Source organism: Chaetodon trifascialis, chromosome 12 (genome assembly GCF_039877785.1).
Source record: "Chaetodon trifascialis isolate fChaTrf1 chromosome 12, fChaTrf1.hap1, whole genome shotgun sequence".
NCBI lineage: Eukaryota > Metazoa > Chordata > Actinopteri > Chaetodontiformes > Chaetodontidae > Chaetodon > Chaetodon trifascialis.
Window position 1 is genome coordinate 1,553,602 of NC_092067.1, and position 144,179 is coordinate 1,697,780.

Genomic DNA, 144,179 nt, shown 5'->3' on the forward strand with positions numbered 1-144,179 from the left:
ATGCAAGAGCAAATTCCTGAACTGAGATTCACTTTCCACTTAAAAGTCTCTCATTGAATTTGTACAACAAAGCAATTTCATTACAGCAAATCCCTCTGAGCTCACTCTCTGCTTACACTGTCAGCTCGGTTTCCTCATTGCTCGTCCCGCACGGTAAGTGGCCAGTACTGTTCCTGGGTCCTAAACTCACCCATTGCAGGGTGTATGGGAGTGTTCCTCTGTTCAAGATTTGACAGCTGAGAGACAAGGCCATACCTCCAAAACCCACTTTATTAAAACTCCATTACAGCTATTACTCATAACGATGATTGAATGAGAAGCAAAACACTCACTGATTGTTGCTCTCTGAGCTTACAGTCACCAAAAACCACTTTGTCTGAAGGTAGCTGTCATCCATGAATCCCAGCACAAGAAAACAGGTTTGAAGACATGTACTTTACTTGGGTAGTTCCATTTATGTCACTTCATACTTTTACTCCACTACATCAGAAAAGGGAAATTTTTTTACTTTCTATCCCATTGCATTTATCTGATAGCTATACTTACTGGTTATTTTACAGATTAAGATTTTACATTAGAAAAACACAAAATAAATATAAAATACAACACATTGTTAAAGATCAAGCCACTGGTTCTTAACTTTTTTTTGGTTTGTGGCCTGGGGCTCCTCTTTATCAGTTATCAGCAAAGAGACATTTCCTGTCTAAATGTCTCATATCATTTAAATAAATATTTTATTCCACAGATTTGTGTATTAAAACATTCAATATCTTCTTTCCTCGCCCATTAATCATCATGACATCTCAGTTTTATCTAGTGTTCATTGGAGTAGACTAGTTAACTGTAGTTATACTTAAAACTAAAATAAATGATGTGAGTACAAAGTAAGGATTTAATGAAATGTGATGACACACACGTCTATGAGCTTTTAACGGCTTTACCGGTGTTGACTTTTCATCTAAAAGGAATCTATCTTTTACCATGGAGGATAAGCGGAGAGGAGAAAAGTAAGGGAAGAGGAAAGACAGAGGTGAAAGGAAAGAGAAGAAGAAGAAGAAGAAGAGGAAGAAGAAGAAGAAGAAGAAGAAGAAGAAGAAGAAGAAGAAGAAGAAGAAGAAGAAGGGGAGAGGTGAGGAAAGCAGAGGAGGGGAGTTGTAGAGAAGGAGGGATAGAGGAAGAGGAGGAGGTGAAAATCTGAATAAGAAAGCAGCTCCTCCCGCTTCCTCGGGCTGCCCGCAGACCGGACAGCAGCAGCAGCAGCAGCAGCAGCAGCAGCAGAAAAGCACCAATTAGCAGGAAAATCACGTTCGTATTTGGATTTAACTCACTGTGTATGACCGAGAATTCACCAGAGCATCGACAGCGCAGCCGTGACTTTAGTGTCCCTTCTCTGAACCGACCGACATGCTTTCCCCGGGACTCTCCTTGTCTTTACTGGCTGTGTCTTGCGCGCTGTGGCCGGCTGCGGTTCGGGCGGCGTCCTGTGAGTCGGTGCGGATCCCTCTGTGCCGGTCCATGCCGTGGAACATGACCAAGATGCCCAACCACCTCCACCACAGCACGCAGGACAATGCGGTGCTGGCCATCGAGCAGTTTGAAGGACTGCTGGGTGAGTAACTGCCAGTCTGTTCACTAATTATCCCGCTAATTAATTAATGTTGCCTAATTAACGGACAAATTGACTAACTTTACACTTTGACAACCTTGTACCACTATTAATTTCAGCTTAAACTAATTTTGATGTTTATGTTGGTTTAGCAACATAAATTTATGATTGTTTGTTTGTTTGTTTGTTTGTTTGTTTGTTTGTTTGTTTGTTTGTATTTACGTTTTACATTTTTTTGGAGCAAGTTAAGTTTTCAATATCTTTTCTGATACTTTAACAAGGTCGCCTAATTCAAAGTGTTATGCAGTAGACATAAAAAGGCACTAAGAACCACAAGGTAATATAAAAAGACCATATAGAAAGACACATTATAATAGGATTTAAAAGATTAAAATTAAATAAACATTTTAGAAACTTTTTTTTTTTAACAATAACACACAAATCTTACCTTTATTATGTTTGGTTGACAAGGGTTTTTCAAACCACAGCCTTATACTAAAGATATACTGTTCATTTATTTTGAAGGTATATTTTATGCATAAAAAAGTGACTCCAAAGTGACTCCAATAACCAATTAAAGGTCTAATTATTTTAGAGGTGAAGGGACTGGTTAATTAATTATTTAAAGTGGCTCCAGGTGGCTGAAGGTGTAATCATTTAATGGACAAATTCAATTGTTTTAATTGGCTCTCACTGCGAAGTTCGTTGATTTTCGGCAATTTATGGCAAGTTCATGGGGAACTTTGCCGGCTCCGAATATCGTCGGAAACGAACCATCTGTCGGCGGGGGCGTGGTTAATCGCGCCTTCGCCAAGGTGCGAATAGCTCTAATTAGCACATGAATGCTACCAACGTTGATCTACTCAGACTGGCCTGCTGACTTCACAAACAACCATTGGATGATTCCACAGGCATTTTAAAAGGAAACCATCATGTGATGTGGATAGCAACTCCAATCACATGAGTGAGCAATCATGTGATTGGATGACAACTCTGCTGCTATTGGTCATCTGTGTGCTACAAATAATAATAATAATGACAATAATAATAATAATGACAATAATAAATACATATTAAATTAAATACTATAATAAATTAATCTATTAAAAAGTTCTTATATTTATGTATAGATAAAATATAAATGATATATATATATTATTTGATTGATGATTCATTGATTTATTTGGCAATCCGCCTTCTACACTACCACATAGTAGAACACAAAGAACACAGTTGACAGAAACATTTTGAAAAAAGTCTTTAATGAAATCGTGACACACACATTAACAAGGATCAACCAAGTAAAATCAGTGACTACTGGGGAAAAAAAGCAAGGAAATGTGCAGAGGGGTTCACTGATAAAAGTCTCTGGGTTGGGCCATGCCGCTGGTCCATGGTGCATGAAAAAGAGTCTAAGGCCTTTGGAAATGCTTCTTTGCTGCCTCTGGGTCATACTGAGTTGGTGCCTGTAGCTTTGAAGGGGACTCGATGCGAAGCCTCTTGTGGTGTGTCGCCACATACTTTGGGTCGCTCTCCAGCCGCTCTTGCAGTGTCTGGCAGAGTTTGGAGAGCTAGGACACTCCTTCTTGCTTCCAGCAGCTGTAAATACAGGTATTAATATAATATTAGTACTGCTAAGAAACAATAACACATGATAACATATGTGAGCATGTTTGTCAAAAACAATGCAGCTAATAAATAAAATTCAGCCCATTTTTACATTGTTGTGAAAATAAAGCGGCATTCATGGGACTCTTACCTGCTTCCTTCTCTGTCTGCTGCGAGCTGAAATCTTCACAGTTGCTGCCTGAACTGAAAGAGCTGCCTGGGCATACCTGAAGCTCCTCCACACCATCTCATAATATGTCTTACAGGCCGCTGGAAGAAAATATATATTGGTTTGAAATAATTAAGACAGGCTTCAGTAAAAACAACAACAAGAAACAACAGAAAGAGTTTAAAAGACTGCTGCCCACACCATCCATGTCTGGACTCCCAGTTAAAGTCGCCATCAAATATGACGTCACCGTTTCGTTGTGGGGCGAGTTTAGTCTGTAAAACACAAAAAGTACAGGTCATGCAACGTTTACGTTTACTTATATTCTGCAGAATATTTCCTGTGTATTTTATTAACTTACCCCTGCTCAGGTTCATATCGCCCGTCGTTTCCGTCACGATTGTGCAGACGTCGCACCTTTTCCTTTAAAATACATAATACATTGTAACGTTAAATGTAACGTGAATGATTACCAAACGTTCGGAACGTTGTGCAATAAGAATAATAAAGGTTTGGCGCCCTAAAAACTGCACAATGTGGTACTAAATGCTAACGTTATTTACGTAACTTACGCACCCGTCTCTTCGTCTCCGCAGCTGCAGTTCGGTCGGGGCTGCTCCTCCAGAGCGAGCAGTCTGGCTTTTATCACGGTCATTCTCCTCGCCAACTGCGCGATCAGCTGCGTTAGCAGCCGAGACAATCCACTGAAGACGCTCAGCAGTTTCTTCTCTAAATTGTTTGGACTTTCTGGATATGGTCGCTCCGCAGCCAGGCCGTCCACTCGTCGCAGAGGAGTGCCTTCTGGGATGAACTGAAGACGGCGTCCGGCCAGTGTCTAGCAGGTCGCGAAATGTAACTGTTCTAATCCAAGCTCGATTCGCGTTCACAGACGCGCCGAGGTCGTTTTCTGCCGACGTCATTGCGTCAGAGGAGGCGTCCAATCATATGCGAGGTCGCGCTCTCGGAATTTCACGCGAGACCATTTTTGTTGCGTAAATGAAAAACATGCTGTGATTTTGTTAGGTACTTTGATTTTCTATTTTTGTACCTGAATATTTTATAAAACATGTAAACTTCTTTAAAGTGAGATCATCGAAAATAAAAATAAAAAAAGAAAAGTTACTTTGGTGTATTCCCTTTTTATTCCTACTTAAAGAATCATCAGTGGACTTACCCTGTTGGAATTTTGCAAGCTAATCACACAAGCATTGTTCATCTGGTGTTGTGGTGGCAAAATGCGAAAAATTGTGACCAGTGTCCAAGAACTGTAGATGCTTTAATTTTCACAATTTTGATTTAGCACACACACACACACACACACACACACACACACAAAATCCCAATTTGCATTTGTATAGCTTTGCAGCATTTACATTTGCATTTTAACACCTCATGGTCACAGGGGCTGAGAGAGAACTTCCACGGCAATTTACAGTGACGGAAATTGACGGAAATGTGACTTTTCATGCAGTACAAGATCTTGTACTGCTGTCACTGCCAGCTGAAGCATCACTATCATCCCAAATAGCAACAGTAGCATCAGCAACATCAGAGAGCTGTCTGTTTTTCATAGTTTTTATATTTCTATAAACTATCAAGCAATTTTAAGCAATTTTAAGATGTTACCAATTTTTATACTGATTATATACATTTGTTGCTACAGTACTTTTAATAGCTGTTTTGTTGTTGTTGTTGTTGTTGTTGTTGTTGTTGTGTGTTTTGTTGTTTTTTAGAGTTAAATAGAGAGAAAAGGTGAAAGAAATGAAAGTGGAGAAAGGAAAGTAAGAAAGAAGAGGCAAGACAGAAAAAGTGTGACAGGAGACAAGGGACAGAAAGCAGCAGACATAGCTTTAAGTAAGGTTCAATTACAAAAGAGAAAACATGAGAAAATGAAACATGTTGAAACACTGTACACCAAAGGCTCGGTTCACCCAAATTGCAAAAAAATAGATTTTCTCATTTCCCTGAAGTGGTGTCTCTCATGCTTAGTTTTATTTGTACAGATTTTGAGATATCTCTCACTTTTTACCCAAGTACAATGGACCTAAATCTGTAACATTATTGGTGTGCCTGTTACTTTTTATAATTAACAGAGCGTACTGTCAACACTGTTCAGTGGGACTACTTTCTTCCAAAGAAGTGGTACCTGTGAAAATGGTCCACAGTGATCCTCTAAATGTATGACGATACTGTCACATTACACTTCCATCCTGCAAATTTGTCTGTGATCATTTTGTTCAATCCCAGCGTAACTGATAAATTTAAGTATGCATTTCTTGTTTCAACATGATCTCTTGGACAGCTCCAGCAAAATTGCATACCAGAGTTTGCATTTGTTTAATTTGTGGATATGATGATCAGCCAATCGAAACATTGATGCACTATATTAGCAAATGAAAAAGTCACTATTCCTGAGAAGACAGTTCCAGTTTAACAGTTCCATTACATGGTAAGAAGGGGTGTCATTGTCAATGTGAGGGTGGTGGGGGTTGAAAGGGAGGCTGCTGGGGGCAGAGTTCAGAAGGGTAACAGCTCTGGGGAAGAAGCTGTTCCTGTGCTTGCTGGTGCAGGAAAAGAGGCTCCTGAACTTCCTACCAGATGGGAGGGGGGCAAAGAGTCCATGGTTGGGGTGGGAATTGTCTCTGCTGTTGCTAGGTGCCCTTCTGGAGGTCCTCAATGGTAGTTAGCTGGGCACTGATGATGTACTGGGCGACTTTCACCACCGTTGCAGGGCCTTCCTCTCGGAGGCTGTGCAGCTGCCATACCATACTGAGATGCAGTTGGTCAGGATGCTAGTGATGGTTCAGCGGTAGAAGTTAACTAGGATTTGATGAACTAAGTGAACTTAGTTCTCAGGAACTCAGGAAGTAGAGGTGCTGTTGAGCCTTCTTTATCAAGGCGGAGGTCCAGGAGAGGTCCTTTGAGAAGTGGATGCCCAGCAACTTGAAGAGGAAGCTGGGGACACATTCAGCCTCAGCCCCATCAATGTGAATGGGGATGTGACTGCAGTCTTCTTGTTCTTCTTGGTGTTGAGGGTCAGGTTGTTGTCGGCGCACCACAAAGCTAGTTGCTGAACCTCATCCCTGTAGGCTGACTCATCGTTGTTGTTAATCAGGCCTATCACCGTGGTGTCGTCTGCGAACTTGATGACGGAGTTGGAGCCATGCTCAGGCATGCAGTCATGGGTGAAGAGGGAGTATAGGAGAGGGTAGGCCTGGGCGATATATCGATTTTTTCGATTAATTCAAATTTTTTGCTGTGGACGATTTAAAAAATAATAAATTCGAGTTTGTTCTCCTCTTGCTACGACGCACCTTTTGCCCCCAGGAGCTTCCGTAGCCAGGAGCTCCCTCCCCCCTCTCCTTTTGTTTCTTTTGTTTTGCAGAAATGCACACACACACAGCAGCAACATGGCTATCACTAATGAGAGCGAGTAATGAGTTGGCGCTGGTCATGCTGTCTACGTCTTACAACACATGTATGTTTAGCGCCGTGGAGACCTGGCTTTGTATGGTGGATGTTCCCTATTGTTAGGGTTGTCCCAATCCGATCGGACATTATGTCCCAATCAGGTATCGGATAAATAATATATGTACCTATGTATATTTATTGTTATTTTTAATCACATTTACAATATATGGGCTAGTGATTACAAATAAATGAGAATAAAATAGTATTTATTAACTACCAACGTTTACAGGCCGGGTCTGTGTCTGTGACAGATGCCACTGAACAGCGCATGCGCGGAACACAGCAGCTCGCAGCAGTTTGTTTTGAAGCTCGGGATCTCGAGAGGTGGGAAGGACAAAGCTGCTTTTAACACCACAAACTTGATACGACACCTCAATACACTGCACTGCAGGTTACAATGCACTGCACTGAGAATACGAGTTAGGAGTGCAGTTCCAAAAAGCACAATACTGTCCGTAGGCTGCTTGATAACAGTCACTTTTATTTGGTCATTTGTTTGCATTTGATATTTTGATGCCTATTTTAAGTTGAGCAGCTATTTGCTTTAATACTAGACTATTGAGTCTTTATACCATGGTCTGGGTGAATACTCGAGTCTGATTGGCTGCGGGGTAAAAAGTGTTGTGGACACCTATAAAAAAGTTCTGGTCAAATAGCCTGATTGTACTAAATTATTGCGCTGGCTCAAACGTTAGTTGGTAACCGTGGCAACTCAGAAACTCAGAACATACGTTATACGTTGTTTCACAGTTTATTTATCACAATGGCAAGACAGTAGAGGACACACACAAGCGGTAAGAGGTGCTCTTGCCCTCTGAAATGATACTTTGTATCACGTAACATAAGGTTAAGCAGTCATCTCACTTCCCTCCACTGATTAGGCCTAATTTAACAGCTGCGGCCGACCGAGCTGCAGGTTCTGAGGCCAGAGCCGGTTACCTTGGCAACGTGTCACAACGAGAGATATTAAATAGTCCACTCAGCTGCTTCTTGTGAAAAACTTACGATTTTGACGGTAAAAAACAACATAAACGTATTAATAATTGATTTATTATTTATTTCTCTCATAAGTGACCATGGTATAAGCGGGATAATGCCCTTCGAGGTGTCCATTATCAAAAATGAAAGTAAAGTCCATTCATTTGCGTCGGATGGTTCACGTCTCCGCGTCGTCCATTCATTTCTGATAATGGACACCTCGTCGGGCATTATCCCTTACTTAATGTTGCACTATTCCTAATGTGAAGAAAATTTTATTTTATTTCTGTGTTCTGGCTTGAGACTGTAATTCAAGCTACCTCATAGAAGTTTACAATACACTGCACTGCATGCATGCATGCTCCTCCTATCGTTTTTATCAGCTGCCCAATCAGCATCACTATATCCCTCAAGCTGTAGGCTTGTTGAGTCAATAACTTCACCCTCACTGTCGAAGTTTAACTTTTGTTCACATGGAGCAGATTTTGGTTTGCAATCCAAATTTTGCTAACATCTTCTCTATGTGTCTCTTTTGAGTCATTTTGACCTCTCGCTCACTCTGTTCAAATTCGATACCCAGGAAGTGTTTAAATGGACCCATATCTTTCATCTTAAACCTTCTCTTCAACATTTCCGCTATGATTAAGTCATCTATCCACACTAACAGAATCACTTTCTCATTTTCAGATTCCCTGCTCTAGACACAATGATCAGCATCATTTTGTACAAAACCATCCCCTGTAAGGTGATCATGCAGTAACATGTTCCGGTTACCTGGACTGTTTTAAGCCATACAGTGACTTATTGAGTTTGCACACCAAGTGTTCTCGTGTTTTTGACCTGATCTCGAAACCTTCAGGTTGCTCCATATATACCTCACAGTCCATCGGAGCATGGAGGTATGCAGTCTTCACATCCATTTGATGTAGGGTAAGATCCTCTTGTACAGCCACCTGCATTAATGCTCGAACAGAAGTCATATTAGCTGTCAGTGAAAAACTCTCTTTATAGTCAATCCCTTCCACTTGACCATATCCCCTTGTGACATATCTGGCTTTACAAGTCTCAGATCCATCTGGGCTTTCACTGCATATACCCAGCGACCTCCCACTGCTTGTTTGCCTCTTGGCAGTGGGATCAGAGTAAAAGTCTCATTCTCTGTCAAAGAGTTGATTTGAGTCAGAAAAAGCTTTATTGCCTAGTACGATTTTACACATACCAGGAATTTGTTTTGGTGAAGTTGGTGCATGACAAATTTTCTAGAATAAGCTATTAAAAAGTAAAAAATCAAAATCTATAAAATCTAAATATAGAGTCCATAGCCTCTTTAACTGTTTTAGGTACACCATAAAGCCACTCTGTAGAAATAATCAATATTTTCACTTTTGTCACTGTTACATTCAGCTTTAAACTGGTACTTTTTAAAATATTCTGGAGCCTTTCTCTGTCTTGTAGGATATCTTTCTTCCTGTTCTTTCTGAGTACTATCTGTCTGGGTCAGACCTGCCTCAGCAGTCTCTTCAACACTGGACTCTTTACTCTCCTTAGGCTGTCCCTGACCCTGGTTGATTACCTTCGGTGGTGTATCTCTGTAACTCTCAATGTTGTCCCCCATGTCACAACCTGTCTGAGTCTGGCCAGCTGTTTTTGGTGATGAACTTCACCAGCCTATGTTTCAGGACTTTTCCTGTCTCAGGATAATACACATTATATGCTGGACTATATTTATCATAGCCTACAAAGATCCTCTTTTCACACCTGGAATCCAGTTTCTTTTTATCCTGCCTGTATACGTAGCATTCAGAGCCAAATATCTTCATGTTAGATAGGTTAGGTGTTTTTCCTGTGAAAACACGTAAGGTGTCTGCTCTAGCCGCTTACTGTAGCACCTGTTGCGGGTTTGAGCTGCTGTTTGTACAGCATATGTCCATAATTGCTTTGGGAGGTTACTCTCCAATAGCATGCATTGTGACATTTCAAATAAGGTTCTCCAACCTCTCTCGGCAGTTCCGCTCTGTTGGGGTGAGTAGGGTGCACTCGTCTTGTGCCTTATCCCATTACTCCTAAGCAAAGATTGGAACTCCTGCCCAGAGAACTTTGTGCCATTGTCAGACTGCATGCATTTTATCTTTCCATATGGGGCATCGTCTGCTATGAATTTTTCTGTAGCTTTTGTCGTGTCACACTTTGCTCTGATAAAATATGGAAAAATCATCCCACTGTAATCATCAGTAAATGCTATTGCACACTTTTATCCATTTTTATCTGTTGGTTCTATAGGACCACATAGGTCTGTGTGTACTAGTTCTAGTACAGTTGTAGCTTTAGCATCTGCTTGTCTGTTTCTGCTCTGTGTAAACTTGCCCCGTGTGCATATTTCACAGCTTTTGATTGGACCTGTCATGTTTCCCTTTTATAGACATCCCTTCAACCACCTTTTCTAATTTTGCAACATCCTCAAAATTACAATGGCCAAGTATTTTATGCCATGTTTGAATATCTTGACAACCATACACTTCATCGACATTTTCGTCTTCTACTGTGCTGAGGTAATACATCCTACCATACACATCCATTTTGAACTTGGTGCCATCCTTGTGGACCAGCCAGTCATCACCGTCCTTCATGCGGATCTCGGCTCCATTAGTTGTCGCTGCTTTCACTGAAAAGATGTTTTGTGGAAACGATGGGATGTAGAGCGCTTGCTTGAGCCTCATTTTCATGTGTCGTCTCTCACTGTCCAGCAAGTAGACCTTGGCGTCTCCCCTCATCTTTGCCATCCCGCTCACCTTGGTCCCGTCGGCAAGCTCCATCATGTGGTCCTCAGGTTTGAAGCTCTTGTCAACTGTTTTGAATTTTGTGGTGTCGTTGATCATATGTGCTGTGGCGCCAGTGTCGACCATGAAACCCTTCTTGTTTCCTCTGCAATAGTGTAGGACAGTCACTCAACTTGAAAAAGAAAGATGTATGCTCTGACTCCGTCTCTCCATCAGCTTTCTTCACATGGTCAGGGCCTTGTCCTCTGCACCCTCTTCGCTGTGGTGTGTCCCATTTTCATTCCTCTCTTCCCGCCTGGGATTTGTCAGGACATGTCCTGGCCATGTGTCCCTTTTTACCGCGGGTATAACACTCAACATCAGCCAGGTCAATTTTCTTCCTCTCCCTCTTCCACGTGTCCTTGTTGTCCCGCTAGTTTTCATCACATTGTCTCCTTCTACATTCACGTCACTCCTCCCATATTTTTCAGTACTCTCATAACTTTGTAGTTTTTTTAAACTCGCCGAAAGTTATATTATCATTTGTCTGGGTGATGTGCATGACGAACGGCTTGTATGAATCAGGTAGCCCCTTAACCACCATGGCTATCTGAAGTCCATCACTAATATGCTCGTCTGCTATTCTCAATGACGTGAACATAGTCTCTGCTCGAATAATATAGTCTGTGACTGTTTCATTGCTCCCCTTATGGAGCGAGGTAAGTTCACAATACAAACTCACCACGCGTGATTTGTCATTTCCTGCATAGTGCTCACAAAGAATCTCCAGTGCTTTTCTTCTGTCACGTTTTGCGTCCCTCCTTATCAATGACAAACTCTTGTTGTCTAGACACTACACTAACTCTGCATATGCCTCTCCGTTCTTTGCCTCATCTTCCGCGATAGCTTCTTTGTCATCCTCATCTATCTGCAGGTCGTCCAGGATAACTTCTCTGAGGCCACGCAACTTCATGTGCACGAGAAACCTCGTTTTCCAGAGTTTGTAACTTTTCTCATCACCGTCGAATAAAAGTCTGAACCTCCTTTGGCCTGTATGACTGGGCCCATAACCTGTAGCGTTAGACATTTCTGCAGCAGTCTACTGTTTTCACAGTCACCAAAGTGGTTCTTTAGCATCATCTAGTGGCTAATATCCACGGGAGTCAAAGGACAAAGAACCATCATCTCTTTGGTCTGGGAACTCACTGACTGTTTATTCTGCGCATGCTCACAACAACATCCTAGTCTCACAGGCACTCCTCTTGTGATGTCACTGCGTGATCTATTTAACATGGCTTTGCTAGTCATATTATCAACTATGCTTAATATATCCCATGATTTAAAGGTGGTTTTCACTCAAAATAATGGGGATTTTTTTAGGCTGAGATTAAAATAAAAAATTTCTACTGTGTTCAAGATGAATTTACTGTGACACATTAACACATATCTTGATTCTGACACTTCTGTAGTAATCTCACAGGTCTTAGCTTTTCTTTTGAGACCAAGATTATTCATACAGCCCTTCTAAGTTACGGGTTTCACCAAGGTTTTCAGAACAGGACCCAAAGATGCAGACCAGAGAGAAGGCAGGTAAAAATAACACAAATTTTTTATCAACAAAAAGCGCACTCAAAAGGAGTGGATCAAACAACAAATGAAAAGCGCACTCTAACAGAGTGGAAATAACTAAGAAAGCTCCGAGTGACGGGTCTGAGGCAAGGCACATGTGGAAGTGGCAGACAGGCAACTGGAACAAAAGAAACACATCATTAAAGGTGGAGAACAAACTCATTAGCACGCTCACGATAACTAGAGAAGAAAGTACTTACGATAAAGGATTACAAGCAGGCCTGGAAGGATCTCGGGAGGAAGGAGACTGGAACAAACTGGCAACAGGTAGGAGAGAGATCTCTCCTTATATACTGTGCCTGATGAGCCTGATGAGCAGCCAGTGTGCACAGATAGGCGGAGCTGGCCAGGTGTAGGAAACACCCAGCTGTACAGGCAGGGGAAGACAGACAGACAAAAACACACTGGGAAAAGGGAAAAGGAAACACAAGGGAGAGACAGACTGCCAGGTCCTAACATTGTAGTTGAGAAGAGACTATTTTTTTGGGTAGGTCTTTTCAGATAGGAGGCCAACAAAATAGGCCTCGTAAGAGGTTAATAACACCAAATACATGATGTTAAGGAAAGTAGTTCCAAAACATGGACACAAAGGGAACCATTTACTGTGTACTGCTGCACTGTAAAAATGAATTTGTTGGCTCAACAAAAAAAATAAAATAAAAAATAGTTACCCGGCTGCCTTAAAATTTGAAGTTAATAGAGCTAAGGATGTCTACTTTTTTGTTGCTACAACTTAGAATAAAATTTACTGATTTGAAAGTGACACACAGTTGGATCAACTTGATATTTTAAGTTTAGTCAATAATATTTTTTGTACTAATAACAAAGAAATTTAAGTTGTGTGAACTAAATGCCTAGCTGAGGTGACATTACATTACAAGTCCAACCAACAAACATGTATTTTTATTCTATTTCTACAACAAGGAAATCTAAGTTGTTCCAACTAAGCCCATTAGTTGAATCAACATAAAGTTTTAAGGCAGCCAGGTTACTTTTCCAGTAGAAGTCTCACTAACAATCTTAAGTTTGATTAACACCTTCAAACCGCATTATTTGTCAGGTCAACTAAATCGCTTATTTTCTAAAATGACGTGGAATACATTAAAAAAAATCACAATTTTTTTTGTACAAATAACATTTATTTGACAAAACCATAAATTCAAATACTATATAAATGTAATAGCATAACAGTTTTCATAGGTGCTTTTAACAGTTGCACTCCAAAACATTTTTCAGAAGTCTCTGAATGTTTGGCCCCGGGGAGAGTTGGCGTGCTGCCAACGGAGACCAGGAAACAAAACATCATGGAGAAGGACACAATGGCAGTGAACAGGAGACCCCAAGAGAGGCTGCAGAAGTAACAGGAACTCTCAGCAGATGTGCAGACCAAGATGTGAACTGAGACAGGTCACTTTTAACAGTTGCACTCCAAAAGTGGTGAACATTTGAAGTGGTCCCACATTTCTTTATCCATAGGTAAACAACTAAAGATGGACCACTTGAAGAGATCGGATCAAACCATTTGTTGCAGAATCTTGTTTTTGAGTGCAAGAACATTGGCTGAATACGTTGCACTCCCGATATCCATGACAACTTTCTGGATCACCTCAAAGCTGTATTTCAGTCCCTTCGGATAGTCAGTGTTGAGACTATACAGGAGGCCAATTAGGACAGCAAAGGCGTTTGGAACACTTTTTAGCTGACGGATGACAAGTTTGTCCTCCAGTATTACTGCAGCATCCAGAATGTCTGCGAGCATGTCGCCATCACCAGCTTCTCCAGTCATGAAGAGTAGGCCTACATCGACGCCTCTTGCCACTTCCATCTCCGAATCAGCAGTCTGAAGACAGAAGATGAAAACACAACAATCAAGTATCAAACTTAAAAGATTGTAGTCCGCTAATTATTAATTAATTAATTAATTTCTGCAGGCTCTTTCTCTGCTACTGCCTGCACTGCTTCTAGGCTGTAAGGTGAACCCTGTTGTCGTTTCATCCTGTTCCAACATCCAGGAACTACATGATCTTTACTTCATAAAAAGGATCAATTCATGCTTAGTTCAGCAGGAGTTCATAGCTCATAACCCTGCATGAGTCCTGTGAATGGTTCATTAATTCGGCGCTAGTTCCTTCTGAGCATAATAAGATTTTGGTTTGCGGGTTCATCACATAAACCACTTGTGAAATAATCTTTTCTAACAGCCAGAGCAGATGTTATTTTTAGAGTCTTTGTTGATATGCTATCCTAACAAGGATTTCTTCTGGAAAGCCATTCATATCAATTAAAGCATAGGTTCTCAAAGTGCACTGTGCCAAGCCATTCCGTGACAGAGAATTTGCGTGAGACTGCATTTTTGACTGCATGAAAGTAGCCGACATTGTATGCCCAGAGCAAGTAATTCTAATGCCCAGAGCAAGTAATTCTAATAATTCTTATGAAGTAAAGATCATGTAGTCCCCAGATGACTCTTTCTGGTTTACCTTAGGGCCTATTCTGTTTACACACAATTTTCTCACAAGGGCAATTAGCTGTACTATTCAGCAGTGTTCACTCTGTACAGTACGCAAGAAATTCATGAATGTATACTAGATTATCAAGAATTTCTGAGTATGTGGTGGGAGGTTTTACACATATTCAGCTGCCCCATAATACATTGTCTCTCCAGGCTACATGAAATGCTGCAATATGGGACACAAAAAGCTGTTCAGTTATACGTTTAACCTTTTGACACTTAAAAAAATAATTCTTTAATTATTTACGTTTAACATTTAAGAGAAAAATGAAGTATATGTGCATATCTTAGTGTACCGTTAAAAGTCACATGTATATGTATGACACACCTCACAGACTTTAAAGAAGTTTGAGAGATCCTCTTTTAGGTAGTGAGGTAGTCCCAACAATGCTGCAGCTCTCTGCTTCTGGTTGGAAGTCTACAACACAGAATGAAAGACAAACCATGCTCCAACTGTAGCAATTCAGACCTGAAGATGGAATGTATGCTTGCTTGTATCTAGGGCTGGGCGATAAAAACGATAGCGATATGTCTCGCGATAGACACGTTAGCAATATCAATAAAAAGTGCGCTCGATAAACATTTGATAATTTTTTTTTTTTTTTCGTCGGAAAAAACGTGAAGTTGCAAAGCGAGGTTGGTTGCATGAACAAAGGCACTCACTCTCAGGTAACCGTGCAACGTAGGGAGTAATCATAGATATACATAGAGAGGCTAGATAGCTTACAGACGCTGTGAGCCAATAAGGGTTGATGTCGCTATGCGGCGGCCATCTTACCTAGGGGCTGCTGGCTCACTGATAACATTAATGCCTATGGAGCATGTACTATTTAATTAACCATAACTTGCTCAATTTTCAACTGATTTTTAAACGGTTTGATTTGTTATAAATGCCAGAGATGTAGTTATGTTATTGCATATTTACGGATAATTATAACCATGGACTTTCATATTAAATTTAAAAAGTAAATAGTAGACCATTACCTGCCATAGCTGCACACATATACAGTGAAATTAAATCGTCAGTGTTTATGTTAAACATTTAATAGTTTGATATTTTATATTTCTAATTAATACATATATTAAATATAAAGGGGTAAGTTGACCCACATGATATTTCAAACTTAACCTGAATAATGTATGTACATTATATGAATTGTGATTCATATTGGCAATTTACCCCAAGGCTTTTGGTTCATCTTGCCCCATGACCATCGTTTTGATAAAACCTAATTAATTTAATGATTCAGAATGATCTTTTGCTAAATGATTCACATAGTTCTATACATTGAATATCACTAACATGCATAATGTATAAGTTTAGACCTGGGTCCATTTGCTTTAGCATGAAAAATAATTATACCACAGAAGTCAAAGAATTCCACAGCCAGTTGGAAATGATGTTTGTGTTCTTATTTTAGGGTCTCGCGACAACTGTGTATAGTTTTAAAGATCAAGGGGATGGTTTGTTACCTGTTCTACCCTACATATATTTTATTATAAATTTTTAAATAAACACATTCAGTAACATGACATCAAGGTTTCTTTTATTAACAGGTGCGCACAATTACAAAACAATTCAAGATTCACTCCAAACCAACATGCACCCAAAGTTCCCATTGCCTCCTCTTCTCTGCGTTTTGGGGAAACCTTAAAAACATGAGAAGATACCAAGATATATGAACTATTGACAACATTTTACACCCTTCTTACCTTTAACATTAATGGTAAAGACAAAAATACTGAGCTAAATTATGATATTGTTGGGGTAATTCATGTAGCCTATGCTTGAATGCCATTATGAAAACCTAAATAACAGTAACATGTTAAAAGAAATGTGAAAAAGAAATATTCAATGATTATTATGTAAACAAATGGTAGAAACATTTCTAAAACGTCAGGGTCAAAATAACTTGTATTATACAAGTACAAATCCACTAAGTTAGCAACAATTATCCTAAATATGTCCCTCAAGTCATTTCTTACGAGTGAAAAGTGATTCCACGGGCTCTTGTTTTGAAGGAACATTCGTTTGAGCATCCATATGCTGCACAAAAGTGTGGCATCTTGTACTGTAGGGGGGTACCCAGATAACAAAAGACATTAATTCAATGTTGGATTTTGGTCAGATTGGTTATTTTTGGTTGAGGTTGAAAAAGCTATGTTGATTCAATGTTTAATCACAGATACCATTTCAACATTTGAAAAAACGTTGTTGAATCAATGTAGAATAGATGATGACTTTTCAATGTTGAAATGCCCTACAGTGAATTGACATGATTTCAATGTGTGGTGCTGATACTGCTTCGCCCCCTCCCTCCCTCCCTCCCTCTGCAAGACCAGTGAGATCTCAAGGGACTTCATTTTTCAAAGGCGCTTTTGTGGCTTGTAGTTGCCATAATTCAACCATCCGTGTCTAAAGTTCTTCTCTGTGTGCGAGCAATACAAACTGGTAAGTCATTGAGAATATAATTTATTTTGCTGTTCAGATACCATCACCTGGCAGTCATTGTTTGACTTAATGTTAACTTTATTTAAATCATTGCCCTGCAGTGAAAAACTTGTATGTACCTTCCCAGATAGCAAAATACAGTGATTCAACGTTGAATTTTGGTGAAATTGGTTATTTTTGGTTGAAGTTGAAAAATCTATGTTTATTCAATATTTAATTAGAGCTACCATTTCAACATTTGAAAAAATGTTGTTGAATCAGCATTGTATAGATGCTGGGTTTTCAATGTTGAAATGTCAACATTAAATAGACATGGTTTCAATGTATGGCATGCTGTGGCTGTGCACCTGTGCACCAAACCAGTTCAAACCAGTCAACAGTTGGCAGCGGTTGGCAGCTTTTAGTGGCTTTTATTACCTTCGAGTGAAAAAAGAAGACAAACTGGTAAGTCCTAATGAGAACACAATGTATTTTCACCAGCATGTCAACTTTGTGATTATTACCGTGAGGTTGTAGCTTATTAGCATCGTTAGCATTAGCTAGCGCTAGCATTCTGGATAACGCTAGCTAACGCTAGTGTGTCCATGTGCAGAGGCTACGCTGAGGGTTCAGGGTTTCCCCCAGTGTATTATAAGCCTGGCGGGCCACCAGGCTTTACTTGCCCCCTGCCAGGCTAACGCTACATTCCCACCAAACGCGATGAAAATTATTTAATCCCGCTCCAAATGAAATCGCGTCGCGCCAGGCGCTCCAGTTTTGACGCTGGTACAAAAAGGCTACGTTCCCACCAAACGCCTAAAATCGCTCCTCAAATGAAATCGCGTCTCGCCAGACGCTCCAGTTTTGATGCTGGTAAAAAAAAAAAAACCCTTGCGGCATCATTGCGTCGCGCGACAAGCCCGCCCAACAACAACATTTCTTCCGCCATTTCATTCTCTCGTCGACCACATCCATACGTCAGCACGTCGATGACGATCTCAACGCTGATAGGCTGTCGCGGCGCGTCTTCACGCGAATCCGCCGCAAAAGTTCAACTATTTCAACTCGAGCGATGAAGCGATAACGCGATGGGGCGACGCGATGAGAGCGATTTTCGCGGCCAACGCGTCCATCGCGCCGCGCATCGCGTCCATCGCGTCGCCCGGCAAAATGACGCTTCAAATCGCGTATGCTTCATGCAATTTGCCTTGCATGAAGCATATTTAAAACCTACAGATGAAGGCTGAAAAGTGCTGTAATGGTCCTTTAATTAATAACATTGTTGCAATGTAGAATCAATGTAATTTCAATGCATTTATAAATGAATCAATATTGATTCTATGTTCAGATTAATTGACAATTCTACATTGTTTCAATGTTGAAAATGATGTAGTTGAATAAATATTGAATCAATGTTTAGACTGATTGAAAATTCAACATTATTTCAATGTTGATCATAACGAGCACTTTCAATGTTACTTTCAATGTCTGACATCAATGTTGATTCAATTTTAAGCCATGACCATATCTCAATGTTGATTCAATGGATTTTTGCTTTCTGGGATATTTCTGCAAACACAAAGCCAGCCAGTTACTGTATCACAATAAATCTAAATCGAGGATATATTTCACTAATGAAACAGCTTGGAAATCATGTTAAAACAAAGGAGTAATTATGCCTTTCCCACCTGTATAGAATTAAGTCCAGGTTACTTTGTAATAGTCCAAGTGGCTCACATGTCTCATTCACAACCTCTTGTTTCTTTGCTAGCTAATACCCAACTGCATCCACACAAATTGTCATTTAGACAAAATATGTTGTTGTCATACAATTATTATTGGTCTCACGGAAACCTATATAATAATTGAAACTCCCAGACTGCAGCCTTGCAAATGGCTGTAACAAACACACAACTATGCAGCGATTTTCGAAAAGAAAAACTGCAATTTCAACAGGTCTGCGCGGCCTGAATCATAGCCACGTTAATAAGGTTTTTAATAAACCAAACCGTTTGTAAATCCGTCAAGAATTCAGCAAGTTAAGGGTATTTTTGTTTGTGCAGGTCGCTCACCTTCCATCGACTATGAGAGAGCGCTCCGGAAAAGTCCCCCTAGGTAAGATGGCCGACCGGTGACGTCGCCGGCGAAAGTCCCATCAGCCATCTAGCCTTTCTATGTATATCTATGGGAGTAATCACTGATCAGTGAGAGAGACACGCTTACACGGCAATCATGTATCATTATCAAGTTCGGTTGCGCCGTGTCGTTGTCTCATGTGTGATGCTTCGCGAGGAGTGAGATGAGAAATAGAAAGTGAGCGCTGCAGCGAGCGAAGAAATTGTCGATAAAAAGTCAGCTCGCCGGTATGGAGTTTTTTGGATTTTAGAAGTCGGACCGTAGTCAGACCAATGTGGTCTGTAACTGTGGACTGTCGTCCCCACCAAGACCGGTAACACCACAAACTTATCTAAGCACTTTAGCCGCGCTCACTATTTGGAGCGAAGCCGTATTCGCCAACGTCCACCAACCGCAGCACCACTGCACAAGCAGCTGACCACCGTGCAGAGGTATCTGCTTCAGTGCCTGATGACAAATCATCTAAAAGGCACGAAGACGTAACGGAGGCAGCGGCATATCATATAGCTAAAGACATGCTTCACTGAGCACTGTGGAGAAGCCAGGTTATAAACATCTCTTACACTTACTTTTTTTTTTTCTTAAGCACACTCGCAATAAAAATATAATTGAATAGGTCATGTATGTTTAGAGTAAGAAGAGTGACTGAAGTTGTTCATATGTCTAGGCTGGTTTTATAGTTCAGTCAAGTCTACCTCAGTTTCTGCTATGTTTCCAAAACACTGCACATATCTGAAAACATTTTATTCAGAAGGTGAATCAGCTTGTGAACTTCCTGCACTAAACCTGTAGAAAAAAGTTCTCAGGTTTCTCTCGGTTTACATTTTTACACTTTTTTTTTTGTTTTTTTACATTTATTATTTGAGTGTTTTCCATGGTTTTGTTGACATTTCCTTTCCTTTCTGCCTTGACAGCTGAGGGGATTATAATCAGAGGAAGGTTCAATTTAAAATAAAAATGTTTAAATTGAATGTATCTTTCTCCTGGTCCTTATTTTAAATAGTCATAAAAAATATCAATAATTATCGATATCGACCAACATAAAACACTGATATCGCAATAGAGTTTTCAGCCATATCACCCAGCCCTACTTGTATCAGTTGATGAGAAGTAACAATAAATAGCAAAATACACAAGAGAAAAACAACTGAAAGCAAAACCAAACCAAAAAGTCTCTCTGCCACTCCTCTAGCCACACTGCAAATGCAGCTGGTGGACTAGAATGTGATGTCAGCATCACATATTGAGAATGTACATGAAACTGAGCCCATAAACACTTGTTAGTTCGTGCCGTGATAATCAGCAGATTACTTTGTCCCTTTTTTTTTTACAATGATGTCACAATTTCAATCTTAGTTTAGTAGTGAGAAAAAAATTAAGATCAGACCATCCTTACTTGAACATCAACGGACTGAAGCAGACTGTGGAGCATGGCATTACTACTGACTCGCACTCTGTACGAGTCCAGTAATGTTGAGGAATATTTGTCAAGTCCATTTAAGAAAGACTGGTGGAGATCAAGAGCAACCAGGCGCGTAAACTCTGCAGCAATCTGAAAAGAGACAAAAAATTCCTCATTAGTCCCATCTCTGAAATACAATGATATTGTAAGGTTTCTAGGTGAATACACAACAGGATTTACCCAAATAACACATCAAAGAGACCCTATACTGAAACCCCACAGTGTTGTAACATTCACAAGAGCAGGCATGGGCAGACTATTGAAATATTAGGCTTTAATAAGTCTACATGAATGTCAAATTGAATGGTATGAGCAATGAATAAATATCTGGGGTGATTTAACCTGTTCGCATCTGTGTTATCTGAGGAGAAGCAGAGGTGGGGCTGGTTTAATGCACAGCATAAACTACTCTCATAAAGGCCATGTACTGTACATGACCAAATAGACGCTCACGTGCAAATACACGCATTAATGTAATTTTTTTCTAACAGATATGTGATGATATGTGATAACTGGAGAAAATATTATAACCAGTGGTTGCTGAAAGTAGTTGATTTGTTGAGCATGATATTGTTGTTAGGATGTGATCTTGTGATAGCAGCTGACTGGCTGAGAGTGATATCGTAGTAACAGCTGATGTGCCGAGCATGACACTGTAGCAGAAGTGGAGAAATCATGAAAATCATTAATCATAAAAATCAAAGAAAAGAGAGGTCACTGAAACACTGAAACCAAAACACACAAAAGAGAATGTGTACATGTGTATGTCTGTGTGTTCGTGTCTCTGCGTGTGTGTCCATGTGTGGATGGTGGTGGTGGGGTTGCTTACCATGAGCTTAGTTCAGTGGTGTTACAGTGTGTAACACAGTTGTGTACAGTGTATTAGTTTTGTTCCAGCGGTCCTATGGTGACCTCCATGCTCCATGCTGCCAATACTGATCTGGTGCTGGTCATTGCAAAAATAAATACTAGCCTGTTGCAAATACCTGCCTGGTTTTTATAAATGCCTGGGCTCGAAGTTGATTTAGTATATTAAATGCCCGGGCTACTAAATGGTCATATACGGTATATTTTAACATCAAAACAATATATGGTGAAAATATATATATATATTTTTTTTGAACATTGCAGAAAATATCACATTACTGAAATTACCTGTCTTTCTGAAAGCACTGCTGGCCATCCCTGCAACTTCAGATACTGGAGGTTCATCATCAACAATCTCGTTCCTCCGCAAGGCAAAGGTGCTCTCCATCAATGCGTTGATCATTTTCCAGTCTTTCTTCACTTTCTGCATCTCCTCTCTCAGAGTTTTTCACTCATCTTTGAGGCTGTTCAGAGTCTGTCCTTCAGGAACATCTGGCAGGAAGTTGATCTCTGACCGTTTAGCTCTCTTATTTTTCTGGGTTTTGTTGCCTGAATCTGATGACCTCTTTTGATTGACTGTAAGCTCTGGGCAACCAGTTTAACGGTACTTCTGGCGAAGGTTACCCATTTCAAAACTGAAGGCAAACTTCCAGCTATCCATATGAAGAACCTGGGTCCCTCAAACAGGCATGCTTTTCAACCAGGGCTTTGGCAACATCTTCAATTTGTTTTGCTGTTGGATACCTACTGAATTCATACATAGTATTCCCTACTCTATCGAGTATGTTGCTCTTCATAGCAGGGGTCACTGTCAGCAGGGAACCATCCTTTGCATAGGCCTCATTCCCTTTCCTGATTTTCAGTTCAACATCATAAGCAAAGGATGGTATCATGAATGGGTGAGGCCCGTGCTTAGTATGACCGGTTGATCAAGACTCTACAGATGACCCGCTGGCTGGCTGCTCTGAAGCACAAGTGTCCAATGAGGATACAGAGGGAGGTGAGCTGGGTTGTTCCTTTAGAATTATCTTCAAGGTTGGCTTCTCTGATGGTGGCTCAGATATGTCAGTCAAGTTGCAGAATATCATTGTTGAATTCTGGGTCACTAAACTGGACAATTATATCACCCACTAGGTTGAGCTTGCCTTTTGGTAGAGTCTTTAAATCATCCACAGTCTCTGGAAGACAATCAATCTGCAGTCTTCTGATGTCATCCACGGCAAGGATGACACACAGCAACATGTTGTCCACTTTAAAGAAGAAAATTATAAAGTCAGTGGTTGGGATCAATTCAGTTTCAAAATTCAAAATGCATAAATAATGTATTGATAAATCATTGATATGTTGCAGGGTTCCCACAGACATTTACTAACACAACATTTGAGAGCTTTTCAGTAACACTTCCATATTCCATTTCTATGACTTCATTGAAGAAGTTTAAAATTGTTATGCTTTTTAGACAACATAGGACTCAATAATAAGGCTGTTACTGTTACTAAATAGGTCAGCTCTTAAATGTGCATATCCAGAATTACTATGGTATCAACTTTTATGTGCTGTAAAGGTAGAATACACATTGAACTTGAATACACACAATTTAAAAGGACGCTTAAGAGTTTCCATGTTTTTCAAATGATGAGTAAAATATTGTTTAAGACTGCAAGGCTCAGAAAAATCATATAAGTCATACCACAATTGATAAGTCAGTCCATCAGATTTACGAGAGTGAGAACCATGCCTCAACAAATGTTTCTTTAAAGCAAGTTGCATCTTAAAAGAACACACACATTCACTATAAATACATGGCAAGGGGCAAGATCTGCTGTAATGTGAGTGTTTAAACTTGTAATGTTTCATAATGCTGCACTGGTTTGGTGTGGAAAATGGACAATACTTGCATATCCAAGTCATCCAGCGTCCAGGTCAGTCCTCCAGACCTGTAAAAGAATATTTTCAGAAATATGTTAAACTGAGTACCAGTAATAAAGTGAAATAAATGTTCATAACAAAATACAGAAAAACAAAATAAACTAGACAATTTTCATGCAGAAATTTGGAGAATGCAACTGGATCTCCGTCAACACCTTAAAGTTTGTGCAAAGTGAAATGCAAGATTTGAAGGAAAACATAATAAATATGAATATGGTTCTTGAAAACACATGAAAAGATTGATAACTATAGAGCACTGAACTGTGGAGTTTGAGGGTCAAAGAGTTTTTGAGGACAAGAATTTTTCTATGGGCGGGACTAAAATTGGGATATAGCAACATACATAAATTCCAGCCATAGACCATATAAAAGAGCTAGCTATGACCCCGCCTCTAACGGTTCAACTCCAACTCTGTTAAGAGCGACTGTGCACAGAAACTCTGCAGCAGTACACACAGCAGTGAGCACTGGAGTGTCAGGCCCATTGCTAACGAGCAGCTCCCCTAGCAGTCATCATGGGAGTCTCTGCTCATCTGGCTAGCGGGGCCTTGCTAGAGGAGCTACTTGGCTAGCTGGGCTAGCCCAACCAAGCTGTTCAAGCAGCTCCCCCAGCAGCGCCCCACTAACTGGCCAAGTGGCTCTACTAGCCTGAACACTGCTCTAGACCCCTAAATTGACACAAATTGGACCACAGACCCACTGGACAAAATTTCAAAGCAAACACCAGAAATATACAAATATTTGTTCAGAGACTGAAGAACGTTAGGCTTCTCTAGTCAATATATGTTCAAATTAGGGCCAATGGAGTGAATCTTGGGAAATATTGTAAAGAAATTTCTGGAAAAAACTGAAAAACTCTTGATTCTAGACGAAACTGGTAAAATTTCAATAAAGGAAAAAAGTAAAATAAATAAATAATTAAATAAATAAAATAAAAATGGTAAAATTTCTTCCCCCAAAAGAAGAAAACCTTTAAAATTTCTAGAAAAATTAAATTTTAAGAAAAAACTGTGGGCTCAGAGCGGTTAGTATTAGGTTATGCTTTGCCTCACTCATGGTCCAATTAGGGCTGGGCGGTATACCAGTTCACACTGAATACTGGTGTATATTTTTGTTATGATATGAATATTTAAACTCGGCGAGCTAGCAGCCAAACAGTAGCAGAAAAAAAGGTCGCTAAATCATAATGTATGTCTTACCCTTGCTGTTTTGTGGTCAAAAGTAATATTCCAGCTAGAAAAAATCATCATCATCGATCATCAAAATAGACCAACTCGTTGCTGAGCTATTGACTTGTCTAACTGTGCAATTAGTTTCACCGCTTTGTCTCATTTACTCATGAATGAGTGGCGCGCGAACATGTTATAACATATTATACTGCTCAACAGAGTCCTCTGCAGAAGAGGTGTTATTTTACTGTTTTATTTGCATTTCGTCGCATTTTGTTCTTATTAGAGATGAGAACATAAGCAAGCAGAAAAAAGGCTGAAAAAGTGTTTTCAACAGAGGAGTTTCTCCATATGCTTGGACGAGATAACAGTACTCTGCCCAAATGAGCGCCTGGGCATAACTGTGTTAAAACGTCTGTTTTCCAGATGAGAGGGAAAAAAATACCATCATATACTGTGAAACCGTTATAATTTTGAAAAATGCTGTGATATACACTTTTGGTCATACCGCCCAGCACTAGGTCAAGCATTTAACTCCATAACTTCAAAATATTGAAATAATAATAATGCGGTAATACACATTGTTCGAACACACAATATGAAAAACATGTCTCAGCCACTTTAGGCGTCATGATATCAAAATGTCCTGGCTGAATTTAGCTTAGCTTTAGCTAGCTAGCTAACTAACATATAACTTACGAACAGCTAAGAGGAGTAATATATTGTAGATTTGAAGGCTCTGTAATACATAGCTTAAGAAACCTGGTTTGGCAAACATTTTACCATTAAATAGAAATGCAGACTGCACCTTAATTTTACAAAAATAGTTACTTTACCTTCTTCCTTCTGTCGACTCTGATGCTCCGTCTGGAATGAAAATGGCCTGCACAAGGGGCAATGTGTGACGTGTGGACGTGCAGGTTGTCCAAGGCAGTTTTGCAGGGGTTATACTCATTCAGTTGAGTCACCTCAGAAATCTGAGTTACATGGACTGCTCTGATTTAACTGAGGAGTTGACTATATTAAAACTTTATCTTTCTAGTTGGCCCAATGATTTAAATACTTTTAGTTGGACAGACTAAGGAAAATGAGTTGATGTAACAAAAACCCTATATTCTTTTTAATAGTGTGTAACTGAGTACATTTACTCAACTACTGGACCAAAGTACACACAGGTACTTGTACTTAATGAGTATTCCATTTTATGCAGTTTTTACATTCGCTGATAATTAGCCTAATCCGCAACCATTCATAACCAATTCAAACACACATTATTAGAGTGTAAACTATTAATCAAACCAATAACTAACTGCAGTTATTGAGTATCAGACAACCCTATCATACTTCAGCATCTACCTTGTTTTTTTCTGTGATGGTGACAAAACATTGAAAAGATACAGATACAGTATTTGAATTAAACTGAACCTCCCTGTCCTCTTCAGGGAAAATATTATGCCATATTATCCTTGCACATCCACAGAAACATTTCAGAAAAACAAGATAAAAGGCACCATATGTCAGCAGTCTTCATGGTAAACTGTGCTGTTTTCTTACAAACTTTACAGATTTTGGATTTTGTCCCCTCAACTCCCAGCCAGCCTCGACTGATTAGCTGCACAATTTTAGTGGGAGACAACCTTGGGAATGAGAGGAAAAGCATTTCAAAAATTACAATTTCTCACTAAAATATTGGCTGCTTGGTGTATCAGTTACACACCAAATGATGCATACCTATCAACATAACTGTAAACTGAATATTACTGAATGAATACAGATATGTAGCAAGTCAGATCTATGAGCAACATATCTGAAACTTGTATATGCACGATTAGTTAGTTAAAACTATGCGGGCAAAATGTGTAAACGTTAAAACGTATATCAATACTTACACTGCACTGCTTAGCTGCTTGTGCTTATCATATAACATTAATTGTTTGTTAGCGGGTTAGCTATTAACAGCCACACCCCAGGGCATCGATGGCCCTGGCCATTTGGCCATGCTCTAATTTCTGTCCTATGACATAGTAGCAAACTGTTATCTGCTCTAGTTAAAATTTCATGTTGCTGATTGATAGTAATGTGTGTATTAGGGCTGAAACTAACCATTAGTTTCATAATAAATTAATCTGCAGCTTTTTTTCTTGTTCAGTTATCCACTAACTTGGTGCTCATCGCAATTTCCTAGAGCCAGTGGTGATATCATCAAATGTCTCACTGTCAACAATGTCAGCATTCTCTGGATCTGCTCACGTCGCATACACGGTTACGTCACAGGCTTGCATATACATGCAGATTTCCCCCAAAAAACGCTTGTCTAAATACGGAATAAAAAGTGAGAACGCAATGCCACTTTTGCGTTTTCTGTTCAGATCGTTTCCGTGTAAATAGCCTCAGTGTATTGCAAAGCTAACATATCACTGTGTCAATATCATAGCTTCACATTTCTTCATGCCTTTTTCATCCCTTATCAAACCCAGGCCTCCTCATTCTCCTCTCTTCAGTCCTTTCAAAATTCCTTACAACCAAAAGACAAAAAAGAGATCAAATTATTAATGTAGCTTTCTTCACAATCTGCCTGTTTAATACAGACTAATTTAAGTTTCTTATTTTCATCACTTGTATCTCGGCTGTACATTTTTAAAGATTAAAACGCCAACCCTCTGTAACTACCATAAGCTGATGCACACACAGTTTTACAATGCAAGGAATGTGTGTTTTCTTCTAAGTCACTGATTTCAAGGTTCCTTTCAGACCTGGAACTGCTGATGCTTTGTGAGCACAACTGTTGGAAATCAACTCTATGAATCCTGAACAGAATGTTAAACTGGAAATGTGTTTTGGGATTTGGGGAAGCTATGGTATGTTATTAAACAAGATGGAAGTTATCTCATGAATAGGTGAAAATGATGTCTGTCCAGATAAGCATGTCAGAAATAATTTCCATTCTGACCAGCATGCCTGAAAACACATATCACATGGCCATTCACTTGCTCACACTGGGAACGCACATGCCAGTGTTTGGTGCTTCCTGTGCATGTAAGTCACTAAGTAGGCTTTATTTATATAGCAACTTTTGAAGTACAGGATTATAAAGTGCTTCACACACATGAAAAATATGAATGAATAAACAAATTAGATAAAAATGCATTACAATATGAAACACAGAACAATGAGAGACAAACAGACAGAAATGATGAAAACAAAGCCAAGGGTGGAGAATTATAAAAAAGGCTTTTGGCCAGATCGTGGCTATGTGTGAGGTCAGAGACATGCTGCACAGGGTTGAAAGATTTAGAAATGTTTAAGAGAGAACGGTAACTAAGGGAAGCACATATTTGAGTTGGGAGCTTGATAAATGATTCCTCAACAAAATGGGTCAACACACACAATTTTAAAAGCTCCGATTTCAAAACTGATAAAACAACCCAAACTAAAAGGAATACAAATCAGGTGATTGTGGAAAAACAGCTGCAATACCCATCCATGGCCAGTAAACATAGGTGCATTCAGAAAACTATAACTGGGTAGGCAGAGCTCCATTAGAGGTGAGCACTGCCTAGGTTAATGCCAGAACTTAGTAAGGAATACACAGTCATGGCATGTATGACAAGATTAGATCATTGGGGACAAAAGATTTATTAGACACAGACTGAGAGTTTAAAGAACAACAACAACAACTGGAATAAGGGGCTTCACTGTATTGGAATTTCTACAGCAGACTGTAATCTGATTTTTTTGACCTAGCAGTTTAAAAGGCAGCCTATAGGGCAGTGGGTTTTAGACCCAGGCATAATCCTAATAAGAACACTGTATGAGGCCACAGAGATACAGTCAGATACACTCATTGCAGTTTAAGAAGTAAAGCCATTAACAATGCAAAGCCAGTTTAGTGTTGTTTGTTAAAAGGTGTGAACCTTCAAATCGTCATATCATCTCATAAAGTCTCTGTTTCTAACTGTCAAGACTTCAAAACAATGAGTTTTCAAACTAATACAGGGTCAGCAGAGTTTCCAGAAGTCTGCGTTTTAGAGGTTCTAAAATAAAACTGGAGTAGCATGGGCATTAGACATAAACATAGCAAAAGTTATGCATTTAAAAATGAAAATGTATGAGTTTGAATGTAGTGTAACAGACTACAGCCATGCTAGCAGCTAAATGAGGTTGTATTCATGCTCACAATGACAATGCTGATCTGGAGATGTTTAATTCAATTCAATTCAATTTTATTTGTATAGCGCCAAATCACAACAGAATTTGTCTCAGGACACTTTCCATATAGAACTGGTACAGACCAAGCTCTTTTATTTACAGAGCACCAACAACTCCCCAATGAACAAGCACTTGGCGACAGTGGCAAGGAAAAACTTCCTTTTAACAGGCAGAAACCTCAGGCAGAACCAGGCTCTGGGTGGGCGGCCATCTGCCTCGACCGGTTGGGTGAGAGAGGGAGAGCAAGAGAGGGAGAGTGAGACAGACAGACAGACAGACAGACAGACAGACAGACAGACAGACAGACAGACAGAAATGCAGTCAGAGAGAGAGAGAGAGAGAGAGAGAGAGAGAGAGAGAGAGGGAGAGAGACAGAGAGACAGACATGCAGTCACAGTAACAGTAACAGTGACAGTGGATGTAATAACAGTAGTAGCAGTTGCAGTGGATGTCAGGCAGGGCCAAGGCAGGAGACACAGCTGCAATCCACAATCCAGATTCAGCCACTGTGTAACCTGCAAGACGACCAAGCACAGACTCTGGGGAAGGAGCTAAGTTAGTAACACGCTGTGGTAGGACATGAAAGCGTGCAAATGGAGAGGGACAGAAGGACAGAGGAGCTCAGTGTATCTTTGGAGGTCCCCCGACAGTCTAATCCTATAGCAGCATTACTAGGGGCTGGTCCAGGACAAGCCTAACTATAAGCTTTATCAAAGAAGAAAGTTTTAAGCCTACTCTTAAATGTAGAGACAGTGTCTGCCTCCCGGACAAAGACTGGAAGATGGTTCCACAGGAGAGGAGCTTGATAGCTAAATGCCCTGATTCCTGTTCTGCTTTTTGAGACTTTAGGAACCATAAGTAGACCTGCATTTTGGGAACGCAGTGTTCGAGTGGGGCAATAAGGTACGATGAGCTCTTTAAGATAAGAAGGTGCCTGGCCAACAGGGAGCCAGTGCTAGTGGCTAGTATTGGAGAAATATGATCTTTCTTCCTGGTTTTTGTCAGAACACGTGCTGCAGCATTCTGGAGCAACTGGAGAATATTCAGCAACGAATTTGGGTAGCCCGATAGTAAGGAATTACGAATGCATGGACCAGTTTTTCTGCATCATTTTGAGACAAAATATGCCTGATTTTTGCGATATTATGTAGGTGAAAAAAGGCAGTCCTTGAAATTTGTTTTACATGGGAGTGAAAGGACATGTCTTGGTCAAAGATGACTCCCAGATTCTTTACAGTGGTGCTGGAGGCCAGCGCAATGCCATCCATAACTGCTATGTCATCAGAAAGTGATTTCTAAGATGTTTAGGGCCTACTACTATAAGTTTTGTCCGAGTTTAGCATCAGAAAATTGCAGGTCACCCAGGTCTTTATGTCATGAAGACATGCTTGTAGTCTAGTTAACTGACTGGTTTCTTCCGGTTTCATTGATAAATATAGCTGGGTATCATCTGCATAGCAATGAAAATTTATTGAGTGCTTCCTGATAATCTTACCTAAAGGAAGCATATATAAGGTGAATAGAATTGGTCCAAGCACAGAACCCTGCAGAACTCCATAGCTGACTTCAGTGAGCACAGAGGAGTCGTCATTAACGCGTACAAACAGAGCGATCTGACAAGTAGGATTTAAACCAGCTTAGCGCAGTTCCCTTAATGCCAATGAAGTGTTCCAGTGTCTGCAATAGGATGCCATGGTCAGTGGTGTCAAATGCAGCACTAAGATCCAATAAGACTAGTACAGAGACAAATCCTTTATCAGATGCAATTAGAAGGTCATTTGTAACTTTAACCAGTGCTGTCTCTGTGCTATGATGCACTCTAAATCCTGACTGGAAATCCTCAAATAAACTATTATTGTTTAGAAAGTCGCACAGCTGATTGGCAACTGCTTTCTCAAGAGTTTTTGAGAGAAAGGGAAGGTTGGATATCGGTCTATAAACCCCTGGATCAAGAGTAGGCTTTTTAAGTAGCTTTTTAAGTTTTATCACAGCTACTTACTGACTGTGGTACATAGCCTGTTGATAAAGACAGATTGATCATGTCTAATACTGAAGAGTCAATTAGAGGTAATACTTTTTTAAACAGCTTAGTTGGGACGGGATCTAAAATACAGGTTGTTGATTTTGATGATGAAATTATTGAAATTAGTTGGTGAAGGTCAACAGGAGTAAAACAGTGACAGACTGAGTAACAGTTTCTACGGTTTCTGTGTCTGAAGACAAAACAGTACCTGTTGACGACAGGAGCCGATGAATTCTGTCTCTAATAGTTAGAATTTTATCATTAAAGAAGCTCATGAAGTCATTACTGTTCAGAGCTAAAGGAATACATGGTTCAACAGAATTATGGCTCTCTGTCAGCCTGGCTACAGTGCTGAAGAGAAACCTGGGATTGTTCTTATTTTCCTTGATTAGTGCAGAGTAATAGGCTGCCCTGGCACTGCGGAGGGCTTTCCTGTATATTGTAAGACTGTCTTGCCAGGCGAACCGAAATTCTTCCAAATTTGTAGAACACCATTTCCTTTCTATTTTCCGTGAAGTTTGCTTTAATTTGTGGGTTTGAGGGGTGTACCATGGAGCTAACCTCCTCTGTTTAATTTTCTTCTTTTTTAGGGGAGCAACAGAGTCAAGTGTCATACGCAGTGAACCTGTAGCACGATCAACCAGGTAGTCAATCTGTGAGGGACTAACGTTAGCATAGGAATCCTTTGTTGTATTGAAACATAGCATTGAATTAATTACTGATGGGATCATATCCTTAAATTTAGCTACAGCACTATCAGACAGGAGTCTGGTAGAAGAATTTTTGCCTACTGGCTGGTAGTCTGGTAATATGAATTCAAAAGTTATTAAATGATGGTCCGATAGAAGAGGATTCTGTGAGGAGACTATTAAGTCTTCAATTTCAATGCCATATGTCAGAACAAGGTCGAGGGTGTGGTTAAAACAGTGAGTCAGTTCATGTCCATTCTGATGGAAGCCAACTGAATCTAATACTGAGATAAACGCAGTGCTAAGGCTGTCATTATCAACGTCGACATGTACATTAAAGTCATCTACATTAATTACTTTATCTGCTTTAAGGACTAAACCTGATAAAAACTCCAAGAACTCAGCTATAAATTCGGAGTAAGGACCAGGAGAGCGGTATACTATAACAAATAAAACTGGCTCTACTGTTTTCCATTTTTCATGAGAAAGAGTGAGAACAAGGCTTTCAAATGAGTTATAGTCGAGTTTAGGTTTAGGGTTGATCAGAAGGCTTGAGTCAAAAATGGCTGCAACTCCACCTCCTCTGCCGCTGCCTCGAGGAATGTGAGTATTAATATGGCTCGGAGGAGTAGCTTCATTTAGGCTCACATACTCTTCAGGACACAGCCAGGTTTCAGTCAGACAAAATAAATCAATATTATGGTCTGATATTAACTCATTTACTAGAACAGCTTTAGAGGACAGAGATCTGATGTTAAGGAGTCCACATTTAATTCTCCTTTCTTGTTGTACTATTGCAGTGGTTGTTTTAATTTTAATTAGATTTTTATGTTTAACTCCTCTTCTCTGTACTTTTGGTTTACTTAGTTTATGTGGTCGGGGGCAGACACAGTCTCTATGGAGTGTTGGGTGGGTAACTGCTCTAATGGAGGCGCAGAGAAGTGTGTAGGACTGCCTCTGCCTCAACTCTGAGTTGTCAGGGGTTAGGTTCATAAATAAAATCGGTCAGATTTCTAGAGATGAGAGCTGCTCCCTCCAAAGTGGGATGGATGCCGTCTCTCCTAATCAGACCAGGTCTTTCCCAGAAAGTCTGCCAATTATCAATGAAGCCCACACCGTTTGCTGGACACCACCTCGACAGCCAGCGATTGAATGATGACATGCGGCTAAACATGTCATCACTGGTCAGATTTGGCAGGGGTCCAGAGAAAACTACGGCGTCCGACATTGTTTTAGCATATGTACACACCAATTCCACATTAATTTTAGTGACCTCCGATTGGCGTAACCGGGTGTCATTACCGCCGACGTGAATAACAATCTTATGGTATTTACGCTTATCCTTAGTCAGCAGTTTCAAATTTGATTCGACGTCGCCCGCTCTGGTCCCCGGCAGGCATTTGACTATGGTCGCTGGTGTCGCTAAGTTCACGTTTCTCAAAATGGAGCTGCCAATAATTAGAGTTGGTTTCTCAGCGGGTGTCGCCGAGTGGGGAGAACCTGTTAGAAACATGAAGTGGTTGGTAGTGACCCGTGGGCTTCAGCTTGGGACTATGCTTCCTTCGAACAGTCACCCAGCCTCCATGGTTTCTTGGCTGCTCGGGAGCTGTCGAGGGATGGCTAGCCGGAGCTGAACTTTGTCGGTCCGCACCAGCTACGGGGGCCTGACTAACTACAGCTAATGGTTTGGTTTCCATGGTGCGGACCCGAGCTTCCAATTCACTAAGCCTCGCCTCCTCACCAAATAAACTACATTTATTACATGTACCTGTATCACTAAAGGAGGCAGAGGAGTATCTAAACATGTGACACACCAAGCAGGAGCGGTATAGTGTTAACATCTTGGTTAAAGTAAGACAAAGCTGGTGGGAGTGTCGCTCATTTAGTAGGTATTTGGTCACAAACATAACACTGGGAAAATTGAACTTCTCACCAGATAATAGCACTAGATGAAATGCCATGGGATTTAAGGTCATTAAAGTTTATATTTATCTTTCACTCATAAATGTCAATGTGCTAGTGGCTCTAAAGGGAAAGTCAGGGGATTCCCAATCAATTTGATCCCTCCTCAGGGGAACATGACTGCATATTTAAGTCTGGACCAAAGTGGTGGACTGACCTCCAGACAGACTAATATTGCCATCCATAGAGCCATGCTGCAAGCATAGTAAAACTAGAGTGCATGTTTGAGGGTAAAAAAAAGAGTTTAAGAGGTCAGTGGGGAAATATGCAATTTAAAAACTAAATATTCAAAAGAGGACAATGTTCAGTAAAAACAAATGTACACTAAGCTGAAGTGGGTTGAGATCATCTTGAATTGTCATGGGGTAGTGCAAGTACCAATCTTGAGAATTCATTGTAAATAATTCCATGTGTTTTGTGCACAAAAGTGAACTGCAGAAAAAAAAAAAAAAAAAAAAAAAAAACGGAACTTGAAGCACAAGACCGTTAGTAGCAGAAGTTTGGTTGGGTGGTCCACCTCTGTAACAGAGAGGGCCAACCAGCTTTCTTATACAGAATACAATGGTGTCATAGGGATCTGAATGATAAACTGAGTCTAGTGGTTTGAGAATGGAAACAGCAACATGTCTGTAGATTATCACCATTATTATCACCACAATCAAGGACTGATAAATAGATTGTCTCAACTACACTTTTTCTACAATTCAAATGGAAGATTGCTCTGTTTTTGAACAGTAATCTGAGTTTTTGCCTGAGTTGGGTGATCAGATTAGTATTGAGACTTTGTTTGCTTGAATTAAGTATTAGTTTAAAAACAAAAACAGAACTTGAAGAAACAGCAAGTTGTACAGCCACCAAAACAATACATAATGTAATCTGCATAAAGATGGACATTACAGTCATTGTTAATATAAACTGCCAACAAGAGGAGGCTCAGAAATGATAATGGGAAACACCTTTTGTTGCTGGTAAACCATCTGATTGGATAATTTGTATTTGTATTTTTTATAATTTTATATTTTAAGCACTAGTAATTCAATTCAATTCAATATTCCTTTATTTGTCCTGTGAGGGGAAATTCCAATGTCACAGGAGCACCAATAAAGTGGATAGAATAGTAAAAGACAACAAGTGCATGCAAGTTAAACACAACAAGAATATACAAAAGGCTGGTTTAGAAAGAAAAAAGTCATCCTAAAAAAATTGTAAATAGTATTTACAGGCTGTTATGTACCGGTAGTATTGCACAGGTTATTGCACAGATTGTTTCACAGGTTATTGCACAGATTGTTTCACAGGTTATTGCACAGATTATTATAGATATTATTGTACCGATTACTTGGAGCAGTTTCAGTTGTACAGTCTGAGGGCTGCAGGAAGGAATTACCTGTGATACCACTCCTTCACACACTTTGGATGTACCATACTATCACTGATGGAGCTCCTCAGTGCAGTCATTGTCTGTCATGGAGGACAGCTTGGCTTTCATCCTCCTCACCCCCACCTCCTCCACCTGTTCCAGAGGGCATCCCAGGACAGAGCTGGCTGTCCTGATGGGTTTGTCCAGCCTCTTCCTGTCAGCTGTTGTGATGTTGCTCCCCTGGACTACACCGTAGAACAAGGCAGAGGCCACAACAGAGTCATAGAAGGTCTTCAGGAGTGCCCCACGCACCCCAAAAAACCTCAGCCTCCTGAGCAAATAAAGTCTGCTCTGTCCTTTTTTGTAAAGTGCAGTGGTGTTATGAGTCTAGTCCAGTTTGTTGTTCAGATGAACACCCAGGTACTTATAATTTGTTACCATCTCAATGTCCCTTCCCTAGATGTTCACTGGTGATGGGGGAGAGTGCGGGCGCTGACGGAAGTCCACAACCACCTCCCTGGTTTTGTCCGCATTAATCAGGAGGTGGTTCTGCTGACAGTCCACAAAATCCTGAATGAGTCCACTGTATGACCTGTCATCCCCATCTGTGATGAGGCCGACAATGGCAGAGTCATCAGAGAACTTCTGCAGGTGGCAGCTGGGTGACAGGTGGGAAAAGTCCGCTGTATAGAGGGTGAAGAGGAACAGTGCCAGCACCGTTCCCTGGGGGGCCCCCACACTGCAGAGGACAGTCCCTGACACACAGTCCTGTGTCCTCACACACTGTTGGAGAGGTAGTCCACTATCCAGCATGTGAGGTGTTGGCCCACTCCTGAAAGCTCCAGCTTGTTTCTCAGGATGGCTGGCCTGATGGTGTTGAAAGCACTGCTGAGGTCCAGGAAAAGGACCCGAACAGAGCTCCCAGGCAACTCCAGGTGAGACAGGGCTCGATGGAGGAGGAAGATGAGGGCATCGTCAACTCCGATGCCAGGCTGGTACACGAACTGCAGCGGGTCCATGGACAAGCTCACCAGGGGGCGTAGGTGGGCGAGGACCAGCTCAGATTGAACAGATGTCCAATGATCCCGCTCAGCTGATCAGAGCAGGATCTGAGGAGCCTGGGACTGAGGCCGTCCCTGCCCACTTTGAATCCCCAGCTGCCTGAGAGTTTGGCTTCTGGTGGCCTGAAATGGTTTTCAGGCCTCTCCCGACTCCCCTGGTGTTGTTCTCCTGCAGCTGTTCCTCCATTCTCCTCCTGTATCTGTCCTTCCCCTCCCTGATTTTCCTTCTGAGCTCCCTCTGAACAGTTTTCAGCCCCTCTTTGTTTCCTGACTTGAAGGCCCTCTTCTTCTCCTTCTTCTCCTAGTGATGTGCCTGGAGTTACACCATCTATCGTTCACAATCACTGCCAGCACTCCTCCTTTCCTCTTACCACTTCTCTCTGTCCGGTCTGCCCGTATGAGTGAAAATCCAGTTGTGGGTCCAGTATACACATCCTTAAATAATTGACAACTTGCAGCAAAATGCTCATTAAAGGCAAGACAGGTGTCATTCTGGTCAGAAAATACAATCAATACATTCGACATGTGCAGGTGAAGAACTAGTGGTTTTATTTTTCATAGAATTTACTGCCTCCCAGAATTTTGCCAGAATTCAGTATTGATTTGGTTTTAATAATTTGATGAGGCTGTGCATTTATTTCTTTATTTCTTTCTAGCTTGTGCTAGTCACAGCAATGTGACATTTTAAAATGTTGAGTGACTTTAGTCCAGTTACATGTCAATATTTAAACATGAAATATATAAAAATGTTAAACCAAATACAATACATTATGTATTAACTGTTTTTATTGGTTCATTATGAGGTTTTTCTGAAAGTTACACATAGACCCTTTGGACAGCATTCTCTTTTTGCTGGTGGGATTGAAACTGAACTGGTGTTCAGCTCTGTTCCTTATGTATTCTCCTCCAACAGAATCTTTCCTTTCCTACATACCAGCTATTTCAGAATATCACTACCTGTGTGTGTTTTTGATAAGTTGAGCTAACAACGCTGCTCTGCATATCTGCACTTCCTGGACATGCATGTCCTGTACATACACTATCTCTATCTCAAAATTATATATATTTAACATTTTTTTTTACAGTATACAGTATAGTATACATTTCAGTACACATTTTCTGTTTATCTGGATGAAGTTGCAAAAACAACACAATCTCACAATCTATTTCAATAACGTAAAGCATTCTCAGTTTCCCAGTCACATCCCATGGGATTTCACTCAATGGAGGTGAAAGCAATGACTTTTAAATCCCCACATAATGCACTTTGTTGCAGAGATATACAGTTAAGTATAAAAACCTCATCACCCTCATCCATTCGAAGTTAGCGGGTCATCAGTGAAGTCTCCACCTCATAGATGGTGCTTGTTACAGCAGCTCCGTCCGTTTTCCTGTATTAGTGTTTTTTTGGGTCTGTTGTGTTTTTTCCATCACTAGTCTTGGTCAATCGTGTGTACATATGGATCTATAACTGGTGAGACTAGGAATTTGTTTTTTCTACTTTGTGAATTACTTTCCTCAACTTCAGGAGATCCACTGAACTTCAGGTCCATTGTTTGTTGACAATCGTTGGTTTCTTTGTAGATAAAAGAGCTTGGTCTGTACCAGCTCTATATGGAAAGTGTCCTGAGACAACTTCTGTTGTGATTTGGCGCTATACAAATAAATAAAATTGAATTGAATTGAAATTGAAATTGTTTACACACGGGAACAGCTGATCACACTGAGCAACACAAGCATACTCCCAGTGGAAAGACCAGAGATCCCCAAGGAAATAAGGAGAAGGAGAAGGGGATGTAGAGCTGGGGCGAAGTGTCGGGACAAGAAAAGACGGTACAAATCATTCATACCTACTGTTATTATGGGAAACTTGGGATCTCTCCCAAAAAAGAGGGAAGAGCTAATACTAACCTGCAGGTTTGACTGAAAGTTGGTTAACAGACATCACGCCGGACTTCCATGTTACGTTGGACAATTTTCAACTGCTGAGAGCAAAAGGAAAGCGAAGGAGAGCGGCAAGAAGAAAGGTGGGGGCATAGTGATGTTTGTAAAGAACAGATGGTGTTACCCAGGGCACATCAGGGCAAAAGAGCAGCTCTGCACCAGAGACATTCAGCTGTTAGCCGTTAGCATTCGGCCATAATACCTCCCAAGGGAGTTCTTGCATGGTATCACGATAACTGTGTCCATCTTCCCATCTGTCAATGCCGCAAGGGCATGTGAGGTTCTGCACACAGCAGTCTCACAGCTCCAGACATCGCACCCCCAGACCCTACCTCTCATCTCTGGAGACTTCAATCACGCTTCCCTGTCTGTCATTCTCCCCACCAGGGCTGTATGCTTACTTTTTTAGGTGGTAGCACTGGATCTAGCAAGTTAAAAATTTTAGTAGCACAAACAAAAATTTACTAGCACACACAGTTGGACAGTTAGTTAACATGTTGATTGGCTAAATTAATTTGATACTGATAAGAAATTCTAACTAATGTTGAACAACAATTTAACTGATTCTTTAACCTTCATTTTTCCTCCACCTGAACACAACAGGATGAATTTAAACATTTTTATACATGAAAAAATCAACAGTGTTATATTTTCAATGTACATCAGTGAACTGTCTGTGCTGGTCTGAATTAGATATGGCTCTTATACTTGAGATACAAATTCTGGCCAGTCCTTATACATTGGCTGTCTGGAACGCTTTCCTGAGGAAAGCCAGTGGTGATCCGCATGAGGTCTTCGGAGGTGGAGACATGAAGACCTCTCTGCACAGAATGTTTAATCCTATTCTGGGCGGAGAAGCAGAGGAGATCGGAAGCAGCAGTATGATTGCAACCAAGTGCAGGATGTTCTGCAAAACAGCAACTGTATGTAGTCAACTCAACTGTATTCAGTTTGAATATAGTAAACTAATTCATGAGATTAGTGACATACCTCAAAGTCATGTTTGCATGGCTCTTTTGTCAGGAGAGTCTGCCACAGAGCTATGTAGCTCTTGTCACTGAAGGTACTGGCAACAAGGACCCTCAGACTCTGCCACTCCTCCTGCACTTTGTAAGTGTTACACCCTCCTCTATAAAAATAAATGTATGAGATAGTGAGGGGTATGGATATAAGAAGAGGTAGATAGGTAACTCCTTAATGTGCAAGATTAAATCAATCTACTGACTTCAGGAGGACATCAACCTCTTAAATGCCATAATCCAGAAGCTGGGTTTCACTTTCAGGCCAGACATCGTGGTTGAACACTCTGAAGCATTTCACTGCATTGGAGGCTGGATCATCAGATCCACTTAGCAAACAGCTAAAGCGAGACTTCAGTTTGCCGACAGCCATATCAACAGCTGCTATAACATGTCTGCTGTTCACAAGGTTGCCGCCATCTGCTTTCAGTTCCATTCCCTGAAAAAATATAGTAAAAATGTATAATTTTTTAATATTATGTGCAATTCCTCATTCAGTAATTATCAGAATATTACAAAAGATTCATTACTGAAGTAAGGAATTTTAAATACCTGTCAGAATACCATCCCTGCCATTCCTTCCTCACAAACCTGAAATTTGACCCTGTCGCTTTCTGGGTGCATGCAGTGAACCTCTCTAACATTCCATCTCTTTTTGGCCTCACATTCATGCCCTCTAACTCAAGCAGTGTTCTCTGGAGCTCAGATGTAGCTTTTGGAAGCATTAGGCCATTTGTTTAAAGAGTGCAGCTCAGTCTTCTTAGCTCATTGAACATATCAGCCAAAAAATGGCTGAATGCACAAAAGTGTGCACTTTCCATTTCACCCTTGATCTAAAGAGCAAGCAATTAAGAGGAATCAGGAATCAATTTGCCTGTGAACACATTATTTACAACATTAAATAATGTAATGTAAAAAATAATAATTAAATAATAAACATAAAGAATAAAATAGTTACTTTTTTTGCCCTCCCTTGTACATCAGCAGAGGCAGTAAGGTGGTCCATATGCTGCAATGTTGCTGCATACTGGCCACTATCCTCAGCAAGATCCCCTGTCTTGGATGGTTTGAGGAGAACATGCAGAGCTCGATGCACATGTGGAACCCATCGTGTTCCCTTCACAGTAGATGGGTTGCAAACATTCACACCAAGTTCCTTTCCCAAGGCCAGCAAACTCTCTCCGGGACTTTGGACTGTAGTGGTAGGTCTTCCAAACAAGGTTGAGTAACTCATGCACCTTGGCTACCATAGGCTCCTTTTTCTGGAAGGTGAGGACTGCAAGCTAAAATCTAAATATCAATTGAAAAGAGAAAGTGTGAGGAAAAATTCTGTGAGGAACCAGGAACAGTGTAAGACTAACACAGAAAATTACACCTACCTGTGAGCCATGCAGTGAAAAGGAATCACATGATCCCCAATTTCTCCTTTTACGAAACGAAACAATTCAAAGTCAGTCAAAGGCTGGTGACGAATAATATATAAATGTAATGTGACATTACTAACCTTTTGCATGAGCATGAGGGTGCATGAGGGTGCTGTCCGACAAGTTTGTTGACTGGTTTCCCGTCTTCATCTATACCCGGCTGACTTGAGGCAAGGTGCGCATCTCTACAGGCGATGTGTCACTTTGTAGTACCGTGTTTAGAAACGTTGTCACGTTTAAATATGGTACCCCCTGTAATGTATGGCTATTCCCTGTCATCCATTTGCCTGCCGCCATACAATAGTTACAAAACATTGCCTTTTTGGTCTGGTCATATACAAGTCAGGTGAAATCTTTTAACCACTGAGGGTTGAATCGATTTATTTTTGTATCTGAGGAGACAGGCCGGTCCGATGAAGAAGCGAAGAGTGACGAAGATTTAGTGTGAGACTCCGTAACTGCTGTAGTAGTACTATTTTCCTTCAAATGGCGTCTTTTATCCTTGTCGTGACCTACCGAGGTATAAACTACAGAAAAATACCTCTTCATTTTGCTTGAGTCTTCTTGTTCCCTGTTCCTCCCCCCACCCACCTCAGCCCAGACCTTACGCCGTGACTTCTCCACACCCCCTCTCAGCACCCCTGGCACCCACAACACCCTCTTCATACCACTTAACCCCTCTGCTCCATTTTACAGACTGCATTCACCATACATTCACGTTCTTCAACTTTTCCAGTGCTTTCAACATGCTCTAACCATCACTGCTCAGGGGGAAGCTGGAAGGAGCTCGTGTATACTGCCACCTGGCTGCATGCACCATCGACTACTTCACCAACAGATCACAGTGTGTGAGACTTAGCGACACTGTGTCCGATGCGGTAGTTTGCAGCACGGGGGCTCCACAGGGGACAGTGCTCTCCCCTTTCCCCTTCACCCTCTACACATCGGACTTCAGACACAACACAGACAACTGCCACAGCCAAAAGGTCTCTGATGATACATCCATTGTTGGACATGCATCACAAGGGACATTGTGATCATGGGGTGTTGCAAATACCTAGATGTTCACATCAACAACAAAGTGGACTAGACTAATAACACAGATGCCCTGTACAGGAGGGGCCAAAGTCGTCTGCACCTACTAAGAAGACTGAGGTCCTTTGGAGTATGTAGGACACTGCTAAAAACATTTTATGACTCTGTGCTGGCATTTGCAGTTTTCTATGCAGTGGTCTGCTGGGGCTGTGGAAGCTCTGAGAGGGACAGGAAAAGACTGAACAAACTGGTCAGGAGAGCTGCCTCTGTCCTGGACCACCCTCTGGACACCATCAAGGAGGTGGGTGAGAGAAGGATGTTAGCCAAGCTGACATTGATCATAGATAACCCATCCCACCCCCTGCATGAGACGTGGGGGACTTAAGCAGCTCCTTCAGCAACAGACTGCTGCATTTAATGTGTAAGAAAGAAAACTACTGCAGGTCCTTCATCCCACCAGCTGTCAGACTGTTTAACTCCAGCATCACGTAATGTAACACTGTGTTGATGCTGTCTTTCTCAATTCGACATAAACATAAACCTGTATTTGATTTACACTACTGTTATCAATGCTAATAGTTGAATAGTATTTCTCAAGGGCAACACAATACATGTCATATACATGTCATATCAGGAGTTTGTTTTCTCATAAAACTACTAGCAGTAGTACAGTACTGTACTACTTATGGAAGTAGGATTCTTTGGCGAGCATCATGGTGGAGCAGCAGGTAGTGCACGTGCCTCACAGCAAGAAGGTCGCAGGTTCGCTTCCCGGGTCGGGCCCTTCTGTGTGAAGTTTGCATGTTCTTCCAGTTCATGCGTGGGTTCTCTCTGGGCACTCCGGCTTCCTCCCACAGACCAAAAACATGCTCATTAGGCTGATTGGTGACTCTAAATTGCCCCTAGGTGTGAGTGTGAGTGTGAATGGTTGTGTGTATGTGCCCTGCGATCGGCTGGCGACCGGTCCAGGGTGTACCCCGCCTCCCGCCCGTTGACAGCCGAGATAGGCTCCAGCCCCTACGCGACCCCGAAAGGGATAAGCGGCATAGAAAATGGATGGATGGATGGATTCTTTGGCATTTACTATTTATGTATAATCTGTACAAATATCCATATACATGTATATAGTTGTTTTTATATATATATGTATATATATATTCTGTATCTTGTATACTTCTATATTTTAATTTTGACCTCTTGATGCCAATGTGCTTGCTTTTTGTAACTTGCTGGCTGTAATGACTAAATTTCCCCAGTGTGGGATCAGTAATACTACTTTACCTCTTATCAATATATGAGAAGAACTTAAATCTCACTGGATCACTCTCCTTTCTGCACCACGATCTGGTGCTGCTGAACTGGGATTACAAATTCAGGAAAGGAACTTTGAGAGAACACAAATTTCAATCCAAATGTAAGGATTACTAGTTTTATTATTTTCACTTTATTTATAAATCTTTGAGAGCTATTTGTTGATTTAAAGTTCAGTTTTTAAAAGTGCTTGAAGCTCTTTGCACTTTTCTACACAAGTTCTCTTGTAGCATTAAAAAGCTTCAGACATTTAAACAATTTTGTCTTTAAATTTGTGTTATTCTCAGCAGTGGCAGAAGTATTCAGTTATTTACTCACTGAGAGCAGCACTCTGTTACAAGTAAAAGTCCAGCATCCGGAATCTTACTAAAGTAAAAGCACAAGTATTAGTTGACAATTAGTTGACAAATCACAAAAGACTAATTGTCTGACTTTGCCACAAATTAATTTTTAAAACTCAGATATGATTTTGTGTCTTTGGCTGTAGTTTGGAGATTGTTTTCAGACATTTTTGCCTGCTGTATCAGTTGCTTGTAATCATAATGGATGGTGTTGTTGGTTCACCACTTTTGTCCAAACTGAAATAACTCAACTTTTTGGTGGTGTAATAGACATCCCCTCATATGGTGATCTTGTATGTCCCTCACATAACCCCAGATGTGTGTAACACTGGAAAATTGTTCGACTTTAATTTTGTAGTCCTTCCTTCCTTATGTGGTCTTTCTGACCACTGTTTCTCATTATCACTCTGGCCTCATCCAGCTCAGATTCTTATATATGTTTCTGAAGTGTCATGAGCAAGATTGCTTCAAACATCTTTATTTCAGATTCCCACCACAGTGGATTGCATTGAAATTTTATACAGATATATGTTCCCCAGAAGATGAATTGTTCTGACTGTTCTGACTGTATAGATGGTTCATGGTTCAAAGACAGTGCTTCTTAATTCTTTGGTGATCCTGTGACATTTCCTCTCACACCACCATGAAGGTGAAATTTGTGATTTTGAGTGCAACTATTGCATAAATTAGCGTGAAATGTGGTGCAGACATTGATGCCCCCACAGAATCAATTGAAATAATGGTGATGCCTCCACTTTTCATCTCATGCCATCAACAGGTCAAAATTTTAAATTGTTGAATACTTTGGTTTATGATCAAATATCTGCAAAATGAATGACATTCCCATCACCCTCAGCTTTACTTTATGTTTAGTGCTAATAAGAAAATTTCAAGATGCAAACATGGTAAATATATTATACCTGCTAAACCTCACCATTTTAGCATCGTCAATGTGAGCATTTTAGCATGCTAATCTTAGAAATTAACTCCAAGCAACACTGCATCTAAATTCAGCCTCACAGAGCTGCTAGGATGGCTTTAAACTCTTAGCCTTGGTCCTTATGTCACTATCTGTTGGTGAGGTTAAATTTGAATTCTTCCATTCCAATTTTAGCTTTTTCCATGATCATATTTCGAATTATATTATTTTGACATATCTTGATTCATTGTTTTATTTATCTAAATTTGTGACACCTATCTTGGTTTCTGTCCATTGGCTAAACAAAATCTATTCCTAAATTCCCATTGGTTTTCTTTAAATGCATGGTTGCATCCCATTTCAGACACAAGTTTTCAGCCACATACACTTGGCTGAGTAATTTTATCTCCTTAGATAGCTGTTACACACAATTACACACATTTATTGTGCAATGACTATTGTGCATCCTTTTTTTCAGCATGTTAAATTTTGTAGTCATAGGCATCAGTGGTCTGTGCTGTTCAGATTTCGCCCTGTAGTAAACGCTTTTTCATTCCTGTCTGTTTAAGGCCCACCTCCCATAAAGCCCAGTCTGCTCTGATTGGTCAGCTTGCACAGGCCTGAGCAGGCACCGCCCACCAACACTGATGGTATTTTTTCAGTTACACTGTATTTGAGTTTAGTTGGACTTTTACCGTAAATATCACATCAACAACCACTTCCAAACCAAAACCTTAACAACTGCACATGCTCAAGCAGGAGTCTGATCTGAAATTGTGGATAAACCAAGGGCCCATTGTACAGAACTGGGATTAAGACATCCAGGATAAGTGATTGAACTGAGTTCAACCAATCCAAAACAACAATCCAAACAGCGTCCAGGCTTAATCGGTTGCACAAAGACCAAGCCAGGATGAGCAGACACGGATTCAACAAGCCAGGTGAAACCTATCTTGGATAAGTATGTGCATGCGGCTTCCTCAAATAGACCCCGCCATCGATCACAGATTCACCGATTCACCATGGCAACTAGAGCGACGTACTTTCCCCCGTCGGAGGCAGAAGTCCTCATGGAGGCTTACGAGGAGGTGAAGGACCAAATTAAAAAGAAAGGCAACACCACCACAGTTATAAAACAATGAGAGAAAGTGTGGCAAAGTATTGCAGACTGCCTGAATGCGTAAGTAGCGCACAAATACCCACTCACTGCTCCACTGAAACATCACAATTACAATCCAAATAGTTGATTAACATCTCCGAAAACGTAGTTGTACTCTGATTATGAATCAGTTGAAATTGTGTAAATGTAACTCCATCAGACTGTATATTTAGGAAACTATCTGTGGACTTTGATTCTTTGAAACAAAATTTCGCATCATCCTCTGGACACACACAAGCGGTAAGAGCATTTGCCCACTGAAATGATACTTGGTATCACGTAATATAACGTTAAGCAATCATCTCACTGATAAGGCCTAATATAACAGCTGCGGCCGACCGAGCTGCAGGCTCTGTGGCCAGAGCCGGTTACCTTGGCGACGCGTCACGAGATATATTAAATAGTCCACTCAGCCGCTTCTTGTGGAAAAACTTACGATTTTAACAGTAAAAAACAACATTAACATATTAATAATTGATTTAATATTTATTTCTTTCGTAAGTGACCATGGTATAAGCAGAGCTTCGCGTTGGACAGTTCACGCCTCCGCGTCGTCCATTCATTTCTGATAATGGACACCTCGCTGGGCATTATCCCTTACATAATTTCTCTTTGGGATAAATAAAGTTGATCTTATCTTATCAAGTTAGACTGATTTGGCCTCTTATGTTTGTGCTGTACACAAGCTTGCAGGCTAATGCATCCATTCATTTGTCTGTTCATTTGTTGTGTACGGATTTGTCCTGCATTTATTTCATTGTGCAGACATGTACAGGTAGGGTGTATTATATACAGACCGTTGGATGTGTTTTTATTCTTGTGTTGTATAATATGCTTTGATTCTGTGCTTTCTATATTGTAGAGTCACTGTGTGACTTCAGTTTGGAAAGAACTGATGCTTTGATTTATCCTTATTCAATAAAGGAACATCATGTTACTCTTTGATGTGTATTTATATTTATATTGGATGTGTATTTTATATATAGTCTATGGGAAACTGTCTATCTGATGATTGCAACATCATCTAAAATCATCATTTATCTGCAATGATTGAAATTAATGGAATTAATTCAAATTGAAATTAATGATGCTTATGTTTTGTGTTAAAGTTTAAATAATGACCATGGATCTAGTTGAATGTGATAACAATATGTAGTGGTCAGTGGAATAACTATTGGTTTCCGTTTGTGATGACTGCTGACTGAGATAAGGGATGAGATTAAATAGATCCTGGAATTTAGCCTGGTCTGGAGCAGGCTAGCTCTACAGAATAAATCTCCATGGTAACTTATCCCATAACATATCCCACTTTCCACTATCCTGCTTTTGTGCAACTGGATCACGGATAAGGTGAGCCAGGATAACCAACATATCCCGGCTTAATCCCTTATCCTAGTTTTGTGCAACGGGCCCCAGATAACAGGATTTCCTGATGTTTTCCTCAGGTTCCTCGGGTTTATCTGTCATTGTTGTGTTTGCTTGTATTTATGGATGAACTCTTTAAACCGTAAACATACACTCTTACATTGTGTCTTAGTCTTCCATAGCCAGACCTAATTCTGTTTGTCTTTACACTTATATTTGTCAGAAGTGACCCACAGAGTGTCACCAGCATCACACCATAATGAGGCCGAAATTTTCTTGGAATAGTCTTTATCCTGTACCCTGTCAGTGTAACTGAAGGTGGAATTTGCTTGCTTATGTACTTGAAAAACTGCCTATACCCAACCTATGGTCAGAGATATTTTTTTCCACTCATACTCTGAAATCTGGAATTTTATCCCATATTACATTGGAGCAATAACCTCTATTACACATTTCAAACAGATATATAAACACTACCTGATGGAAAGGCACACCAGCAAGCACTGATTCAGCTCACATATGCCATCTTACTCAATCCTCCTCTCCTCTGTAGTGTCTGTGTGGCTGTTTGTTTTTTTGATGTTTGCTTTTTTATTTAATATTGTAATATAATTCTGTGTTTTAGGTGCTGCAGAACAGGAAGCTGCTCTAAACCCATTTTAGTTCAGTCAGTTTAAATGTAGCACATTTTAACATGTGTTATGTTACACTAAGGACTGTACTGTGTCCATGTTTAACAGAGTAACTTGGACCATTTCAATAGATAAGTTTTCACTTTCAGACAATTGTTACCATTTTTATGCTTCAAAGTGTTTGTCACCAATGTAGATTATCTGATATGTTTCAAAATACTGTAGAGAATATTGTAGAATTTATATTATGAGCTGACAACACCATAATAAATTTTGACTGTGATACAGAGAAATGCTTTGTCTTGCTTGTGCATATATAATTTACTAAGCAGCAAAACCATAACTTTTATGTAAACGGTCCAGATCATGTCCTCCATTGACATAAAGGGTTTCTTGATAAGTGAAGTTGAGTCAGCTGGTAACCCAGTGGGCACCGTGACATCAATTTGATGTTGAAAATTGGTCAAAATTTTGACTACCATGATAATAGCATACAGAAGCTTAGACCTCCTTATGGTTGTAAAAAGGGCCAACCAAAAGGATCAATCTCACATCCAATTACTGCATCATACATTGTTAATCAATATATTTGACATCAAAACAACGTTGCTGCACAAAACTTGACATCAAATGTATGTTGATTTGATGTCAGGAAACAAGGCATTTAATTGATGTCACATAGATGTCCCAATAAAACTGCTCAAGTTTAAGCATTTTGCAGTGGGTGTGATTTTTTTGTTCTGCTTTTGGGATGACAACACTCAAAAGACTTGGCAACTAGCATGAAGCTATTAAACTCTAATATACTCTAATATCTAAATATTCATGCAGAAAATACATCAACCAACATCAGCCAATCTGCTTCAACCTATTTGTTTGCGATTTGCCCCTCCTTGTCATCATAAACCAAAGTCCCGCCTCACAGTGCGCTCTGAGACACTCATAGGCACACAGATGTTTAGGGGCATGCCCAGATTCGCACCGGCACAGCAGGGAGTCAGGTCGTCTGCGGTATCTTCTCCACCTTCTCCACCAGCTACAGGGTGTTGGTCAGCATAGCTGAAAGCTTTTTGTTGGTAAGTACGCACCTTATGATTATATTGGTGTCATTATTAGTGCACACTGACCTTAAATTGTAAAGGGTGTATCGTCAATGTTTCAAAATACGTGACATTAAGCGATGCTAATAGCAGTTAGCCAACTAATAGTAGCTAACGCTAATGGCTAAAGGCATATTCGCACTCAATTGCAGCAAATGCCACTATTTCAAATAATGTGCAATTAATCCGTATTTAACTTGACTCAAAGTCCGTGAAAAGGCCCGGTAATTAGCCACCAGTTTGGAGGGAGTTATACCGATGCTAATAGTTAGCAGTTAGCCGACTAGCTAACGTTTAAGCCCGCCGGACCCCGAGAAGAAGTGTTCCCGTGGGAACCATAGATATGTACAAAGGCTAGATGTCTCGTCCGCGCTGTTTGTGCAGTTTTGACTGACTTGCCTATTGCCTATATAATATGCAAGAAGTTTTGATACATTTTTAATCCTCAATCAAACAAGACGGGGTTAACCCCCATATTCGTGTGGAGGCTGTGCGCTGTGCGCAAATGACAAATCAATGATTTGTCATTTGTCAGTTTTTTAGTTTATTCGAACTTTGATATGTGCTGAGGAAGGTCCTGTGTTCACTGATTTCAAACACACAGTTGACACGCATGCACGCACGCACACACACACACACACACACACACACACACACACACACTTGAAATATTTATTTATGCCCACATGAAAAAAAAGTACAAGGATTCCTGTACAAAGGACATGAATACTGCCAGTACAGTTGACAATAGGGAATCAGTCAGTTACAAAGCACCTAGTGGCTGGACACTGTATCAAAACAGATCAGACATCATTCAGAGATACAAAAATCATCGTCTCCTCCAGACTGAGCGGCTCTCAATAACAGCCAATACTGAGCAGTACCTAGCTATTTGTTTAGCTCTTCCTTTAGAGAGGCTGGCCATCTGAAGGCCCCTCACCACCAGCTTGTGCACATGCCCCAGACTACCAAATATAAAACTAGGAGTTTGCATTTGTAGCTGAGCTGAAAGATGGTCTCCTTCAGTCACTGATATTTTAGCACTTTGGTTAGAAAGGCCTATTCTAGGCTGTAATCAAAGGTACAGCCAACCTCCAGAATGAACATCTCTCTGTGATTTTCATTGACAACAACATCAGGTGTGTTAGTTGTGTATATATATATATATTAGCTGCACCCTCCCTCTCCCCTTCACACACACAAATGCGAGTCACAAGATGATCTCACATCTCATGAAGTCCTTTCCTAGGAAAAATTGAATTGGGAAAAAATTGACCTTATAATCAGCACTTGCAAATTGTACTTTTTTTCAGATTCCATTCAGCAGTCACAGCCTGGAGCCAGTGAGGCTGCCATTGTGTCCCGGATGGCGGCCTATTTGCGTTCAGCGCCAGACAGGAAAGGTGGTGGTGGCCGCAAGACTGCTGCAGCTGACAGTGATGTTTAACTATGATGGGCAATCTGTTCTGTAAAGTATTGCATTTTTGCTCACTCATGCTGTTTGTGTTAGACCTGTAGTTTACACCTGTCAGTTACCTGTTAGCACAGCTGCATAGCTGTTGAGATCAATCCAACCTGGGATGATTCGTTTCAGAATAAAAATGTTTTGTTACACTTCTATGTTTGATCATTGAGAGAGAATGCCATGGGGGAAACTATTGGACCAATAGCAATTACAGAACACAACCACTCAGTGTAGATGATGCCAAACAGATTACAATTACAGTACTGTAGACAATACACTTTATAGAATTGCTATTTTAAAGGTCATGTGAATGAAACACTGCAGAAATGCAAAGATCTCATACACTGTCTTGTATTTCAAACAGAATTGGCTTCATTTAGGTTGTTTCCGTCTCACAGAATCTTCCTCAGCTTTTAATCCCGATGAAGATCCCGTGAGACCGAACAGTCATCTACGTAAATGAAGCCAGTCTGTTTGCAATACAAGACGGTGCAGGATCTTTCCATCTGTGCATTTTTTATTTTGCAAAAGTTTGACATAGAAACAATGTCAAAATGACATCAATATCATTATTTGAGTGAAATTTCAAAGAAGCTTGATATTGAAGTAATGTCAAAATAACATAAATAAAATCATTTTTTGACATATATCAAATTGATGTCAAAGGATTGATGTCATGTTTATTTACGTTTTTGACCAAATTATGATGACAAATTGATATCAGTGTTTGATGTCATATTGATGTTGAATTGACATCAGATGCCCACTAGGAATGAACTTTTCAGGTCACAATGAACATCCTGACATGTCTTCCTGTGGATATCAAGACTTCATGATGCAGGAACACCTCATCCAAAACAGCACAACAGACAATCTGTGAAACATGGCTGATTCAGTGTTACTTACATTATATTGTCCTGTTTTTTCAGGGTCAACAATGTAGACCTACAACTGAAGATAATTTTGATCATACTAAGAAAGAAGGAAATGTGCCCATTCTAACTGTGTAATTCTTGAATGTTGCTTGAAATAGCATATTGTATTTCTTTTCCAGGCTATCAAACAAAGGGTGAAAACTTTCAATATTATTATTCTTTAAATCACGTTTTATCAGGATCACTTCCACATGCCTGATCAAAGTGTTGTGAGTTTGTATGGTTTTATTTCAAGATTCATCTAATTTCATGTGAACTATTTTGAGCACTGTAAATTCTTTTCCTATTTTTTACATTGTCATATTCTGTGTGTGACTATTCTCAGTGATTTCACTGACCATGCTCTTTATGTAGGACCACAGGATTACAATGGGGAAGGCCTGAGTGACTTCTCCGCATTACTAAAGACTGTCCTAGACAAGGACTGCCACTGAGCCTGGAATAACATTACAGAAAAGTTTCAAATACTGAATCACACTGCATTAGTTTCAGTGAATAGACTGGCGACTGAAAAACACACATATTTGTAGGGATATTTCAGCAACTCACAACATATTCTGTATATGAACACTGTCAATTTTGTGATAGTGTCTGTCAGTCATACGTATCATCCAGCCCTCCTCCTCCTCCTCCTCAAGGTCTGTATTGCAATACAAGAGGAGAGACCTAGGGCTGTCAACAGTATTCCTATACTGCGTGTATTTTACACTGAAAGTGCAACGGAGCTGTAATCACCAATACTTTTATTGGACTAACACTGTGTATCTGTGAATAAGCATAGTTGTATTGGCCTCAGCATAACTCTACACACACTGTCAAGCATGCCACAACAGCTTTCATGTATGGGCAATTTAGCGGCTTGGTGCTAACCAAATTTACGCAATGTTGCCAAGCAAAGGAATTCTTTGCAGTTTGAACATTTATTTTTCCCGTTTACCATGGGGCATGTCTACAAAGAGTGCCTAGGATTTAGTGGTATCCAAATGAATATCTTACACGCCCCTCACTTTCCAGTTGTATAGGAAAACATATACTGGCCACAAAATGGCAGTCTTTGGAGCCAGTGTTTGGTTTGTCCGTTCTGAGCAACTGTAGAAACACAGTTGTGCAACATGGTGGACTCTTTAGGAGAGGGCCTGCTCCCACTGAAATTATAAAGAGCTCATTCAAAGGTAATGAAAGCACAATTCTTATTTTCAGGTGATTCTACACTAATGAAAACATACTTCTGAATATTATATTCCATTTCTGGCATATTCCATATAACGAGGGTCATATTATTCCATCAATGCTTTGTGCCATTTATTTGGTTCTTTTTAGTAACTATTTTATTATATTGTCTATGGTTGTTTAACTTGATCAATTTCTATCACTTTCATCTGCATACCCGTTATCCATTATGTGGATCTTGAGCAATACATAGATACTGCACCCCCCTGATTAGTCACCAAAGATAGATCCTGCTCTATTTTTGGCTCATTTGCTATAGGCTTGCTGCAGCTAATCCTGCAATTACTTTTCTACATCAATTCCACCACTCACCTCTTCTCTGGACTGCTCTGGATGCTAAATAAAAAGATTTGTTAAACTTGATGGTGGGATCTCCAAGTTCTACCAGATCCAAGAGGATGAGCAACTCCTAGACTCGCTGGCCAAAGAATTCCCTATGACAACACCACACTTCCCTGGCTTGGTCCCACTGTAACCACAGAGCTGGAGCCACCAGTGGGATCTGTTCAACACTCACCCCTTCAGACCCCTGGATTGTGATGCAAGGGAACAAGAAACAAGGTAGGAACTCCTCCTGTACTCCACCTCCAGGGTCTGTCCCGCTGAGTAACAAGTTGGGGAATCTAGGGCGACATCTGTCCTCCGCTGGCCTGGATCTCACGCCCAGTCCAGCACTACTGCCGACAAAGTCAAGTGGTTCTGGGAGTAAAGACCGTTGACCAGCAGCCTTGGGTCCCTGTGGACTCTACTGACACTCTGCCTCCTGGGTGACCAGCTCCATGTTCACAAGACAATGCCAAGGCACAATCCTGCTCATAGGTGAGCATTATCAGGAATGTCGGAACATTCTTTGCAATTACTTGCAGTGTCCTGGGTGCCTCTGTCAACAATATAAGGATAAAACAATTGAGATCTATGAAAATGTTGGCCATTTCAGTACTAACCTACCCCGATGGCAAAAATCGAGATTGGTTGGGGGAAGAACTACTTTCGACAAACATTTCATTTTCTGTCACCCACCCCAGTGCTCTGCTAACAGACAGCCAACACACTTCATGGCTCCACTAGCTCTGACCAGTCCCACCACTATTGATGTCCCTGGGTTCCTAGCGCCAGCCTTACTGGTTTCCCATGTATCCATTCTGTTGTTCATGAGAGGCAAGGACTCTCCCTTGCAAACTCTAACACTACCAGGGGTGGGAAGTATCCCATCACAAGTAAGACACATGAGTTAAAATTCTAGTCTATTACATTAAAAATCAGAAGCTTGATTTTAACTTTCCGAATTTTTAAAATGATTTGTCAATCTTGGACATTAATAACATTTTCTCTACTCAGTGGCGTAGCTAGGCTGTATTCCACATGGGTTTTGAGGTCAAAGGGGCCCGACATTGTACACGCAAATAGAGGACAGAAAAAAGCCAAAAAAGTAAGGAATAAGTAAGCCAGGAATACACCATGACAGTGATTAGAATTGAAATAGCTGCCTTGTTTTATTGCTATCCATTCCCACCCTTTCCCCAGACCCTATACAAACAGGCAAAATAATAAATAAATAAATAAATGACATACATGACCACCATAACATAAATAACAACACATAAATAACATTTTCCCAACACAATCCTGATACAAATAAATACACAAAATAAAATTACAATAAAATAACTTAAGGTGCCATTACACTCCCGTGACGGGCATATCAGCACTTTTCCAATACAATACACAAAATAAAACTTGGCTCCACTAAACAACTCAAGGTGCCATTGCACCACCAGGCATAGAAATCTAAGAATAACTTCAGTAAACGTTGGTTAACATAAAAGTGCAGCTGCATGACAGCAAAAAGGGCTATTGAAAAAATACAAAATAAATGAGTTGAGAACTTTGCATTTCTGCCACGATTTAACTTAGCCTAGAACTTTGTTTTTCTTTTCTTCATCGTAGCAAATGTCTCAACAACATCGTTAAAGTTAGCCCTCTCAGTAAGGTCTCTCTCAATGAAAAGTAATGCCAGGTTTGAGAGACGAGACTCACTCATCGTTGAGCGCAGGTATGATTTAATTAGTTTAAGGCGACTGAAAGTGCCTGAAAGCTCTGCCTGCGCACTGCTTATTGGAACAGTCAGATAGATCCTATATAATTTTTCAAGGTTCGGATAGGCCCGGTGCAGGTCATTTGCAATGAACTTAACTTGAACTGCAACTTATTGTTTCATTCTTCAGCTCCGTTTTATATATTCACACACGTTTGTCTCTGCTCCAAACCATGGATGTATTATGGTCTAAATGTGCACCACCGTCAGAGCGTCTTGTTCCCATGACAACTGACCGGAGAAAGACACATGGCGCGTCCTGCTTATGGGCTTCACCTGTGGCTGTGGCCACACCATGCAGCTGGAGCGGATCCAGGTTCGGTCGAGTTCAGATTACTGGTAGTGTCGGTTCTTGTGACAACCCTAGTCTCAAGTCTGACGTCATAATAGCGCAGTGTTACAGCAGACAGTGCTTGTTTACCTGCTGTGGCCGTGCTGCTGCTTGGACCCGTGTCGTCACTGGCCTGGCTGCTCCCGCCATGACAGAAGAGATCTGTCAGCTTTGTGCATTTTGCCGCATCCTTAATTAACTTCTTCTTCTTTTTTGCCCTCCGCTTATCTGCACCACACATCTCTTTTTCTGGTGGCTTCTTTCTTTTAAGCATCTTTGCCTCTACCTTGCTTTTTGTTTTTCTTTCTTTCTTTTTTTCCAGAAAAATAACGGTCGCCGTCTGAGTGGCTGAGCCAATCACAATCAACAGATGCATGGATCAGTTCAAATTGGGAGGGGGCGCTCGTATCCCCCCTTATATGCAACACAATGCAGTGACCCAGTCTGACGTTACACTCTGAGCTACCTGCAGCTGCGTGGGTCAACAGGCAGCGACATTACATTTAAAAAAAAAAAAAAAAAAAAAAATTGACCACAAGAGGGCCCATGGGTTTACAAAACCCACCAACCCTACGTCATCTACGCCACTGTCTCTACTATTGACCCTGCTGTGGCCCTGGTAAACATTTCACAATCTTTTGATGATATTGCTCACAGACGTGACCCTTATAAAAAGTACAGAATTATCATCAGATGCATTCCTTGGTTCTCCCCGTAGCTTTCTAATGCCATCTGTAAAAGAGATAATGCCAGGTCCAAGGCTACATCTAGTTGAGCCACTGAGCACTGTTTAACCTTCAAGCAACAAAGAACCATCTACATCAGCATGATGAGGAAGGCTAAATCAAACTATTATCAGACAACTGTCTCTGCCTGTGATCTCTTCTTGGAACATTATATAATTTTTTTAAGAGCTTATTATGGCCACCCTTCCCACCTCAAATGAAACACGTATCTCATCATGTTACTGATAGATCATTTGTTGTTGAAGCTTTTTATCACCTTTTCCTTTTCTCTGGTCTTTTATTTAATAAATCAAAAATCCTAGAATCAATCGTCAATTCATAACCGTGTGCCAATAGAGCCCTCTAAACCTTACACACAGGTCCTTTAACAACAAAGGCAAGTTGGCGTTGTAGTTACCCAGACTACAACTCTATATTTAAATTACTTCAAATTAGGCTTAATTTTCAGTTACTCCTGACTGTGCCTCAATATTAAGTATTCCAACATCACTCCAGCATATGGGCCTACAATAGATGCTAGCCAGAGTAATCACACAACATAGTAATGCCAAGTACAAGCTGTGGGTGGGGATACTGAGAGGGGGTTGGGGTAAGCCTGCACTTTACTTACTGTAAGAAGGGGTGCCAAATTTGACTGGTTTCTTCAATCACGTGTTGCAGCCCACAAAGACATTCTGACTGGGTTGGCTTTTTTCACAGTTTGTACATTGGGAGGCACTCCAGATACCCAAATGTATATGCACAATGACAATGTAAAATTTAAAGATGTGGACAACCTCATTAACTGCCATGATATTTCATTATGCATTCACATCTGTCTTCAATAAATACATTAAGGTGCTGGCTGACTTGGAGCTCAGTCAAGGAGTGGATGGAGAAAGTGGAAAGTCAGTGAGTTTCAACCAGAAAAATCTCCTAATGAAAGACCTGCAAGCCAAAAACCAAGAATCAGTTTGAGGTCACAAGTTCAAAGTATTTCTGTGACTTCAGTATGAAACTGTGCAGCCAAACCTCAGTACTGCTCTGCAATAAAAACATTGATCCACCCTGTACCCAGTGTTGATCTCTTTCTTTTACCATCCTGTGTGAAATGTGCAGCAGGATGGTAGTCAGTACAAATCCTTTAAAAAAGTGCCCTCCAGGGGAAAAAGAACGCAAGTTCAAATGAAATAGCCCTCATCAAATAGAGGAATTACAAGTTTTCCTCCCTTCAACCCAAAAAAGGCTGAGACTTCTTAAAGTATTGTCAGTATAGTCTGAGAGATGTAAGAGATTTCCACAAAACTAGGCATGGGTTTACAGAGGAGTTACTTGAAAGCAAGTTGAAACAGTACGTATCATGTCCACATAAGCAGATCACTGTTTGAACTGTTTTTAAACAAGACATCGGGACATTTCCAGCCGTGTTTGTGGTAGGGGTGGGTGCAATACTGCTTTCGTCACTGTCACCGGTGTGATGTTCTGTCACTACATGGATTCTGCAATATCATCATTACCGTGATGAATGTTTTTGCATGTTAAAAATAATGTGCTTTACTGTGGCTACAGTAATATGCAGGTAGAAGGCTACGCACATACTCATAGAACTACACCTACTTACTCCTATTTTCATCGCTATAACGGCGACTCCAATAACACAAAGATGTGGTAACATTAAAAGCAATGCATGCCAATTCCTCTGTTATTGACAAACAGACAGTGTTATTATGCAGGCAAATTTCACAATGTGCAAAGCCAATAGCTAAGTTGCAAAACCTCATTCAAAAGGAGAATTTGCCAAGGAGTGTCTAGTTGCTGTTGTGGAGCTGTTAGCACTGGATTAGAATTGTTTCAAAGTGTCACTTTATCTGCAGTAATTCAGGAAAGCTGCTTGTCGTGCATCCAAACTTAACAGAAAAGCATTAACTTTAACCAAGGGCATTAACCTTGCAGCTCATCCAGGTTAGCACTCAACATTGGCCTTTATCATCACTGTCACATCACACAGCGTCTGCTTCCCTTTTGTTGACAGTCAGCATAATGAGTTGATATTAAGTCAATGGCCACATGCATTTTGCATTTAGGGACCATCCCAAAGGTGTTAGTCTACTATTTTATGTTATTTTCTTCAGCACTGAAAAAAGGTAATTGCTTTTTTGGATTTATGAATTGCCTCACAGGAAAGAAAGAATGAACCTAACAAACTGGGTCCATAGGTTGTTATGAATTCACTCAATTATAGGTTTGAGGGGGGAAAAACCTAACTAAAATGAATATATGAAATAAAATGGATAAAAAATTTACAGAAAACCAACAAGCAAAAGGTTAATACATGTTATTTTAATTTACCTTTTCATAGACCTGTATAGGGGCCATTTTCTGATGAATTTTTATTGATTGGTACCAGAGTTGCCCAGCAGTTTTTGCATAAGAATATTATACATCAAAATATTAATGTGTATTAATGTTAAGTGCATATTTTGGAATTAAATAATTGGCGACATATTGCACATCTTATTTTAAACATGCTAAAAAAAACCCAAATATGTCTAATCTTATTTTAAACGTGCTAAAAAAAAAACAAATATGTCTGCCACATATTCACACTTAGAGCTCTATTATCGATTCCACCGCCGGCACGGCGCAGGTGCAGTGCAAAGTCAGGTCCACTTCGCCGATGGGGCGTGGCGGCGCAGACTGTGGCATTTTCATGCACTGTGCTGCCAGCCATCTCCTCCCCCTTCTCATCTCAGTCCCACCCAGCAGCGCAACTCGGAAGAAGGGAGGGGAGAAGGCGTGGAGTGGGTTTGACACAGCCGAGTCAAATCTTCACCAATCACACCAGCTTCTCGCCTCACCTTTAAAAACGCCGCTGGCAAGGTGCATGGCAAGTTTCGAGGATGACCGAGCCCATGCAGGAAAGTGTCCGACACCCAAACTTCTCCCAGGAGGAGACTAACGTCACTCATGTCTAAATATAAGGTCCTTAGATGGTAAATCCTCAGCCTCCTCCTCATCCTCCTCAAAGCAATGATGTACTCCATGTTTGTAGATAACATTAAGCATTACTATGATTACATTTGTATTTGGAATGAAATGACGTGGGTAATAGCGGACAATGATCATCACTTACGTTTTTTCCATGTGTCTGTCTCTCTGTGTCTTTCGAGTGCTCTGAGATAGATGCAGTATATATGCTCTGTAGGATGCCACGGCTGTTTCTGGTTGGCACAGCGACGTTAAATGATTAGTTTGCATCCCTGTGTCACCTGTGTACATTCGGTCAGGGTGAGTGACCATTACGCGTGCCGAATGCGCTTGCGATGTGGTCAGATGAGATACTGATCAAAATAAATAAATTTAGGTCTGACTGTATGTGCTGACTCAGACAGTTGCATTGGATCGTGGCTGTTGCTAATTATTGATCGCAGTGTGCGTTCGATGACCGACCGAGCACTGCTGAAAACGGCATTAAAACCACGCTGCCCTCTTGTTGACGGTGTGATATATGGCGCCATCAACCACGTTTTCAGTGGATAGCCGTTATCACCTAGCAGCCACCCATCCAGAGGGGTGTCCCCCTGAAAGACTGTAGGGATGCTAGAATTCGCCAGGATGAATGAGTCATGAGCCGACCCAGGGAAAGTGGCATACACGTTTGTCACCAGGCAATTTAAGTCACAGATCACCAGACATCCCTGTTTCACCTGTGTACATTCGGTCGCACTTGCGATGTGAGATACTGATCAAAATATATATATTTAGGTCTGACCGTATGTGCTGATTCAGATAGTTGCATTGAATTGTGGCTGTTGCTAATTATTGATCGCAGTGAAATGCCAGACACCGTGGAAACCTGCCTGTGAGGTGTTGGTGACGTGAGCGCACGACTCCGCCGGTTTATGAAAATCCACTTGCCCGGCAGTGCACCGCTGGCGCACATTGTTGACCAGGTCTGGGGTGGCGAGTTTTCAGCGCACTGGAGCCTATCTCGGCTGTCAACGGGCGAGAGGCGGGGTACACCCTGGACCGGTCACCAGATGTATGTTCTTATATGGCCATATATTAGATTTTTGTGTGGGTTGGTGTCAGATAATGGTGAATGACAGTACAGTATAGCCTTTTTCAATTAGCAGGTGTTGTAATAGAAAAAAACAGAAACAAAAACTACCGTTTAGTAGAGTCTGTTTTTAGCATTTCCAAGATCTTATCTTCCTTTTTATGAGTGCAGCCTCATTATCCTAGCTTGGTAGCACCATCTTTTCAAACTGAATACAAACGTTGAATGGTGTAAAGGTTGAGTGTTGTAAAGAGACTTAAACAGTTCATAACCAACATTATGTAGGTGTGTGTCAACAGCCCGAGGTTATACAATGCGAGAGTTCTCTGGAAGTGCTGTTCTCAATTCTGTATTCCCATTCCAAAGTATTGTTTAAATGATATCCACAGTGTTTTGTAAGACAGAAACACAGAAATCTCCCAGTCAATGCTCAGTCATGTAGTTTGACGTTATGGTCACCAGTTGCAATTATCTCAACTTTGTTCCTGGGTCTGCAATATGGCCAAAATCTTCTAGAATGGAATATGGAATTTTATATCACCATCATAGTATATATCACAGTATAGTAATAGCTACATCAACTCAATTATGAAATGCTTTTAAATAACCAGAGCGTACCATACCTCATCACATCTGATTATTTTCTTCTTTCATTTGGAACTTGTACAAACAAAAACAACTTGACATGACTCACATGAGACAACACTTGAGTTACAAGGACTCAAAACAGTAATACAAACTTGTGAGTGAGAATGTGAAATCAAGTGAGGCAGCTGCGTTGCTATGGCACACTGCCTGCTCGAAATATATAGAGACACTAAAGCCATTTTTTCATATTAATTCTGAACATGTAGCACGTTTGGTTCTTATCAGACAGGTTGTCTCCTACTGGAAAGACTCTGTTTGGTCTAGGCCAGGGGTGATGCCTGGGTAGAGTGTGTAGGAGGAGGAGGACTCATCCTAATGATGACTGCTTTTGTGGTGATATCAATACTACATGTATTTGGACATATCAGCAATGTCAACAAAAGAGTGGAAAATAATATACCATCAAGCAGAAAAAGAGCAAGCAGTTACTCTTCGTGCAGTGTCATCAACACACCCACTGGCTTGCTGTGTAGCAGGGTAGAAGTGCATCTACTGTGAATGACAGTGTGCAAATACAGCTTAAGGGATAGCTCCTGTAGTGGAAATGGTATTGCCAAATCTCTAATGATGGACACATCTGTCATGGCATGGTAGTTACTGTCATGCTGCCCAACCCTATTTCCACTGCCCAACAGTATTTCTTTTTTTTGTCATTTTGGTATAGGTGACACCTCTAAATACAGCAATACTCGTGAGCCTCTGCCACCATTGCCATAGAGGAGAAGCCAGTCAGATGCAAAAACAAGATTGGTAGCAAATTTTAAATGTTTCTTTGTTGAATTCCTGAACAAAACACAGTACAATAGTTGCTGAATTCATCCAAAACTGGCCCAGAATGCCAAACCAAATTGATTTAAGTTGCTGACTCCATTGTCCATTCTCTCTCCCTGTAATCTTAAGTTAATAAGTCCTCCTCCTTTGCAATTCTATAACATGCTGCAGCTAGTAGGTTGGTAGTTGACAGGGTGTCTCTGTACAAAGCCAACTGTGAAATGTCAGTCAACCGCTGCCATGGGAAACACCCACCCAGAGACCTAAAGCGAAGACAGTGTTTTCCCAGATATGTCCTAAAGTATCAGTATCATCACAGTGTATATTGTCTTACACAAAATATTCAATTCAACTTTCAAAATAATTTACAGCCAACTACAACATCAGCTAGCTCAACTCAAACTGTACCAGTCAATTCGAAAAACAGTCCTGGTAACGCACCTCTCTGTGTTTCCCTGTCTGTTCAGGTACTGGCTGTAGTCCGGATTTGCTATTCTTCCTGTGTGCCATGTATGCTCCCATTTGCACAATTGACTTCCAGCATGAGCCCATAAAACCCTGTAAGGCAGTGTGCGAGCGAGCAAAGTATGGCTGTGAGCCGGTGATGAAGCGTTACAACCACAGCTGGCCGGACAGCTTGGCCTGCAGTGAGCTGCCACTGTACGACCGTGGAGTCTGCATCTCACCTGAGGCCATCGTCAAGGCAGAGGGACCAGGTATCATGTTTATCATTTATATTATTGTTTTCATTTATGTATTAAATGATACCTGTTTTCTGCTGCTGTTGCTGTTGATGTTGGAGTTTCTGATTTAAATTCTACAAGCATTGAACAGTCATGATGACATCTGGCAATGGGTTGAATAAAAAAATAGGGAAAGCCAAAGGCAACAATGACTTTTTCCCACATCTATGGGCATGTGGTCCAGTTTCAAAATGGATGGCAGTGAGATGGTACGTTAAAAACTGGCTGTTTGATAAGCCCTACCCCCATTAGTCACTGTTTCTAAATCTAAATGTGGGTTTTCTGTTCTCAAAGTACATATATGCAGTTTACAAGTTATACAGAGTTATGTAACAGAGGAAAGAGTACAGTCTCTGGCTTTTTTTTTTTTTTTTTCAAACTACTCCTTTAAATGGTCTCAAATATTCATAAAGAGCGTCATGCTAAAAGATTGAAGCTAAAGCTAACAGGTCCCACATTTTTTACCTGACTAAAAATAAAATAAAATCATGAATAAATGAAAATTGTGACAATTAACATTTATGTCACCCTACTTAGCACAATGACTCATCCACATTAGTACAACAAAACAAACAAGCTAACAAAATAGTAATAACACTACTGTTGCTGTTTTTACCTGAGAGTAATAAGAATAAGATTCACAAAACACCCAAAGTAAAAATATGACAATCTTACTGAAAAGTAAAATATAGAAAGAAAATATAACTTAGATAAAATTCAGTCTCCTTGAAAAGTTCATGGAAAGGCAACAGGTAAAAGGCGGAACAGCACACAGAACCTCTCAGGTACAGATATTATTAGTCAAATATCAGCAACCTCCAAAGCGTTATAAACTCAATTACTCCTCATAATACTTCTGAATAGGGCTATTTAACTTTCTTCTCTGAAAAGCAGTTTCAGGAAGAAAATCAGGAATCAGTTTTCCCTGCTTAGCTGAGCCGTCTGCATTTTCTATCATGTTTCTACTCTCAGCAGTTTGTCTCTGCTACCCCTCAAACAGATAGCATGAGTCATTTCCCCTCTGACTTCATTCCCGCTGACTTTCTCAAAGAGCTCCTTGATACATGCGTCCCACTCATTTTACACTCAATAAAACCCTCACTGTCCCCTGCCTCTTTAAACAGGCCCTAGACCAGCAAGTCCTGAAGAAAAAACTAACCTCAATCCCCTTGACCTCCTGAAACATACATCCACATATCTCTGAGCTACCCTAGCTCAGCTCTATTCAGTGGGGTTTTAATATTTTCCCTACGATTTGTTTGCTTGCTGAGGTTCAGTCAGGGTAGATTACTCAAGTCATTCAAGTGATTTTCAGTGGCACTCATTCTGAAAGTTGCTGTTCAGAAACCTGTCTGTGGCTGGGACAGAAATCTCAAGCTGCCACAGTTGCCTGTTTGCTTACATTCAAAGGTGCTTGCACAGCGGAGAACTGAGTGCACTGTGAAAAGCACAGCTCTGGTGTCCCAAAATCAAATTCAATGAAAGTAATCTTTGCAGAGGAGAACAGGTGATGAGTAAACAAGACAGGTCTTGTTTACTAGAATAGCTTACGGCTTTGTACTCGGGTATATTGATACTTTGAGCTAAATGTTAATGTTAGCATTCTAACATACTCAGAATGATAATATTTAGCAAACTGATGTTTAGCAGGTATAATGTTTGTCATGGTCATCATTTTTGTTTAACATGTTAGCTTGCTAATTATCACTAAATGCAAAGTACAGCTGAGGCCTATTGGAATATCATTAGTTGTGCAGTTGTTTGGTCATAAATGCTTCAAATGGATAACAACCAATCCAGAATAACTAACAATGGCAGTCAAGCCATTGTAAAAGAAGGACAAAGAAAACAGATACCAGAGAAGAGATGTGGGATAGAAAATTATTTTAGGGCCCATCCATATTGACCTCCAATAACATCCACCACTCAATGTTTAAATATGACAATCTGTGGGAAATGTCAATAAACCGAAATGGGCAAAAGTAAAACCCAGAAAAGAATAAATAAGCAAGCAGGGACACTGAACTGATTACTGTTCTATAGAAATACAAGTTTTTATTCCTTCATTACCACTATACCCTAACATAAGAAAGGTCTCAGTGTTTTTTTTTTAATTGTCCTGCTTGCCAGATTTTGATTTTAGTGAATCTATTACCTCTCTTCTCAAAACAAGCTATCCATTAATCTATTTTTGGACATTTATTTGAGTCCAGATCGTGGTGGCAGTACTATTGAAGATCTCAACACATTCTTGGGACAGATGGGATAAAAAATTCCTCCAGTGTGTTGTAAATTTGCCCCATGGCGTCCTTCCAGTTCAGTGTACCCAAATAACCTATAAAGTAGGGTGTCCTGACCTGATACTTGAACCATGTCAACCAGCTACACAAACAAGTTCAATTTTATTACAACCTCCTTCTGGATGTCTGAGGTCCCAACCCTGTCAAAAGGATGAGCCCAGCTACCCTGTGTAGGCAACTAATTTAGGTTGATTGTGTCAATAACCTCAGTTTTTCAGTCATTTCCCAAAACTCATAACAATAGGAAAGGATTGAAACATTATGTATATCAAATTCACCAAGAGAGTGCGATGCAGCATTCATTTTACATTTTTAGCTTCACTACTCGTAAGGTTTAAATAGTAGCTAAATATTCAGTAGTTGTTTGTTCTGTCCAACACTCATATTGAGGCTACAATGAACACTGCAGCCTCTAGGGGACACTATAGCAGGACTTAAGGGTGTCCATCAGCAGGTGATTCAATATTCTTCTCACGGTTTCTGATGATGCTAACTGAATAATAGATTTTTTTTAAAACTGCTCCTGTGTCCTGAGGGGGAAACCACTGTGTGAAACTGTCTGAACATTTTCCCCTTTTCCTATAACATAAGATGAAGAAACAAGGGAATGTGTTCTTTCTGTTTTGACACTGACCGATGCCTCTCTGTGTCTGTGTAGACCCATACTACCAGGACCCAGCCAGGTGTAACCCAGGTGAGGCTGAAATTTGACCTTTTGTCTGCACAAGCTGTAGCTGCTTTCCTAGAATCTAGCTTGCTGTATTAGCTGGTTGATTAGAAACAAGTTAGATCAGATTGGACGGATCATTACAAACGGCATCTGCACAGAATTTCCGCAAATGAGAGAGAAACAACTCAGCCAGTCAGCGACATTTCCCTGGAAACTATGTATTTCTCAGTAACACGCTGTTGTGTATCTGAACACAGCCTGTCTAGAAAACAAGTTGAACCAATTTGATAAAGAGGTGATCTATCCTGGATTTCATCCTCTGACAGAATCCAGTCCAGACTTTCCAATGGACTCCAACAACCTCCACTGCAGAGGACCAAATCGAGGTAACCTTTCTGTTTACCTGTCTCTGCCTCTATTCCAGTTCACACTCCTCCTCCTTGGACGGGCTTGTCATTTAGAGGACGAAAGGTTAAAGGAATAGTTCAACCCGTGTTCCGTCTCATGTCCAGAGTTGGATGAGAAGATTGATATCTGTGCTTAAGCCAGAAGTCTGAGATTGGCTTAGCATAAAGACTAGAAACAGGGCAAAACAGCTACCCTTGTTATGTCCAGAGGTAACAAAATCCACCTACCATGACCTCTTAAGTTCACTAATTAACACACTATATCTCTTGTCTCTGTACAAAAACTAAAGTGTAAAAATGACTTTGTGGTTTTACATGGGGTTTTGTGTTGGACTATTTCTTGACTGGGAACACTGACCTCCAGTGACAGGTAGCAAATGTGAGCAAGATGTCAGACACAGCCTGGTAGTGCCTTATAAATTTACAAATTTTCCGATTTCCCAAAACACTTTGAAAATTAGAAAAACATGTCCTGAAAATCTTTTTTTGTCCTGAAAAAATATTTCAACATTCTCCAAATGTTCTTATGCTGTGAGCTACTGGACTTATCTATCAGAGCTCCCCAAAATGGATAACATTGCCATCTGAAGGGGTTGCTATGTTCAAATCCTAGTTTATGGATGAGAGTTTATTGAATAGGCTGCTCTCGGATATGAAACACGTCATGTGCAGGTTGGATGACAACTTAAGTGGCCAAAACTCTGAATAATGTAAATTGCAGTATCTTCCAAATGTACATATTACTGACTGCTGGCCTGTAACTGTACTAGTTTTTGTTAGGTTTTAAAGATTATCTTTGCTCCCCCCCCCCCCCCCCCCCCCCCACAACTTGTTTTAAATGATTAAATAATGTTACATTGGCTTTGGTTCAATATGCACGTGCATGTTAGTGTATGTGAGTCTCTTTTTGTAAAATTGTTGGCCCTCCCCATGTTCATCAAGAGACAAAAAAGAGTGACCTCCGAAACAACATCGTAAAAGCGAAATGGCAGAGTGCAGTTCAAAGTTCTGCTAGCGGTGTCCCAAACAATCAAATGCGGCGAGTATGCTAAAAATTATATTACATGGATTTTGTTCATCAAAAAAAGAACTCTATACAGTAAAACTCAATATTCCAACCAACAAAGTAATAACCAAGATGTACATCCCCTTGATCACCTGGATTACTTAAATTGTCATTTGACATTATTAACAAAAGGGTGACTTTATTCAGTTGTTTATGTCGCATGTCTTCTATCTTAGTGTTAGAATAACTTGCGAAGAACACAAGGAGAAGGGGAAGGTGTTTGTTTTGGTCTGAAATGCTGATACTATAATATGACATTTACTGGCTGAATATATAGAAACTTTGAGGTTTGTGATTCAGCCCTGGCTAGGAGCAATGTTTTCAAATGTTGAGAGAGTTGGATAGTAATGAATGGGAAGTCAGTGTAAAAACAATGAATGGGAGCCCAACTGTATGTAAGTCAAACACTGGTTAAATACTGACAAACAGCAGCTTACTTTTTCAGTTTGCCAGCATTGTCTCTTCAAACTCAATGCTGCATTGCTTAAGGTAAAATGGACTGTAACATAATATACATTTTTAACTTTTCTAGTGGTACTTCACACTGCATGTGGTTAGCCCCTTTAAATACTCCAACTAATATTACTAGTAAAGGGCATACAGTATGAGCTGTAAAAGATGATAGATGTATGTTTATTAACACATCAGTGCAGGAAATGGGACTAATCTATAAGAGAACTTCACCCCCTTGAAAAGGGATTATACACACTAATCAGTGCCTCATTCTATCTACTCCAGAACTGACGACTTTTTACCGGGGGAGGGTGAAAGTTACAGGATCACAGAATGTAAGACATATGGGGAAGAGATAAGAAAAGAGGTATAAAGCTATGTAGAAGAGAATAATACCAGGGTTGCAGACCTTGTAATATTGTGGGATGCCATACAAGTAGTTATCCGAGGGAAGCTAAATGCCCTAACAACATCACAAAAAAAGGCCCAGCTAGCTGCATACAAATGCAAAGTAGAAAAGTTCAGAGAGCTGGAGAAACAGCATAAAAACAGAAATGATTAGTCGGTATTACAACAAATTAAGGAAACAAGGGGAGAGTAGATCAGATCCTAGGGGAAGAGATTGAAAAAAGGACAAGATTTGCAAAGCAGACTTATTAATTAGGTCCAAAACCAACTCGACTTCTGGCCAGACGCCTGCGTAAACAGCAGACCTCTAATACAGCCCACAAATTAATGGACCCCCAAACCAACAAATTATTACATGAATCAGATCAGATAAAAAGAATATTTGAAGAGTATTGTAAGAAACTATATTATAAAAGCTGGAAGCCACAATCAGAGACAAAAGGCCAGTAAATCACCAGGAGATTATGGGTATCCATCAGAATTGTATGAGGTCTTTAAGAAGGAGCTAGCACCTCTGCTTGTCCTGTTTTAACTGGACCCTTAAAGAGAGCAGTGCTCCCCCATCATGGAAGTAGGTAATTATTACCATTTTACCTAAGGAAGGCAGGCAAGGACAAAGAATACTGTTTAATGTCAATCACTGCAAAAGATTTGAAACTTTGGTACAACAGCTGATCAATGAGGATCAAACTGGATTCATTAGAGGGGCCCTAACACAGGACAGCATGGTTCTGGTTAGTTTGGATGCTGAAAAAGCGTTCAGTAGTGTTAGTTGGCTAAGTATAAGAAATATGCCTTCAATGAAAGTGCAGTTCAGTGTATCAAAACCATTTATCATGATCCTATTACTAGAATTAAGGTAAATGGAAGCCTGTCTAATAGTATTGAGTTGGAGAGAGGTTCAAGGCAGGGCTGTTGTCTCTCCCCTATTCTCTTTATGAGGCAGAGTGAAGACCTGCACAGGCATAACAACAATGTGTACGGTTTCAGAAAATGGTAAATTTAAGAGTTTCTAAGATTTAAAGGCAAAGTATGTAAGTAAGAATTTTAGATGCATGCAGCTAACAGGCTATTTTACAAATGAGATAAGGTCAGGACCAGATGATTGGGTGATTGTGGATGCATACAAACAGAAGAGGCCTCAGGTCATCTCTGCTTTCTACCAAGCTTTGGGAGGGGCAATAGGAAAACAATGCTCCCCATGAAAGAACATTGGGAAGTAGAGTGTAAGATTCAAATAACAGAGGAAGAATTAATGTGTGAGACATAATGTACATCCACAAACTCATGAGTATAGAGGGAATTCTCCTTGAAGAATTTAACTCACGTTTTCATAACATCCAAAAAAAAAATAAAAAATTAGGCAACTTGTTGCCCAACAACAATATTAGAAAATGGAATGTTAATGCTGCAGTTAAAATGTTTTGGGATATAATATCCCAATTGCCTGCCCTGTAAAGTATCTTGGGGACACTGAACCTGATTAAAGTGTTACTTGCAGCAAGTAAGAAAGCCATTGCCAGAAAGTGGCTTAATGCAGACAAAACAGAAACAATGGCTGGAAATTGCTCAAAACATATTAGTTATGGAACAGTTGACATACCCTTTGAGAGTCAAAGAGAACATATTTGAAAAGAACTGGAAAAAATGGAATATTTATATCGGACATGACACCTACTAAATGAATGCCTGATGGAAAATATATCAGTATGAATAAAATCTTTATTTTTATCTCTTTATATATTATGTTGTTTTTTGTGTTTGCATGTGTTGTTACCGCTGTACTGTTCTGTTTATATTATAGTGTAAACTCAATAAAAATGTAGATGGAAAAAAGGAAAGTCTTTCTGCTACGACATGAATTTCATAAAAATCTGACATCCAGTTGTAGTCCCATTGCCAAATGAACTTTCAGATTTACTACAGGGGGTGGCTTAACTCTCAAAGTGAATCCCGCTCACATCCATTCTTGTATGGTGTCAAGTTGTTATGGCTGTGATTTTTTTTATTTGTTTTTATGTTAAGCACTTTATGTTGCATTTTATGCATGAATTGTGCTATTTAAATATTATTCTTATCATTATTATTATATTGTTTTTATTATTTTTGTGTCTGATTTAGGGGCTTTTTATTTTTCTGTTTTTTTATGTGGGTAAGAGAGGATAGCATTAAAAGTACTGACATTAAAACATCTCAAGGTTATGCCCATACACTCTGGGAGTGGGAACCCTGCTCTATTTGACATGAATGCAACATGTTAAATTCAGAATGGAAATATGAACTTTTAAGGAGGTGGACCCTGAACAGTTTTTGTATGTCTGTTTTTCTTTTTAAAATTACAATCATACAAGTACCCATTTTGTGTGTGTGTGTGTGTGTGTGTGTGTGTGTGTGTGTGTGTGTGTGTGTGTGTGTGTGTGTGTGTGTGTGTGTGTGTGTGTTTCTGTGTTTCTGTGTTTCTGTGACTGTAGATCGCTGTAGATGTAAGACAGTAAAAATGGGTTTGAAAACCTACCTGAAGAACAACTACAACTATGGTGAGTCACTTGAGAATTATTCCAGTTTTCACAACTATGAGAAAGAGGATCCTTGGATTTTACTATTACACTCTTAATGACTGTGTCATTGTTGAGTAAAATAGTAACTACTGATATATTAATGAGAAAATATCAATTATTGTTTATCATGTTGATGATATGATAATATTGTTCATCTGAGCATTGAATCCTTCCCCATCAAGTGTTTCACTCCTGTTTATCAAACCAACAATCTACTGCCCCTTCAGCAGTCTTCAGCTCAGAAGATTTCAGCAATGTCCATGTTTTTTTCATTATATTAAGTGTTATAATAAGACAATAAGACACCTGTTCTAACTCCTGTCACTTAGGAGGTAGAGCGGCGGTCCAACCAATCAGTATGTTGGTGGTTGATGGTTTGAGGATCATACCTGACAGTCAGTCATCACTTCTCAGTGCTACATGTGAGATAACATCACGCAAAGCTATTCAACAAGTCTGAATGCTCATTACTTCAATTTTTAAAGCCTTAACTGTGCTGCTCAGTGAGGTTGTTAAACATCTTTTTAGTATTGCTAGGTTCTTGGCAAAGCAAGGCAAATTTATTTGTATAGCACTTCATTATAGCAATTCATACACCAGGCAATTCAAAGTGCTTTACAGAAGCATAAAAATACATTAAAATCATACATTTCAAAGAAAGAAAGAAGAGAATAGAAAAACAAAAATTAAAACGTTAAAAGGAAAATTAAAAACAGAAGCCAGTAAAATACAATAATTTAGCGTTTAGAATGATTAAAATCATTGAGCAGATATATTTACTTTAAGAAAAAAACTTAAGCAAATAATAATGTTTTCAACCCTGATTTAAATGAGCTGACAGTTGGTGCAGACCTCAGGTGTGCAGGGAGAATGTTCCACAGGTGAGGAGCATAATAACTGAAAGCTGCTTCACTTTGTTTGGTTCTGATTCTGGGAACAAACAACAGACCTGTCCCTGATGAACTGAGAGGTCTGGATACTTCTGCTTAATAAATCGAGAATACAGGGATCATATATATTCAGCTCAAAAGGACACCGTTTAACCAGGACTTAAATCAAAATCTCATTTCTTAAGCAGAATTATGGATAATGAATGATATCATGAATAGTGCGACAGAAGATATGAGGTGATATGGCATAACACAAGTTGGCAGTAGTGAGAAGTAGTTCCATCCATCCATTATCTATACCGCCTATCCCTTTCGGGGTTGCGGGGGGCTGGAGCCTATCCCAGCTACAATGGGCGAGAGGCGGGGTACACCCTGAACCGGTCGCCAGCTGATTGCAGGGCCACATGCAAGGACAAACAAACATTCACACTCACACTCACACCTACGGACAATTTAGAGTCATCAGTTAACCTAATGAGCACGTTTTTGGTCTGTGGGAGGAACCCGGAAAGAACATGCAAACTTCACACAGAAAGGCCCCGCCTGACCCGGGGATTGACCCGGCAACCTTCTTACTGTGAGGCACACACACTACCTGCTGCGCCACCGTGTAGCCCTGAGAAGTAGTTGAAAGGGAATAATGGGGACGGGAACGTAGAGTTAAGGGATTAAACGAGTAGTTAAGAGAATTTGGATAAATTAGCAGTATCTTAACCTCATGGACCAACTCTTATTCAAACCCGCTTAGCATGCCTACTTGGTTGATGACGTCCCGGTAAATTCTCCGAACTAACTCGAAGATGCCCAGGTTCTCGTCCGTGGCTCGATCTGCTGGGTGGTCTGGTGGAAGGCCCAGACACACCAAGGTGAAGAGCTGATGTTGGACGGTGATGTCTCTTGAACTGGGTTCTACGGTGTCGGTTACAGATAAGGGACGGCTCCGGATGGTTGTTAACCCAAACCAAGGATCAACAGCTGGCTGCAGGGTTTTGGTTCGGTTGAGTCCGTGAAGGATTATTTTAGACTGATAGTAACAAAATTGATAATCTCTTCGATGGCCGGTCAAAAAAGGGTCTACAAAATTATTATTATTTGACAAAAATTTACAGATACTAAAACAAAAACGTGTGACTTAGAAAAATGAAAGTTTACGGCAAAACTACAGAAACACGTCTTCTGAAAAGTAAATGAAAAGTAAATCATGCTACTTGGTATGGCTTTTGAGTAGCTTGAAGACGGGAAAAACTTAAAGAGCAAAACGACTGTACAACACTAAGACAACTAAGAAGTAACAAACAAAACTAAAAGATAACGTAACATAATTTAAGACAAGACTGAGTAACGCGCACTGAATTCATGCTGCGGCTGCAGATTTAAATCTCGCTCCAGGGCGTGTCTAATGGGCAGGCCGTCACACACATGAGACGGTTTGTGACGCACAATGTAATCTCGCCTCATGGAGCTGGAATTAATTAATGATTCATACGAGGGGCTCATCTGCGCCTCACTATGGTCAATCACATATATTTTGAATGGACGATTTTCAATGACATTTCAACATTGTTCACAACATGCATTAGGCAATTCCTATGATTGGATGACAACATTAAAGATAATCATGGTAACAATTTCATCCTAATATGTATGATGACTCACGGTATAACTAACACAAAAGAAAGAAGTAAAGAGAGGCAGACTATATTTGCCCAAAATGATTATCACTATTACGGTTACTTATTAATAAATGCATCACGTCAAGTGTATTGTTATGAACCTCTAAATGGCAGTATGGTTCCATTGTTCCATTGTCTGAAGTTCAGACAAATTTTATAAAACAGTTGAAATCACAATTTCGTCATTCTTCAAGTTAGAGGAACTGGAAAACATCAACATTATACGTACAATGAGTCCCGCAAAGTGAAAACATCAAAAGTTATGTTCAACATAGAAGTTTGGTTATCCTGGAGTATTAGGGAAAAACACACAAACATACACCACAGTTTGCTTCAGGAATGTCTAATTTACAACCCATCAGCATTATCTGATTTGTGGATTCCTATGAGGCATGGCATTTGTCCCTCCAGACAGTTTTATTGTCTTGAGCCCTTAGGGGCTATCAGGGAAGAATTAGCATTGACATGGGACATCCTGGGTAGAAGATAGCCCATGAGGTAAAGGCGTTGACCTTTCTGCTCTCCCCTCTGAAAGAGTGTGGAGGAGAGTCCACTGAACCGGACATCCTGTCTCTCTCCAAAATCACATCTCCTTATAAGCAAACCAGATGGTCTATAATTCAACCAATTAGACTGGTTTACAACTCCGTTTCTCATGAGAAGTCAGAGAGGGTAAGAGATGGTCAGTTAGAGGCCAGTTCTGCTATGACAAGGTATTTCAAAGTTGGAATTTCTGCAACAATACTGAGGTTTCTATCGGTCATGTTGGAGACTGTATCATCAGGAAAGCACAACATTTTTGTGTTTCTGCTGTACATTCTTCCCACATCTTTAATAGCAGAATCACCAACAACCAGAGACTCAGGACCAGTCAGTAGCTTTCCTTGTAGCTTTCTGGCTTCTGAATTCCTGTCAGGCCTTACCCTTCTCTGTGAATCCGAGAAGTTATCCAGGTTTTCAGTTGGAGATCCAGGTTCCTGCAGTGGTGGAGCAAATGATTTTGTAACTGCCTTCCCTTCCCTTTAGCTTTTATCCACGGCTGTGTTTTACTCTGCATAGGTGTTGAGGAGGATGATAACGTAGGCCAGTCTGTCGCATCACAGATCTCTGGGCGCTGAGTTCTACCTGTTGGATGTCTCCCCATATCAGCTGATTTACTCTTGGGCTTTGCCCCGAGAGCATTCCAGGGAGGACTAATACTGGCAGATTTATTACCCAGTACACAGCCCTTTAGTTTCGTGGGAGCTGTATCAGAGCTAATTAGCTGGATGTTAGCATTCTCCAGTCTGCTGTTTTGAGTCAGTGGCAAAGTGCTGTTATTTCCACAAAGTCCGTTCACTTCTGCATTTATTTCCAGATGCTGAACTTTAGTTTCCAACACTGCAACCTGCTGCAGAAGTTTGTAGAGGTCATCTGTGGAGAAAGGAGGCATCTTGGTGGTAGATAGCTTTAGCTGCCAGCAGGCTTTTTCTGTTGGTAGGCCGAAGCAGGCTTTTTCTGTCAGTAGGCCAGAGCAGAGTGTATCCGTGAAATATCAAAGGTCGCAAGGGTCATTCACAACTTTTAAATATTTGTCCATAAAATATGTCTTTAGATGTCCAATTCAGACAAAAATGAAAACTTTCAAGTTTAAGGAAAATTAAAATAAATACAAAAAACAAGATGGGAAATCACGAGCCAAGACAGAAACCAGCTACCAGAGGGGAAGGAGGAGGAGGAGGAGGAGGAGGAGGAGGAGGAGGAGGAGGAGGAGGAGGAGGAGGATTCTTCAGTAGATTCCTTTTCTTTGATGCTTTGTCATTGATGTAGAAGGAAAGATTTTGGCGCAGAAGCTGTTAGGTTACTAGATTAAATTAGACACAGACAAGCTAAAAGATCAAAAAGGCTTTTTCCAGATGATTACACAGGCATGATTTGGCAAATCCAGCAATGCTGTCTCCATTGTCATGCATTATGTTAATTTTTTCTCTATCACTGGAAGTTTTATCTTTTGTTTAGTCTCACATTGCTTGAATTCATTAAGGGAACATTTTCGGACCAAAAACAGCCATATCTCCATTTGTGCCTGGTTCCCCACTATGGATTACTGCTATTGGACATCCTGGACAGTTACACTATATTACCAAAAGTATTCACTCACCCATCCAAATAATTGAAATCAGGTGTTCCAATCACTGCCATGGCCACAGGTGTATAAAATCAGGCACCAAGGCAAGCAGACTGTTTTTACAAACATTTGTGAAAGAATGAGTCGCTCTCAGGAGCTCAGTGATGGTTCTGTGATAGGATGCTACTTGCACAACAAGTCCAGTCGTTAAATTTCCTCACTCCTAAATATTCCACAGTCAACTGTCAGTGGTATTATAACAAAGTGGAAGCGATTGGGAACGACAGCAACTCAGCCATGAAGTGGTAGCCCACATAAAATAATGGAGCAGGGTCATCAGAGGTTGCCCACTTTCTGCAGAGTCAATCGCTACAGACCTCCAAACTTCATGCGGCCTTCAGATTAGCTCAAGAACAGTGCGTGGAGAGCTTCATGGAATGGGTTTCCATGACTGAGCAGCAGAATCCAAGCCATATATCACCAAGTGCAATGCAAAGCGTTGGATGCAGTGGTGTAAAGCACGCCGCCACTGGACTCTAGAGCAGTTGAGATGTGTTCTCTGGAGTGATGAATTGCGCTTCACCATCTGGCGATTTGATGGATGAGTCTGGGTTTGGCAGTTGCCAGGAGAATGGTACTTGTCTGACTGCATTGCGCCAAGTGTAAAGTTTGGTGGAGGGGGGACTATGGTGTGGGGTTGTTTTTCAGAAGCTTGGCTTGGCCCCTTGGTTCCAATGAAAGGAACTCTGAATGCTTCAGAATACCAAGATATTTTGGACAATTCCATGCTCCCAACTTTGTGGGAACAGTTTGGGGATGTCCCCTTCCTGTTCCAACATGACTTTGCACCAGTGCACAAAGCAACTTCCATAAAGACATGGATGAGAGAGTTTGATGTGGATGAACTTGACTGGCCTGCACAGAGTCCTGACCTCAACCCGATAGAACACCTTTGGGATGAATTAGAGCGGAGACTGAGAGCCAGGCCTTCTCGTCAAACATCAGTGTGTGACCTCACAAATGTGCTTCTGGAAGAATGGTCAAAAATTCCGATAAACACAATCCTAAACCTTGTGGAAAGCCTTCCAAAAAGATCTGAAGCTGTTATAGCTGCAAAGGGTGGACCGACGTCATATTAAGAAGAAGAAGAAGATGAAGAAACATACTTTTTAGTGACGTCACCAGTGAGGTGACAGTGTTACCACTTGTCCCACTGTGCCACCCACCCATTAAACCCTATGGATTAAAAATGGGATGTCACTTAAGTTCATATTCCAGTTTAGGCAGGTTGAACCAATACTTTTGGCAATATAGTGTATATCTGTTACACACAAAACAGCAGGTACTACACTGTAGAGACAGGGACAAAGACTGACAAGAAGGACCAGATCACTGATGTTACTGGCAGCTGTCTCATTTTGTGTTGTTGGAACCAAAACTTACTTACACTTAGACTGTTTCTTTATTGATCCCACTTTGGGAAATTATTCCGTTGCAGTAGCAGTTTAAACATACAGACAAACACAAAATATATACAACAAAGCGATTATTTAAAAATATAACAAATATAGAAACAAAAATAACAGCAGTTGTTAAAAATATAACTTAATATCTAGTTATATAATATGTATTCTAATGTATAAGTAGAGGTTCCTAAGAGAGAGAGTGAGCCAGAGCTATAAACTATATACCAGACAGAAATACACATAATGACTTACATAATGAATTACATAATGACTGAAGTTTTTATTTTTTAAAGCAAATGTTTGAAAAGCCTGATTTGTCATCTCCCTGTGTGTGAGATATGTCCATGTGTTCTCATGACTCTCCTTCAGTGATCAGGGCCAGGGTGAGGGAAGTGAGGAATCGTGGTCTGGAGCCCACAGCAGTGGTGGAGGTGAAGGAGGTGCTCAAGTCTTCTCTGGTCAACATTCCCAAAGAGACACAGACACTCTACTACTCATCCTCTTGCCTATGTCCTCTTCTGTCTCCTGGGGAAGAATACGTTATTATGGGCTATGAGAACGAGGAGACATCCAGGTATGAGCAGCAGGAGTTGTAACAGATAGTACTGACATCAAGGTTTCCTCCAGGAAATTGCCTAGATAAAAGTCCAGTAAATGAGATCTTTGAACTTCAACCCAATGCAGGCTCTTTTGGCTAAACCATGTATATTTAGTTGGTGGTTCTCAAACTAACTTCAGCCTGCTGTCTGATCTGCAGAGCAGTGCAGCTGTGCCTTTTTTCTCACACGTGCCTGATTATGAGGGACATTCTGCTCTGAAAAATTCCTGCAAAGCTGAGCTGAATGAGCAGCACCAGACGCACCTCACCTCCTCATCCATGTCATTACTAGATCAACGTTTAACCTGTCACCTCATGCATTAAATAGCATGTTCTTACTGTGTGATGTTGTGCTACTTGTTTGGCAGAAACTACACAGCAGGCCACCTCCACTATAAAACACTGGTGGAAACTCTGCATAAACCTCACTCTGTGTCTGCAGGTTGCTCCTGATTGATGGCTCCATTGCTCAGAAGTGGAAGGACAAAATGAGCAGGAAGGTCAAGGTGCGATTCACAGACAAATGTACACAGACACCAGCAGTTTCTCAGCAGTAGTTTTCTATATAAAACACACTGGTGCTATGTAAACACATCTGCAGTGGTACAGGTGGAGGCTTTATAAGATAATGCTAATAGTACTGAGCTGAACTGTATTACGTGCAGCCTGTTGCACCACCTTAATGTAAGTTTGACTGGAAGATTAGGTATGAAGTCAACACTAATGGCTACATCGTAGGTAATTAATTGCCTGTAAAGACATTCTTGCAAAATGAGATGATTTCATTTGCAACTCTTGAATATGAAAAATGACTACAAACTGCAAGCATACTGAACAAGAGACCTACAATACCGTTATACAAAAAAGAGAAAATAATGTACACTGCTACACGTGTGAACTAGCATAACACTCTCATATGATTGTTTATCTTTAATGATCTTTAATATGGTCTTGCTAGTTAATGATGACTCTTTATTTTTTTCATTGCACTCCTAGGGTTTACTGTAGAGGGCTGAAGCAGACGTGTTTGGTCATAAACATAGTGGGCTAAGCATGTTGTGCAGAACATAAAATAAAATAAAATCATCTTGCCTCAAATAGTCCAATCATAGCTTAGCAACCATAGTCACAACAGGTCTGTCAAGCGTTCAAGCAGGCTATAGCAAGAGAGATACTCATTTAAAGCTACAATGTGTAAAGTATGGCCAGAATTTTTGTTTAAAATGTGAAGAAGTGACAATTTTACCACTTACTACCTCAGAAGGCAAAAATCCAATATAAAGCCCTCCTGTAGTTTCAGCTGGGACATGTATGCTAGTTTGCTAAATTTCACAAGCATTCTTAGCTGTTTTTCATTGAATAAATAAACAAAATACACTCACAAATTATCAAGACAGGAGATATTCCTACACCTATTGTTCTTACTGAACAGAAAAATACAACCGTACACCTTCTGAATTCAAGTTTCTCTCTTTTAGTAAACAAAGATACGCTTTATGGCAGGGTTAACTCATTGTAAAACACAATTTCATTAAAACTTAACAGAAACAAAATAAAACCAGCCAAATCATTGCACCAATTGTTACAACAATGACCAATTCTGGTTTGGTTCTCCACATTAGATGTGAAAATATTCCAGCTCTAGATGCATGCTGATGATGACCCACCTTCTTCTCGCTGCTCACCCAGTACATGGATCTCCTGTCCCCTTCTGCCATGTTTTCTATGTCCCCGGAGTCGGAGTCCTGGTTGGAGCCACTGTTAATCACCTCTTCATCATTTTTCCTGTTGTCAAACTGGCCTCTCTCAGTCTCAGAAACTTTGTTCTGATGCAGCCATGTTCACCTTGAAGCTCAGCAGCTTCCCAATGAACACTGACTGAGACTCCAGTCAACTAATAGGACCACAAGCTGCACAGCTAGCTGTGCTATCTAGCTAATGGCAGCTAGTAGCTACAGTCAAAGATAGCTACAGCAAAGAGTATACAGCAGGAAGTGGCTACTCTGTTGATATGCTGCCCCCCATTTGTTTGGAGCAACCTTTGGGCATAGCCAGTTTTTACACATTGTGCCTTTAAAGAGTTTGGAAGGTGGTGTTTTTTTTAAGCCTTTCCAAAACCCAAAACACTACAACTTAATGGTAGGGAATGAATTCAACAGTGTGTATATCTGCTCTTGGCTACAAATGTTTGAATGTCGGGCTAACTTGATCATTAACTACTACAGTAAAGTAACCCAGAGTTACTTTTAAGGCTAAGGTGAATACTGTTAACTAATTAACAACATTTTTTGATGTTACAGATCAAGTTATGAAAGCCTTATTCACAAAAGCATATTCACTCAGTGCTCAGAATGTGGGATAATGTTAGCAGCTCTGTCCTGCTCTTTTGATGTGGGGTTTACACGTCAGCAACCTGATCCAAACTTGTTTTCCAAGATAGTGTTATATTCGACAGACATATCTGTTAGTCCTCATCCTAAAAACCTTTTCTTTTGTCTTGTAATGTTAAAACAGTGAACAATCAAATATCCATCCATCCATCCATCCATCCATCCATTTTCTATGCCGCTTATCCCTTTCGGGGTCACGGGGGGGCTGGAGCCTATCTCAGCTGTCAACGGGCGGGAGGCACCCTGGACCGGTCGCCAGCTGATCGCAGGGCAACATATATACACACAACTGAATGAACAACCATTCACGCTCACACTCACACCTAGGGGCAATTTAGAGTCACCAATCAACTTAATGAGCATGTTTTTGGTCTGTGGGAGGAAGCCGGAGTACCCGGAGAGAACCCACGCATGCACGGGAAGAACATGCAAACTTCACACAGAAAGGCCCGACCCGGGAATCGAACCAGTGACCTTCTTGCTGTGAGGCACGCACACTACCTGCTGCACCACCGTGCAGCCCGAACAATCAAATAAATAAAGTAAATTAAATTATGTTCACTGCTTCACTTTTAGCTTGAAAACACATTTAGAGTTGCAAACTCTACTGTTGATTAAGTTGAATTATATCCAAGGATAAAGCAGCTGTAATCTGTAATCCTCTATCTTAACATACCAACTGACTTCATCAGGAACATGATGATTGTCTATGGAGTGACAGATCATTCAATTAAATTTTATTTGTATAGCGCCAAATCACAACAGAAGTTGTGAAAAAAGACAGACCAAACTCTTTTATCTACAGAGACCCAACATTCCCTCATGAGCAAGCACTTGGCGACAGTGGTGAGGAAAAGCTTCATTTTAACAGGCAGAAACCTCAGGCAGAACCATCTGCCTCGACTGATCATGTCTTCACGTCAACTTCATTTTCTGTCTGTCTGTCTGTCTGTCTGTCTGTCTGTCTGTCTGTCTGTCTGTCTGTCTGTCTGTCTGTCTGTCTGTCTGTCTTTCTGTCCAGAGATGGGATCAGATCCTGCAAGGGAAAGGCCAAGCAACTCTGCGCCGGAATCGCCACTGAGATCTGACTCTGTGTGTGTGTGTGTGTGTGTGTGTGTGTGTGTGTGTGTGTGTGTGTGTGTGTGTGTGTGTGTGTGTAGATATTGCACTTCACAGGCTGTTGTAGCTGAATGTAGTCCATCTCTTCATCTATCAGACTGGAGTCTGATTTTTATCATGTATTTGCTTTGCACAAACTTTATTTAGTGTGCCTTTAGTGTGTGTGTTTATCAGCTTGAGATTGTGTGTGGGTGTGTATTTGGTGTGTGTGTATGCATACACTTAAAACACTCAATAAAGACCAGAGACAGGGTAGAGCTTCAAAGCTGTAGTGCTAAACATACCCACAGTCATACAGTCTGTATAATAACACTTTTCTGACACAAATTCTTTTTCAGTGGTGGCCATGTTGGTTCAACAGCTCCTCTCCATAGTCAAAGACTTCAATAATGGTCATATTACCATGGAGATGTGGTAGAGGACATCTAAATGAAATTAAGCAATTGAACTTGAACATTTTGGACTATGACAGATCTGTAGCCATGACCAATTCTGCAAAAGAAGGAAGAATAATATTCATGCTTGGTTCAGACAGCATCAGAAACAACCAGGGCAATAAGACAAACTGCAACAGAAGTAATGTAGGCAGATGTGGTGAATTTATTTACTTCTTTTATTATTGTTGGATATATATATATATATATATATATATATATATACATATGTGTGTGTGTGTGTGTGTGTGTGTGTGTGTGTGTGTGTGTGTGTGTGTATTAGTGCTATCAATCAATTAAAATATTTAATTGCGATTAATCTCATGAATTTCGCAGTTAACTCGCAATTAATCGCAAATTAATCGCACATTTTTATCTATTCTAAATGTCCCTTGAATTATCATTTTAATACTCTTATCAACATGGAAAAGAGGATATGCTTGCTTTGTGCAAATGTTTTTTAATTGAAAACAACAACGTGTAGTGTTATTTCACACTAACATTCTCGCTTTGAGCAGTCATTCACATTTTAACACTCAAAACAGGTGACAAAAAAAATAAATACTTGGTTACAAAAAAAGCCCCTTCAACAACCCTTTCTAAGGGATCAAAACAGGGTGATACAAGATAAAGTTACAAAGTGCATATTATCGCCATTATCGATAAGCTAGGACTTAGGCTATAGTGCAGTTAAATCATGGCTTAAACTTTCCTTTCTTAAGTTTCCTTTGAACATAATAGCATCCATATGCCTCTGTCGAAAGTCATTCATTGTCGTCTGGTTTTGTCAAGGAGGCGGTGGAGAATTCGCATTTGCCGTGTGTTTGGCCATCAAGTGGTATTTCAGACTGGATGTGCTATGGTGATAACTCAGTTCACACCAACAATACACACAGATAAGTTTGGTCTTGTCGGTCGACCCATCTGGCAACTTCTTGAAACTAAACTTTCCATTCAGAATCTTGTTCGCATCCACTTCGGCATTTCACGCTTGACATCCACACAAACCGGTAGCCTACTTTTTTACAGCTAGCGAGCAGGCAAGACCAAACACATGCGTGGGGCGTGCCTATTGTTTTGTTTCCGGTTTATAACCGGATCCTGTAGTTTTTCTTACGTTACTAGCAGTGGCCACAGCTTAATAATAATAATAATAATAATAATAATAATAATAATAATAATAATAATAATAATAATAATAATATATTTTATTTGTTGGCACCTTTCTGAGCACCCAAGGACACCTTACAATAAAAAAAAGCTAATAAAAACCTACAAGTTCACTAGGTCACAAAGAACATTAATCTCCCCCCCCAAAAAATGACGCTGTTAAAATTGATTTGCGTTAACGCATTAATAACGTGATATTTTTGACAGCACTAATATATATATGATTTGTTTTGTTTTGTTTTGTTGATGTGATGCAAAAGATGATGACAGGTGGCTCCAACAGATATGCAGTGAGCAGTGATATGCAGATATGCATGAGTGCATATCAGAGTGCAAACAACCAGTAAAAACTCTGATGCACTGTGTTTGCCAATAGAATTTCCTACAAAGTATAAACTGTGGCGATGCTCTTACAGACTATTTACAGTGTGTCATCACTTTGATCAATATTTATAAGATGCATCAGAGCCACACTATCACATCCTTTTTTGAGACTGAGTGCAGGGCAGTTTCATTGAACGGAAGAGTAACGTGACCACACCTTAACATTGTGGAATATCACTTTATTCATTTTACTGGTTGAAATGTGGAGACCCACTGGAAGCAACATGATTATGCAACACTGCCTTTTTACACTTGTTGCTGTGGGCATGTCAACAATTGTAAACGTTGTATTGTTGACAAGCATTGAGTACATATGCAATATAACTCTCTCTAATGATTTACAAGGCTTGCCTTGTCTTTGCAAAAGATGAAATCCAGAAAGTACGACAAAGATCTTGTGCATGTGTGTTGCACACATATGCCTAATATTCACAGAGGATGTAGTTGAGGAAGTGTAGTTGGGATAATCCAGGAAACCTAGAATTACTTACGTGTCAAGCCGCATTAAGAAGCAAGTATTTTGAAGTCCTTTTTTTTTCAGTGGTATGTTCAAGCAAAGTTGACCTCACATGTGTTGTTAAACCTTCCCTTTTCAGTCCTGCTGCTCTGAGGAATAGTAGAGATTGTAGAGTTTTTAGTTTGGTTAGTTTTTAGCCATGCGAATGACCTCTGAGAACTGTCCAGCAGACTCTGTCTAGAAAAAAACAGGATTGACATTCATACTGAATTCAATAAAGTTATTTAAAATGCACAGCAGACATTTTTACTTGTCATAATAGAAAACACAGCCTAGGTGTTACTGATACCATTTACAAAGGCTCTGTTCTGTCGCAGTAAGCCATGTCAGTATGTCAGTTAGCCAGCATCGCAGGGATCCTTAAACTGAAGCAGTTAATTGGAATTCAACCATCATCAGTTTGATTATGAACATGTGTTTTTCCTAATGTGATATATCAAAATGTCTTTCGTTAAAAAGGCCTTACAGCAAGTCCATTTTCAATACATTGCAATTTCAAAGAGCAGACTGGTGTTCTTGCTATGTATACACAGTCTCTGATAAACAGTTCTCTCATCATCACACAGCAACTCTGTTCATGTAAACACACTAACACTCAATACTACACTACTTTTATCAGTAAAACTAGACTAACACTCTAATACTTTGAACTCTGGACTCTTCACAGCAGTTTGAACCATTAAAAATGATTTTAGACAACATGGTCAAAGTCTAAGTCTGTGATGTTTGTCTTTGAAAGGTGTCATAAGAAATCGTAACCAACTGTGTTTAACTTCCTTCACCACTCGACTGCATCCATGCATCTATGGGCTATAGCCATTTATCCTTGTAGGTCTTGGGACACGTCTGGAGGCAATCCCATCTTATATTAGCCAAGAAATGGAGCACACCTGGATAGGTCACCTTTCAACCACAAGGCACACAGAAATCATCATTCACTCTTGCATTTACACGCACGTGTGTTTAACTGCCTTGAAAATTATAGTATATGTAAGTTAATAAGACTAAAAACAACTTTTAAAACAGTATGCCAGTTGGCAGTTTGGAGGAACCACTTCAGTGTCAAGGTATTTTGTACATATGAACTAATCTTACACACTGGGTCCTCGAACAGGACTGATACTGACTCACCATTGTGATATCCAATATTATTCACCCTTCCATGTTATTATACAGAGAAGACAAGGATCATGAAATACTGTTGCTCAGTACATTTGCATTTTGTAATATAAAACAGCAAACTTAAACTAAACTAAACCACCAAGTTGTCTCAGGACACTTTCCATATAGAGCTGGTACAGACCAAGCTCTTTTATCTACAGAGAACCAACAATTCCCCCATGAGCAAGCACTTGGCGAGGAAAAACTTCCTTTTAACAGGCAGAAACCTCAGGCAGAACCAGGCTCTGGGTGGGCGGCTATCTGCCTCGATTGGTTGGGTGAGAGAGGGAGAGCAAGAGAGAGAGAGTGAGACAGACAGACAGACAGACAGACAGACAGACAGACAGACAGACAGACAGACAGAAATGCAGTCAGAGAGAGAGAGAGAGAGAGAGAGAGAGAGAGAGACAGACATGCAATCACAGTAACAGTGACAGTGGATGTAATAATAGCAGTGGCAGTTGCAGTGGATGTCAGGCAGGGCCAAGGCAGGAGACGCAGCTGCAATCCACAATCCAGATTCAGCCACTGTGGAACCTGCAAGACAACCAAGCACAGAGACTCCGGGGAAGTTAGTAACACGCCATGGTAGGACATGAAAGCGTGCAGATGGAGAGGGACAGAAGGACAGAGGAGCTCGGTGTATCTTTGGAGGTCCCCCGACAGTCTAATCCTATAGCAACATAACTAGGGGCTGGTCCAGGACCAGCCTGAGCCAGCCCTAACTATAAGCTTTATCAAAAAGGAAAGTTTTAAGCCTACTCTTAAATGTAGAGACAGTGTCTGCCTCCCGGACAAAGACTGGAAGATGGTTCCACAGGAGAGGAGCTTGATAGCTAAATGCTCTGACTCCTGTTCTGCTTTTTGAGACTTTAGGAACCATAAGTAGACCTGCATTCTGGGAACGCAGTGTTCGAGTGGGGCAATAAGGTACTATGAGCTCTTTAAGATAAGAAGGTGCCTGGCCATTTATGGCTTTGTAAGTAAGGAGGAGAATTTTAAATTCTATTCTAAACTTTATAGGGAGCCAGTGCAGAGCGGCTAGTATTGGAGAAATATGATCTCTCTTCCTGGTTTTTGTCAGAACACGTGTTGCAGCGTTCTGGAACAACTGGAGAATATTCAGCAACAAATTTGGGCAGCCTGATAGTAAGGAATTGCAATAATCCAGCCTGGAAGTTACAAATGCACGGACTAGTTTTTCTGCATCATTTTGAGACAAAATATGCCTGATTTTTGCGATATTACATAGGTGAAAAAAGGCAGTCCTTGAAATTTGTTTTACATGGGAGTGAAAGGACATGTCTTGGTCAAAGATAACTCCCAGATTCTTTACAGTGGTGCTGGAGGCCAGCGCAATGCCACCACTTCGTCTAACCTGCAAAATGTAGATAAACATATTTATTCAGTACCTTTTATTGTGCATAAACCTCACATTTACTAGCATATTGTTGAAAAGAAAAATAGACTTGGAGCATAAATAAAACCTTCAGGTTGTGGTTACACCTGTGAGACACAGCTGAGGTGCAAGCCTGCACAAAGCCAGTGGCAGCTTGTAGATTGAAATGAGAACCTATCTGTTGCATGAGAAATGTGAGTAGGAAAAACAGGTTTGATAAAACTTCAAAAAATTCTTGTTTATGGGAGGTCTACTTTCACCTTTCCAGATATGCTAGCAGTCATTCAACATCACGATTTTTGATTGCAGTTTGGCATGTAGTTTACTCCAAATAGAGAGGCTATACAGGGAAGTTAGCTTTTATTCAAGATAGTGCCATGTGAGTGGCAGCTTGTTGTTGTTTCCAGCTGTTTGCTTTGTTTTAGTGTGTTGTTTTGTCTTTCATGTGTTGTTTCCATCACTAGTGTAAATCGTGTGTACATATGTGTGTGTGTACAACTGGTGAGACAAGTGATTTGCTTTTTTCTACTTTGTGGATTACTTTCATCAATTTCAGGAAATCCACTGAACTTCGGGTCCATTGTTTACACTCAGAAACAGCTGATCGTGCTGAGCAACACGAGCATACCCCCAGTGAGAGACTGGAGATCCCCAAGGATATAAGGAGAAGGAGAAGAGTGTTATGATCAGGTAGATCAAAGTATACTTTTTTGTAGGACCCAAGTGGCAGACAAAAGGCACCCAAATGAAAAGAGCTGTTCAGAACACAATGTAAACCATTGTAAACCATTTTACAGAACAAAAACAGTAACAGGATAACCAACAAAATGCAATCTAATAAACAAACGCATAATCAGCCCTAAAACAAAAAGTCAACTGTTACTAAACGAGAGTAACAACAGGCAAAAAACATGAGACAATGAAGAAACAAAGACACGCTCAACAGCAGCTAGGAAACAATAAGATCTAGGATGCAATGAAACAAGGAATGGCTGGAAAGTTTTAGTGAGAGCTCAAAACAATCTGGCAGCAAGACAGAGCCGCCACGCTGGTTAAATGCAGGAAGAATTCAGTGGATGAGCGTCAGGTGCGCTGTCTGCCCTCTGCACAGCCAGGCCACACCTCCACTGCGGAAAACAGAGGGACAGAAATACAAAACCCCTAACAGAAACACACACAAAACACAATGTCAAAAAGCACAGTTTAACGAAGGGGATGCAGAGCTGGGACAAAGTGCCGGGACAAGAATAGACAGTACAAACCATCCATACCGTCTCTTATCACAAAATGTGAGATCTCTCCCAAATAGATGGAAGAACTAACGGCGCTAACCAGACTGCAGAGGGAGTACCGGGAATGCAGCCTCATCTGTTTCACTGAAAGTTGGCTAATGGAGATCACGCCACACTCGCATGTTATGGACAACTTTCATCTGCTAAGAGCAGACAGGAGAGCGAAGGAGAGGAGCAAGAGGAAAGGTGGGGGTATAATGATGTTTGTAAAGAACAGATGGTGTAACTCAGGGCACATCAGTGTGAAAGAGCAGCGCTGCACCAGAGACATTGAGCTGTTAGCTGTTAGCATTCAGCCATATTACCTCCCAAGGGAGTTCTTGCACATTTTTGCAATAACTATGTACATCCCCCTGTCAGTCAATGCCGCAGCAGCATGCAAGCTTCTGCACACAGTAGTCTGACAGCTCCAGAGATCACATCCCCATGCAATCCAGAGCTTGTACATTGACATCGTGGGGGATTGCAACTAATCTAGGTGTTCACCTCAACAACAAAGTGGAGTGGACAAATAACACAGGAGGGGCCAAGGTCATCTGTACCTGAGAAGACTGAGGTCCTTTGGAGTATGTAGGTCACTGTTAAAACTTTTTTTGCTGCAGTTTCCTATGCAGTGGTCTGCTGGGGCTGTGGAAGCTCTGAGAGGGACAGGAAAAGACTGAACAAACTGGTCAGGAGAGCTGCCTCTGTCCTGGACCGCCCTCTGGACACCATCGAGGAGGTGGGTGTGAGGAGGATGTTAGCCAAGCTGACATTGATCATGAAAAACCCATCCCACCCCCTGCATGGGATGGTGGGGGACTTAAGCAGCTCCTTCAGTAACAGACTGATGCATCCAGTCTATAAGAAAGAACTCTTCTGCAGGTCCTTCATCCCAACAGCTGTCAGACTGCTTAACTCCAGCATCATGTAATGTAGCGCTGCACTGATGCTGTCTTTCTCAATTCTACATCATAAACCCACTTTTGTTTTCCATTACTGTTATCAGTGCTAATATATACTCACATTATCCATTTCATCTGGTGCAATTTGTAAGTTACATATTTTCTCTCAACTGTGCCATAACACTATTTATTATCCATATTGGCAACAGCACTTCTAGTATACCTACTATTTCTCAAGTGCAGTAGTATTTCTCAGGTGCAATTGTATTTCTCATGTACAATACAACACATATTAGTTTTCTCATAAGAATAATACCAACAATACTTTTTATGGCAGTACAATTTTGATAAAATTTAGAATTTTTTTTATAATCTGAAGAAATGTACATATACATGGTTGTTTTTCTACTCCATCCCCTGTATACTTTTTTATTTGACCTCTTTATGTTGCTGTGCTTGTTGCTTGTAATACTTGCTGGCTGTAACAACTAAATTTCCCCAGTGTTGGATCAACAGTCTTATCTTACCCTGGCTCTTGGCATATTCTGTTGGTCCAATACAACGCATCTTTTATTAAATTCTATAATACACTGTTACGATCTGAAAGATCGGGTAAATTTAGTTGGATCCCCAGGGCAGACAAAAAGCACAGAACACAAAGAGCCATTACCAATGGCTCTTTGTATATTATACAATGGTTTATTACCAAAAGCGGGTACAAAACACGAGAAAGCAAAACCAGAGTCTACTACACCGTGGCGAGCGGGTAGGAACAAAACACTAAGTGAAGAATCAAGGAACAAAAACACAAGTAGAAAACTAGAAAACACAAAAACTAAACAAGACTTGCTCAACAGTGGCAGAGGAATAATCACAAGACTAGGAATACGATGAGATAAGGTACAGGCTGGAAAGTTTGACGCACGGGCTCAAAACAATCTGGCAGCGAGGCAGAGCTGCTGTTGTTCTCACTGAGGCTTCCCCAGCAAATCTTAACTTTTTATTCTCTACTGGGGGGGGCAAAAGAGGAGGCGGAACTGCATCTATTACAAGAATTACAATGTCTGCACATACAGTTTTACATCATTTGAGCACCATGCCTTTGTTCTTAGCAGCCCTCCTATTCTTTGCATAACAGTCTACAGATCACCCTAGTATTCATCCTCTTTTATCAGGGTTAGTCTCTGAATTCTTAGCAATCATTCACACCACCTACAACAGGATTTTAATAACCAGTGATTTTAATCTACACATCGACAACATCTCGGACCCAGTATCCAGAGAATTTTTAAACCTCTTAAACTGTCTGGATTTTAAGCAGCACGTTACGCAGCCAACCCACAGCAGGGGGCACACCCTGGAGCTGGTCATAACTTATGGCCTGTCCATGGGTGTGTCCTATGTTGTGGATCTGGCTGTGTCCGACCACTACTTTGTGTTTTTTAACATCACCAGTTTTAATCATTTGGAGGCACCAGTGAGAACAGTGAGGAAACGCTACCTAACTCCTGAAGTGGCTGCAAATCTTATCCAGACATTACAGAGCACTCCTGCAGAGATTTTACCAGCACCCTGTGATTTTATCGTTGACGATTTTAACAGCAATGTAAAGTCAACGCTGGACTCAGTTTCTCCTCTTTTAACAAAAACAATTAAGAAAAAACCCTGTGGAGAACCTCCATGGAGAAATGAGGCAACTGAAAAGAAACTGCAGGAGTGCTGAGAGGAAATGGAGAAAATCAAAACTAAAAGTACACTATGAAGTTTTACGTCAAAACACTAGTCATTTTAACAGATCTCATAAGACAATAACAAATATCCTGTGTGAAGACTTCAGACCACTTCAAGCGCAAAATTGATAACATCAGATCCAGTCTTTTATCTCAACAGGTTTTAACTACCGACACATCTGGATCACGGGTTTTACCTGAGGAAACACTGGAAAGTTTTGCCCTGGTTGATGCAAGGACACTTGGTCGAGTTTTCTCCCATGTAAACCCTACAACCTGCATTTTAGATCCAATTCCCACACTGTTTTTTTAAACACTCTATGGATTCTTTGAGGAACAGCTGTTATACATGGTGAATGGCTCTCTTCAGACGGGTGTCTTTCCTGCCTCCTTTAAAACGGCGGTGGTGAAGCCCCCTCTGAAGAAGAGCAATTTAGACCCCAACATTCTTAATATTTGCCGACCTGTATCCAACTTACCTTTTTTAAGTAAAATTTTAGAAAAACTGTTTTTTAACCAAGTAAATGAATTTTTAAACAAAAAGAACATTTTAGAAAGGTATCAGTCTGTTTTTAGGATGAACCACAGTACTGAGACAGCCTTATTAAAGATTTTAAAATATATCAGGTGCAACTTAGATAAACACAAGCTCACAGTCTTGGTACTACTGGATCTAACTGCTGCCTTCGATACAGTAGACCATCACATTTTATTAAACAGACTGAGGCACTTGGTCGGCCTCTCAGGTACTGCTTTTAACTGGTTTGTCTCATACCTCACTGACCGACACTTCTTTGTAAGTTGAGATGCATGTTCCTCAGGAACCCATAAGATCAAGTGTGGGGTTCCCCAGGGGTCAATTTTAGGTCCAACTCTTTTTAATCTCTACATGCTAACCCTCGGGGATATCATCAGGAGGCACGGCATCAGCTTCCATAGTTATGCTGATGATACGCAACTGTACATTGCAGTGTCTCCCGATGACACTGCAATGTAAAATTTAACTAAAATGTTAAATTGATGCCCTTTTTAACTGCATTTTAGACATGAAGTCATGGATGGCAGAAAATTTCCCTCAGCTCAACCAGGACAAAACAAAGGTCTTAGTCATTGGTCCTGAAGGCCAGAGAGAGAAATTTTTACCAAAACTACAAGATCTTAAACCAACACATTCTGTACAAAATCTGGGCATGTTTTTGACTCTGACTTTGACTTTTACATGCCTTAACGGTCTCTGGCCGTCATTCTAATTTATCTGACCTACTTTCACCCTATCAACTCTCGCGGACCCTGAGGTCCTCCAGCACTGGCCTCTTAACCATACCAAAAGTAAGAACTAAAACAACACTAAAACATCAACTAAAACGGCTTTTAGTTATTATGGCCCCTGACTGTGGAACAGCCTGCTGGAGAACCTCAGGGCCACAGAGACTGTTAATGTTTTTAAAAAGAGGCTCAAGACCCACCTTTTTAATAAAGCTTTCAATTGATTTGTTTGAATTGTTCATTTAATCAGGCTTCTTATCATATTTAATCTTTATTTGTATCTTAGTTGCATGTTTTAATGACATGTTTAATTACTATTTATTTCATTTATTCATTTTATTTTATTTTATGTTTATGTCTTAGTCCCTTGGTTTTTAGCTCCAGTATTTCTTCATGGGGGCCCTTGGTTTTTAGTTGCAGCGTTTCCTCATAGGGGCCCCCCACACTGGGAGCTGCTTTTGGTCTACTGATGGGGGCGCTGCAGAGGGGATGGCTCCGGCCTGGATGGCTGGGGGCCTCTGCACCTTTGGGTGGGGCCTCCTGTCTGCCTGGGTCGGGGTGGTCTCGGGCAGCACTCCCTAGTCATGGGCCGGGGGCCCTCTCAGTGTGGATGGCCCCCAAAGGTGGCTTATTCCTTGCCTTGTCCATATGGGTGTGTGCGCGGGTGTGTGTATGCGTGCCTGTCTGTGAATGTGTGTCTCTATATGTTTCTGAATGTATTTATGGAGGCAGGAGGGCTGGGTTTTCTTCTATGTTGTTTTTAGCCTCTGTGAGGCACTTTGTGTTGTATGAAAAGTGCCATATAAATAAAGTTTGATTTCATTTGATTTGATTTATATACAGCATACAGCATATACATATGACAAATACAAATAGAATAAATATTGTTTGTATATTATACATATTAATGTTCTGTATATACATGCAGTTATTGTCTCTACATACTCTCTTGTGCAAATCCATTTCCACAATATAAAAAACTTTCTGCACATCTCATGTACATTACATTATACTATAGGGATGTCACTACAAGTATTAACCATAAAAAAAGCTAAATAAATGTTTGACAAATGGGAGTTTTTCCAATTCATTTTGACATGAGTCATTTTCCACCATGTAAGTAATTCAGTTTTTGTAAGTTTTGACACACACCTCTCTTGAGCATCTGGCAGCAGTTTTATCTAACTGGAGACAAAACTTTTTTTATACTCCAGATAGATCATAAACCCTTGAATATAAAACTGACCAACTGAAATTGGTTTGCTTTCTTTTTATCCAGAAAAGCTGCAGTTCCTCCATTTACTTCTATTTGTTTAGAGGCCAGTCTTGACAGTATGGCGTGACGTAGACTTTTCATCCAGCAGCCAGTGAGGTATTTATGTTTCCTCATATGTGAGTGAAACAAACTTCTTTAGCCTCAAAAGGCTGCTATGTCTGTAGGCTTGTTTGGCATTAAAATAATATTTCTGTCCAATTAGTAAAAACTGATTAAAGACTAGTTTAAATGCTTGATATAAAATGAGTTTAAATGTAGGCTGAAATAAACCTATTGTACGTAATACAGATCAAGTTTTAACATAGAATAGGAGAGGAACAAAACCTTGAGACCATCTGTGTTTCTCAGTGATGTGAGTTAAGTTTGTTTAACAAAACAGAGCAGCAGCATGAAACACAGTCAGTGTGTGTTAGTATGTGTGTGTGTGTGCTTCCAGTAATTCCTGCCTACTAATTTGAAGCAGTGTTTTCTCAGATGCCTTTTCCATGAGAGAGAAGAGAAAATGTTTTCATAGATTTACTGCTATTACACCTCTTTATCCCCTTTGGCTCTCTTCTTCTGCAATCTTGTCTTCTCTCCTCTCTTTTCCTCTCCTCTCCTCCATATTGACTTCAGTCGACTGAAAGCACACCTGGTGTTTGTATAAGGTGTAGTCTGTTCCACCAGGCTGAGTGGCTGCATTCATGTCCCTGAGTGCTGACACAGCAACACGGCAAACAGTCACACACGGAATATTTTCATACTGACTGATCTCGCTGAAAGTAGTTAATGCAAGATTAAGTGAGTTTTCAACACTAGAGGGCAGAAAGCAGATAAAAACAAACAACTATTTGCCTCAATATACTACATCAGCTCATTACATTTTGAAGACAAGCACATTGATGAAACATTTGGACCAAAAAAAAAAAAAGCAGAGAAGCATGGCTATTCCATTGATTGTATTTTAGTCCATGTTTGGTGAAGTCTTTGGTGGTGTTTTAGCCCAGGTTTGTCCAACATTCTCAGGTGTTCAGATCCTGGTTTTGTCCATTATTTTCTGTCATTTTAGTCCCAGTTTAGTCTTGTATCCACTGGTATTTTAGCCACAGTTGTCTAATATTCACTTGTGTTTGGTCAAGTATTCATTGGTTATATAGTCCCAACTCTACATTCTCTGGGGGTTTTAGCCCATATTATACTGACCTAGTAGAAAGCAGTTAAAGCCGGATTAAGTGATTTTTTTTAATACTAAATGGCACTAAGTAGACAAAAACATACTACATTAATTCATTAATTCGGAAGGCTCAGTATACATTAACAAAAAACTGCATTTTAGTCCTGCTTTGGTCCAATATTTGCTCTTCGGTTTGGTTATCCATTCTTTTGTGTTTTAGCCCTGTTTCAGTCAAGCAATATTGTTTGAGTGTTTTGAGTAATACATGCATCAAATCTGAAAAAAAGAAAAACTTGTCTATTCATTTTTGCTGCTGTCATTCAGTGCTGAAATTAAGACATACACAGATCCAGTCTGATGGGAGCTTTTTTCTTTTGTGAGTAAATCGTTGTGATCAGCACTGCTCTACAACTAAAACACGCAAAGCCAAAGCTTCAGTAGTCCAACACAAAAAGTGATTTTTATTGTGATGTCATCATCCAAACACATACACACACAGAGTATTACCAGGTTGGTTCCCACAATACCTCAGCAAATGTTTGTCCAACTCCATTTCACATCATGAAACAATAGAACACACACAGTAAGTGGTTCCAGTGGTTTATGGAGCAGTGCTGCGTAAATGCTGACCTCCAACTGCCCACAAAACAGAAAGGGTGAGAGGGAGGGAGAGATACAAAGAATTGTTCTGGTTTAACTACTCAGAAGTGGAAAGCACCTTATGTAATTTTGTTAATTACAGTGCTACAAAAAAATGTTATAGGGTTAGCGGTCTTCTATCTGAGTATTTCTACTATGTGAGACATTGTGTTTCTTGCCAAACTACATTTACACTACCTACAGTTACTACAAGAGAAACCCCTGAAGTCTTGCATAGTGTCAGTACATCTTGTTCTACAAGCGACTCAATAGCAATAATATGTTAATGCTGTTAATTGTGTTTAAGGTAAATGATATTGCTTAAAGTGTGGCAAAAAAAAGACATTTGTGGAAGTCACCTGTCACATAAGAGTTAAAATAACATAGCTTCCATTGTGTCATGCAAGGCCTATAATAAACTCTAAGGTCCTCACTCTCAAATGAAAAGACCAACCACTGACAGCAATTAATCTAACACATCTAATTTATACCAGAACCTGTATACCAGCAAAACACATCAAGTTAAACCACATTTAGGTCACTTGATTTCTCTTTTTCTTGCTTACATTAAACTTGTAAATTTTGATTTGAACATCCACTGAGACAGTCAGCCAGGATATTGTCCCCACTGAACCCTGACCTTATTCAGACCTTAGATGCTTGCAGCCAAACTGTAGCAAATACACACAGTTTATTTATGATCCCGTCAAACACAGACATGGTAGGGCGACCTGATAACTCACTTGGGAGAGCGTGTGCTCCATGTACCAAGGTTGCATCCCCTCCACCACCCAACCCACCCACCAAACAGAGCCAAAAAAATAAAAAAAAACACAGAATACATACACAAACAGACATAGTTAGACAAAATAAAAGAAACTTTACACTTACCAGTCATTACCTTGAAATCCTGTTGATGACAGGCTGAGATTATTTAAAATTAACTAGACCAATGAAATTAATTACACGTCCAAGTAAGGTACTCTTCTCTCATCTATCCACCTTATTCCTGGGGGCGCTACTGTAGAAATGATTATGGGCATAACTTCCTGTGGGACACCGGAAGTAGCTGTAAGCCATTCGCTAACCATGGTAGCTGAGCGCGGACAGCGGTTTATTTGAAATTTGTTGTTGCTAATGTGTTAATTTTGTTGTCTGACAGACACCACCATATTGTTTAGTAAAATGTCCTTGCGGAGCTCGGGTACTTGTTGCGCTGTTCGTGGCTGTACTAACAACCAGACGAAGCTAAGTCTGTGGCTTCAGCAACAGTGTGTTGAGCAAGTACAGTACACCAAACAAAACGAGAATGTTCATGTGACAAGCGGTACACCTTTCATCGCCTACCTACAGATGAGGAATCAAAAAGACTGTGGCTGAAAAATTTGAACTTAAAGAGACCACCCAAAACACTGTATGTGTGTTCATTTCACTTTGTCGACAAAAAACCAACAGAGGAAAACCCGCATCCTACTTTGTGGCTGGGCTACGACAAACCACAGGAGAAGAGACGCCGGGTCCTCAAACGGATTGACAGCAGTGTCATGAGAACATCAGGTATGATTTCAGGTGTATGGAGGATGCAGCATTGTAGCGTTTGTCTGGTAATGTAGTAAGTGTTATAATGGTAGGCAAACCCCTAATGTATCATACCTTACTACTGTGTAGTACTGTGTACTATATTGCTACCCTCAGATGAACTTGACGAGATGGATCAGAGTGAGGAGCTGTGCTCAACACCAAAGCCATCCTGTGATGCCCAAACACAGTGGACAGACCCAGGGATGGAGGACCACACCTATTCAAAAGGGCCCACTATCACGTGTGAAATGAGTACACCATCTCCAGCATTGCCATGCCCTGTTGCAGACAGTATTTTGCAGAGTGATGCAGATTCCCTCTTGTATACAGGGATTCCACTCCTTGAGTTTCACACACTTGTATCCTGCTTACAACCATTTGCTCCTGCTTCATCATCAATGCCTGTTGTGGACCAAATCCTAATGACTTTGATGAAATTAAGACAGAATTTTGTCATGGCTGATTTAGCACGGCGGTTTAAAATATCACAGAGTCAGGTCAGCAAGACTGTTGGAATGTGGATAAACATAATGTGTGAACACACCAAGGACCCTATTGTGTGGCTGCCTCGTGAAACAATCAAAGCAACATTGCCAGAAGCTTTTAAAGAACACTTTTCGAACACAACCTGCGTAATTGACTGCACAGAGACAGATTTACAGAAAGCTAAAAACTTGGGCTCTTGAAGTGAATCGTATAGTCACTATTATGCCAACAACACAGTGAAATATTTAGTGGCCTTTTCTCCCTCTGGAGTGATTATGTTTATTTCGGATGCTTATGGTGGCAAATGCAGTGACAGATACATAATGCAGAACTCAGGGTTTCTGGACTATTTTTGTGCCGGAGATGAGGTGATGGGTGACCGTGGTTTTACAGTTCGGGACTTGCTGGAGGAGCGCAGGGTGAATCTAATCATTCCAGCATTCACACGCAAAGGATGCCAGCTGACCGGCGAGGAGGTCACTCTTACACGCCGCATTGCTCATGCCCGCATTCATGTTGAGCGGGCAATAAGGCGTGTGAAGGTGTACAAGATTCTTTCTCAAACAGTGCCAATTAACTTGGTGCCCAAAATTGACAAAATTCTCAAGATTTGTGCTGGTTTAGTAAATTTAAGAGCCGAGCTTATTTCAAGTGAAAAGAAAAAAGAAAAGACGAACGGTTGACCTTCAGAGCTGCAGCCTCCTGCTGACCTTCGACCTTAATCTGTGTTTAGTCTGCAGTCAGAGGTTCAGCAGTCGTTCACCTGAGTTTGTTCCACATTCAGACACGTGCAACACGCTTCTGCTTTTTCTGAACTAAATCAGTGAGTCATCAAAAAACGACTCTCCTGTACATCAGTGCAGAATATTCACGTCTGTGACTGAAGAGTTTGAGTTACACATTTTAAAACAATCATCTCTTTGCATTTGTCAGCTGATCATAATTAAAATATTAGGCTGGACAATTCAGTTAAATTTATTATTTGTACCAGAGGGCAGTTTGTGCTGCAGCGAGCATAAAAAGCACATAGAAAAACATTAAAAACAACATTAAATTCAATATGACATAGAAACAGTTGACTGTGTGCAGGCTGGGTTGCACCTCTGCACAGAAAGTCATTTAAGCTCCTCAGGAACAGATTAGTAAGTGTCTAAATTTACCATATTTACACAGTGATCATTGTCCTCTGACGTCATGCTCGGGTTGGGAAGCTCAAAGCCCAACTCACCTCTAAGGCTAAGCCTGGAAGTAAAACACACTGGATGTGATCAAGCTAATAATGTGCTATCGTTAGCTGTCAGACCTGTCAGAAATGTTCTGGTTCAGTCAGTAACATTACGTGACTTTATGCTCACTGGAACAATCATTTCTGTGCAATGTTTCATACAAATAACATCCAACACAAAAGTTACAAGCACTCAAGCTGTGTGTAGCTAGAGAGTGTTTGGATGCTAATGTTAGCTGTTGCTTAATGCTAGCTAATTGGTTATGAAATATGTTATTTTAGTGAAAGTGAGACATTTAATATTGCACTTCAACATATTTACATATTTCATTCATTTAACATTTTCTGAAAACATTTGAAGTACAGCTACACTTGCAGTATCTCGACAGGTAAAGTGCTGTATAGTTTTTAGAGCTGCACTAACTAAGAAAATGCAAGCTATTATTGAAGTAGAACACTTGTAATTTGTTTTTGTTTTTGAAAAAATGTTTTGATTATTGTCCCTTTAATAAAACTGAAAACAAAATTGAAGTCTGATGTACTTTTTTCTACCTATAGTACTGGTATAACACCTGTTATTTGCTTTAAATATTTTCTACAGATTCAGGTATTTGGAGCAGAGCAGAATCTTCTTGGCAACAAATTCATCGACTAATTTTGGAAGCATGTCTACGAAGTAAAAATTCTGCAGGTGTTTCACATGTTTTTCTGTGAAGTCTTTGTCAAATGGCATGTCGAGCTCCAGGTGCTCAGTTGGTGTCCAGATCACCAGCTTGCAGCTCTGCAGCCCCAGGCACATCATTGTCAGCTGGACCTGGAACAATAAATGTAAAATATGGCTTACGGCTTGTTTTAATAAAGGTTCTCACCTGTCACATTAGTTGATAGATTTTAAGTAACAATATTTACCCACCTGGAGGTAGTATCTACTCTGACCATTGGGATGAATGAGACACTTCCCATCTTCTAAGCACCTGATGTAACCATTTGGCTGGCTGAGAAACTCTGCGAGTGACTTTAGGGGACACTTGATCTCCAGGAGCTGTATCGAGTTCAAAATTCCATCTGGGCTTGCTCCAAACCAAGGATGGTCAGGACACACCACCAGGCCTCTCCACTCCACAGTCTCCCCCTTGAGCCTCCATGATCTGTATGGCTTTGTGCTCATTTTCTTTTCCATAATGTGTTGCGGTGTTGCCCTTGAAGGTGGGATGCAAGTGTTCACGTAAAAATTTTCGTGGGTTAGTAGTGCTCCGTTTGGGTACTTTTTTTTGCTGTGCTCGCAGTCAGTCGCAGCTTCCTTGCATCATGCCACAGTTGTGATGCACTCTGTACCTGGGTTCACCGTCTGAAGCAACCGAGTGAATGAAGTAGCTAAATATGTTGGTGTAAGTTATTTGTGGCCACTTTTTCAAGTCGTCCTCCCATCCCTCAATAGCAGTAGGCAGAGGTATGATTATAACATCCCGTTTGATCTGTGAAAGGTGGTGTTCCCACATATTTTATGTCCATAACGCTCGAAGAAAAAGGATTAGCACCACTATTAGCATGTAAACAAACGCCGGTTCCGGTTCGCGCCGGAAGTCGCGCCCATAATCCACGCAAGGCATCATGGGGGCTAGGAATAAGGTGGATACATATGTGAGGATTCTGTTGGATGTTGGATCCTAAACAAGAAACTATGCCTACGTTGTATGCAACACTCAGGTCACATGGATACTTTCTAAGGGGAGACTGTGGAGTCTGGAATAGAGTGCTGCTTCAACCCTGGCTCCACTAGGAGATGGAGACAGCCCAGCCTGATCAGGCAGCAGACTTTGGTATTTCCGTGCTACTTTTCATGCAGTGCCAGCGGCGCAACTTGGAAGGAGGGAGGGGAGAAGATGTGGAGTGGGTTTGACACAGCAGAGTCCAAGTTTCGAATTTCAAGGATGACTGAGCCCACGCAGGAAAGCGTCCAACACCCAAACTTCTCCCAGGAGGAGACTGATGTCACTCATGTCTAAATATGAGGTCCTAAGATGGGAAATCCTTGGCCTCCTCCTCTTCCTCCTCCTCAAAGCAATGATGTACTCCATCTTTGTAGATAACGTCAAGCATTACAATGATAACATTTGTATTTGGAATGAAATGACGTGGGTAATAGCGGACAACGATCATCACTTAAGTTTTTCCGTGTGTCTGTCTCTCTCTGTCTCTCGAGCTGCATGAAAATACCACTGCGCGGGGTGCACACCCTGCGCCCAGCCAGCGGCGGGGACGAAAATAGAGCCCACTGTCACTATGACAGCAGAGCCAGGTCAGAAAAAGGATTGAGAGGGACAGGAAATTTAAACAGTTTTTTCCATTGATCATTATGGGAAATAAGAGGTCACTCACTGACAAGGTGGATAAATTAGCTACTTCGGTAAACAGCCAGCTTGAGACCGTACTGTATACCACCGGAGTTCTTGCACACTGTTGCTGCTACTGTTTACATTCTGCCATCTACTACAGTGGCAAGAGTGACGTCATCCTCCCAATCTTCATTGGACTTCAAACACAAATTCTGGCACACTTATAATGATCAGTGATGATGATTCAGCCATTTCAACCAACCAACCAACCAACCAACTTTAAGCAATACGTTGGCTGCGTAATGAAAGAATAAAATCCTGGACCTGTTAAATGTCAGTGTGAAGGGGGCATACAACTTGTCTTCCCTCCAACCATTCAGATAACAACCTGATAAACCTTGAAACCATCTACATGCCACCGGTGAAGCAACAGGTGCCCAGCACAAAGACTGTGTCAGGTTTGTTCTAAGGATGCCAAGAAGAGGTCCCTTCCATGTCATGTCACTGCTGGCCCTTTGCTGTGATTGCAGCAAAAGCCGGTTCCACAAAGTATTGACTCAGGGGGGCTGAATACTTTAGCACACTGCACTTTTCAGTTTTTTTATTTGTAACAAAAAAAAAAAAAAAAAAAAAAAAATTAAAATCATGTATAATTTTCTTTGTACTTCACAATTGTATTGTTCCACTTTGTGTTGGTCTTTCACTTAAAATTCCAATAAAATATATTTATGTTTTTGGCCGTAACATGACAAAACGTAGAAAAGTTCGACATTTATGAATACTTTTGCAAGCCACTGTAATTACCTGCACACCTGCAGTGTGTTAGAGTCATCGTGCCGGCTTAACCTTGCTGGCCAGTAATATGGACTCAGCAGATCCGATAGGGGGTGCAACTGCCAATCAGGGGATTCACTTAGGACAGCATGAGCAGCTGCTTCAGGCTTTGTGCAAGTCTAACCAGAACATGGCGGCTCTGGTCTTAGAGCTATCATGTCATCTCTCACACCTGGCGATCTGACGAGTTTTACACAACCAGCCCTCCCAAGCCACTTCATCTGACAACGCCTTCAAAGAGGTTCATGTCAGTGACCCCAAACTTTTTGACGGTACTCTGGAGAAGTGTAGTAGCTTTTTGTTGCAATGTAGCTTAGTTTTCAAGCAGCGTCCCTGTTAATTTTTTTTCCGAACAATCTAAGGTTCGTTACATTTTGGGGTTATTATGAGGCAGGGCATTGAAGTGGGCTGAGACACTTGACTTGAGCACTAGCATAAACACACTCACCATCTCTGATTTTGAAGAGAAACTGAGAATGATTTTTGACCACCCTCGCCATGTGGGGAGTGCCTCAAGCCATCTTCTAAGCATCTGAAAGGGCTCCCGCACAGTGGCTGAGTATGCAGTGGACTTTCGGACTCTGGCAGTGTACACCAGGTGGAATGAGATGATGCTGCAAAGAGTATTCACCAAGAGTCTCAGCGAACAAATTAAACATGAGTTGGTTACCCACGATAATCCCCCCGTGCTGTCTACATTGCTCCAGCCTGACCCACTGGCACGGCATGTGGGTCATGCTCCTTGGAAGAGCACTCCTGACAACCATTGAGTGTATCCACAGGACCCGGCAGGTGAGTGCTTGTATTGTGGTACTGGGGGTCATGTCATTGCAGTGTCCAATTCGGCCAAAAGATATGGCTCATCAGTAGATGTGGGGGTACTGACGAGTCCTAACCCAGCAGTTTCTTATTCCCCCCCATTAAGCAAATGTGAGATTCAAGCCTCTTTGTGTGTGGAGGGGGAGTTTTTTCCTCTCCTCGCTCTCATAGACTCTGGAGATGAGGATTACCCCCTGGATGAACAGTTAGCGGCACAAGTGGGTTCTGAGCCTGGAGACTCTCTAGTGACCTATTAAGGTGTACACTCTAAACAGGAAGAGTCTCTCGGAGGTAACACACCACACCACCCCAGTGAAAATGGTACTCTCAGGCAATCATCATGAAATGATCTCATTTCACATTTTCCAATCCCCTCACTCAGCTCTAGTTCTCGGTCATCCCTGGTTAAAGATGCATATCCTCATATTGACTGGTCTCAAAGCAGGATTGCAGGTTGGAGCCCCCACTGCTATTCACTCTAAGTTCCAATGCATGTTCTAATGCATCTGACTCTTTAGATCTCTTCAGAATACCTGCAGTGTATCACAACCTTCAGGAGGTATTCAGTAAGGAGTGTGCTCTTTATCCATCATCCTCATCTTTTCTCGTTCCGCTGAGAAACATGAGAGTCATGTCCGGCAGGTATTAACCAGACTCCCCAAAAATAAACTGTGAAAGCCGAAAAATGTGAGTTTCACGCCAAGTCTGTGTCTTTCCTGGGTTTTGTTATTCAGGAGGGCAATCTCAAGGCTGACCCAGAGAAAGTGGTAGTGGAGCAGTGGCTGGTCCCGAATACCTGTAAGAAGTCGCAGTGGTTTTTTGGATTCGCTAACTTCTATTGATGGTTGCTGCACATCTGACCAGACTGACGTCCTCTTTCTTGAAGTTTAGCTGGTCAGCTGACGGCAGACATGGCTTTCAGTGAGTTAAAGGAACTGTTAACATCGGCTCCAGTGTTGGTGCAGCCTGACCCTGAGAGACAATTTGTGGTGGAGGTGGATGCTTCAGACACCAGAGTGGGGGCTGTTTTGTCCCAAGGGTCATGGCCTGATAACCCTTTGCACCCCTGTGCCTTCTCACCCACAGAGCAAAATTATGATGTTGAGAACCAACCTGGCCATCAAACTGGCACTGGATGAATGGAGGCACTGGTTGGAGGGGGCTGAGAGGTCATTCACTGTCTGGGCGAACCACAAGAGTTTGTCATATATCAGCTAAGAGACTCAATTCCCGTCAGACCAGATGGGCAATGTTTTTCAGTAGATTTAACTTCACTCACACAAACCAGATGCTCTCTCCCGCCAGTTCTCACTGTCTGAGCCAGATGCCACTCCCAACACCATTCTGCTTGCGTGTCAGGTCCTCACTGCTCTTACTTGGGACACTGAAAGGGTGGTCTGTGAGGCTCAAAGACAAGAACCTGATCCAGGTAACGGTCCACCTGACAGACTTTTTGTGCCCTCCACTGTTCGCTCTAAGGTCCTGCAATGGTTTCATACATCCTGTTGGGCATGTCACCCTGGAGCTAACCGCATCATATCACTCCTTTGCTGGCATTTCTGGTGGTCTTCAGTGGAGACCAACACATGTGCTTATGTTGCTGTGTGCACCACATGTGCATGGAGCAATCCTCACACCAAGCATCGGCTGGTCTGCTGCACGCTGTGCCGGTTCCCGGGTGGCCTTGGTCTCAAATAATCTTGGACTTTGTTACTGGCTAACCACCCTCTAAAAGTAACACTGTTGTTTTGACTATTGTATATAATTTTTCTAAATCTGCTCATTTTGCTGCCCTTCCTAAACTCCCATCAGCTTTTAAGACCGCTGATCTACCCATCCAACATGTAATCAGTTTACACGGTATCCCATCAGACCCCAGTTCACGTCTCACATGTGGAAGGTTTTTGCTAAAGCCATGAGGGCCACGGTCAGTCTAACTTCCATGCTTCCATGGATTGACTATTCACATAACTCCCTTGTCTCATCCACCAGTGGGCTGTCTCCGTTTGAAGTGTCGCTTGGATATCATTCTCCTCAGGAAGCCGACATCCCTTACCTGCAGTTCAGGATCATATTGAACACAAGACCCCTGACCTCCTGCCAACCCCCCTCCACCCCCCCAGTTCATCGTTAGTGGCCCAAATTTCACGGTTTGCCACCTGGTGGATGGTCGGCATCAAGGTTGGTAATTAGTGTGCATCATTACATGCGTGCACACGCGTGGCGCCGTACGAGCGGCAGCCTGTTACAGCAGCTCTCTAGACTCTTAGAGTTTTTTCCCCTCTTTTTCTGTTTTCTTGTGCGTCTTTTTCATCCATTTCTGTTCTGCGTGTTTGGAAATCTCTGGTACATCAGAGACATCAAGCACGTTAACTCTGGGGATATTTTTCAACACTTTCACAACTTGTGCAAGTTTTTCTCCGCGTCTGTGGGTCCATGAGAGACAATGGCTCCCATTGTTTACAGTAGGGCTTGTATCAAGCGCCACAACAGGAGGAGAGCTTATAGACCGACTCTCCCGTCCCTCATCATGGGGAACAAAAGATCTCAATCAATCAATCAAACTTTATTTGTATAGCATCTTTCACACATGCAGCACAAATGCATGTGCAAAAATGCAGCACAAGGTGCTTGACAAGAGATAAGGTGCTTTACACGGTATCCCATCAGACCCCAGTTCACGTCTCACATGTGGAAGGTTTTTGCTAAAGCCATGGGGGCCACGGTCAGTCTAACTTCCATGCTTCCATGGATTGACTATTCACATAACTCCCTTGTCTCATCCACCAGTGGGCTGTCTCCGTTTGAAGTGTCGCTTGGATATCATTCTCCTCAGGAAGCCGACATCCCTTACCTGCAGTTCAGGATCATATTGAACACAAGACCCCTGACCTCCTGCCAACCCCCCTCCACCCCCCCAGTTCATCGTTAGTGGCCCAAATTTCACGGTTTGCCACCTGGTGGATGGTCGGCGTCAAGGTTGGTAATTAGTGTGCATCATTACATGCGTGCACACGCGTGGCGCCGTACGAGCGGCAGCCTGTTACAGCAGCTCTCTAGACTCTTAGAGTTTTTTCCCCTCTTTTTCTGTTTTCTTGTGCGTCTTTTTCATCCATTTCTGTTCTGCGTGTTTGTAAATCTCTGGTACATCAGAGACATCAAGCACATTAACTCTGGGGATATTTTTCAACACTTTCACAACTTGTGCAAGTTTTTCTCCGCGTCTGTGGGTCCATGAGAGACAATGGCTCCCATTGTTTACAGTAGGGCTTGTATCAAGCGCCACAACAGGAGGAGAGCTTATAGACCGACTCTCCCGTCCCTCATCATGGGGAACAAAAGATCTCAATCAATCAATCAAACTTTATTTGTATAGCATCTTTCACACATGCAGCACAAATGCATGTGCAAAAATGCAGCACAAGGTGCTTGACAAGAGATAAAAGCATAAAGAGATAAAAACATAAAATAGCAATATGATAGCAACTCCGCCCCCCCACCCACCCATCCACCCCCCCATCCACCCCTCCAAACACACGCACAGACCTACATCATGCACACACAACCACACACACGCACATACATACCCACACACACTCACCCCAACGAAACTGCCGGCATAAAAACATGGCAGGACACTGAGGCATCATGAGAGGAATATGAAAAAGAAAACCACCTATGGGGAGCTCATCCACACTGCAATGGACCACAGCCCATGGCCACAGGGAGCGCCGCTGCAACAGAGAACCCCGACCCAGATAAACCGGGGTTGACCCCATACATAGTGCAGAGCCCCCCAGTCCCCCAACCTGGGCAGACCGGGGTGGACTCCACACACAGGGCAGAGCCCCCCAGTCCTCCGGACCCGAGGGGTCCCCTGGACAACGCCCCGGCGGGCAGACCAGACACCCCTCCCAGCATGGAGGCCCCCCCTGAGGAAGCACTGGAGCTAAAACCTAAAGGAAAATAGAATAAAAAGACCTAAAATCTAAAAGACCTAATACCTAAAATTGGATAAAATAAAAGAACCTAAAAGCTAAAAGACAATGTACTAAGGTAAAACATGTCTGAATTAAAAGAGCATAAGAAATCAATTGAAAGCCAAACTAAAAAGGTGAGTTTTGAAAAGCTTTGGACCATAGTGGCTGAATGCTGCCTCCCTGTGGGTTTTAGTCCGAACCCTTGGAACAATCAAAAGGCCAGTGCCAGAGGACCTCATGATCCGCTGATATGATAAAAGCAGGTCAGATACATAAGATGGCCCAAGGTCAAGGTCAATTTTATTTATATAGCACATTTAAAAACAACCAAAGTTGACCAAAGTGCTTTACAGACTTCTAAGCACTACAAAAACAACATACATGAACATAAAATGAAGAAAGGCAATATACATGCAGCCAGGATGTCAACGCTCAACCGAACTGAAAGCCACTGAGTAGAGATGGGACTTCAGCTGGGACTTAAAAGATTCCACCGTCCGAGCAGCCCTAATGTCCAGTGGCAGGCTGTTCCAAAGTTTAGGGGCTGCCACTGAAAAGGCTCGGTCACCTTTAGTCCTGAGTCTGGATCTGGGGACCTCCAGGACCACTTGACTGGACGGCCTCAGGTCTTTAATAGGTTTGTGGACCTGAATAAGGTCTGCTAAATAAGGTGGGGCCAACCCATGTAAAACTTAACAAACAAGAAATAAAACCTTAAAAACTATCCTAAAATTAACAGGAAGCCAGTGAAGCGATGCCAAGACTGGTGTTATATGCTCCCGCTTTCTAGTCCCAGTTAAAAGCCGAGCGGCACCATTTTGGACCAACTGCAGCCGGCGGAGAGAAGACTGATTGAGGCCAACATACAGAGAATTACAATAGTCCAGCCTGGTCGTGATCAGAGCGTGAATGACTCTCTCAAAGTCACCACGAGGAAGGTATGGCTTGAGTTTGGTGAGCATCCTTAACTGTAAGAAACTGTTTTTAACGACAGTGCTAATCTGTTTGTTGAAATTAAAGGCACTGTCAAAGAACACACCCAGGTTTTTAACAAAGGGGTGAGTGGCAAACCCTAAAGTGCCAAGAATGCTAGTACAATGATCCAGCTTGTCAGATGAACCGAATACCACAACTTCTGTCTTGTCTTCATTAAGACAGAGGAAGTTTAGGCCCAACCATGATTTTAAGTCTTTTAAACAGTTAAACAAGGGTTCCAGAGAGTCCACACAATTAGCCTTTAAGGGCAGATAGATCTGAATGTCATCAGCAAAGCAGTGGAATGAGATATATTTTTTAAAAATTGACCCCATGGGCAGCATGTAAAGGGCAAATAATACAGGACCTAATATGGAGCCCTGTGGAACCCCACAGGAGAGAGGGGCCACTGGTGAGGCGCATTCACCAAGGCGAACACAGAAGCTCCTGTCAGTCAGATAGGACTCAAACCATTTAAGGGCTGTTCCCTTTATGCCCACACACTGTTCCAGCCTCGATAAAAGAATGGCATGGTTAACTGTGTCGAAAGCTGCCGACAAATCTAAAAGCACTAAAACTGCAGAGTTTCCAGAATCAACATTTAACAGAAGATCGTTAAAAACTCTTAAAAGGGCAGTTTCAGTACTGTGGCATGTCTTAGAACCAGATTGGAATTTTTCATAAATACTAAAATCATCTAAGAAAGTTTTCAGTTGATTAGAAACAACTTTCTCTAAAACTTTAGATAAAAAAGGGAGTTTAGAAATGGGCCTAAAATTGGATTGAACAGAAGTGTCCAGATTTCTCTTCTTTAAAAGAGGTTGCACAGTGGCATGTTTAAAAGCAGCTGGAACACACCCTGATCTGAGAGATGTATTGACTAGAGATAAAATGGTCGAACCCACAGTGTTAAAAACATCTTTAAACAAGCGTGCTGGGACACTGTCAAGGGGGCAGTTCGCAGGGTGTAGCTGTTTGACCACCTCGTAAAGACAGTGGAAGGAGACTGGCTCAAACTGCTGGAAGACAGCTGGGCACAAAGGAGGAACAGAGGGATCGACAAAACCCATAGTGTGAGAAAAACTAAAACCAGAAATCGTGTTAACAAAATTTTTTTGAAAATTTTCACGCGAAGAAGCTGATGGTAAAATGTGAGCTATGCCATCTGGATTAATAAGAGAGTCAGTAACATTAAAAAGAACCTGAGGCCTCTGGCTGTTACTGGCCACAAGGTGGGAGAAATATTCAGTTTTCGCAGTTTTCACAGCTCTCTGATAATTCCCTAAAGTGTCCTGTAGAATTCCAAAGGAGATTTGGAGCTTGTGCTTTTTCCACCTCCTCTCTGCTTGTCTGCAGGCGCGTCTGAGAGAGCGAGTAAAGTCGTTCAACCAGGGCTCAGAAAGTGGCTTTGTGTGTTTGGACCTCAGAGGAGCAACAGAGTCCAAAATCTCAGTACAGGTACAGTCAAACTGAGTTAGGAGCTCGTCAGCACTGAGATCACCGTCATCCACGGTGTACAGGAGAGAATCCTTAAAAGCAGCGCAAAACTGGGAGGCAGTTAAAGGGTTAAAAGTGCACACCCAGCGAGCGGGAGCACAGGGTAGACGCCTCCGAACCGAGGACAGTAACAGTGAATACAACAGGCAGATGATATTATTCGAGATCACCAAGTTGATTCCTCTACCAAGCAAAATCCTCTGATTATCACTGTAAAGAACCTAACCTTCTCCCGTTTGCCCTGGCCACCACTCGATAATTATTTCTATTTGGCATTAGGAGTAGACGTACCTGGCAAAGATCCTTTGACGACTATTAAAATAACTCAGCAATCGGCCACCACAGACGCAGAGATTTCGACACCTCTCGTAACAGAACCCACAACAGTAACTAACCTCAATATAAAAAATTATACCATGCATGATAAAATTTTGATCGAGACTGGATTTTCACAGAAAAACTATTGGCTAGACTGGGTTCAGAACGCTGCCGAGGTATCCACAAAGAAGGAATGCATAGTCTGCTCCTCGCCTCGACCGGCTTTGTTAACAGTTCCCTCACCGTTTTCTGATAATGAAACCCATTGCATGTTGCACTTGCACATGACAGACAACCCTGTGGACCCTTGTAAAGACCTTGAGGCACCTTACCCATTGTCTCAACCGCTTATGGTTCCCCCAATTTTTACCCCTGTGAAAAATAACCACACCTGCTTAGTGAGAGCAGACCCTGCAGGCTCCTTCATAGGAAATATCCCAAATGACTGGTGTGTTAACACGATTAATGTCACTGACTGGAAAAATGTGACTTTGCTTTCCCATGCCCGGGCAGATGTGTACTGGTATTGTGGAGGAAAACTACTAAGAAATACATTGCCTCCACACTGGGTTGGAACATGTACTATCCTTTCCTTAATTGCCCCAGTCAAACTTGTTCTGACCACAGCAGATGAGATTTTATCTTGGCAATCTGCATCCTTTTGATCTACAATTATCCCACACAGGAAGAAACGTAGCTTATTTGACCTATACCACAACACCCCCACTTAAATAGATGCAATTGGCGTTCCCAGAGGTGTGCCTGATGAATATAAGTTGGTTAATCAAGTTGCAGCAGGTTTTGAATCTTCTCTCTTCTGGTGGGTGACGATAAATAAGAACGTTGATCGGATCAACTATATGCACTTTAATATTCAAAGATTGAACAACATGACTAGAGATGCCATTGCCGGCCTGCATGAACAACTTGCTGCTACTTCTCTAATGACATATCAAAACAGAATGTCCCTTGACTTTCTCCTGGCTGAAAAAGGTGGTGTGTGTGCTCTTTTTGCTCAAGATTGTTGTGTGTTTATCCCTAATAACACAGCCCCAGATGGCTCTGTAACCCGAGCCCTCGCTGGCCTCAGGACATTATCTGTTGAACTAGCTGAAGACTCTGGAATTGATAATACCCTGCCCACTTGGTTTGATGCTACTTTTGGCAAGTGGAGGACCCTAATTGCTTCCATTTTGATGTCACTCATTGCTGCAGTAACTGTCTTCACCTTATGTGGATGTTGCTGTATACCATGCATCAGGCACCTCTGTCTAAAATGTATTACTACGGCCATTAATGATAAATTTCCACCACCACCTCATTATCAATGAGTACAGTATCCTGGTGAAGCACAACTGGACTTCGTGGAGGAAGATGGAGACGAATGCTGCTTGCACGACACGAATACGCATGAGAAACACTAAGGGTTAACACACTCCTACATATAGCTCTTGCATACACGTAGAGGCGTGATTGGGTTTGAATCTATTATCTCTAATTGTATACTCAGAACAAGACTAAGTACTCCTGCATGATTTCTTACATTATTATTGTTTTACGATATTATTCATTTTGTGATGTTATCTTTTATTACTTTAAGTTTTAATATTTGCAACAAAGCATTTTCATTGTACGCTATGTTTCAGTATCACATTGTTTTGGGTTATGTTTTCCTGTTTTGAACACACAACAGTTTTTCCAATGAACACAGTATTATTTTTACGTTTTACAAGTTTATTTCTGGTTATTTTTAACAATTTATTTCCAATTGCTTCATTAATTTTTTTTCATGATTTACTTTTACAACATGCTTGTGCAACGAAGATATGCTTGCTGCTTGTTAATGCAATGAAGAACAGCTTACACATATTGCTCACATATAAGATGCAAAATAGAAGACAAACAACAACTTCTTAGGTTTAACTTTTAATTCAAAAACTTAATGTGTTTTAAAGTTATTTCTATATTTTAATTAATTACCTATATCTTTCACAGTCACAGTCAAAACTACTATTAATTATGATATGTTTTTCTATTTCTCCTAGTGCAACTGTGCTGGATCAGAGTCCTGCAGCTGGCCTCAAACATTCAAATTGGGTTGTTTGATCACCCTAAATGCGCACTCCATTGCTGTTACCGGCACCTGACGGCCCAGATAAAATACGAGTCTGCCCTACTTCGGCTGTCTGCTACGGTCATTCTGGTTCTCCTGGTTTCACTGTGGCCCGACTCCGCTCAGACTGACTGGGACCCACTCCTGGCAGTTCGGGATAGCCCCCATGCTGCTGCTGAATTGACTTTCATACCTTGGACTCTGATCCGCTCATGTTGCAACTAGATCTGCTTAAACATTCAAAAGAAAAACAACAAAAATGGAAAAAAGATTAAGACGATTGTGAGAGCAAGAGAAAACAACAGAGCATTTAAGTTTTACTATTTTCATTATATCATTATTATTACTGTTTACTATTTTTTATTATTATGAGTTACATTGCATTATGTGATTTTGTTTTCGGTATGCCTTCATATCATTCTGTTTTCATACACATTTATGTCAGATTTTTATTTCACTGTTTTTTATATATTTCAAGTATGTTACACACTTATTATTTTCAAATGCGTTATGATAGTCATGTTATTTTCTGTACTACAGTGAGACCTTTGGTCACTATGTTTTTAATCTTTATGACTTTATTTTTGCTGTGTTCATTGGTTTATATTATTGCATCTTGTGTGTTCCTGCATTGTTCATTATTCATTTTTATGGTTTATTAATTTTGTCATTTATACGATCACTGGTTAACTTTTGAGGTTTTCAATTATACACTTATATTCCAGTATTTGTGTTGACATGATAGAATCATGTCAAAAGGGGGATTGTTACGGGGAACATCTTGTTTAACACTCTAACATCTTGTTTTGTGCTCTGGCATACAAAAACATCTTGTCACTGTGATAGAAGGTCTAACTCTTAGCCCTGAGTCATAAATATCATGTCCCCAGAGACAGTCAGTAGTGGCAAACAAGATGTTCATGGCAACTCTCCTCCTTATTTACGATGTCTGCAATTATTATCTTCACGCCTGACACAACACACAGACACACATATGGATTACTTATCACATGGTACTTGAAGATGTCTAGAATGTTCTGAACTGATTAATGTACGGGGCTGGTCAATCCCAACTCCTTAAATGTGAACTATTGTCTGTGAACGGCACTCATTTTGGCTGAGATCCTGAGGGAACTCTGACACTCTGAGACCAGCGCTGCATTGCTTTACCTGTGACCTGAAATAAATACTTTGACTGTGAACTGAAGACTTCTCCAGACCGTTCTTGAGCTTCCAACCAAAGAACCGAGCTTCAAAGCTAACAACTCTAATGAGGACATCGACAGTCTGACAGACAACATCACAGACTATATAAACTTCTGTGTGGAGAACATTGTACCCACCAGGACTGTACGGTGCCACTCAAACAACAAACCCTGGATTAATCCTGACATTAAGGCTCTTTTAAAGGAAGAAGAGGGCCTTCAAGTCAGGACACAAAGAGGAGCTGAAAACTGTTCAGAGGGAGCTCAGAAAGAAAATCAGTGAGGGGAAGGACAGATACAGGAGGAGAATGGAGGAACAGCTGCAGGAGAACAACACCAGGGGAGTCTGGAGAGGTCCAAAACCATTTCAGGCCACCAGGAGCCAAATTCCCAGGCAGCTGGGGATCCAAAGTGGGCAGATGAGCTGAACACCCACTTCTGCAGGTTTGAGGAAGCATCTGCCCCTCCCCCAGGACATCAGCCCTGCAGCAGCCCTCCTTTCATCTGCCAGCAATCTACCCAAGTACCCCACTGACCCCCCCCCCCCCCACCACAGTATTCAGCTCACCGCCACCAACGCCACCCCCCTCTGCCCCTCCCAGCCCCTCATCCACATCACAAGACATTCAGCTCCCCTGCTCCAACTTGTCTCTCACACCTCTCCAGGTGAGAAATCAACTGAGGAGGTTAAAGACCAGGAAGGCTGCAGGACCGGACGGCCTCAGTCCCAGACTCCTCAGATCCTGCTCTGATCAGCTGAGCAGGATCACTGGACATCTGTTCAACCTGAGTCTGAGACTGGGAAGGGTGCCACACCTCTGGAAGACGTCCTGCATGGTACCTGTGCCAAAGACCCCACATCCCAAGGACCCTAGCTGCTACAGGCCAGTGACACTAACATCACACCTTGTTACAACCCTCTGATGGAAAAAACTAGGGATAAAGGGAAGCAACACGGTGCCGTGATGTTAAAGAGCAAAAAAAACACGCTCCAAGTAATCAGTGTTTCAGTGTAATCAATCAAATTATCTGTAAATCATCTGTAATTTATCTGTGCAATAATCTGGGCATTAATTGGTGCAATAATCTGTGCAATCCATCCTGTACATAACAGTCTGCAAATACAATTTATAATTTAAGATAATGTTGAATTGAACCTGCACACGGGGTGGTATGGTGGTGCAGCAGGTAGTGCGCGTGCCTCACAGCAAGAAGTTCACCGGTCCGATCCCCGGGCGGGGCCTTTCTGTGTGAAGTTTGCATGTTCTTCCTGTGCGTGCGTGGGTTCTCACCGGGTACTCTGGCTTCCTCCCACAGACCAAAAACATGCTCATTAGGTTAATTGGTGACTCTAAAAAATTGCCCCTAAGTGTGAGTGTGAGTGTGAGTGTGAATGGTTGTTTGTCTTGTGTGTTGCCCTGCGATTGACTGGCGACCAGTCCAGGGTGTACCCCGCCTCTTGCCTGTTGACAGCTGGGATAGGCTCCAGCCCCCCCCACAACCCCAAAAGGGATAGGCGGTATAGAAAATGGATGGATGGATGGATGGATGGATGGATGGATGGATGGATGGATGGATGGATGGATGGATGGGTGAACCTGCACACCGTCATCATGCCGGCAGTATTTAGGGGAGACTTTCTGCCAGTTTGTCCTGAACTCTCCCATGTGTTAACCTATCTTCTGTGTGAGTATTAAAAGAAGAAACTGTTGAACATTTCTTCCTTTGAAGTTTTTGTCCAAGAGTTATTCTTCAGGGCTTTTGTTGTGCTTTGGACTTTATGCAAATCATGCTCTCTGTTTCAGTGTTCTCCAGCTACGTTCGTTGTAGCACTCTGCCTCAGTTCTCCAGTTTTGTTTTTGTAATTTCCACTTTGTTTGAGTGAGATTTTGTTAGTAGTTTTGTTCTTTGTTAATAAATTAATTCTTTTCAATTGACCTGGTATCGTTCTGCTTTATCAAGTCCTGTAAACGTTATATTTAAAGGATTAGCCTTAAGACAGACAGGAAAATGTTCCTGGAAGACTAGACGAATGACACTGAGGTTCTGTCTGACTGCGTAACAGACTTAATCAGTACTTCAATTTCTTTTAGGATTCCAAAAAGGTCCACTGCTTCTACAACAATAAACCAAAACCAAAGGTCTTCTTAACAGAAAGAAGAGGGCCTTCATGGCAAAGGATTGTGAGAAATTCTGAGTTGTCCAAAAAGACCTTAGGAGGAAACTGAGAGAGACCAAGAACAACTACAGGGAGAAGCCTGAGGTAAATATGGGACAGAACTGTTACGGTTGAGGCAAAGGAAGGCCAGGACCCAGTTGCAGAGATGCAGAAAACCAGTATGTATTGACCAAGAGTTCCAAACAAAATTCACGTGAGCCAGAGAAAACGCATACAAGCGGACAAACAGAAAATCACCACTTCGGGGGAAAGTAAAAACCAAAGATGATAGAAAAAAACTAAACGCTGTTCAAAAGTAGCAAAATAAAGTAAACTCAAAATCACCAAAACCTGGGAAGGCTAACTTACAACTGTGAAACAAAAAGCGACTATGAAAAAACTCACAGTGAAGTATTAACAAGAGATCTAAATATACACAGGAGGAGCGAGACGAGAGACAAGATAATCACTTTGAAGCAAGCTGCATGTGGCATGGAACCAAGTGAATAGTCCAGCACAAGAGTAGAGCATGAGGTGGCTTAAAAAGCCGAGTGATAAGCTGATGAGATGCAGGTGTAGCTAATGAAGCTTGCGCCCCGAGTAGATCGGCCCACCTCTCTCCCGCTCCAACCTGCTGAGTGAGAGTTGAAGAGAAGACGCACTTTCCTGATCTATCGCAAAGTTCAGAAGGTGTTGGCAGCACTTTTGGCAATTGAGAAGCTGCCCGTCATGACTGAGGGAATGTGCAGGGCTGCAAACACTCAGACTCAAGCAATATGTGAGCTCGGTCACAATCAGGATGCGATTCTTAATCAAAATCGCAGACTGGATGCGATTCCTGAACTCCTTCGCAGGATGGATGCCAACTTGGAAAAGTTGTCAGCTCGGCTCGGCTGAAATTGGCCACTGAATTTGGATATATTTGAAGCAAAGCCACCAGGAGACTCAGAGAGACTCAAAGGCAGACGAAAAATTGCAGTGTCGGCCTGACCCAAAACAATTGTTATCTTCATTGGCTCCCCAAGATAACTGGCCTTCCCAAGGCCAGTATCTCTCCACTCTCCTGGATGTTATGCAGACAAGATGCTCAGGCCCAAACCCCCCCCCCCCCCCCCCCCATATGTGCAAGTCTTCAAGTTTTGTTGTAATGTCTTATTATGCTGCTTATGTGCCAAAGTGTTTTTTTTTTCCTCATCCCACACTGTGGGAGTTTGGGAGTTGCCTTTTTTTCCCTCTTCCTCCCACCTGTTCTCCTTTTTCTCATCTAAGTAAACGGGGGCACTGTTCGTGTGAGCAGTTGTAAAATTGGTCGCAGTTGCTGGAGGTCTCCAATAGAGGGATTATAGAATTGTTGAGTTACCTTACAGACCCCTTCAATTACATTTTTTCCCCCACCTATATATTTTCCACCTCAAGGTTGAGAATGTGGAGTTTGAGGTTAAAGAAGCCCTTTTTCGACTTACCATTGATCAGTCAACGCAAAACACTAACTTTATTGAAATACCAGGAAAAAACAGAGAAAACGACAGAAATGGCACCAAAGCTGTGTCCTCCAGCTAACAAAGAGACAGATTATGGAGCAGCTAACCATCCAGTTTACATTCAACTACAGTCACAGCCTGGAATAGGGAAAGTACCACAGTTTTCCATCAGCCAGGTGGACCAGTACAGGAGTACCAACCTGCTGGTGGCCCAAGGCTAATGACAGGAACTGCCCAATTTCAGCAGAGGTTTGCACCACAGAGATATCCAATGCCAGGTCCTCAGCCAAGATGTTTTGTGTGCCAGCAGCAAGGGGACGAATACTGCAAGCATAATGCAGCACAGGTGCATGTTTTTATATATATTTAATTATTATCTATATAAATCACACTCCACCTGGAAGATTGCGCAGGTGGATTCACCTCACATTCTGCCCCCGACACACCCACATTTTACCATGAATGGTCAATGCAAAGTACCGACGGACGCTGTCCTTCAAACACAAAGGGACACCATCAGTGCCATTAATGAAGTCCGTGACGAGCTCCAGCAAATACGCACAGTGATGGGCAACATGTGTGAGGTCATGTCTGACATTGCCAGCTCCATTAAAGATCTTGTTAAAAACTGAAACATACTTGCCGTCTTATTTAAAACGCCGCATGACACCTTCACGGAGCCTTGCTCCCTGCTGAAATTCCTCATGTCGGGGAGGTGGTTGTGGATCCGGGTCCTCGTGATGTGGGGGAGGGAGGCCATGCGGGAGGGGAACAGCATTCCCCAGTGCCACATTGTGCAGAACTCCACAAGCCATTATTATTTTTCACACCTTTGTAGGGTGATAAAGCAGTCTGCCCCCCGAGGCATCCAAACACCTCCACCGAGCTTTGAGGAGACCGATGGCTCTCTCCACGACGGAGCACGCGCGAGAGTGTGCCACATTGAAGCGCACCTCCTCTGCGCTCTGCAGGTTGGTGAAGGGGGTGAGGAGCCAGCGCTTTAGGGGGTAGCCACTGTCACCTGCAAGGTATAACAGAAGAGTAATTATACATCAGGCTTTAATGGGTAGAATCTATACAATGGTGTTTATGTACTTACCCAGGAGCCAGCCATCACGCGCAGCGCCTGCCTGCAGCCTGCTCCCTACACTACTGTGCGTCAGGATGAATGAGTCATGTGTTGAACCAGGCCACCGTGCCACTACATTCGTCAAGATCATGTCCGAGGTACAAATAATTTGTACATTGAGTGAATGCACATTTTTTCGGTTCACATAAGCAAATTCATTTTCACTCGGAGCCCCTATAGCAATGTCAGTACAGTCAATTGCACCAATTACATTTGGGAAACCGGACATTGCTGCAAATTGCCTTTTAATGTCGGCCTGTTCACCCACAGTGTAAGGAAACCTGATGTATCACCTGGTCATTTTTATAATGCCATCCAAAACGGCATTATGGCGCTGAGGGATGGCTGCGATATCCCAGACCTAAGGACATAATTTAACTGAATTATATCATACCCAAAAGGGGCTTTAGACAGACAATGTAACATTATGTAATATTAATCATATCAAACACTTACCTGTCGTCTAATTCCCGCTGAAAGGAGCCAGTCGCCAGGAACCCCAGAGTGGTCAGCCCCTGGATATGCATTGGGATGGCGCGGTTCCGGCGGGTGGGTCTATCTAACACTGGGCCCAGTTCAGCACATAGATCCAAGAGCACCGCTCTAGGGAATCTAAATCAGCTTATTAGCCAGTCATCATCACGGACCAGGAAATCTCTGTGGTCCCTAAAACTTCTCTCCATCCTGATCCTACCATTTGCGTGATCTTCCAGCAGTGCCAGCGCATCCATTGTGCAGCATTACGAACAAGTGTCACCACACTATTTATATGCTTACTCAGCAAATTGAATGATTGTTACACACCTTGTCACAATTACTACTAATCAATCAGTGCCATCCACTGTTCTGTATCATTTGAAGATGGAAGTATGATATATGAACATTGTGCATACAGTAGTAGGCCTAACGGCTCACTAAAGGAACACATGTATAACACTGCAGACTTGGGTGTTTATGATTACGCAGGTCTATAAGTCTTATATGTGATGACATTAAATGTATGAGATCAGTCTGGCTTCAATTCACCACCTCACCATCTGCACCGCCAGTTCCCCCTGTCTCCAAAATGTTCGTAAGCAAGCATCAAAGTTGGCGTACCGGTGCGCACATTCTCACGCTAAGTTTATTTTTATATCACAACCTTTGCGCAGGAAGTTGCGTACGCAACTTTTATGCCCCATTTTGTGCGTAAGCAAGTTTTATAAATGAGACCCCTGATCAGTCAGAGTGTCCCAAAAATGTACAAACAGTGTAGAAAATGAGAAAAAGTAGAAGTTTCAACAATGCTTAGTGTGTAAAACAGCACTTTATTGTTCTCTGGAATATCAGTGTCGTCACTGGCCAGAGCATAAAGAAAACCGTAGATCATTCATACAGCTTGTCCCAAAAACACAACAAGCGCATTCATGTAAGATTGCGCCCGACCAAAAAAGAAACATCTTTTTCAGGATTCAGGATTCCTTTATTGATCCCCGAGGGAAAATTGTTTTTGTAGCAGTGCTCCCTACAAGATAGAATTATAGAATTAGAATGGAATTAGAAAAGAAAGAAAGAGAAGATATATATATTTAAAAGCAATATAAAAAAACAGAATATTTATACTAAAAATATATGTAAATAACAAATATACAACACAATAGAATGTACAACAATAAAACAAATATATATATTGAGCATTGGATGTGCAAAATTGAAAATGGAAAATATGAAAATATGACTTGATAGAGAAACATTCAACAGTACTGAACTGGTGGGGAAAAATGCCTCCTCAACTGTTACCTACAAGGTAACGTTACAAGGTTGACCTAAGAGTCAAAGAACAAAAACACGAGTGGCAACTAGAAAACACGAAAATAACAAAACGAGACTCGCACAACGCTGGCAGAGGAATAATAACACTACTAGGAATTCGATGAGACAAGGTACAGGCTGGAAAGTTTGATGCACAGGCTCAAAACAATCTGGCAGCGAGGCAGAGCCGCCACGCTGCTTAAATTCAGGGGAGGATTAACTGATGAGCAGCAGGTGCGCCGTCAGCCATCTGCTCAGCCCGGTCACACCTCACCTGCGGAAAACAGACACAGAAAACACAAACCAAATTCCAACAGAAAAGAACACAACAAAACAAACCACAAGCAGAGTATAACAGTATGAATGGACCAGGATTTATTTTTGGGCTAATTAATGCTCCTACAGCCTTTCAATGCTGCATGGAAGAGTGTTTAGAGGTCCTCCGAGACAAAGTATGTGTCCCCCGTTTAGATGATACGCTAGTGTTCAGCAAACATTTAAAAGCCATGTAAGTGATATAAGAAAAGTATTGCAGAGACTGAGGGAGTATGGAGTCAAGTTAAAATCAAGCAACGGTGAGTTATTCAAAACCAAAATCCATTATCTAGGGAAAATAGTATCAGCAGAAGGGAATAGAGTTGATCCTGCTGACACTGCTGCCTTCAGGGTTCTGAAAGACAAAAAGTTGAGCTCCTACTGCCAGTACAGAAAGGACTTTTCTTGCTTTACCAGCCCCCTTTATGAACTAACTAAGGGACCAGTCAACACAGGAAGCTCACAAAGTTATATGGAAAAGGGAATGCAAAAATAGTGCCATCTCACACGCCAACTGAATGGACAGATTCATACCAACAAATCCTTGAGCAACTGATAGACTATCTGGTTCAACCACCTGTCCTGGCATTCCCTGCTAAGTTGAACCCCACACAAAGTAGGTGGTTAGTAGAACTTGCAGTCTTTAACTTTACCATCAAATTCTGCCCTGGCAAGCAGAACATCAATGCTGATAGTTTGTTTAGGGTGCTGGTAGATGCTGAGAAGCTAATGAATGCATGGAGGAGATGTCTTATGATGCAGTGGGAGCAACTGCTCTGGCAGTAGAAACTAGTCAAATGCCTCATGGTCTATGGCCATCTCTGTTAAGAGTCTGCTTTATCCCTCGGTTGTGTCATTAATACCCACCCAGGTACTACAGGATAAAAAAAGTCTCACATTTTGGGCCAGTTTTGCAATGCAACTTGTCTGGAGAGAGACCCTTAGGTCAAGACATGAAAAAATTTAATGCACAGAGCCGTTGTCTCCTCTGGGAATGGGGTAAGCCGGAGATATATCAAAATTGAGTTCTATGGAGTAAAGCAGCCCACAGAAAGCAAATGGTCAATTTTTAATTTTATTTGTAAAGCACCAAATCACAACAAAAGCAGAGACCCAACAATTCCCTCATGAGCAAGCACTTGGCAACAGCGGCGAGGAAAAACTTCCTTTTAACAGGCAGAAACCTCAAACAGAACCAGGCTCTGGGTGGGCGGCCATCTGCCTCGACCGGTTGAGTTAGAGAGGGAGAGCAAGAGAGAGAGAGAATGGGATTGCCTAAAAAATGTAGAATCATGGCATTAAAGGAGCTACACAATCAGATGGGGCACCAAGGCACTGACAGGACAATATCGCTGATTAGAAAACATTTTTTGTGGGAAATAGAGGAATATGTAATGAGCTGTACTTGCCTAAGACAAAAAAATAAAAAATGGCTGGGCCACCCAGCCATTCAAACTTGTGTCACTGGACTTCCTCCACCTCCATAAATGCAAGGGTGGCTATGAGTATATACTAGAGATTGTAGATCATTTCACATGTTTGGCACAGACGTACCCTACAACATTAAAGTCTGGAAAAACAGTGGCCGACAGGATATTCAATAATTATGCACTGAAATTTGGATTTCCAACTTGCATTCACCATGCACCAATATTACTCTAAAACCAGCAGGTGGAAGATTGGTAGCAGTTGCCAGAGGGCAGTATAGAATTGTTGAAGTACTTTACAGACACCTCACTTCCTCCGTTCAGTCATTACAAGTGAGGTGAAGAAACTTTGTGTCCATGTATTATTGATTCAAATTCCACCTTTTCAGGGCTTATACACTAGTACTAAACATATACTATATTATATATGCATATTTTAGCCCAAGTTTTCTTTATTGAGACAAAATTGTGTATAAAGTTGCAACCCAATATCCACTGGGCACATGAATTGATATTATCTTTCTAATCTCTCTGTGCTGTTGTCAATGTGCAACTTAATCACGCTCGTAGGCCTGCAGCCAACTGTGGCTGTGCAAAGAGCACAGACCCTGTCAATACCTGCCTGTGAGTCTAGTTTCAATTAATCCCATTCTCATATTTGTATGTGGAAATCACAAATAACAAACTAAACACAAAAACAGCGCATCAAATCTGTATCATGTTTTTGATAAGGTTTATATAACTAATGGATTATTTTTCTATCACTTACCCAAGAACACACTGATAATCGCAGGCTACTCAATAAAATGAACTATTTTTGACTATTCTAAACACATTGATCCAATCTCAGTAGTTATACTTACCATGTTTATGGTCATGGGTTCCAAGCATTCATCATTGACAGGTTTTGAATTAATCAGATCACAAGGTATCCTGAGCTCATTTAAAACTATTCATAAACTCCCTTTAAACATAGTTTACCAAATCCATTCTGTTTAAGCTCCTGTTGTCTGTAGAAGTCTCTTTGAGAAGAACTAGTCTGAACAGTGACATCTGCTGGTCAAATAGGGAATACTTCAGAAAAAGATAAAAGGTTACTTCCACATGTTTTAAGATGTATAAAAATACTCAGATTTGAATGGTACATCGTCTGATATGGTTACCAAAACATTCAACAAACTACTATTACTTCTACTACTACTTATTAGGTCCGTTATTTAAAATGTCCACATCTGTAAGGTGCATATCAAACCACATTTGGGTCCAAACTAGCTGTGATGTCACAAAATCCTACTTGTACATGTTTATTTGAGAACAAAGGAACTTTCCCTTTTAGCAAATGAACGTGAAAATAGCCCTCTACAGTCAATCTCTGCAAAAACATCTTTAGAGCTGCGACGGCTATTCATTGAATTGATTAGATGATCAAAAGAAAATGAAATCGGCAAATACTTTGTCAATTTATTGTTTAAGCCACTTTTCAGGCAAATATTCCAAAACCTGATGGTTAAAAGCTTCTAAAATATGAGAATTTGCTGTTTGTCTTGTAGTAATGTAGGATTTTGGCCTGGTATTTAGGGAAAAGGTGTGCTTACCTCACCTTGTACTCCAGAACAATGGGATTGTTATGTATCAGTTTTCTGTTGTTTTATAGACCAAATGACTGATATAATCTTTTTTGCTCAGCTACATTTAATTTTTAGTTTTATACTTTTCTCAATAATTAATAATATACTGTAAGTCATTATATTTAAAAGAATAACTAATGACCGTTTATAACCAATAATTACTCAGGGTTATTATTTCTACACAGGACTTCTGCAGGGTTCACAAATTGAAATATAATACTTCAAGACATGGGTCTCGCGGCCCACGGGATGATATTTTGTGGCCCCTTACTTGACATCATAGATTAGTGTTAGTGCAGCCCGCACGCACATTTTAGCTAAGTTGTTGTGCGTGCCATGCTTTTTTTGTATCATGAGTATCATGAGTGGGCTTTGACCATTGTTTAGCAGAACTGGCCTCTAACTGACCTCTTACCCTCTCTACATTCCTTCAGGATAAATGGAGTTGTAAAGCATCCCAACTTTTAAGAGCTATTGACCATTTGAACTGTTTACAAGGAAGGTGTTAATTTCAGAGACAAGATGTCTGGCCAAGAGACATCTCCTCCATGTTTTCTTTTCAGGGAAGCTAGAGACACAGACACCTCAACATCAAAGGTTGCCTTCTCCTCACCTTCTCCTCACTGTGTTTCTCATGGCAACACCAATTCTTTCCTGATAGCCCCATGAGAGATCAAGACAATAAAACTGTCCGAATGAATGGTGCCAGGCTCCAGAGGAACCTCCAAAAATCAGATAATGCTGATGGGTTGTAAATTAGACATTCCTGAAGCAAACTGTGCTGTATGTTTGTGTGCTTAACTTAACTTTTGATGTTTTCACCTTACAGGACCCCTAATATGTATAATATTGATGTTTTTTCAGTTTTTCTAACTTGAAGAATGACAAAGTTGTGATTTTAACTGTTTTATAAAGTTTGTCTGAATTTTTATCGTGGAGCCATACTGCCATCTAGAGGTTCATAACAGTCAAGTTGAATACGCTTGATGTGATACATTTTTAATAAGTAACCGGAATAGTGATAATCATTTTGGGCAAATATAGTCTGCCTTTCTTTATTTTGTGTTAGCTATACCTTGAGTCATCATACATATTAGGATGAAATTGTTACCATGATTATCGTTTAATGTTGTCGTCCAATCATAGGAATTGCCTAACGCATGTTGTGAACAATGTTGAAATGTCATTGAAAATCGTCAATTCAAAATATATGTGATTGACCATAGTGAGAAGCAGATGAGCCCCTCGTATGAATCATTAATTAATTCCAGCTCCATGAGGAGCTGTCTCCATTAGACACGCACTGGAGTGAGATTTAAATGTCTGCAGCCGCAGCATGAATTCAGTGTGCGATACTCAGTTTTGTTTTAAGTTAGTTTAAGTTATGTTACGTTATGTTTTAGTTTTGTTTGTTACTTCTTAGTTGTCTTAGTCTTGTACAGTCGTTTTGCTCTTTAAATTTTTCCCGTCTTCAAGCGACTCAAAAGCAATACCTAGTACCGTGATTTATTTTTCAGAAGACATGTTTCTGTAGTTTTGCTGTAAACTTTCACTTTTCTAACTCACATGTTTTGTTTTAGTATCTGTAAATTTTAGTCAAATATTAATAATTTTGTAGACCCTTTGCGACCGGCCATCGAAGGCACTATCAATTTTGTTACTATCAGTCTAAAATAATCCTTCACGGACTCAACTGAACCAAAACCCTGCAGCCAGCCGTTGATCCTTGGTCTGGGTTAACAACCATCTGGAGCCGTCCCTTATCTGTAATTGACACCGTAGAACCCAGTTCAAGAGACATCACCGTCCAACATCAGCTTGGTGTGTCTGGGCCTTCCACCAGACCACCGAGCAGATCGAGCCACGGACAAGCACCTGGGCATCTTCGAGTTAGTTTGGAGCAGAATTTACCGGGACGTCATCAACCAAGTAGGCATGCTAAGTGGGTTTGAATAAGAGTTGGTCCGTGAGGTTAAGATACTGCTAATTTATCCAAATTCTCTCAACTACTCGTTTAATCCCTTAACTTAACGTTCGCGTCCCTATTATCCCCTTACAACTACTTCTCACTATCGCCAAACTTGTTTTGCCATAAGTTCCTTTTGTGTTATGTCATATCACCTCATATCTTCTGTCGTACCATTCATGATACATTATTCATTACTCATAATTGTGCTTAATAAATGAGATTCTGATTTATGGTTAGACGGTGTCCTTTCGAGCTGAATATATACGATCCCTGTATCCAGAGTTTACACTTCAGATTATCAGACTGGTTTAACGTTAGTTCATTCGTTAGTATTTTATCAGCATTATAGCAGTTAATTCTGCAGTCCTTCTTAGCTGAGGAAGGTGGTGCCCCGTCATTTTATCAACGAATGCAACATCAAATTAAGTTAGTTGCCCTACAATTGATAGTGTCATATATTGCTATAACCCAGGTCCAGTCATGTCTCTCTCAAAAAGTGCCTTGAAGAGAAAGGTTGGCAACAAGAACAGGCAATTTCAGGAAAAGTGGGAGAGACATTATCTTTTTTGTTGAGCACAGGGGTAACCCTACGTCTCTCATATGCACAATGTACAATGAATACAACATTAGACGTCATTACTCAACTAGACATGCTGAGGAGTATACACAATACCAGGGAGATGAGAAAAAGAACCGGGTCGCCAATCTTAAAACATGTCTATTGAGGCAACAAGATTTATTTAAGAAAGCAAGCAAAGAGAATGAAGCCACAGTCGAAGCTAGCTACGTGGTGAGTGAGATGGCTGCTAAGGCCCGTAAGCCTTTCAAGGAAGGCGTATTCATTAAAAAGTGCATGTTGCTAGCTGCAAGTGCAGTCTGTCTGGAAAAGAAGGGTCAGTTTAGCAACATCAATCTTTCTTCAAACACAGTGGCAGAGTGCATTTCTGACCTGTCAGAAAACATATATGATCAACTGCGTGAGAAGGCCAAACGTTTATGTGCATACTCAGTTGCTCTTGAGGAGAGCACAGACAAGACTGGCACTGTGCAGCTCGCAGTATATGTCTGTGGTGTTGACAACAATTTTGAAGTGATCGAGGAGTTGCTCACAGTGATTCCAGTGCATGGTCAAACCACCGCTCAGGAGATTTCCACCAGCTGTGTAGTACTATTGAGGATGCCGGTTTGCCATGGAGGAGGTTTGCTGGAATAACACCCGATGGAGCGCCATCAATGACAGGAAGGAAAAATGGACTGGTGGCACTTGTTCAAAGAAAACTGGAATAGGAGAATATGGAGAAGGCCATTGTTCTACACTGCATTATCCATCAGCAGGCCCTTTGCAGTAAATGCCTGAGGTTTGACAATGTGATGTCTGTTGTTGTGAAATGCATCAACCATATCAGATCCAGGGGTTTAAAGCAACGACAGTTCTGTGCCTTTTTGAAGGAAATAGAGTCAGAATACATTTAATAGTAGGCTTAAAGCTTTCTTCTTTGATAAAGCTTATAGTTAGGGCTGGCTCAGGCTTGTCCTGGACCAGCCCCTAGTTATGCTGTTATAGGATTAGACTGTCGGGGGACCTTCAAAGATACACCAAGCTCCTCTGTCTTTCTCTCCCTCTCCATCTGCATGCTTTCATGTCCTACCACGGCGTGTTACTAACTTAGCTCCTTCCCCGGAGTCTCTGTGCTTTTTTGTCTCGCAGGTTCCACAGTGTCTGAATCTGGATCGTGGATTACAGCTGCGTCTCCTGCCTTGGGCCTGCCTGACATCCACTGCAACTGCTACTACTGTTATTACATCCACTGTCACGGTTACTGTGACTGCATGTCTCTCTCTCTCTCTGACTGCATTTCTGTCTGTCTCTCTCTCTCTTGCTCTCCCTCTCTGACTCAACCGGTCGAGGCAGATGACCGCTCACCCAGAGTCTGGTTCTGCCTGAGGTTTCCGCCTGTTAAAAGGAAGTTTTTCTTCGCCACTGTCACCAAGTACTTGCTCATGGGGGAATTGTTGGGTCTCTGTAGATAAAAGAGCTTGGCCTGTACCAGCTCTATATGGAAACTGTCCTGACACAACTTCTGTTGTGATTTGACGCTATACAAATTGAATTGAATTGAATTTGAGGATGTGCTCTACTTCACCGTAGTACATTGTCTCAGTAGGGGAAACATCTTGAAGAGGTTTTTTGAGTTGAGAGCAGAAGTAAAAGCCTTCATGGAGAAGGATGGGATGGCTGTTCCCGTGTTAAGTGATCTCAAAAGGCTCATGGACTTAGCTTTTCTTACTGACATTACACAGGCGCTGAATGTACTGAACAAGAAGCTACAAGGCTAGGGGCAGCTTGTCAGTGCTGCCTATGACAACGTGAGGGTATTCTCCGCAAACTTGTGTCATGGAAAGCCCAGCTCTCCCAGACAAACCAAAGCCACAGGAGGAATTTGACCACAGGTTTGCAGACCTCAAGACACACAGAGCCATTTTTCTAATTTTTGCTGACCCCTTCCCCTTCGATGTGCAAGATGCTCCTCCTGTACTTCAAATGGAGCACATTGACCTTCAATGTAATTCTGAACTCAAAGCCAAGTTCAAGGAGGTGAATCGATACACAGACAAGTTTGGAAAATCTTGAGAGAATTGCCATGCACCTTCCCTGAGCTGTCCAGGATGTTCCAGCAGACCATGTGGCTTTTGGGAGCACATACCCATGTGAAAAGCTCTTCTCCACCATGAACTTCAATAAGTCAAAGTACAGGTCCAGACTTACTGATGAGCATCTTCAAGCCATACTGAGGGTTTCAGCTGTTTCCTCCATCGAGCCAAATGTGTCTCAGCATTGTGAGAAGAAGCACTGCCAGGTCTCTGGTAGCAAGGAGTAGGCAAGAGAAGCCTATGTTTTTGCCTACCTTTCATGTAAAGAAGGAAAGTTCATGTTCGGAAGGACAGTTCATGAAGAACTGTTCATGTTCATAAAGGAAAGTTCAAATTCAGAGGAACTGTTTATGTTCAGAAGAAACATTCACATTAAAGAACTGTAAATAATAAAGATTGAGAAGATTGGATCAGTTGTGCTCATTTTTTGGGAATACTTGAACCCTTTTTTTCTGGAATACTTGATGCAGTCCAGCCTGACCCAGACAGCAGCCCCCAGGTAAGTTGAGTTTGAGTCCTCTACTTGATGCGATCCAGGCTGACGCAGACTCTTCCTCCTTCATCCCAGGAAAGTTGAGTTTGAGACCCCTGCTTTAAGACCTTTCAAATACCATATAGAATGCAATCTAGCTCTTTCCCCCATTGTATGATAGCACACCAATAAGGATAATAGTCAATAATTATTTATAATACCAGTAGTATGTAGCAAAAATCATTTATGTTAGAGTAAATTAACACAACCCGGACACAGATGAGCAGAATAAAATTAATGGATGGATTTTGATAAAATCAGCAATTGCCCATAATAAACCGATGAGCTTCCTAGCTACTATAGCTAGTTGTAATGACAGTGTTTGCTGCAGCAGCACAATCCACTGCCACAACAGTCCCACGTTTAGTTTACAGGAGTCCTGACAGCCCAGAATTGGATAAGAGAAAAAGAAAAAAAGATAAATGATGCTACTGTCTCTTACAGGCAAGAAAAGATATTTCAAAGTTTTGTAAATTACATTTAACACTTTTAAGGGCTTTTCTGAGGAAAATTAATTCAAAGCATTTCAAGACCTGCCGATACCCTGTCTGATGGGAATGTGTGTTGCTTGAAAGATTCAAATTGGGACTAAACTAAACCAAACAAGAACTAAACTAGATACTACAATGTATACTATACACCTACAAAGAATGAGAAGATTATGTAACTTTACACTGCATTACAGCTGCAATTCACAATTATTTTTTCCATTTATTGTTTGGTCAATAAAATATCAGAAAATAGTGAAAAATGCCTGTTACAATTATCTAGCACACTAGGTAGCAAATTCATATTTCCTGTTGTGCTGACCAACTGTCCAAAACCCCAAAATATTCAATAAACAATATAACAGAGAAATAATCAAAATAGTTGACAGTTAATATTCTATCAATTGACAAATAGATTAATGTTTACTGGTTTCAGTTCTATATAATATGACTTGTGCAATCAAATAGAACTTGTAATTGAGGGAACAGAAATAGAATAAAAATGGCAGAAAAGTTTTTACACTAATGTGACTGTCAAAATCTTTTAATAGATACATACCATTTTATTCTGAAGGTCCAACAGTTTCTACACAATGAAATTCAACACTGTCAACATCTGGCTCTCTCTCTCTCTGAGTGTGTGTGTGTGTGTGTGTGTGTGTGTGTGTGTGTGTGTGTGTGTGTGTGTGTGTGTGTGTGTGTTTCAGTAATATGTCCAGTTTACAGTGTCCCACAGTTTTACTTCATAGAGTAAATACAAACAATGGTGACAGAATAAAAACAAATAAACACAAGGCAGAGGTACTCAGTATATTCAGCACAGCAGGTAACAGTCACAGACAGTCATCTGTCTGTGTTACAGCTGTGGTGATATCAAGGAGTGCTGACTCATTGATCTTTGTCCTAGACTAATCAAATCCACTTCTGTCCCTCCCTGACCAATTAGATTGCAGGTCCTTCTGATGGCATCATCCTAAGATCATCAGAGCTCATCCTGCAGAGAAAAAGACATTACACTCTGGTAAACTGTGGTTTCCACTTGAATTTGAGGTGACCTGGGAGTTACCTTTGCTTTGTTGTGTAACTGAATTGACAGCTGTTGTAGTCGCTGTCTGATGGTGTCAGCAATCACGTTAGCATCCCGGCTATTGACGTGTTCTCCACTTTGTTCATGCTGTCAACACACACATACAATTATACATCTTTTAGACCATGTACATGTGTTCCACCCATCTTTGACTCTCACATCAAACCTAATGACCCATCACATTCCTTTGTCACACTATTTCTCAAAATTTCCATGAACTCAAAGCCTGTTTTGATATTACTTACGGTAGGCATTTTTCTCAGCAATAGCCATTCCATGTATTTATAGCCAAACAAGAGAATGGTCATTTTCTGCATTTTTGAAGATGAAGAGCCGCAGGCCTCCAACTGCTCAGCAAGGTAACCAACTCCTTTAACTGTCCTGGATTGCAATTTAAAATTCCACTTACTTTGATTCGCAAACAGTGCTCTCTATCTTTACATCAAATCTCTATTCTAGGATTCTTGCATTTGTCTGCTGTTTTCTTGTGCTTCTTTCCACCTACTCCACTCTATTGTTTTTAAATTTAAGTGTCTATGACACCACTTCAAGCACATGACCTGAGATAAATACTGTATTGCAATAGCATTTCCAAAGTATCATGACAAGTATGAACAAAAAGACTAATATCCAACCAATATCTAGAGAACAATAAGAATAAGAAAAAATGGGTTGCTAACTCTGCAACAGGTCTATAAACCTTGACCTGCAATTTTCTGATGCTAAAACTGAAGTTATAGTAGTAGGCCCTAAACATCTTAGAAAGTCACTTTCTGATGACATAGCAGTTATGGATGGCATTGCGCTGGCCTCCAGCACCACTGTAAAGAATCTGGGAGTCATCTTTGACCAAGACATGTCCTTTCACTCCCATGTAAAACAAATTTCAAGGACTGCCTTTTTTCACCTATGTAATATTGCAAAAATCAGGCATATTTTGTCTCAAAATGATGCAGAAAAACTAGTCCATGCATTCGTAACTTCCAGGCTGGATTATTGCAATTCCTTACTATCAGGCTGCCCAAATTCATTGCTGAATATTCTCCAGTTGCTCCAGAACGCTGCAGCACGTGTTCTGACAAAAACCAGGAAGCAAGATCATATTTCTCCAATACTCGCCACTTTGCACTGGTTCCCTGTAAAGTTTAGAATAGAATTTAAAATTCTCCTCCTTACTTACAAAGCCATAAATGGCCAGGCACCTTCTTATCTTAAAGAGCTCATAGTACCTTATTGCCCCACTCGAACACTGCGTTCCCAGAATGCAGGTCTACTTATGGTTCCTAAAGTCTCAAAAAGCAGAACAGGAGTCAGAGCATTTAGCTATCAAGCTCTTCTCCTGTGGAACAATCTTCCAGTCTTTGTCTGGGAGGCAGACACTGTCTCTACATTTAAGAGTAAGCTTAAAACTTCCCTCTTTGATAAAGCTTATAGTTAGGGCTGGCTCAGGCGTGTCCTGGACCAGCCCCTAGTTATGCTGCTATAGCATTAGACTGTCGGGGGACCTCCAAAGATACACCGAGCTCCTCTGTCCTTCTGTCCCTCTCCATTTGCACGCTTTCATGTCCTACCACGGCATGTTTCTAACTTAGCTCCTTCCTTGGAGTCTCTGTGCTTGGTCGTCTTGCAGGTTACACAGTGGCTGAATCTGGATTGTGGATTGCAGCTGTGTCTCCTGCCTTGGCCCTGCCTGACATCCACTGCAACTGCTACTACTGTTATTACATCCACTGTCACTGTTACTGTGACTGCATGTCTGTCTGTCTCTCTCTCTCTCTCTCTCTCTCTCTCTCTGACTGCATTTCTGTCTGTCTGTCTGTCTGTCTGTCTGTCTGTCTGTCTGTCTGTCTGTCTGTCTGTCTGTCTGTCTGTCTGTCTGTCTGTCTGTCCCTCATTTGCTCTCCCTCTCTCACCCAACCAGTTGAGGCAGATGGCCGCCCACCCAGAGCCTGGTTCTGCCTGAGGTTTCTGCCTGTTAAATGGAAGTTTTTCCTCGCCACTGTCGCCAAGTGCTTGCTCATGGGGGAATTGTTGGTTCTCTGTAGATAAAAGAGCTTGGTCTGTACCAGCTCTATATGGAAACTGTCCTGACACAACTTCTGTTGTGATTTGACGCTATACAAATAAAATTGAATTGAAAAATTGAAATTGAATTAAACCATTAGCAAAAGAACAAGGGCATTAAGAAACATCTTTTTTATTATACACATCAGTTAAACTACCCAAAACATTCCACTTTTTCCTTCTTAGGAGCAAATCAAAGGAAATAAAAACTCAAATATTTTTTCTTAAACTCTCATTGAACTGAGCTTGCATTACATGGGAGTATATCTTCTGATATGCTAGACTGATATTGCAAACGGGAAATGAAAAATAAACCGGGGAAAAAAGTAGTTTATCCCTCATTTGTTTTTCTCTTTTACCCCAACTCCCAACAGAGAAAGATAACCTATAAGATGGACTTTCAGTCTAAACCTGCATAAGAGAACAAAGGAAAAGCTTGCACTTCATCTGCTAATGGCATACATTCAGTTATGACAGTTATTTTACTTTTCAAAAATCCATTAGGTGCCACTGCCTTAAATTAAATTTAATTAAATGTTTGACTTCCTACTTACGAACAAAAGAACTAGTTGTAAATTCTGCAAACTATCAACCCCTGAAGTTTAAGCCCACAAAAGGCAGTGCTGTGTAAAATTGACAACATGCCTAATACATTTTAAATCTTCTTGCTTACATGTTGTTCACTGTGACCTTTTTTTTTTTTTTTTTTTTTTTTACCATGGACGTGTGTGAAGGTCCCTCTGAAGCCTGCTTTCTTCCCTTCCTTTCTTGCCTGTTTAACTAGTGGCCATAGTTTGTTCCTGGCATCTTTGGTCACCTATATCAGGTCTTCAGAGATCAAATTGATGATGATCTTCTTGACATTCTCTCCCATTTGTTCATGGATCCCAGGAACACATAGATAGGTAAGTGTCCAGATTGTTGCAGCTGTCACACAACACTTTGTTTTCTTTTTCAGGATTTCAGCTCAGTTTCAATTTTGCTTGGCATGCCCTCCATTTGTTTCCCTATGAATTCAAGAGAGCCAGTGACGCTTTTGGCAGAACTAACACTAACACTAACACTAACACTAACAGTCTCACTTTGAACAGTCATTCACATTTGAAGCAAAATCTCACACAATTTAACAATGTCAATAAACAGATGACAAAAAATAAATACTTGGTTACAAAAAAGCCCCTTCAACAACCCTTTCTAAGGGATCAAAACAGGGTGATCCAAAATAAAGTTACAAAGTGGACATCATTGTAAACTAGGACTCAGGCTATAGTGCAGTTAAACCATGGCTTAAACTTTCCTTTCTTAAGTTTGCTTTGAACATAACAACATCCATATGCCTCTGTCGAAAGCCATCCATTGTTGCTTGGTTTTGACAAGGAGGCGGCAGAGAATTTGCATTCACCATGTGTTTGGCAATCAAGTGGTATTTCAGACTGGATGTGCTATGGTGATAATTCAATTCACGCTGACAATACACACAGATAACTTTGGTCTTGTCAGTCGACCCATCTGGCAACTTTTTGAAACTAGACTTTTGATTCAGAATCTTGTTCGCATCCATTTCGACATCCACACAAACCAGTAGCCTGTTCTTTCACAGCTAGCGAGCAGGAAAAACCAAACACGTGTGTGGGGCGTGCCTATTGTTTTGTTTCCGGTTTATAACCGGATCCTGTAATTTTTACTTACGTTATTAGCAGTGGCCAGAGCTTATAAAAAACTACAAGTTCACTAGGTCTTAAAGAGCGTTAATCTCGTGATAAGAAAAATGTTAATGTGATATTTTTCAGAATCAGAATCAGAATCAGAATCACTGTTCCTTTATTAATCCCCGAGGGGAAATTGTTTTTTGTAGCAGTGCTCCATACAAAATAGAATTATAGATTAGAATAAAATTAGAAAGAAAGAACGAGAAGGAATATATATATAAAGGCAATATAAAAAGAAACAGAATATTAATACTAAGGATATATGTAAATAAGAAATATACAAATATACAGAAATATACCACACAATAAAATGTACAGCAATAAAACAAGTATTTTTACAATATACTATATACTGAGCAATTGGATGTGCAAAATTGAGATGTAAAATATATATTAGAATTACACTATATACTGAATATTGAATATGCAAAATTGAATTAGATGTGCAGAAACTGAAATTGTAAAATATACAACAGAACAGAACAGACCAGACAGTGACAGTGAAGTCCAAGGGCCATTCAGAGGGAGGAGTTGTGTAGGTTGATGGCCACAGGCAGGAATGATTTCCTGTAGCGTTCAGTCCTTAGTTTTGGTGGTATGAGTCTTTCACTGAACGTACTCCTGTGCCTGGCCAGCACATCATGAAGTGGGTGTGAGACGTTGTCCATGATAGTCCTTAGCTTATTCAGCATCTTCCTCTCTGACACCACCGTCAGAGACTCACACTCCATCCCCACAATGTCACTGGCCATGCGGATCAGTTTGTTGAGTCTGTTAGCATCTGCCATCCTCAGCCTGCTGCCCCAGCATGCAACAGCATAGAGAATTGCACTTGCCAGCACAGACTCATGAAAAATCCTGAGCATAGTCCGGCAGATGTTGAAAGACCTCGGTTGCCTCAGGAAATAGAGACGACTCTGGCCCTTCCTGTAGAGAGTGTCAGTGTTCTTTGCCCAGTCCAGATTATTGTCAATATGTACCCCCAGGTACTTGCAGTCCTCCACAATGTCCACACTGGAAACAGGGGTCACAGGTGCCTTGGGTCTCCTCAGGTCCACTACCAGTTCCTTAGTCTTTGCCACATTTAGTTGCAGATGGTTCTGCTGACACCATATGACAAAGTTGTCCACAGCAGCCCTGTACTCATCCTCATCGCCCTTTCTGATTCATCCAACTATTGCAGAGTCATCAGAAAACTTCTGAAGGTGGCAGGCCTCTGTCCGTGGTGTAGAGGGTGAAGAGGAAGGGAGAGAGAACAGCCCCAAGTGTTGCTGACCACTCTGTCTGACACACAGTGTTGCAGGCGCACATACTGTCTCTCAAGTTGTTCTGCTGGAGTTTCCACTCCAGCTTCCTCCTGTATTTCTCCTTAGCCTCCCTGATTCTCACCTTCAGTTCCTTATGTATCATTCTCACCTCCTCCCTGTTGCCAGCTCTGAAAGCCCTCTTCTTCTGATTGAGGATGTCTTTGATGTGTCACCCATTGCTTGTTGTCTGGATAACAATGGACAGTCTTGGATGGGACAGTGGAGTCCACACAGAAAGTGATATAGTTCGTGATGCAGTGCCTGCCAGTCTGTCACCTCAAAACAGCCCTGCAGTGTCTGATATGTCTCCTCCGACCATCTCCTCACTGTCCTTGTGGTCATAGGCTGACTCTTCACCAGAGGCACATAACAGGGAGTGAGGTGCACAAGGTTGTGATCTGACCTGCCCAGAGGCAGGAGGGGGGAGCAGCTGTATGCATCCTTGACGTTAGCATACAGCAAGTCCAGGGTTTTCTCCTCTCTTGTTGGACAGCTCACATACTGCGTGAAATTGGGCAGTGTTCTTGCCATGGTGACGTGGTTGAAGTCACCTGAGATAGCGATGAATGCACTCGGGTGTTGAGTTTGCAGACGGGCCACGGCGGAGTGAATGACGTCACATGCCGACGTCGGGTTGGCAGAGGGGGGGATGTACAGCACTAATATATATATATGTGTATATATATATATATATATATATATATATATATATATATATATATATATATATATATATATATATATATATATATATATATTTATTTATTTATTTATTTATTTAAAGCAACTATGTCACTTAGGGCTCTATAGGGTGATCTCTCACTGTCTGATTGAACAGCCTCATGGAAATGATATTTTACAATTCTTCACATTATTTACTAACGAAATTTGTTAGAGCAATTAATTTGGTGCTTTTAAAGTCATGATACTCCATGACTCCAGGTTGTGATTTATAAAAATAAACTTAGCGTGAGAATGCGCACACCGGTACGGCAACTTTGATGCTTGCGTACGAACATTTTGGAGACAGGTGGAACTGATGGTGCAGATGGTGAGGTGGTGAATTGAAGCCAGATTGATCTCATACATTTAATGTCATCACATATCAGACTTATAGACCCGCGTAATCATAAACACCCAAGTCTGCAGTGTTATACATGTGTTCCTTTATATGTATGCTCAATGTTCATATATCATACTTCCATCTTCAAATGATACAGAACAGTGGATGGCACTGATTGATTAGTAGTAATTGTGACAAGGTGTGTAACAATCATTCAATTTGCTGAGTAAGCATATAAATAATGCGGTGACACTCGTTCGTAATGCTGCACAATGGATGCGCTGGCACTGCTGGAAGATCACGCAAATGGTAGGATCAAGATGGAGAGAAGTTTTAGGGACCACGGAGATTTCCTGGCCCGTGATGATGACTGGCTAATAAGCCGATTTAGATTCCCTAGAGCGGTGCTCTTGGATCTATGTGCTGAACTGGGCCCATTGTTAGATAGACCCACCCGCCGGAACCGCGCCACCCAGGTGCATATCCAGGTGCTGACCACTCTGGGGTTTCTGGCGACCGGCTCCTTTCAGCGGGAATCAGCCGACAGGTAAGTGTCTGATATGATTAATATTATACAATGTTACGTTGTCTGTCTAAAGCCCCTTTTGGGTATGATATAATTCAGTTAAATTATGTCCTTAGGTCTGGGACATCGCAGCCATCCCTCAGCGCCATAATGCCAGCCGTTTTGGATGGCATTATAAGAATGACCAGTCGATACATCAGGTTTCCTTACACTGTGGGTGAACAGGCCAACATTAAAAGGCAATTTGCAGCAATGTCCAGTTTCCCAAATGTAATTGGCGCAATTGACTGCATTCACATTGCTATAGGGGCTCTGAGTGAAAATGAATTTGCTTATGAACCGGAAAAATATGCATTCACTCAATGTACAGATTATTTGTACCTCGGACATGATCTTGACGAATGTAGTGGCACGGTGGCCTGGTTCAACACATGACTCATTCATCCTGACGCACAGTAGTGTAGGGAGCAGACTGCAGGCAAGTGCTGCGCGTGATGGCTGGCTCCTGGGTAAGTACATAAACACCATTGTATAGATTCTACCCATTAAAGCCTGATTTATAATTACTCTTCTGTTATACCTTGCAGGTGACAGCGGCAACCCCCTAAAGCGCTGGCTCCTCACCCCCTTCATCAACCCGCAGAGCGCAGAGGAGGTGCACTTCAATGTGGCACACTGTGGCGCGTGCGCCGTCGTGGAGAGAGCCATCGGCCTCCGCAAAGGTCCCATGCCACTTTCTTCTTGGCCTCCACCTTCACATCTGACCACTTCTTTTTAATTTCTGCCACAGAACACTCTGTGGCACTGGAACTATTCGCTGCGGTGACGATGTGCTGCCACTTTTTCTTTTTCTTTTTTTTTTTCGTGACGCCACTACTGTGACCACCAAACAAAATATCCTTTCTGGCCTCCACCTCACCCACAAGCACCTCGATTTCAGTCTCCGTAAAATTTCTTTTTCTTTTCTCTGCCATGATCGAACGTAAAATGCCATTGATCAGCAGGCATATTTATATGCAAAGACATTTATGAGGTACTTTGCATTGACCATTCATGGTAAAATCACACCGCAACACGAAGATGGCTGACGTGCAGGTGCTGGCATTTGCTTGCTCGTTCGCCCTGACTTAATTTTTATAAAATAAAAATGATCAAAGTGCCCGCCGGGCATTATAATAACAAGAAAGCTTATACACATTGTTAAAATGGAAGATATTAAAAAAACTTTGGCCTCAATCCAACTAGAGGTCGGCAAAATTGCAACGCAACAAACGGAGATCCTGAAGCTCACGCAACAGGTGAATATGCTCCAAGCTCAGGTGAACGGCTATGAAGCGAAACTACAGAAGAAAGACGAACAGATCAAAGAACTGTTAAAGAGGCTGGATGATGTAGAGCAATACTCCCGCATTGATGATGTGATTATCTCCGGACTGAAAACAGGCCACCGTGCCTACTCTAATGTCGCTGCTGGAAACAATGCTGATGACACATCACCTGCCGAGACAGAGACCTTGGAATCCCAGGTTATCCAATTCTTCGGCAGCATGGATATTCCCATTCACAGCAATCAGATCTTGGCCTGTCATACACTCCCCCAGATCAACAAAAATACTCCACCGGCAATCATAGTCCGCTTTGTCAATAGAAAGGACAAGGTCGGCTTGCTGCAGCAGGGCTACAAGCTAAAGAGCACAGGCGTGTTTGTGAATGAGCATCTAACAAGGAAGAAAGGTAAAATTGCTTTTGCAGCGCGGCAACTTAAAAAGGCTAAAAAGATCAAAGCGACCTGGACTCGGAACTGTAAATTTTTTATCCGAACGAATGGAGCGACACTGGAGGAGGAAAGAGTAGTGATGGTGAAAGAAATTAATGAACTGGACTTGTACAAATGATGATCAGAACAAAACCAAGATGTGAGCTGTGGATATGTGGACCTATTATTTTATTTTATTTTTTGTGGCGTTTGATTATGGACTATGATTTTGCAACTGTCTGGGACAAACGGAAGATCCAGTTAACATCGGATGTAGGCCTACTCAACCAGCGGATGTACAGTTTTCAACACGTGAGTCTGTGTCGATCTGATAACAAGCTTCTTAAATATCTCTATGGCTTCTGTAAACTTACCCACCACCACTGACATGAACTCTTTAGTATTCAACCCGTTTGAGCAGAACACGGACAGTTATGGCATTTATGATACCTTCTTTAATCCTGACGTCAATCAATCTAACTTAAACTCATTAAAATTGTCCTGCAATTATTACTCGGAAGTACAAGTGAATACACTCTATCAAACACTGAACCTCTATAAAAATCTTTTCTCTACATGCCACTTGAATATTCGTAGTCTGTCCAAAAATTATGACGCACTTAAAACTTTCTTGTCTACTCTAAGTTTTCCTTTTTCATCCCTGGCCTTTTCGGAGTCTTGGCTGATCGATGACGTATCTAATTTATTCCCCCTGCCTAATTATTTAGCATTTCATTCTTGTAGAAATAACAGAAGAGGAGGGGGTGTCTCATTATATGTTTTGAATACCTTTAATGCTGATTCTAGAGAAGAACTTAGTGCTGAATTTGACACCACTATCACAGAGTCTATATTTATTGAAATTCCATCATGTCAGCAACTTAATGGCGATAGCATTCTGATCGGTTGCATTTATAGACCACCAGATTCAGACATCAACACATTTATTGACGCTCTTTATTCCACTCTTGAAATAATAACCAAAGAAAGAAAAATATGTTTTCTACTTGGTGATTATAATATTAATTTGCTCAAAAGTGATCTTACACAAACGGTTGATTTCTTAAATGCACTTTATTCTTTTAATTTTTTCCCTCTAATTACTAAACCATCCAGAATCACCTCTTTATCTGCTTCTCTCATCGATAATATCTTGTTTAATTCCTATGAATTTGAGGTCACTTCAGGCCTCCTGATGTGTGATGTCTCTGACCACCTCCCTGTCTTCCAATTTATTCACTCCAACGGTATTAAGTCTAACATTCCTAAGAATGAGCCAAAAAATTACCGTAAATTCTCTAGAGACAGCATTGAGAATTTTAAGTCAGCCATTGGCACTATCATATGGGATGAGGTACTCCTTTCACAAGAAGTGAATATTGCATATGAATTATTTTTAAAGTCCTTTAATAAGGCTTTAGATGAATCTTTTCCTTTGGTGAGCACAAAATCTAGACATAAATCCTCTAAGGGGAAGCCGTGGATAACTGATGAATTAAAAAAGCTCTCCCGGAAAAAAAATAAACTTTATAAGAGATCTATTCTTAACCCCTCCCCTATAAATACTGTAACCTATAAGAAATGTAAAAATCAATTCACAGCCTTAGTAAGAAAAGCAAAGAAAACATATTATTCCAATGAATTTACTCAAGCTTCCAATAATATTAAAGCTACATGGCACCTTATTAATCACTTACTGAATTGCACTAAATCTCAATTTGCTGCCCCTGTTGAGATGAATGGTAAGAAGGGGGTTCTCTCTAACCCTATTGATATTGCTAATGGCTTTAATGACTTCTTTATATCTGTTGGTTCGGAACTAGTATCTAGCATCAATGGCTCTGACATAGATCCCTGCTCTATGATCAAAGGTCAGTATCCTCCTCTCCAAAATTTTGACCCACCAACTTTACAAGAGGTTCGCAATATCACTTTGGCATTGAAAAATGCAGCTCATGGTCATGATGGCATCAAAAGTATCCTTATTAAAGAGACCATTGATTATATCATCAAACCCCTCACTCACATCCTCTCTCTGTCTCTTAAAACTGGAATTGTTCCCCAGGATTAAAAAATTGCTAAAGTTACACCAATCTTCAAGACAGGAGACTCCAAGGAACTCAGTAATTACAGGCCAATATCAATTCTACCATGCATATCAAAAATCTTGGAAAAGCTAGTCTATTCTAGATTATTTAATCACTTTGCAGCCAACAATATTTTATATAAATATCAATATGGCTTTCGAAAACGACATTCTACTGAGCACGCTCTCATTCAACTTGTGAACTACATATCATCAGCTCTTGATAATAAAAAATTTGCCCTTGGAGTCTTCCTGGACCTGAGTAAGGCATTTGATACGGTCAGTCATCATATATTGATTGCCAAACTCAACAGATACGGAGTGGAGGATGCTGCCCTGAAATGGTTCAGTAACTATTTAACCAACAGAGAGCAATATGTACATCTGGCAGGTTTTACTTCCAAGAAATCACAGATTATGATTGGTGTCCCTCAGGGATCAATTCTGGGGCCCTTACTATTTTTAATTTACATCAATGACATGGCCATGACATGCACATGCACCAAACTCCTCCCACTACTATTTGCAGATGATACAAACCTCGCAGCTTCACACGAAGACTTTAATATTTTAATTAAAACTGTCAATGAGGAATTATCCTCAATTGCGGAATGGTTTCAATGGAACAAACTTACCATCAATGTAAAAAAATGTAACTTCATGATTTTTTGTAATATTAATAAACGTTATCCTACAGAATTAGCTAAAATTTTTATCAATTATACTCAAATTGAATTGGTTCAGCATACTAAATTCCTAGGAGTTATTATAGATAGCGGTCTTAATGGTCTGTTCATATCGACCTTGTCTCTAAGAGATCTGCAAAAATGCTTGGTATATTAAGGAAGGTCTGTCCCTTGATTCACTCCTCAGCTTACTTAACCTTATATTATAGCTTTTTGATCCCATTCATTAATTATTGTAACATCGTCTGGGCAGCAACCTATCCTACATACCTAAATAATTTAAGTGTCATACAGAAGAAATACCTCAGATATATATCCCATTCAAATAGATATGCACCCTCGGCACCCCTTTTTAAAAAATATAAAGTACTCCCCATTGACAAGGTAAATGTTTATCAAACATGCTTACTAATGCATAAGTTTATATATAGGAAACAAGATCTTCCAGACACCTTTCAGAATTTGTTCATCCCACCTCACATGTACACACATATCAAACTAGACACAGCAACAACAGTCTACTTTTACCCCGTACACGGACTTCAAGACACCAATGTAACATTACTTTTAGAGGTCCTAAGCTCTGGAGTGAATTAAGCCCACCACTAAGATCGATGTCCTCCCATTCTGCTTTCAAAAAGCATTTGAAGAAATTCCTGTTATCCGCCTGATCCCTGTACTCATCCTTCGCTAACAGATTTTATCAATCCTCCCAATTGTGGGTGGCTTGCTCTTGCTGCATCTTTCCTGGATTTAACATGTATTTTGTTGTTGTTTCTTTTGTACTGTTTTTGTTTGTTTTTTTCTTGTTTTGTTTTTTGCTGAGTGTTTAGTCTGCACGTCATGGGATTGATATGGGCAGGTGTGGAACTCTGTACAAGCCTGCTGAGGCTTCGTTCCCACCTTGCACAGTTTTTGTACTTGTACTAAACTTGTGCTAAACAAATAAACTAAACTAAACTAATCTATGGGACATTGCCAAGAGAAAGATGAAAGACATGAGACCGAACAATGCAGAAGAGCTGAAGCCTGCTATTGAAGCATCCTGGTCTTCCATAACACCTCAGCCGTGCCACAGGCTGATGGCATCCATGCCATGTCAGCCCAAACCAAGTACTGAGTACATATGCATGATTATACTTTTCAGAGGGCAGACATTTCTGTATTTAAAATCCTTTATTGATTTCATATAATATTCTAATTTTCTGATATTTTGAATTTGAGGTTTTCATAAGCTGTAAGCCATAATCATCCAAATGGTAAATAAAATTGAAATCTCTTGCTTTGCATGTAATATGTCCACGTAATATATTAGTTTCACCTTTAAAGTTGAATTATTGAAATAAATGGTCTTTTGCATGATATTCTTATTTTTCGAGTTTCACCTGCATAAAAAAGTTTAGGCACCTCTCTGAGGCTGCATAATAATTTACTCTGTCTTCACAGAAAATGATCACAGTTACATGTTATTCATTATTCTAGTAAGTGCTGAGTACTGGGGTGTTTTCCAGACAAAGATTTTTAGTGTAGCAATATTAAGCTGTATGAAATTAAATCAGATGTTAAAAATAGGCTGTGCAAAAATTTGGGCACCTTTGTCATTTTGTTCATCCATCCATCCATTTTCTATGCCGCTTATCCTTTTCGGGGTCGCGGGGGGGCTGTCAACGGGCCGGAGGCGGGGTACACCCTGGACCGGTCGGCAGCTGATCGTATATAAACAATATATAAACAAAGAACCATTCACGCTCACACTCACAGGGGGCAATTTAGAGTCACCAATTAACCTAACGAGTATGTTTTTGGTCTGTGGGAGGAAGCCGGAGTACCCGGAGAGAACCCACGCATGCAGGGGAAGAACATGCAAACTTGTCATTCCATTCCATTCCATTCCATTCCATTCCATTCCATTCAATTCAATTCAATTCACCTTTATTTGTCCCGCAAGGGGAAATTCCAATTTACAGCAGCACCAGTAAAAGATAGAATTAGGTAAAAAACAGCAAGTATATATAAAAGAGTGTAATAAAAATAAGCATTATATAAAAATAAGCATTATCAAATTATAAATTGTATTTACGGACTGTTATGTACAGGATGAATTGCACAGATTATTGTACAGATAATATACAGATAAATTACAGATAAATGCACAGAATATTGCACCAGTTATTGCCCAGATTATTGCACAGGTAATTTACAGATGATTTACAGATAAATTATCAAAAAATTACTTTCAGCAGTTCTTGTTGTGTAGTCTGACAGCTGCAGGAAGGAATGACCTGCGATACTGCTCCTTCACACACTTTGGATGTAGCATCCTATCACTGATGGAGCTCCTCAGTGCAGTGAGCGTGTGTTGGAGTGGGTGGGAGCCATTGTCTGTCATGGAGGACAGCTTGGCTGTCATCCTCCTCTCCCCCACCTCCTCCACCTGTTCCAGAGGGCATCCCAGGACAGAGCTGGCCTTCCTGATGAGTTTGTCCAGCCTCTTCCTGTCAGCTGCTGTGATGCTGCTCCCCCAGCAGACTACACCTTAGAACAAGGCAGAGGCCACAACAGAGTCATAGAAGGTCTTCAGGAGTGCCCCACTCACCCCAAAAGACCTTAGCCTCCTGAGCAGATAGAGTCTGCTCTGTCCTTTTTTATAAAGTGCAGTGGTGTTGTGAGTCCAGTCCAGTTTGTTTTTCAGATGAACACCCAGGTACTAAAGGTACTAAGGTAAGATGTGACCATCTCAATGTCCCTTCCCTGGATGTTCACTGGTGATGGGGGAGAGTGCGGACGCCGATGGAAGTCCACAACCAGCTCCTTGGTTTTATCTGCATTAATCAGGAGGTGGTTCTGCTGACACCAGTCCAGAGTCATCAGAGAACTTCTGCAGGTGGCAGGTGAGTGACAGGTGGGAAAAGTCAGCCGTATAGAGGGTGAAGAGGAACAGTGCCAGCACCATTCCCTGGGGGGCCCCCACACTGCAGAGGACTGTCCCTGACACACAGTCCCGTGTCCTCACATACTGTGGGCGATTGGAGAGGTAGTCCACTATCCAGCACATGAGGTGTTGGTCCACTCCTGAAAGCTCCAGCTTGTTTCTCAGGATGGTTGGCCTGATGGTGTTGAAAGCACTGCTGAGGTCCAGGAAAAGCATCCGAACAGAGCTCCCAGGCGACTCTAGGTGAGACAGGGCTCGATGGAGGAGGAAGATGAGGGCATCGTCCACTCCGATGCCAGGCTGGTATGCGAACTGCAGTGGGTCCATGGACGAGGTCACCAGGGGGCGCAGGTGGGCAAGGACCAACCGCTTCAAGGCCTTCATGAGGTGCGATGTTAGTGCCACCGGCCTGTAGCAGCTAGGGTCCTTGGGATGTGGGGTCTTTGGCACAGGTACCACGCAGGACGTCTTCCAGAGTCGCGGCACCCTTCCCAGCCTCAGACTCAGGTTGAACAGATGTCCAATGATCCTGCTCAGCTGATCAGAGCAGGATCTGAGGAGTCTGGGACTGAGGCCGTCCGGTCCTGCAGCCTTCCTGGTCTTTAACCTCCTCAGTTGATTTCTCACCTGGAGAGGTGTGAGAGACAAGTTGGAGCAGGGGAGCTGAGTGTCTTGTGATGTGGATGAGGGGCTAGGAGGGGCAGAGGGGGGTGGCGTTGGTGGCGGTGAGCTGAATACTGTGGTGGGGGGGGTCAGTGGGGTACTTGGGTAGATTGCTGACAGATGAAAGGAGGGTTGCTGCAGGGCTGATGTCCTGGGGGAGGGGCAGATGCTTCCTCAATCCTGCAGAAATCCGCAGCTCATCTGCCCACTTTGAATCCCCAGCTGCCTGAGAGTTTGTCTTCTGGTGGCCTGAAATGATTTTCAGGCCTCTCCAGACTCCCCTGGTGTTGTTCTCCAGCAGCTGTTCCTCCATTCTTCTCCTGTATCTGTCCTTCCCCTCCCTGATTTTCTTTCAGAGCTCCCTCTGAACAGTTTTCAGCTCCTCTTTGTTTCCTGATTTAAAAGCCCTCTTCTTCTCCTTTAAAAGAGCCTTAATGTCAGGACTAATCCAGGGTTTGTTGTTTGAGTGACACCGTACAGTCCTGGTGGGTACAGGGTTCTCCACACAAAAGTTTATGTAGTCCGTGATGCTGTCTGTCAGACTGTCCTCATTAGAGTCACTGAATGTATCCCACACGGTTGTCTCGAAGCAGTCCTTCAGATCCTCTTCAGCCTCGTCAGACCACCTCTTCACTGTGCGGGACACAGCTGGTTGCCTGTTGACAAGGGGCTTGTATACAGGCAGGAGGTGAACCAGGTTGTGATCAGCTCTTCCCAGAGGAGGGAGGGGTGATGATTCGTATGCCTCCTTGGTGTTGGCATAGAATAAGTCCAGTGTTTTATTGTCTCTGGTGGCACATGTGACATACTGGATGAATTTTGGCAGAGTGGAGGACAGAGAGGCATGATTAAAATCCCCAGAGATCAGTAAGAGGGCCTGTGGTTTCTGAGTCTGCAGCCTGCTCATCACAGTGTTGATGACATCACAGGCTGCATTGGCATTGATTTGAATACCTGTAACTACTTAATACTGATTAACTGGAACACAAAATTGGTTTGATGAGCTCATTAAGCATTGGACTTCATAGACAGGTGCATCCAATCATGAGAAAAGGCATTTAAGATGGCCAATTTCAAGCTGTTCTTCTCTTTGACTGTCCTCTGAAGAGTGGCGACATGGTGGCCTCAAAACAACTCTAAAGGGACCTGAAAACAAAGACTTTTGAGCGCTACAGTTTAGTTGTAGTTGTTAAAGTTGAGGGTCGCATGATTCCACTCAATATCAGCGAATTCTTGAGAATAATGTTCAAGAATGCTTCAGGGCATTCGATCGATCGCAACTGGACTTTGTCAGTTTGTCATGGAAGATGTTTCACCTCTCATCCGAGCAGGCTTCATCAGTTCATGCGCAACCCCCAGTAAAACCAAGGACTCACTCAGAGGATAAATACTTGAACCTAACATCATTTCATTAGACTAGAGCTGTCCTACCTAGTCTGGTGCGCATGAACTGATGAAGCCTGCTCGGATGAGAGGCGAAGACAAAGACCCAAAACACTGCAAAAAAAATCTACTCAGGCATTCATGCAGAGGAACAAGTACAATGTTCTGGAACGGCCATCCCTGTCCCCAGACTTGACTATCACTGAAAATCTGTGGGATGATTTGAAGCAGGCTGTCCATGCTCAGAAACCATCAAACTGAACTTGAGATGTTTTGTCAGGAAGAATGGTCCAAAATACCTTCATCCTGAATCCAGACCCTCATTTGAGGCTGTAGGAAGCGTCTAGTGGCTGTTATAGAGGCTCTACTAAATATTGATGTGATTCTTCTCTTGGGGAGCCCAAATTTATGCACTTGTCTAATTTTGTTTCGATGCATATTGATACAGCATTTTCTGTTAATCCAATAAACCTCATTTCACTACTGAAATATTACTGTGTCCATCAGTTATTTAATAGATTAAAATGAAGTTGCTGATACAAACACAGAATGATTTATAAATGAAAATAATGGAAATTGTCAGGGGTGCCTAAACTTTTTCATTCACTGTATGTACACACACTGCTCCAAAAATTTAAGGGAACACTTAAATCACACATCAGATCATGAATAACAAATTATTCAAGATGAAAATCTTTAGTGATGTACATAATGGGACTCAGTAGTTTTTGTGGCCCCTGCATGCCTGTACGCACTCCTGACAACAACTTGGCATGCTCTGAATGAGTCGAAGGATAATGTCCTGGGGGATCTCCTCCCAGACCTGGACCAGGGCATCAGTGAGATCCTGGACAGTCTGTGGCGGTACTTGGCAGCATCGGATGCACCAATACATAACATCCCATAGGTGCTCAACTGGATTTAAATCAGGGGAATGTAAAGCCAAGTCAATGGCATCAATGCCTTTGTTGTCCAGGAACTCCCTACACACTCTGGCCACATGAGGACGGGCATCATCCTGCAGCAGGAGGAACCCAGGGCCCACTGCACCTACATAAGGTCTGACAATTGCTATGAGGATTTCATCCCGGTACCTAACAGCAGTCAGGGTACCCTTGGCTATGACACGGAGGTCTGTGCCACCCCCCAAGAATATGCCTCCCCAGACCATTACTGACCCATCGCCAAACCATCATGCTGGATGATGTTACAGGCAGCATAATGTTCACCAGAGTGTCTCCAGACTCTTTGATGCCTGTCACATGTGCTCAGTGTGAACCTGCTCTTAA

General features: G+C 41.2%; 3 protein-coding genes across 5 annotated transcripts in view; 2 read left to right on the forward strand and 1 right to left on the reverse strand.

The window, feature by feature from the left end:
- The first annotated feature begins 1,154 nt into the window (after positions 1 to 1,154).
- frzb (frizzled related protein) lies at positions 1,155 to 79,957 on the forward strand. Of its 2 annotated transcripts, XM_070975856.1 has the most exons (8): positions 1,246 to 1,609; positions 61,004 to 61,252; positions 64,238 to 64,273; positions 64,576 to 64,635; positions 69,055 to 69,120; positions 75,647 to 75,851; positions 76,318 to 76,381; positions 79,287 to 79,957. In XM_070975856.1, exons 1-8 carry the CDS (start codon positions 1,405 to 1,407, stop codon positions 79,344 to 79,346), a joined length of 945 nt encoding a protein of 314 aa, XP_070831957.1. In that variant the 5' UTR covers positions 1,246 to 1,404; the 3' UTR covers positions 79,347 to 79,957. The 2 variants fall into 2 exon arrangements, with proteins under 2 accessions (XP_070831958.1, XP_070831957.1); XM_070975857.1 differs by lacking the exons at positions 64,238 to 64,273; positions 64,576 to 64,635 and having other exon boundaries at positions 1,155 to 1,609.
- A 14,441-nt stretch (positions 79,958 to 94,398) lies between these two features.
- Positions 94,399 to 95,439, forward strand: LOC139340595 (uncharacterized). The gene is given in 1 exon segment (XM_070976507.1): positions 94,399 to 95,439. A coding segment is annotated over 1 exon segment (1,041 nt).
- Positions 95,440 to 124,945: 29,506 nt separating this feature from the next.
- dnajc10 (DnaJ (Hsp40) homolog, subfamily C, member 10) overlaps positions 124,946 to 144,179 on the reverse strand; it is an 88,917-nt gene continuing 69,683 nt past the window's right edge. The window contains exons 24-25 of one of the 2 annotated variants that reach the window (XM_070975888.1): positions 126,695 to 126,802; positions 124,946 to 126,622 (exon numbers count right to left, since the gene is read on the reverse strand). In XM_070975888.1, coding sequence (XP_070831989.1) covers positions 126,611 to 126,622; positions 126,695 to 126,802 — 120 coding nt within the window. In that variant the 3' untranslated portion in view covers positions 124,946 to 126,610. The remainder of the gene's footprint in view (positions 126,623 to 126,694; positions 126,803 to 144,179) is intronic. The other variant, XM_070975889.1, reaches the window with a different exon arrangement.

What these genes read in the sequence shown, in the direction of transcription:
- frzb (XM_070975856.1), top strand. Translation starts at nt 1,405, where the DNA reads ATGCTTTCCCCGGGACTCTCCTTGTCTTTACTGGCTGTGTCTTGCGCG. An exon ending in GCAGTTTGAAGGACTGCTGG is followed by an intron (nt 1,610 to 61,003) that starts GTGAGTAACTGC and finishes CTGTCTGTTCAG; the next exon opens with GTACTGGCTGTAGTCCGGAT. An exon ending in CCCAGCCAGGTGTAACCCAG is followed by an intron (nt 64,274 to 64,575) that starts GTGAGGCTGAAA and finishes ATCCTCTGACAG; the next exon opens with AATCCAGTCCAGACTTTCCA.